A 140722-nucleotide genomic window follows, 5' to 3' on the forward strand; every position below is an offset into this window, starting at 1 on the left:
AAATCTGTCATCACTGATGCAAAAAGTGTATCTGATGTGTAGTAATGAGATAAAACATGCAAAACTACTGGTACGATCTTTTGGTGTAAACTATGAACAGATTATTTCACATAACCTGGTACCGAAAAACATGTATGTAATGATGATGGTGTTATAAATGTGTTCTAACTGCCTCAAAGAGAACTGGTAAAGGAGCACAGTGGTCCAGTAGTTTGAAAACCACTTCTCCATGGTAGATACTCTACCTTTGTTGTCATCAGGGCCCTTGACCACAATGTGTGCGTCAAGCTCCTGCAGCTGAGCATGAAGGGACTCCAGCTTGCGCTTGGAGCTGCGGAGCTGCGAGTCCACCTGCTGGGCATTCCTCTTGTCGGTGGTGGCCCTGCGCAGATTCTCCGCACCCTCCTTGATCTTCAGCTCCTTGCGGATCTCCCTGCGGATCCTCTCACGGTGCTCGTCCAGGCGCTGCTGCACGCTGGAGTCTGAGAAGTCCGAATTTTGGTCCAGACCGAGCTGCTGGAGCACCGATAGCCCGCCTGGGTCACACTGAAAGAGAGGAGGATGAGACAGTTAAGGAGAAGCCACAAAAGGTTGGTGGCAGTATATGACCAAGGGTCAGTGGAGATGTTGTTACATTTGCAGAAAACAGTACAAATATGAAAAAAGAAAGTTAAACTATATTTAGCATGCTGTGTATGAGGGGGATTATTCAATTTGGATTGAAAGTGAAACTGATTCAAAGGGTGTCATCTTGAACTGACAGCTGCTGAGCTGAGGTTACGACAGACAAAGCTGGTAACAGTCACCCTACACAGCTCTGACAAAGTGAAGCATTGTGGGATAAAAGAGGGGGGAAAACAGCAACTCTGTGAGTGAATCAACAACATGTGAAACCTGCTGAGCTGTGAGGCAGCATCAAAGCAGAGGCAGTGCTTAAGTGTGTAAAGAGCTGAGTGCTCACATCAGCTCTCCTACTGATCAACACTAACCAGATTACAGCAGATTAGAACAGCATTAATACAGACTAAAATCAATCAGGGTCTCGTCTGCCTCTGGATGGGTCACAAGGAAACATACACCGTGTATATGTAGAAAAATGCAACACAGATGTGCAAAAATGATCACAAAATATTGTGTATACAGTGTAGTGCAGTAGTAGTGCAGAGACCCAAATTGTATCACCTGCAGTTTAAAGTAAACGACAAATACAGTTCAGAAGCAGTGAAGACAAAGACAGAGCTAATGCTATCAATTGCAATTACAAAAGAGAAGAAATTTGAATTTAATTATTTTTTTTATTGTGGTAGCACCCCCTACATTAGTATTTTCCAAGCTTAGCCTCCAGCTGTGATTTCAGCACTCCCTATCTACACTAGATACATTACTCCATGTTGTGATTCGGATCACAGAGTAACATATATAGTGCTGGGGTCAGAGAATTACTCATTGCTGTGAGTTTTGTCATCATCCCAATTGGACCAATAACACTGACACAGCGTGTGTGGAAGATGCCTATTCCTCAGCAGGTGCTGATATAATATAAATGAAAAGAAAAATCTAGTGGGAATCAGTACTCACTTTAGCAAGTTAGGCTAACTAGATCCCACCTTGTGTAATACAAAGATAACAGCTCAATGGGTCCCCACAAATGCTGAATGTTGTAAAGGGACAGATGTTCTTGAATCAGCGTTCGTAGGCTATAAAGACCTATGGTCCAGTCAGCAGCGCACCATGGAAGTTGACATTTCGTCTCCTGGCAACCCCCACCTCACGACAGTCAACCACTGCCATGGAAAACACCCACCCAGAGGCCCGAGGCTAAACATGATTAAAAAATGTTTTGATTTTAAACTTTGAAAACTGGAAAAAAAATGTCTGTGGTTCAATTCCTGGCCTGGGGACTTTGTTGCATGTTATGTACCATTTGTCTCTCTGCCCTTGTTTCCTGTCTCTCTATACTGTCCACTGTCAAACAGACAAAATGCCAAGAACTGATCTAAAAAATCCAGTTTTCATCCATTAAAAAAAATCTCAATAATTAGATCTAATATTCACAATAAAAATAACTCTCGGCAAAAGTGTGTTTCCTGATGTCCCAGACCTGAGGTCTTCATGCACAGGGGGGTTGAACACACACACAGGGGGATTAATGTGAACACCAACCCCAGCAGCATGCCCATGCTACAGGTCCCTAAACTCAACACCTCTCTGAAACTTTACAAAAGAATAAACTGTATCTTGCACAGTTGTTCATGTTAATACGTCCATGACCTATATATTTTCCATATACAGAGAACCACATATATTCTTTATTAACTTATTAAAAAGTGCTTGAAAGCCTGGAGATGTCATGCATTCATATAATTTAGTGACATTAGATTTCATCAGATCACACTCTTGGTCAGCGAGGACTGCTCCCTCCCCTCTGATAGAGTATAATGACGGGGTGCTCAGGGCCTTTCACTGCACCATGCAGCCAGCCATCCAGCTTAGCAGATCTGATTACAACTTCTTAGGTCTCTGTGTCCATCCAGCTACAAGCAGGCTGGGTCTACAGCTCTGCTCTCATTAAAGTCATAATCCATCTGCAACACAATACAGTACAACAGTCAGGCACGGCCCCAGCAGCCGGCCAATCCACATGGAACAGGCCAAGTGCTTGTAGGATTTTAACTGCTGCTTTAATGCAATGTTATGTCATTGCACAACCCTGAAGCAATGTAATTGAACATGTTTCTCAAACTGGTACTAGAACGAGGTCATATAGAGGAATAACACTGCAGATATGTGTTATTTTGTCAAGGAGTTTGATGTGGAAGAAACTCACCACATCTATCTTTTTTTTAAAGACGTAAACACCACTGACTAGCACAGTGACATGAACACGTATACATGCACACATATATGTGTGTGTACATATATATGTATATATATACATATATATGTATATATACACACACATATCAGCCTTGATGTGGCAGGGTGACACAGTGTGAGCAGCAGTGAGGGCCACAGCCATCCAAGACAGAGGAGAGAGCAGAGGCAATAGCACACCATGAACGACAGGAAGGGAGAGTTTGTACCGTGACGCACTCCTGTTCAACACAATACAATTTAATCCCTGGTGTTTTACAACAAAGAACCTCTGGAGCGAGGTATAAGACAGCTCACACAGCGGGGCAAAATCACAACAGCACAGGAATGAAAACTCACAAGTGATTCGCTGTCAGATAGGAGATGTTTTTACAGGAAGTGAACGAGGAAGCTGACAGAAAAGAGAAGGGCCATAGTAATGGATGGAAAGAAAAAAGGCGGCCATGTTGAGGCCTGCTCTGGCTGCAGTTGCCTACCGAAGACTCTGTGTCATTCTGCTCAGTGGGTACCAGGGAATCAACTGGTTGATCGCCCGGCAGGTCCTCCAGTGTGTCCTCACTGGCCATGTTTGGCCTCTCTCTGGCTTCACTCCCGGGCCCCCTCCCTCCCCTTTGTCCCCCGTCACACACACACACACGCACTATCACACACACACACTCAGCGCTGACAGCAGTGCCAATCAGGCAACACAGAGTGCTATTCCTGCCTCCTCAAAATCCAGGATGTCCTTCCCGCCAGGAATCAAAAGCCAGTCTAAATCCGGAGCGAGTGAACGAGGCGGAGGAGAGGAAGAGAAAACAGCATAGACTGAGCCCCACCTTGCTGCTTCCTGTTCTGCTCTTTGCCAGATAGAGACTGAGGCGTCATGCACTTTGTACAGACACACATGCACACATTCGGGTGGTTTAGTAAGTGAGAGAGCTCACAGCCACTCTGCTTCCTGCTACTGGGTCTCCAATGCTGAGAGACAGGCTGTTGTGATAGTTTGTGGTCATATTAAATGGACACATATACAGACCATGTACTGTATATTGCGTCTGTGTGTGTCTGTGGAAGTACAATTGATCTGCATACATGTGCAGTACTATTTCTATTACTGACCTGCAGGTCTGTGTTTGCATGTACATGAGAAAACACTGAAGAAGAAGTGGTGAATAAAGAAAATTAACCACACTGAGAAGAGAGGTCAAAGGGCAAAACACTCCCACTATGAAGCACTAGATAGATCTTCTACTGTAGGGGACTTGACATCTAAATGAGCTGTAAAAAGGACAGTTTCATAATAACTGAGCTAGAGGATTTTTCCTCACATCAACATAAATTCACAAATAACATACAATTGTATAAATGACAAAGATTATTACATTTTTAAGAGAATGCAAAAGATGCAGCATTCGTGGTTTGAGTTCTGTTACGTCCCCGTGATGTAACACCATGCCATATGGACACGAACCGCACACAGAGAGGAAGAGACGGACGTTAGCCTGCTGTGTGTAACTCAACTGGAGGCTGAACTGAATTTTTACAAGCTGGCATAAAAACCAAATTCACACAAAAAGCAGGACAACAAGCTGAGTCGTCACCTCTGAGACACGAACAAGTGGAGATCACACACAGGCAGCACACTGACTGATCCCCGATTCTCAGCCTTGTTCTGATGGATACAGACAGTCTCATTGCTGTCTGACTTCTGTCCTCTTCCTGTCAGTAAGACCCACATTGGGCCATGGGGTTTATCTGACTCAGACACTCAGCAGTGCGGGGTCACTGACCCTCCGAGCCCTCACTGTGTGGCAGATGGCCCTCTCTGGCTCCCTATCTGTATCTGTTGTACCACACACTTACACAAAAGTATACATGCTCATTGGCAGAGAAGGTGAGGGACAAACGCACACACACACACACACACGGTATGGCATTCAAAAAGGCACCAAAACATACCTAGTTCTTCTTATTTGCTCACATTACTACAGGGGAATAGGAAGTGAAATAACATGAAGTTAGGCCAATATATGCAAAGTTCAGGGAGTTGCTCTTGCTTGACACAGTTTTGATAAAAGACATAAACGCTCTGTGTCCCATATCTATGAGCAGATAGTGAAATATTTCCTTACCGTACAGCTGTGGCTCTCAATGCTTCCTGTGTAATGTGGACCGGCGGCTGCAGAGATAGCAGCCCCCATGCATCCATACTGTCTCTCACCTTCACAAATACAGCTCAGCTCTCATTATTGGCTGAAATCTTAAAGGTTTAAAGCTAAACACGAGCTGTAGTAAGGCCTGTCGTTCCAAACTGACTCGCTCATTGTGTCTGTTAAATAGATGCAGTCACTAAAACTGTGCTGACCACAGTATCAGGAACTAAGATCACACTGGTTTAAAGATACCAGCTCTTAAAGTTACAGTTTCATCCTGTTCAAACGTGTACTGTGTGATTTCACTATTAACACACATTTCCCACCATCTAACAGTATCATTACTATCCTCCATTCATTTGTTCCAACTCTCTATATCATGTTTACACTGAGTGAAATAGCATTGGGCTTTCATTTGGAGTCATGTTTCTGGTCACCTGTATGTCCAGTTGTCCAGAATCTAAGTCCAGTATTCACCCTTTTACACACACAGTTTTTTTTTTCTCCCCACCAATTCCTGAGGGAAACATCTGGCTGTTTAGCTGCTAAATGCTCCACTATGTTTACCAGCTAGTCACTAACTTTGTCTGCTATTTAGCCCTGGGCTGGTTGCTTACAGTGTATTTATTAGAGGTTTATTTTTGCAGAAAACCACTGCCTACAGCAGCTGAAGACAGTGCTAATGATAGCAGTGACAGTAAAGTTGTAGAACGGAAAATCAAACCAATGAACCAAAAGATACTAAAAAAGTAAAAGACATGAGAAGAATTGCAGAGTTGGGTGATAGCTGTATGCTGGTTCACCCCCATGAGTGACTCCTTCCCGTTAGTATTAATGTGACCCATAGTCAATATAAAAATATTGATATTGAATATAAAAATGGAATTAAAAGTAGTATTTGCCTCATTTTGTAATGAGGTGGTAAACCATATTAAAATGCTCAATAACAAAAGGAAATTTTGCAGTGCAGCACCCACTTTGGAAACCAGAGGTTTATACCTCACAAAGATGACAAAAAACAAGTCAACACAAAGTAAATGAGCAGTTACATTCTGTATTGTTCACCTTAGGGTGTCTGTATACTACATCAGGAGTGGCTGTCAGATGATCAGACACCCCCACACCTTTCTGAACTACTTCTGTCAACTTTTGTGACAGTGCAACATGACAAATGCCTTCCGGGAGAGACTGTTTGAATATCCGCGGTGTTATCCCCATATACAAACAATTATTGCTTGTCATCCATGTCTCTGTGACAGTACACTTTTCACTACGCCTATGACTGTGGCTGTGGCTGTGTTTGGAACGGCTATGAACACTATAAACACAGCAGGTCAGAAAAACTTGTTCTTCTCTAGCATAATCCAGCCCTCAGAGGTCATGGCATATTCAGTCATACTGCAAACATGCTGCAGTGTTATGATTTCATGAAACCATACACCCTTAGTGTCTATCACACAGGGTTGTGGTCTGCTGGTTTGCAATCAATTTATTTTCTGTTTTCAGGTGACAAGCTCCTGAGGAGAATGAAAACAAAATGGTTTCTGTCTGTTATGTTATTTGATTGCTATTCTCACATCTCCCTTACACTCTGCAACACCACCCACCTTCCCCTTCTTGTATTTTCCTCTCTTTACACCTTTATCCTTTCTCTCTCGCTCCTGTTTTTCTTCATCTTATTGCCAATCTGTCAAGCACTGTCCTCTGTCACACATTCTGGTTAGCAGACTTCTGCCCAGAGTTGCCGGTGGGTGACAGAAAGCCATCCCTTTGATTAAGTTTTAATGGCCCGTCAGCTCATCTTGCTGTGCCTGTGCCTATAAATAGAGATTAAGTCCATTTTGTTGGGGCAGAGGCAGCGGGGGAATGCTACAGTTGCCGGCCCTAACTCTGTCATTTTGTCATTTGCTTCCTCGCCGACAACTGCAATTCACACGCAGCAATAATAATGATGGGGCTTGGGGGTGGACTTTTAACCTAATTGTTAATATAGTGTTGCCAAAAATAAGCACAATTTAATAGATGTATCCTTAAGCCAGAAATTGCATGGAGGGGTGTTTTTGTAGGGGATTGGGATTTCCAGGAAATTACTGTTGATGAAAATATGTTCATTATGGGGAAAATGTGGATTACACAAGTTCATGGCCTGAGCCTTAGCGTCCGTGGATGTGGCCCTTTTTGCAATGTGTCGACTTAAAGATTCTGCAAGTGTCAGATATTGTTGGAAGCTGCGGGGGCAAATGTGACCTGTGGACTGTAGTTAGTTCAAGGAAGTGACAACCTCAGGAGTGCAGAAATAGACTGCACTTTATTAGGAAAGGCAGAGGAAAGGAAAACATAACTTTAGTGGTCCAAACTGAATGTCTGCTACAGTGTGAAAAGATGAGTAAAGACAGAGGGAGAGAGGAAAAAAAGAGTAACGTTAAGAGGTCAGATTTGTCTTAATAGTGCCATTCATCACTTTAATAGTGTGTGTGCCTGTCTGTATGTGTGCGTGTGTGTGCTACAGACTGAAACACAGCTTGTGAAAAAGAGAGTGAGACAGAATTTGGGAGAAGAAACACAAGTTTAAATTCTCCTCACATCCTGATGTCTGCACACAGTCTTATTCAGCATGGGATGTGGGTTAAGGGGTTGGGGGGAGGTTGTTCCAGTTAATCTCTCTAAACACATGCATGCACACACGCACGCACGCATGCACACGCACACACACACACACACACACACACACACACACACACACACGCTCCTGTCTTCATGCCACTGCACAGTAGATAAAATAAAGTGATGGATGCCAAATGAAAAACATAAATAAAACACTGATGGCTTGAGCATGAAGACACAGTAACACTCATACCACCCACCCACATACACATACACACACACACACACACACACACACGACTAATGTACTGTAACTGGTTGTAATGAATAAAACAGCGTGGTAAGGCAATGTCATCTGGATACTGTGTACTAAAGTACTAAAAGGAGGAAATGTTGCTCCTCATTATGTCAACACAGCAGATCAGAGGGAAGTCTGTGTACAACAGACTGCAGAGTTAACTTCAGGACACTGTTACACTGAGTGAGCAGACTTATGTGGGTAAGTGGGCCATTTTGACTGCAGAGCTGCACAGTTAAATAACATTCCTATGGGTGTTTCATATTTTGTGCTGTTTGACAACAGTAAATATATTTCTGCAGCCAGCTGCCAGTTAGCTTAGCATAAAGCCTGCAAACAGAGGGAAACAGCTTACCTCTGTCTGAAGGTAAAAAATAATCTAAACACCACTACCTCTACAGATCACTAATCCTTACAACAAAGTGTAGAAAGTTGTCAGCAAGCAACAAATATAAAGACAAAATCACTTAAAGTTACCAAATCCAAATCCCTAGCTGATATTACAAATTCAACTGTGGCCCTCTATGAATGAGTTAACAGCTTACGGAATGTACCTTGGACTATGTGTGTTTCCTGTTAATCCCTAAAATCCCTTATATTCCAGGAGAAATTCTGTTGCCAAATCTCCTTTTGCAGTTTTACAGTGCATCATGGCTGTATGTATATCCCCTGTACAAGCTTGATGAAGGTGTCATGTGCAACAGAGTAGACGATTCTTCCAGCCTGGGTAAACAGGAGAAAGACTGAGCTGAGGGTTAGGTGAGAAAGAGTGTTCTGAGTGCGTTTCAGTGCACATCTGTCTGCATGCCTACGTCTGAGGCAGTGCGTGTGTGTAAGTGTTCCAGCAGTGTCCGCTCCACAGCTGGGGAGGAGCAGATCAGCATGAATGGCATCTTTGTGAAAGGGTCGATCTTCTCAAGAGACTTCAGTAAACGCTTATGTGTTTGTGTTCCCAGCTTTGTCCATTGTGAACTCTGCTATAACAAACAGTCGCTGTGTGCAGGCTCGTGAGGAATAAGGCAGCATAAACCCAGTGAGAAAAGCTCTACAGTCCACACACTTAATCTGCTTCTGTCATGCATGTAGTGGAAGCTTGAGACAAATGGGACAGGTGAAGGACACTGAAACAAAATGGGGAAAAAAACAATTTTGCAGCAAAAAAAAATGTTACAACAGTTATCTTCACAAGCAAGCAATGAGGCTGGTATATTCACCTGTGTTAAAAAAAACAGGTCAAAAGGTCTTGAATCCAACAGACATAGCCCACTATACTCTGAATGCTCCAGTGAGCATCACCTGCATATAAAAAAGGCAGCAAACAAAGATGTTGACCTACAACAGTCAAACCTGGATAAGGGTGTTTGAGGAGAGCTAATGAGGCACTTCATGGCTTTACAGCCATGGCTACTTTAACCACTGTCACGCTCTGGGTTTTATGCTTCCAGACTGGGAGGGTAGGCGTTCCCACTTTCCCAATCCATCCATTTTCTCCCGCAGACTTGGGACACAGAGCCAGCAGGCTAAGCAAGGCAGTCCAGACATCCCTTTCCACAGACACAATTTCCACCTCCTCCTGTGGAATCCCGAGGAGTTCCCAGGCCAATGGCCGTCCAATGGAAGGTGTCCTCAACTCCATCCAATCTGAAGGAGCAGTGACTCTACTCAGAGTTAACCTCTGGAAACTCATTTTGGCTGCTTGTATTCTTGATCTCATTCGTTCGGTCACGACACAAAGCTCATGACCATAGGTCAGAGTTGGAACATACTCTGACTAGTAAATGCTTTGCCTTGTGGCTCAGCTCCCTCTTCACCACAACTGGCCCAGTACAATGCCTGCATTACTGCTGACGCTGCACCAATCTGTCTGTACCAGAGCCCCATCCTGGAGCCAGACCTGGGAGGGAGGCTCATTGGTGGGTGTCTGGATGGTGGGGCCTTGACCCATGGCCCAAATAATTCACACCGCATTGCCACCCTGTGAGCCCACCACCTGCGGAGATAGGACATGACAACCCCTGGCATCGTAGACTGCTTCTGAGAATGTGGAATATCACCTCTCTGATGGACGTGAAGATACATACAAAAACAATATATGTGGGAGAAGTGGGGCTTATGTATAGAGAGCAGAGACTAATTCATCACTATCAGACAGTGTAAGGTGAAAGCATGAGATGACAAATAGGGAATGTCATAATAAAGAAAAGGCATCTTATCTTGCAGTATAGTTGGAGGACGTGTGGCTGGAAAATGAAGTAATCAGAATGCAATCCTTGCAGTGTTAGCTGCATACAAACAGAAACCTGAATGGAGAGGACTGTAGTCTGAAAAAGTTGTTAAATGTTTGATGCCCAGTGTTTTCACATTTGGTTGTTACCAGCTTAAGCATGAGGCACAGTGCGCAGTGCTGTGTGACGGGGCCATGATGTCTGCTGAGGGCTGTCTGGACCTGCAGAGACTGACACTTTTCTGCAGTCATCCAGCCACCTAAGGCTCCATATTAACAGAATATCTTATACTCTCTCCAAGTGACACAAGCCCGCAGGGGGTTTAGAGTGTGTGTTAAAGATGGTGTGTGACTGAGAGCCATACTGCTGCTTCACTTTCTTACTTTTCCACTCTAAAGGCAAATAGGTGGTGAAAATTATCTTCCAGCCAAGACAAAAACTGCTGCACCGTGATTCCCTGAACATAGATATTCCAGTGTTGTGTTCCTTCGCTGATGTTCCATAATTCAGCATCTTATAGCCCTGAAATCTCTTAGGAATCTGACAGTCCAAAACATGAATGAGCTACAACTGCGGCAGGATTTGCTCCACTACCATATCCCCCTCTCCCTGGGACAAATCCAAACTCAGATGTTGCATAAATCATGCACTGATGTCCATGAGAGATTTCAAACACATGCGTTTAAATCTGCAGTTATTAAGATTTCCTCCTACTGTCTCTCTTTCTCCTGAATCAGATAACAGACAGCAGGTCAACTAACCTGCTTTATGGCTAGACACTTTATTCTACATGCAATATGCTCCTAAGTTACCTACAGCGGTCAGGAGGGGACAGAAGGAGGGGAGAGAGCCCCGCTATGTAATGGAATGGTTGAGCAGGCATAGTGGTAATGGACATGGAAAGCAGATTAAAAATGATTATGGCAGAAGGGCTGACGGGGATAAGAGGTCCATTCCATAATGCAGATGATTATCCCTCTTTACTGATGCCGTTGATTACGATAGCACAGGCACTCATAAACACAGGAGAAGAGGAGTAAAACACACAGGAGGCATAAATGTTTACAGATTTGTGTTATTTAATTACAGTTTAATGGCTAATGATAACAAGACCCCATTAGTAAAGGCAGTGTGCTTTAAGGTCACAGGAGTCCACAGACAGTGGTGTCTGATCTGCAAATAGCCAGGGGGGGTTTATGCTTTTGATTTGTTAAGCTACTCATTTATGTTTGTGCAACTGTGCCACATTCAGACATTGGTACATTACAGGACTGAGAAGAAAAAAGAACTGGGTTATTTTTATTGTCAACAAAACCCTTGAAAAGACCAAAACCAACAATGCAGTCTGTCAAATAGTTTGTGACTTTCCTGCAGCTGTCTTTGGCTCTGAACCCCAGGCCTATTTGCTTCTACTGAATATATAGATATTCTATTTTTGGAGGGACTATTTTCAGCCACAGAGTAATGTTCATTGCTCAAGTGACTAACAAGGACTAACACTGATGTGTCTTAATAGGTTTTGGATGGAGCAATGAAGCTCTATATCACAGAGGAATAAGATATATCAAGCTTCAGCTGCACAGACAATACATTTACATTTTACTCATCTAGCAGATGTTTTTATCCAAAGCAGCTTACAAGTGACAACACTGAAGCTTCAGTGCAGTAGGAGACCGTGAAGTAAACATGTGCTAAATCTATAAGGCAAAGTGCAAGGAGTTAGATTAAAGAAGTGCACCACAAGTGCATAGTAAGCACTATTTCAGCATGTTAGGGTTTTAGGGGTGTTAGGATAGGAGGTGCTCTCGGAAGTCTTCTGAAGATTCTTGAAGATAGGGAGGGATGCGCCTGCTCTGATATTATTTGGTAGCTCACTCCACTGGCAAGGAACCACAATTTGTTGTCACTAAGAAAAATACAGAAGCCTTCTTCAATAACAAGAAAAGAGTTAATATTTAAGAAACAGATATAACAGGCTACATTTTGTAATGAGCCTAATATTAGATTTGTAGGAAAGAAGAGTATCAAGACAGCATTCATAAAACTACCACACTGCCCACAACTAATCACATGGCAGCAGCTGCAAAGATGACATGTTATGCCAATTGGTCAAGTAGCAAAACCAGCTAATATCTCTGCAGAACTTCCTCTTTTCTGTCTCTTCTCTGGACTTTCCCTCTGTAGACTCTTCATCCTATTCGTTAGACTATTAATACTCCTCCAGTTACAACTCTCATAATCACTCACACATTGTTGACGGTGGGTAAAAAAAAAGTCACAATGGCACCTGGCTGCTATTTGTGTCTCAATATCTCACTGTTCGAGCAGTTCAGCCTCAGAGACTTTAATAAGAACAATGGCTGCAGTTTGGGTTACATTCTGAAGGGCAGGCTTGTTGTTGGGCTACCCCTGCTACTACCTCTGTCTCTCCCTCTCAAGCAGGTAATAATAGCTGTGTTTCTTCCCTGTCTGTCTCACTTTTATGGTCTCTGGGCTGACAGAACAGACAGTCCACTGTTGAGGGCCAAGCGCGCCACTGCTCCCAGAAAGCCTGAGGTCTGTGCTCCCCTTAAACCCAACACCACTCCCACAACACAACACACAGGCTATCACATGACCTCTTTACGGTGGCAGGATAACTCATCTCAAATGCCTCAGGTGTAACCACAATCAGGTCACACAGCCCAGGTTCCTCTGTTTCTCTCTACTTCAGTTTCTATTCACACAGCTTGTGTCAACCTCACCCTTTTTACTTTGCACATTATTTTGCTACACAAGATTAAAACACATGGCAGCCAACTATCAAGTGCTGCCACCTCTCTGTAGCTGCCTCCCCAAGTTAAGGCCTGGTAACACCAGGAAGTGTCAACAGCAAATTTAAAAATGGTGAACTACTGTAGCTGAGGAGCGAACTGCTAACATGCTAACCAGTAACAATAGCTCCCCTAGCTTTAAGTTTTCTCTCTCTTTCACACTAAATATTATAATATTGTTTTAATACTGCAATCCTGTCCATAAGGCTGCATTGCAATAAGCAGATATATCTTCTGTAACTCGTATTTGGCTAACTGAGGCTGATTTGCTAATGCCTCCACCTGTTTGATGATCATTACCACACTACTATTTTTTAATATAAGATTCATTCTTCAGTTTGGAAACAAATGAGAAAATACTCTACTCACAAGTCCTTAAAGTGCTCTCCTTAACACTGTGCCAAATGGTTAAACTCCATCTGCTGATGAAGATCATGTGATATGATGAAAAGCTACTAAATGGACCTCATAGTGAGATTAATTTCTTGTTTTTTTAAATGATGTAATAGTTTATTGCCTCATTTCTAATTCTCAAAAGCATCAATAGCCAACAAAATAATGTCACATTTTCAGTTTAAACTTCTAAATCAAAAATTTGATTTTGTTAGTATTGATCAACTTTACTTCTGTTCTGTTCTGCTGATTCAATATAAAACTTCTTCTTGTTTGTCCCTTTTACCTCAGGGTGCTCTCATAGTGACAAACTGAGGCTAAAAAACACAGCTGAAGCAATTTCACAAGCACCGCTGGGCCTCAGTGCTCACTAGCATTACAAAACTACTTTAGCAACCAATCAATGCTCGCTTCTCAGGCAAACACATGGCTCCTAAATGGCTCCCTTCCTTTGTGACCTTCCTATCCCCCAGTCATTCTGACAGAATTATCATTTCCAGATTGATTTTTCAATATGTTGCTCCCTCAATGTAACACCATTTCTCTAACTTGTCCTTCTTAGCAACACATTCTTCAATCCTGTAATACCAACAATCCCTTAAAGCCCTAAAAAACTCCTACAACCAGCTTAGAAAAAGCCAAAACGTAGCTGGACACAAGTAACCAGCATAACTAGCAGTTAGCCTGGCCTCCACCTCTTTCCCTGTATCTTTATTTTTTTCCTTCTCTGGCTTGGTATCAGTGATAATCCTCTGAAAGCCTAGTGGGTGATGGGCATAAAGCAACAACAGCTGGTGTTCAGACTGGTCAGCTGAATGGAAATGGGCCCTTAGATTGGCACAGAAACACAGGGAGTCACGGATCCTCACTTGAAGGGATACTAGAATTTTTTTTTTTTTTTTTTTTTGTCTGCCTTGGCACTTAGGATACCAGCATATCTCCCTGGCACTGACTGGGATTGCTTGATTACACCCTAATGAGTGAGCTTAGCTTATTGATGGATGCCATTAAGATGTAACATCAATAATGCAGCAGTTACATGTATGTCCATTGGTATCTGGGGAAGAGACAGATTTCTGCAGACACAGTGTAATCCTGGATTCAGGCAGGAGGGACTGGATGTTGGGGTGGTTACATATGTGCGTGTGAGCCTGTGTGGGTGACTGATGGCACTAATGCTACCCTCCAAGGGAGGTCAGAGACACAGTGAAGTCCACCATCTCCTAATCCTATTATCCATAGCAGTGACAGCTGGAGACACACATTATCGTGAACGCGATGCAAGACATCATTGTGTATCATAACACATCAGACCATCAACGGACCTCAGCCAGTAGCGCTCCTATACCAGTGAGCTCAAAAGTATTCAGATGCCATTAAAGAAATGGACCAAGCTGCTTCCACTCTCTTGGATGATCAATAAAAAAAGTAATCTGGAGTTGCCTCTGCTCCTGACCACCGACAGAGGAGGCAGCAGCTCATCTGACTTGCTCAACTCTTACTGATGATAATGACAGGAAACCAACAGACATAAAGAATTCATGAGAAGGCAGCCACACAGTGTATAGATACCTCAAAGTGTAGGTTATGTTATCAGCTCAGCGCAGAGCTCACATCCTCAGCAGGAGGCTTGATTTACATTCTTTAAAACCATCTGAAGGAGAAGGAGGGCCAACAGATAAACAGTCTGCAAATCGATGAATGTGCGTGAGGAACAGGATAGAGAGGACAGAAAAGCACATAATAGTTTTTATGCTGATGGCCTCCTTTCTGTGCATACAGGGCTGGATAATGTGGTTTTTTGAGGGAGGGGGCAAGAGAAAGAAAAGAGGGTCATTTCAGTTGTTTTCCTCAGTGAGTCCAGCTGTCGTGGCCTCCAATAGGATGAGTGTCTGCGACAGTACGGCCTTGATGAGCTACTCAGGAGAAATAAAGGGAAGGGAGTGATGAAGCGGGCTCAATCACCACACCGCCGAGCCTCGCTCCACTCTGACAGGTTCAGCCTATCATCATTAACAACATGGCCCCTTGATCTCAATCAGCCGTCGCTCACTGTACTGTCTGCTGGCCTGCAGTAATGATGACTGAGCCCCTGTCATCGCCACAGAGGGAGGCTGAATTCATCAGGCCAGGCAGAAACTGCTCAAGTGCAGCTCAGGCAATCATCTAGGAGTTATGGACTGAGTTATGACACCATAAACATGTTTAAATGTACCATCAACATGGAAGAGCGAGAGAAAACAATAGTTAATTGTATCGACTCATCATCTATTCTATGTGGTTCAGTGTGCGACTTTGGTAACTGCTCAGTCTGGGAGAACATTTTGTCTTCTGTGATTCTGATGGGAATATTTTGAAGGCTGAGAAAATAACCCTGATGATGCCATCTCTACAAATTTATAACAGAAAGCCTCCATTAAAAGCTGGGGCAAAGTTTTTGAAAGTCTTGAGCATTATGGGAAATGCAGCATACATAATTTTTGAGCTTGACCCAAACTAGAGATTGAAAATCAGGATAACTTCTCCTGTGCTGCTTCTAGTTTGGTTATTCTAGGTCTAAACTGAAGTAATATGTCCTCATGTGACAGGACTTTTGGACACATAAATAAAAACAAAATGTTATTTAATGATACATATTGACAAATTCAGTATCAAATTGCCATGTTACACCAGCAAACATTCCTCATGTTAACACTTGAATCTATCAACGCCAGAAATAATCATTACTGACTACATCAAGCATGTCAAGTTACCTAAAATATTTCCAGTTATTATAAGTTTAATTTGACACTGTTGAGGAGGGGCACTTTTAGAAAATGATTTTCAGGCTGGAACTGTGTTTGTGTAACAAACCCACTGGTGCTGTAGGACTTGATGGTGCACTATGACCCATATTAGCTGTTACTGTTGATCCTCATGCCCACACAACACAATGTAGCTTTCCAAGAAACATTGCAAGCTCCTTCCCTATTCAGGGAAACTGCTAAATGTCAAGGAAGAAGCCAGTTTTCACTCACACCCTGATTCAGCAGAGTCACGGTGTCAAATGGATTGTTTAAAGAACTGAGTGTGAGTGGTCTGATTTCTGGGAAAACATTTGACATTGCCTTGATGCTCACTGGCTGCAGGAATAACTTGTGTGAAACTGAACCCACACAGGTTGTAGATAGACACAGGAAATGTGGGTGGTTTGTGTTTATAATCACATGCTGTCACATGTCAATCACCAATCTTTTTTGTGACTATTTTAGCATCTAAAATTTACTAAATAAACAGCAACATCCAGTGCACACACACTCTGCAGAAGTTTAACCTTCTGACAGGGGGTTACCAACCACAGAGTGATGTGCTGGCTCCTGGCAGCAGCTGAGCACTCTGCCTTTAATTTTTAACATTTTCCTCTGCTGCGTCCTGGGCTGGACTGACACCAGCGTAACTGTAACCCAACCCCCCTAAATTAGACCTGAGGCTCTGACACCACAACACCCTCTGTGACTCACCCCTGACTACCTGAGGGCAACCGCTGTGTCACAAATGGGAAATCATTGAATGTAATTTGGGAAATCTACAGTAATGCCTTCTGTCCTGAAAATACCACCGACTTTGTTTTGTCTGCTGGCTGTTTGTACATGTTGATCACTGACAGGAGGTCACAGTCAGGGCACAAACATTTATAGAGGCAGCAGCAGAGGCAAACACAGTCTAATAGAGTTTTATCCATTGACTTCTGAACACTTTCTGCCTTTAATGTATCATACAGATTCTAATGTACAACTGCCTTTCTATTAGTTCCTAGAGTGGAAGGTCACTCAGGGGGCACTCCACCCATTTACACATGAAGAGCAGGTTACTCAGTCTGGGAGATACAACAGATACAATAAGTTCAATTGACAGCAAATTCATCTGCAAGTATTTTTATAATCTATAACACCGGTCCAGTGTCTCATATATATATATATATACACACACACACACACACACACACACACATACATATTTTAAACTAATAGTAGTTACAGCCCTAATGGGAAGTACTCCCCAGCCTGAGAAAACAATAGTATACTGTCTTCTGTGACTCCTGTGACTCCTGTGACTCTGAGATAACCCTGGCTTGGGCTTGTGCTGCATTCACTGTGTTTGGAAGTTTCAGTAATTACCAGACTCTGACTTGTAAATGCAACGTCATCATCCAAGTTGAAATTAAGACTGAAAAACAGTATTTTTTAAAAGCTCTAATATGTCCAGCTTCACAAGAAATCACACAGAAGTGCTTGGAAAAGCAAACGAATATTTCAGTCATAGTCTGTTCTTAAAAGTAATTAAACTGGCTTCAGTTGTAGAGTGTTGTTAATGCACACAAATTACAGAAGTGGGAATCTTTCCCATTTCTACTGTCTGTTCCATATGAGTGTGGCATTGGAGACTATAAATTTTAACAGATCTGTGTTAAAATCTGGCATGTGGATTGTAAAAAAAACTGGGCATCTACCAGGCATGGACAGCTTAATAAGAATAAATGCTACTTAGATCCATTATGTTGCAGGATCAAAAGTCAGGATATCTTGGCCTGTGCAGCTTCCATTTGGACCCTTCTTATTATTTTAAATCTGTCTTTTGCAAATCCCCCAACTTTAAGGGGAGAGGGAAAGACTAAAATGATAGAATACACGCGTAAGCAACAATATCCTTCATCAGACATCAAAGACAAGGTGGGTCTGTATGAGTATTTCCATCACAGACATCCTCCCATCACTACAGAGATCAACAAGAGTCAGTTTAAACATCTCCAGATGTTTACCCCGCTGCATCTTTACATGCACATGTCGAGCACTAATATGCACATTTTCACAGCAGCTTCAACACAATTATGAAAAAGTTGGGAAACTCACTTGTAGCTCGTTGTTAGCCATCATGTGCCTCGCGGACAGCCAGTTAGATGGCGACTCCGGTGGACTTGTGTAAATGTTTGTCTCACTTTATAGCCGCCGGTATCATTGTGGCTGAAGTCCTCCACTAGTTAAATACAAGCATGCATGTCCTGGAAAATAATTATTTAAAAAAAAAAAAAAAACATTCAACAGTCCCGGTGAAGGCGAAGTTTGATGTACCGAGTTGCGCGAGGAGCAAATGAAAAAGATGTTAACATCGTGGCGTTTGGAGACACGACAGAAGAGCAGGTGAGCGGAGGACAGAGGAGACCATCACCTCCTGGCAGAAGGATGTCAACTCTTGGACTCTGATCTGCATCACGCAGCGCAGTGTGTCCTGTAGTAGTGTGAGAGCGACCGCTGCTGCGGGCTGTTTTCTCATCGTCAGCGAGGAAAACACTGTGAGGAAACCCGAAACCCGCCAGGATTCACCACCAGACTCTGCCCTGTGTGTTAGGGGAAACTGAAGCCATCTTCCCCGTGGCGGTGCACTCCTGCTCGGCTCTGCGGAAGGCTGGGAGCCGGTGAGTGATGCTGCTGGGAGGAGGGAACAAGTGTTAAGTCAGGTTAAGAATAAAAAACGCGACTTCCGGCTCCAACCTTCAAAGTAAAGACTGATGCGTACGTGTGGATAAACCAGTTAGGCACAAAAGAGTCGTTTGTGTTGCTCACACGTTTTGCTCTAGTAGACGTGTAGTCTGTTAACATGAAAGTAACGCTATGAAGCTGAAAAACAAAGTAATTTTAACCCTAACATTTAGCTAATTGCTAGTTAGCATGCTTCGCCACTCAGAGTTAACAAGCTAACGTTAACGTGAGCCATGAAGCTCAAATGAGCAAAATCCTATGATATGCTGGGTGCTCATCAGATTACAACAAATACGGGGGTTCTTACTGAACACCCGAGCAATTTCTGTAGTGCACACACATATAACACACTTTTAACTTCAAAAACAAACATTGACTAGTTATAGTTCAACCTACCAGAGGCACAGGCTAACATCGGAGCAGACTGGTAATACAGGTGGGTCGCACCAGTCAAGTCTGCAGGGGCCCTACATGAGAGCGGACAAACCTCAGTGTAAACATTAATAAATTACATACATTTACATAAGTTGGAATGTTGGGCTGGTTCTGTTACAATCAAACTTAAATCACTCTTATTCACTGGGTTCAATCCCCACCTCCTCCAGTCAGGATCCTTAAACAAGACTTTGATGTGTGTGAATGGTTGAGTTAAGGTGAAACTGTAATTATATTCTGGATAAAAGTACTACGTACATACACTCACAATGCATTTGTTGTGTCTGAAGTATACTCCACGATGCCTCTCTGGTTCTTTTATAGGAAGTTGGCTACTATTCATCTACTGATGATCTTCTATTTGGCTGGTGAGATTAATGCTTTTATTTTGAAACCAATCTTCTTCTTCCTGTGCTGTGTTTGCGGTCTTCTGCAGGCAGCTTGATGCAGCTGTAAATGGGCGCAGATCTCTGCGGCAACCGAGCGCCCTCCTGCTTCAACCTGAGACCTGTTGATCACATTTGAACATGACACTCCAGTACACTGGCCTGTTGAGAAAGCTAACGACCAGAGCTAGCAAATCGGTTAGCTTTACTGCTACTGAAGAGGGGGTCAATTTAAGTAGCCTTTTTCTTACTATTTGTAGGCCGTAGAGACATATACTGTATTATATAGCTTACTCGTGTAGTCATTCTAGGGAACAGTTTCGGTGTTTTTAATGAATATGCAGATAATAGAGGACATGGCCTGTTGAACTCTCACAGGGGCCACGACGACCCCCTTCATGTGTAAAATTGATGAAGTGCCCCTTTAAGTTGTCACAAGGTGTTGCGTTCAAGACCACTTCAGCAGGGTGAACAGTGTCCCCCCGGGAATGGTGTTTCCTAATGTCAGATAAATCTTTCCCGTCTGCTGTTACAACATTTATACATCAGACTCTTGCATTTGTTCTCTTCTGCAGTGTCAGATGGTGCTCATCTGCTCTCAGTAAATCAGCACAGAGAGGCAGAGCCAACCAGCCTCCACTGCACATTACTATGGATGGATGAATGAAAGCCTTATTGCCACAAGAGGAATTTGCCATGCATAAGACGGCTGCAGCAACAATATGACCACTGTATCACCGGATTTTCTCACAGACGTAAGGGAAAACATATGCAGGGAGAGGAAATTTACTAACTCACCCACTAACACCCATTCATTACACTGTCAATGAAATAAACAGCAAAAAAGGCCTTTGCCATGACAGCTGAATTTAGGACAGTATTGGTCATTTAGGAGCAGCTTGATGATGCAGCATCTTTGACCCTTTAACACTATTAACTAAATCAGTTGGATTAAGTCTGATGTGGTTTCCTCTGTTTGCTATCTGCAAACCAAATTTCCCTTATCCAGCAACAAAGTATTCAGCAAACATGGGATCCTGAGTTTTGTTGACCTCTGACCCCATAATGTAGATACAACTAGATGCTGCCAAATTTATCATCTACCATCTTCAGTTTTTGTGTAGTGTGTGTCAGAGGCAGATGGTGTGTCAGAGGGTTAGTGAAACTTTCACCAAATGTCTGAATGTGAGCTAAACCACCTGCAGCTTCAACATCAGCAAATCAAAGGAGCTGGTGGTGGACTGCAGGATCTACTACTCCTCTAGCTACTTCTCTTTCCATTAGGGGGGAGATGGTACAGGAGCTGGGTGTCCACTTAGACAGCAAACTGAACTGGACCAGGGACTCTGCAGCTCTCTAAAGGAGGGGCCAGAGTCACCTCTTTATCCTTCAGAGGCTCTGGTCCTTCAGAGTCTGTGGCACCATGCTACAGATGCTTTATGAATCTGTGGTGGCCAGCTCCTTTTTCTACACTACAATCTGCTGGGGTGGTAGCCTGAGGGTGGCTGACTCCAGCAGACTCGACATACTGATTCAGAAGGCTGGCTCAGTCCTGGGGGTGGAGCTGGACCCTCTGCATGTAGTCACAGAGAGGAGGATGTTGTCTGAACTCCTCTCAGTTATTTAAACATCTCCCACCCTCTGCACAGTTTGCATTTGTATATTTATTGTGCATTTATTATATTACTATTTTATAGTAGTACTTTTTTTTTTTTTTTAACTTATTTACTTCTTGTTTCCCAAGTATGGAGGAATTGTAACAAAGCAGTTTCCATGTAGGGATTCAGAACTTTTTCTTGAAAAAACATATCAATACAACAATCAAAACATAGTCAATTATAAGTAAAAGTCCTGTATTGTGTTTTACATTATTAGATTGTTATCAATGATTCATCAGTGTGCATAATGTTACTGCTCAAGGTGGAGATACTGCTAATTATTTTATAAACAGGTAGCTTTGTTCAGTGGTTCCTAACCTAGAGATTGGGCCCCTCTAATGATCATGCTGTATTTTTTGTAAATAATATTGTCATCTGAAAAGTAAGCTAAACAGTAAGTAGCTTGTAAAGTAGCAGTACCTCAAAACTGTACTTAGTGAATAAGGTAAACAGACAGAGCTCTAATAGTGTAATTTTGGATACTGCTGAGGAAGGGTGTTCAAGGACCTGAAAACTGTAACTGAAGACTGCACTCAGAGGTGTATCAGGAGGACAGGCATGTGTCATTGGAGGAATACATGTACAGGTACTCAGCCACTCAGAAAGCAGAGAGCATCATCTGAGCCGCTCAACATCTGAGACACATCACTGCAGGAGAGCAGTTTCTAATTACCATGTACTTTACATGTCACTCAGAGCTACAGTCCACAATTCACCATCAACTGAGTGTGGATCCAATTTCCCTCCATATATTCAAAGCAAATTTCCATCATTAGTATAATTTTCCAAAGGCAGAGAGAATACACGTGTGCAGTTAGCTGAGGTTGCCATTTGGTGTTCCTCTAATACATGTCATGTCTCTATTACTATCTGTGTATGTAGAAGGACCAGTACTACTGATTACTTTCTGTGAACGCTTCCTATGTGAAGCACTTTATTAACACTTTTTGTCAGTGCTGTATAAGTAACAGTACTCACAATGAAGCAGAGTGGAAAATGCTTCAGGAGTTCTTCCTCTCTTATTTTTCCTGGTCAAGCGTGCAGTAAAAGTCTGACGTACTACAACACAAGCGCTGACAACAGATTTCAAACTGTTTTATTTCATATGCGGTGCAGTGATTTTTCACATTTCATGAAAATGATTTGGCAACTGGCACAACACCACCACACAAGCTGCTGCACTACAAAAGAAAATGATGGCAAACATTTACAAAACAAATATTAAATATTAACAATGTAAACACTTATATTTTATACTAATTGTATTGTATGAAAACTTACACAAAAATTTCAATGTAAAGGAAGTTGAGGCACTGTAAACCATATTAAAACAATACAGGTTAACATATAGGTCCACTCTCATAAATGCATGCATTATTAGTTGTGCTTGTTCACATAGAAGGTAATAGCTCTAATAAACTATTTTAAACTCTTAAAGCAGCATATGGCAATAGTGGCTACATTTACTGTTTTTACACAAACATAATTTGGTAGAGCATGCAGAGTGCAGCTGCAGTATAAATGATCTAGAAAACTATACTCTGTACATGCTGCTTTCAAATATTAATTTGGGATTCATGTAACTTCAGATTTATATAAAAAATGTGCATTTTACTGTTAGTAGCAGTACATTAAAGGGTATTAATTATAGATCAGAATATAAAACACAGATCTAATGATTTATTGTAAATCAACATTGTAGTGATATTGTAGAATGAACATTAGGTATCTCACTCATGCAGCCAACAGGTGGCAGTGTTGTTTTTTTTAATTCATATAATCTCAGACAGACCTCACCTACCTTGTACAGACACAAAGAGAAACACACAGGTGCTTTTTCTCAACGCACAAGACATCACAGTTATTGATATGAGATATCCTGATATGTTCTGATTACCTGATTATTCCTGTTTAGAAGTAGCAGACATTTTTCCGATATATTGCACAAATCACGAAACGCAGCAAAATATATGGACGGTGTGGAGAAACAGTCGTACATATTATAATGAACACATATTAAACATTAAGCATGGGCTGAGTGTTGGTACTTGACTACCCCCCTTCCACCCTCCACCCTCCACCTCCCCATCCCCTCACCCCCCACCAGCTGCCTTTCCAGAGTGGCACATTGTCTCATCTCAGACATCCTCCTTTCTCTCTCCCACCATGACATCATTGGTAACCTCGGAGACTCCCTGAATACTGGCCGACCCAGGAAATGAGGTTACAACTTTGGAATGTGAGAGGGAAGACCACAACTACACCCCCACCCCACACAACCACCCCCTCCTGACCAGCACCCTCTCATGTTCTCACCCCCCACCAGTCCAGCACCCTCCTACAGCCTTCACTCCGTTCTCCCTCTCTTTGCAGCAGAACAAGGAGGGCCTTCTTCTCCCTCATGCCTCCCCCCACTCTTGGTCCATGACTGACGGCTCTATTAAGTCCATCAAAACCTGGTTGTCCAATGAAGTCACAGTTACATTTACTGACCAGAGACTGGGTGATGTGAGGGGGAGATGGGTTATATCACTGCATCATCTTCCCACAGGCTTTATCACACTACACACACAATAGGTCGTTTCAAATAGATTTTTTTCACATACTTCACCATGAGGATTTTGGGTTGATGAGTCCACAAACAATATAAATCTATTAACAGTACTGCCACTTACCTGTATAAACACTTTGGCCCACACAATAAATAGAAGTAAAAACAAGTGCAATTTGTCATAGCTCAGTCCCTCATTTAAGAGGGTGACCAGTATCTGGTCTCAGTATCTGGTTGGGACACATAGAAAAGAGACAAAAAGTGGAGCGCTGCCCCACACAACACATGATAACAGTGTTTCTAAAGCAGTTACAGTGCATCTCAGAGTAAGACAGTCGAGGAGTGCTATTCAGTGCTATTAAGTGCCTCTGGTAAGGAAACATGCTCTAATGTGAGGTTACAGTGTGTGGTATGCATGTCTGGGTAACAGTAATCAGTGACACAGTGTATCTACAGTGCATTTGTTCTGATAATAAGGATGTTGGAGTGAAATCACTTGGAAGTTGAGTTTGTGTGGTCATATGATGATGTGACTCGTGATTGGATTAAAAACTTTATGAAGTGATCACTATTCTTATCTTTGAAATCCCTGTATGGCTTCAGATATGACTGCAATGTGTGATATGTTTTACAACAATGTTTTTTTTCTTTATTTCTTTTTAATTGTCTAAGTATAGATACAAATTTAGGGTGAAGTGCATATCCATGATTTAAGAAATAGTTAATATTTTTGATTTAAAAAAAACAAACAAAAAACTTACTGGCTTTCTGGTGGAGAGCTAGGTAAGAAAATCATATGTGTCTATTAGCTTTGCATAATGACTGGCAATAGAACCTGCACCACTAATCTTCATATATGAACATGTTTTATCTTGTTTCTTAATACATGAATGAATATGAAAACAGAAAGTGTTTTCTGAGGGGGTTATATGCCCAACTATGTCTTAGCCAATAAAACATCACATTGCCCCACAAAATGGGCAATTATATGTGTGTATGTGTTATATGTGTATGTATATGTGTTAATTAGTGAGCTTAAGAGGTGATAGTAGGTGGATTTTTAATTGTTTGAAGAGAACCAGACTAGCTGTCTCTCGGTTTCCAGTATTTATGCTAAGCTAAGCTAACTAGCCACCCCGGTAGCTTCATACTTGGTATCAATCTTCTCATCTAATTCTCCACCAGAAAGCAAAGAAATGTATTTTCCAAAATGTTAAACTTCCTTAGATTGATTTTTTGATTTATTTACTGGTTGATTGACCCATTGGTTGGTTGTCCTCAGTGCTGGGTCTCCACCTCCACCACAGTCCAGTCACCAGGTGGGGAGCTGCCGCGACTGTCGGGGGAGTAGCTGCTGACGGAGGTGACTGTAGCAGCAGGAGGGCTGAATTGTGGCAGCATGTTGGGCCACATGCTGCTCTCCAAGGGGCTTAGAGTGCCTCCAGTCCCAACAGGGAGTAGGAGGAGAGGTGGGCAGCCTCCATCTCCAGACAGCATCAGGGTCTGGTTGATGAGCTGCTGCACCATGTCCACCTTCTTGTTCCATTCCAGTTCCTGTGGCGGCACTGGACGCAGCTGCCTGTGGAAATCAGGTGGGACGGTTTGGGAGGACGGCATCCTCTTCCCTATCACCTGTCTGTTCCTGTTCTGCTCTCCTCTAGCCTCGTCCTCTTCGTCGCTGGTTTCCATGGCTTCATAGATGGTGCAGAGCCCTGAGGATGGGGAGAGCATGACTCCAGTCGGGCTCCTCCTCAGCTGCTGCTGCTGTTGGATCTGTTTCTGCTGCATGCGGTACTGTTGCTCCAGCTCCAGCTGCCACTGCATAACCTGCCTGCGCTGACGGTGCTCCTGCTGCTGCTGCTGAAGCTGCAGCTGGAGGAGCTCCTTACGCTGCTTCTCCAACTGCTTCTGCTGCTCCAGCCTTAACCGCTCCTCCTCCAGCCACTGCCTCTTCTGCTTCTCCTGTTCTTGACGGTGCTGCATCTCTCTCAGCTTCTGTTGGTGCTGCTCCAGCCTCCTCAACTGCTCTCCACCAGCATGACTATCAACACTGGTCTCTATCAAAGGAGGAGGGGGTGCGATCTTGGCAAAATGTGCCGCAAGAGTCGGATCAATGGGCCTCCTGTTGCCTGGAACCAGTGCCAAGTAGTGGCCATTGGCTATAGGAACAGTGGTGGTGTGGTTCTGGTTCTGGTTCTGGTTCCAGTTGTCTTCCTGTGAGTGTGTTTGCAGCTTGCGGCCTCCATCCGCTTCTTGTCTCTTCACGTCTCCTGTGAGACAGTCAAGATCACTTGGTGCATCCATTAGAGATGCATGCATCAAACAGAACGGGTGCAACAACAACAGGGGCCAGGAAGAAGAGGGTTCAGGAGAGATCTGACAAGAGGGTGAAAGGTGTAACGCAAAAAGAAAGGGGTTCTCAAAATAAAGTGACATCCATGACACAGGAACACTACACATAAGGTAGTTACTGCAAGATGTTTTCTCTCTGAAGTTGCATTTCCTTTAATATAACCATACAAAACTCATATTTGCTGCTTTGTCCTCTTAGAATATGTTGGTTACCATGCAAGACAGCAGCCATAAATACACAGTACACTACAGACAACAGGTATTTGAAGAGACAAATGAACACATGGGGAATAAAACTGACAACACATCACACAGAATTGACTGTACTATGTTAATGAAAATATGATAATGTACTTTACATCTGTTTGCATTAACTTGTCTTGTGCCATGCATAATCACCACGCCATAAAAATGATGGAGCTGATTCACCTTGGTTTTGGTACTCCTATGTAACTGTGTTTTCAAAAGGCAAGAAATGCTGTCCCAAAACACAAACCTGAAACAGGGCTTACATGGGCTCAAGAATATATTAACTATTTAGTAGAAAGATGCAGGTTCTGAGAGGTTTTAGACACAGGGGTGTGTGTGGATACAGGGATCTGGAGTGTTTCCATGTCAGGGTTTTGATGGACAGGAGCGGGTAGGTCAGAGGATAAAGGTAAGAAAAGGGAGAAAGGTCTTCTTGAACTTCAACATTCAAAACATTTGTGTGGCTTGTACAGAGAGGAGTTGTTCATGTATGTCTGTGTGCATGTTTGCCTCTGTGCCAAGTGTGTGAGTGGAGCATTCGGGAAGATGCAGACAGAACTGAGTAGGTTTCACCTTGTTTGAGTGTTTGAGGCACTTGTGCATACAGATCTTGATGAGAGAAAGTAAGGTGTATGATGCAATTTCCTGCCTATTTACTGTTAAAGGTACCCTGTGAAGTTTCTGACCACTAGAAGTGCTATGGAGCAATATTTTTACCAGTAGGTCTCTATTGTGTTTGTCCAAGTATGTGGGCTGCTGGTTTTACAGGATTGGAGCTGAAGGAGACACATAATGTGCTGTGCTCCCACTGACTGTAAACAATTGTTTGTTTACAAATAATCTCCACAGGGCACCTTTAAGTGAGCCTCATTACAAAATATGTGTTTCTGATGTGACGTTGTTCAACTAGTGTTTAATCTGAAAATGTCATGAGGGCACAAGCATGCTGGAGAACAGGGCACTGGGACACCATTTGGATTACCCCTTTGATTTCAACCAAAATTCCATTTTAGGTACAACATTGTACAATACTGCATTCACTTCCTGTTTACCAGTTATTCCCATGGTGGAAAAATAGAGGAGACACCATGGGAAATTAATTGTGCAAATATTCAAATACACAGCGATTCAAACACAAGGACAGTAAGTTCAGGCATGCTGGATCTGCAGGGAAAATAAGAAACAGGAACAAAATGCCTTGCAATGATGTTTTAATGGAATTTTGAAAGATAACCTAGTGTGAACCATCCATTTATGAACATGTCTAGTGTAGAATTGTTTCAAATTCAAGGTAGTACAGAGTCTTTCTGTTAGTTAAACATGCAATATACTGTTGAAATAGTAAACCAAACGCCCACTATGAAAATGTTTCAGCGAGTGTAAAGCTGTGATAGCAATGTAGGACAATGCAGGGTCTCATCACAAATAATAGGCTAGTTGTTAGTTTCTTCTGGAACACAAATGATCAGCTACTGTAACTGAGGCTTGAAGCTTAGCCACTTAAAACCAAACGCCTGAAACACATACTGTACGTGACTGCACGTTATACTGTATACCTTAACAACCTATGCAAAGAGCGCGGAACCTCTTGAAGCACACATTAAAAACTTCACCAACTGCAATCTAATACTCCCATACCTACCTCAACAAATCTGTAAGGGCCAAACAGCCATGTTAATATCTAGCCTTTATTTTGATAGCTATAAGTCTTGAAACAAGAACACAACCTTTTAAAAAGGAGCATGTGACTATCGCTATAGTGCTGCTGAACATGAAGCATGTGTACACAGGGTAGGGAGGACCAGGTTTCAACAGAAAAAAAAAACAAACAAAAAAACAACAAATAAGCAAATACAAAACAAAAAAAATCATTGACATTTGTTCGGTAAAAACAGTAGGATAAATACACAATGAGTCCATTTCATTCCATCTGTGTTTTTTTTTTCTTTTTTCTTTTTTCGGTTTAAAAGCTCAGTCACATTGGACCAATCAGTCAATACCCCATCAGGGGCTACAGAATATGCAGTGTTACTTAAAAAGAACATTCTACTAGAAAATGGTAGTAGCTATTGTACATAAAGGAGTTTAAGCCATACACTCATAACCATGACCATAACAGTATGAAAGTGGGAGGCTTCATTTAAAAATTGCTACAGTCATTTTTTTTCCCATCTCCTTTGTTCATTTTTTAAAAATCTTTTCCTACAATCTTGCTCTCCTTTTTTTTCTTCTAAGCCATCTAACCCAACTGGAGAGAAAACGAACAACAGGTAAAGGGGGAGGGTTGCGGGGAAAAGGTGCATTCCAGGGGTAATAGGAGGGACTTATACATTACCTGCCAGAAAACTATCAGTCTTATCACAAACGGTTGAGTAGTACGGTGGCTGGCTGTCGCCGGTGTCTCCAGATTCCTGGGCCCCAAGGTGGTGACTGGGCTCCAACGGGTCAACTTCCCCAAGGTGGTCTGCTGCAGCCTTTCCCCCCAGCATGTAGTGGTGCTCATCCAGACTGGGCTGGATGTCTCCCGGGAGGCCCAAAGGCATCAGGTCCACGGGTCTACCCAGCAGCTCCTCTGCCTGGGCAGCGGCAGCGGCTGATGGCAGGGTCAGCTCCTTGATGAGGGAGGGGTCCTTGGCCTCCTCGGGCAGCTGTTCCTCATTCTCCAGGGAGAAGATCCCTGGGCTCTTTCCACAGCTCTCAGCCATGGAGTGGGCGTTGGAATTGGATGTGGTGCAGTCGAAGCCATAAGATGCCACAGAGTTGGCTGACTGAGGGGTAGCCCCGCCCCCGTCCTCATCACCCTCTCCAGCGCCTGTGTCTGCTGCCTCCTCGTCCTCCTCAAGAGCAGGCAGATTACAGGTGGGGGTAGGGCTTTCAAATCCAGCACTCTCATCCATCATCATTGGTGCATCTGGATCATTTATTTGCATCTCGCCCTCTGTATCACTGGCCTCATCTCCTGAGGTGGAGGGGGAAGATGGGGCAGATGCTGGAGCAGTTGGGGGTCCTGTTCCCAGAACCTCGTCGGCAGGGAGTGTCTCAGCCTCCTCCTCTTCTCCATCACCTTTCTCCAAGTGGATACCCAGGTCCTGCTCCATGTCAGGCTGGACTGAAGCAGGCACTGGGGTCTGCTGCTTGTCCGAACGGGACTCCACCCCAGAGCTACTGTCATAGTCGCGGAGTTCCTCTGGCGTGCTTGTCTCGCTGCTGCTGCGGGCAGCCAGACCTGTGCCACTCAGAGTGCTGGACTGAGACATGCCTACAGCTGGGGCAGCAAGTAAGTTAGCCTCGTCATGGGCTGACTGGTGCTGCAGGGGTTCTTGCTCTGACTGAGGAGCAAAGGAAGGAGCACTGCTGTCTAAACACGCCTGGGCAGGAGACTGAGTTGGTGTTTCAGATTCAGCTGCACCATGGTCAGACACAGGACTGGGGGAGGAGACAGAGAGCAGCGAGGATGGTTGACCCCAGGTATCAGAGAAGGGGTTGGTCTGGCCCCAGGAGGAGGCTGGGGGCATGCAGGGTGGAGGAACAGAGCGATTGAGGTTGTCTAAACGCTCCTCCTCATTGAAGTCATCTTCATCTGCCACCCCACAGCTCTCTGTCACGCCTTCACTGCGCATCTCTACATCCTCATCCTCCTCCTCATCTTGCTCCTGCTGCTGGAACACCTTGTGATGCTCTACTTTCTCTGAACTCAGATCCATATCATCCACTCTCTCATCTTCCTCATCATCATCCTCTTCTTCATTGGCCAGGGTTTCCACGTTGGGAGAGCCCATGAGATTACCATCTCCCTCAGAACCACGGAGGCTTGAGTCAACCAGGGCGTCTGAGCTCTGGGTGCCCTCCAATATTGCAGGTGTGCTGGGTGCTGCTGAGGTCAGAGACTCCCTGCTGCCGACTGCTGGTGCAGCTGCTCAGGTCCTCAGAGTCCATCCCAGACAGCAGGTCATCACCGTGCCAGCCTGCTGAACCACCGAAGCCTGAGGACCGGACTTGGAACTCCTCAGAGGGCTGAGACATGCTCATGTCAGTGATCATAGATGAAGGCCTGATGGCCTAGTCTCCTCTGTTCCTCATCATCATCCTCCTCCTCATCATCATCCTCATTGATCTCTTCATCAGCCTTCTCCACTGCCTCCTCCTTTTCATTAGGGGAGATCAAGTCCCTGGAGGTGAAGTCATCCATGGGCGAGGTGCCCAACAAGTGAGGCTGTGCCATCATATTAAAGGCCTCTGCAGATGGAACTGTGGAGGTGGGCATAAAGAGGTTCTCCTTCTCCTCCTCCCCCTCTTCCTCCTCCTCCCTTGTCTTCTCTGCCTCAAAGTGTTCTTTATACTCCCTTTCCTCTTCTGTCTGGAAGTTCATCATATTGACTGCGCCCTGGGAAGCAAAGTCAGATGAGGTCAGGGACTCGTTCCTGTCCCATGGGTCAGACTGGATATCCATGTCCAGCAGAGAGGAGGCATTCTGTGGCTCTCTGACAGGAGACACTGGGCCTGGTGGAGAACAAGGAGGAGACATGACCGTAGTTCCCAGGGAAGGAACTGAATCATTGGCAGATTCATCGTATTTGAAAAGGTCCAGCTGCGCTGACAGCTGAACACTGGAGGGTGACTCTGCTGACGGCTGAGACAGTGGTTCTACAGGGGGTTCTGGAGATGCTTCTCGTGCTTGGACTGGACTTGGTTCTCGTACAGGCTCTGGTGTTGGTTCCCGTATGGGTTCTGGAGTTGGTTCGCGTACAGGTTCTGGCGTCGGTTCCGGCATGGGTTCTGGAGTTGGTTCGCGTACAGGTTCTGGTGTCGGTTCCCGCATGGGTTCTGGAGTTGGTTCACGGACAGGTTCTGGTGTCGGTTCCCGGCATGGGTTCTGGTGTCGGTTCCCGCATGGGTTCTGGCGTTGGTTCGCGTACAGGTTCTGGTGTCAGTTCCCGCATGGGTTCTGGCGTTGGTTCGCGTACAGGTTCTGGCGTTGGTTCACGCACAGGCTCTGGCGTTGGTTCATGTATGTGTTCTGGTGTAGGTTCTCGTACTGGTTCTGACACTGGTGCAGAGACCAGTTCTGGTGTGGGTTCTGAAAGTTTTTCCTGTACTGATTCAAGAGTTGCGGCAGGTGGTTCCACAGCAACTTCTGCAGGAGGTTCTGGTTCCTGTGGCCCGGCAATGACAGCTGCCGCAGTAGCGATAGCTGCCGCAGCAGCTACGGTGGCAGAAATTTCCTTTTCAGGTTCAGCAACTGTTGCAGCTTTGGGGCCACGTTTCACAGGAGTTGGGGTGCTGCTGCCCACAGTCTTCTTGGGGCTGGAGGTCTTGGCAGCCATTTTGGAGCCAGGTGCCTTGGAAACATCCTTGGAAGGTGTGGGCTTACTCTCTTGTGTTTTGGAGCGGCTGGGTGTCTTGGTGTCTGCAGCCTTAGTAGTGGTAGGCTTTTTGGCAGTGACGTCTGATTTTGAGGCTGATTTGGGGGTATCAGGTTTTGCTGACTTTGTTGTAGATGAAGGGCGTGGAGATTCTGCCGGCTTTTTGGCTGCTGGGGTGGCTGGTTTGGTAACATCTGGGAGACAACAGAACAGAAAGAATGGTAAAACAATGGTATAATTAAACAAAAAGATAGCATATTATGATCCAAACAACAGACCAAACCTTCTGTAGTGATATGTCATTCTTTTCAAGTTAGGGATGCAAAGGTAAAGGTGAAATGTTTTATATCCCGTATTTTTAAAACACCTTTACCTTTTTTCACAGGGGTTGAGTTTCTGGATGTTTGTGATGCTGGAGGTTTGCCACCAGAGGGGGTAGTGGAGGTTGGTTTGGAGGCAGCAGGCTTGGCAGTGGCGGAGGGGGTTTTAGGGGTGGCGGGTTTGGCTGTAGCTGTGGAGCTCTTGGTTGTGCTGGTAGAGGGTGGCCGGGTTGAGCCTGTGGCCGGACGAGATGATGCTGCTGTGCCAGTTGTGGGTCTAAAGAAACAAGACAAAAAAAGGTTAAGAAACGCACAATATCACATAGATCTGGGACAGAGAAACAAAGCTGACTACATGTGCGCATGTTCTCTCTAAATCATGACTTGCTCACTGCTGGTCCACTCTAGGCTTACTTGTACCATCATTAAAAAACCGTGACCCACGCACAAAGTGAGCTCAATAAAATGCTGATTTCCTTATTTACAAAACACAAGGAATGAAGATTCATTGAAGGTGACTCAAGCTTTTGAGTTGTCAAGCCACTCACAGCTAGGGGGAAACATCAGGTTTCACCCCAACCATGTGCTGGTCAGCCCTGTGCTGTAAGTGCACAGTCACTGCCAGAAGATTCCCTAAGAAAACAGCACAAACATTACCAAGGTTGTTTGCAAAGCTTGCAGGACAAGGACATGTAGGCTTACCACCTCAGAGAGAGAGAACAGATCGTTCTTAATGGGTGCATGAGCAGACAAGTCCTAAATAACCTTTCGTAGGTGGCATCGGCCCAAATCCAATGAGTTCTTGATGACTGCCCTCTCAAAGACAGGGCAGCAGATGCACAACCCTCATTATAGCAGACTGTGAACAAATAGGATTTTATGATGTGATGTGTGTTATTGTGTCTTGCTCCTCTCTTGCCTCTCCAGCGTGGCAGTTTGGAGCCGCTATGAACTTCAGACATCGCTGGACAACATGTTGCACAAACTAGTTCTTTTCTAGCTAACTTGGTTCCTTAGCGTATCAGCATCTGAAACACTGGTAACAACAGGCCCGGGCCCAGCTCACTCTTCCACAGCCCCATGACAAACTCCCCTGAGGGCCTATGAAGCGATGCAGTTTGGAAGGTGAGTCACAAAGGACCCCAGAGAGGCATCCCAACCCCAGTCCCTGATCTCCTGCCTATACCCCGTCCCTACAAGGGAATGACACTTGGGGCAGTTTGCATCAGCCTGCCTGCTCTGGCAGCCTGCCTGGCCCAGAAGCTGGCTTCTATGTCACGTCTCAGCGAAGTAACCTACATCTAGTAGTCCTGACAAGGCTGCGGTGTGCAATCTCCTGGGTCCACGCTAAACTAACTGCCTGTTTCTAAATAAAGAATTGAGTTAGTACTGGCAGAAAGAGAACAGGCAACGGGGGGGTGGAGTGGAGGGAGAGTGAAGATGGCTGGGACCATGTTAATCTTTAATACTGAAAGGAGAACAAAAATAACTTATCCAAATCCCCCAGTTGGAACCACGGGCTGTGTTAAAAGCACACTCATTGTGTAAGGGCAGTGAAGTAGTGCGTGCTATCCACAGCCTGGCAAATGTAATGGAATATGGTTCGGTAACATGAAATTAGATTAAAGCCAGGGAGCAACGGGTGGCAACACAATAAGGGTGTGGTCACATCAGAAGTTCAGACCAGCTTTTACAGTTGATCCACATCATTTATAATTGGCTTTGGGGGAGTGAAAGGAGTGTTACTGATATAGAGATTGTTGGATCATGTCTGTGCAGTTTTATTAATACGAAACCCCTCTGGCTATGCAAAACCACAGATAGACTCATCTGTGACACACTGACTTAATGTATTTGGAGGAGATTGTGTTTACTGGAAATTGCTGATGACAAAATTTGGGAATAAATGTCTTTATGTTCAACAACAACGTCCTCTTATAATGGTGTTTTAGACACAATGATTTCTTCTTTCTGCTTCACCAAAGCTCCATCTCCTAAGCCCAAATTGGGAAATGGTGAGGGAGATGTTAAGATTTTAAGCCTAAAATTGTGAACAAAATGTTAAAAGGTGAGATAAGAATAAGTTCTGTGATGCCTGAATTAGACAGTAGAAGATAAGACAAGAATTACAGAGAAAGGAGACTGAGGAGAATTAAAGGATACAGAGACTGGCATTAGAGATGAAGAATGCTGAGATATTCAGAGAGAATATTCACAATAATCTGTCTGATAAAAGGAATATGGATAATCCAAAAAGGCAGGGGCACGTTACAGAGCACTGGAAATTAACCAGGCCACTGAGAAAGAGACAGGAAAGAGGGAGATAGAGACCATGCAAGGGGGAGAGAGATGTGATGGGGGAGTTAGATAATATTCATCCGATTAAACATTATCTCATACCATTGTCTTATCATAGAAGGCAGTCTGCACAGCTGGAAAACTATTGCAGTATTTAAGAGACTAGGTCAAAGTAAAATGAGATCTTGTGTGTTCTGAGATGTTGTTTAACAACACTTGGCCATGGTGACAATGTCTGAATACAGTGATGCAAAGAATTATTTTAAGCTTCTATTCTTTCTGTAATTAATCTCACTGTCAGCTAAATGACAGGGAAGACTGTAGAGGTTATTGCTGTCTTTAAATGAAGCCACTTTGTGCCTACATTTAACTCAGTAGGCAGCTTGTATAGAAAAAGTGGTCATTGTTCCTATTTCACCACAGGCCTTGCTGAAAGAAACAACACTATAAATTGGGGTTAACACAAATGCTGAACAGAAAGCCCAGAAATGCACTGAAGCTGAAAAATCAGATGACTCTGACGTTGGTTGCTACAGGCGCACTGATGCACATGCACGTAGCGAAACACTAAAAGTTCGCCTTCACTTTAATGCAACTACACATTTCCTCAATCACTGCAGTTCAGAAAAGATTGCTGTGTGTAAAGACAGGGTTGCCTGCTGGTGCTGCTTTGTTAAGATACAACATGAGTTAGGCTATGATTTAAATAATAAGATGCACCATGAAAGGGGCAAATGAGTAAGCAGGAGCTAAGCAAGCATGCAGGCAGACATCTTGCCTGCAGCAAAGACGATGAGCTATGGTAGAAGGACCTCCCTCTTCTCAAGGCAAGCAGCAAATTAAAGATGATGCTGTGTTAATTAAGCAGCACAAATGTAGAGGCAGGATCTTTATCCTGGTTAAAGTGGCCTCAACCACCTCAGGAAGGATGCAGTCATGTGACCAGTGGCAGATTGGGAATTTTACTGTAAAATGAACCTGATCAGAAGTCTCTTCCCTAAATGTATTCATGATCGTTCCCAAGGTATGTTAATGGGACACAGGAGCAAAGCAGGAAGTGGGGACCATAAAATTCTAACTGTACAGAGCAGGTACTGAGTGTCAACCATACAATGCAGTGGGTTTTAATTTCACATCTCTCTGTCTATCATTTCAGACACTCCACTATTAAAGGAAAATGTATAAACAAACAATAAAATAAAAAAATACAAACAGGATCCAGTTTTTAGAAATGTTAAAAGCCCAACAATTAACAACAATTATCCCAATTAAAAATCATCATTTACAATGGCAGTGAAGTACATACTATGAACTAAATTAGATAGAGAAGGAGGAGTTGAGACATTTAAAATAGGGATTGTTCAAACGCAGTCACAACTCATATATTATATCATGAGAATTAATATTTTTATGCTTATCATTACATTTGAAAATAGAGCAGTTAATATGTGCCTCTGGTTTCCACAAAGCGTTAGCAACATGTCTGAGTGAACACACCCACGAACACACCCTTACACACTCAAACCTTTGTCTCACACTCAGACTTATACTTAACATCCCCCTCTCCTTCCCTCCCTCTGCCTCATTCCCACTAAATCCATTTGGTAATTGGCTCTGCGGCTTCACCCTTATAAAATCATGGCAACAGAAGACTGCATCACAGAGTCATCGACCACACCCATGGCAGGACAGAAGATTTACAGCCTGCGCAACATGTCGTCTGCTTCATGCTGGACAACTCAACATTATCTGGGACAAGAACCCTGGCTACTGCTTACCACACACACCACTGTTGAACCATTACATCAGCAGTAATTTGTTAGATCATGAAGAGGGTTGCATTCAACTGACTGCAATAAAAATTTATCATCCCTGAGGGACCATCAATGAGGAAAACAGCATGACTAATGTGGGAACATGAGAGGCTGAGTGGATGGCAGGAAAAATAGAAAGCCACCTGATCACCCAACAGTGAGTCTCTGAATTTGTACAAGAAAGGCCGAATACCCTTGCTCTGTCCTCTGATCTACAAAAGGGCAATATTTCGCCCTGTTTCACGCAGAGATACCCTCTGGTCCTCTCTGCCTTCTCTCTACCTCTGCCCCTCTATCTGTCTCACACACACATACACATGCATGCACACATACACACACATACACACACACACACACACACACACACACACACACACACACACACACCCCATGCAAACAACTCACACTCTCTGCAAGCACAGCCCTCACACTCTGTATGTATCTCTGGCAGCAGTGATGGGAGCTCTGCAGGGACACATGACTTATTCAGCCATGTAGCCTCCATACTCCACTGCCACCATTTTTGTTTTACTTCACTCCGCTGCATCCGCAGACAGCAGGGCCAGCAGGAGAAAGCGGCTCAGTGGCACGTGCACATGTACCACGTGTCCAGCAAGCAAGCATGTATGCCTCCCTTCCCCCTTTACCTCCACATCATACTGAGTAATATACCAGCAAATGAACACATGCTCTGCATCCTAATTACATGCTGCTCCTACTATGCAGGCATTCAAGAACAGCACATACACGCTCCAGCACCTATATAGCATGTGCACAGTTTGCTGTACAGTCCTGTTGGGCAGGTTGCATGCTGCATACCAGTCCAGAATTATCAATGCAAAGCTGGACACATCTTCAATCATCTTCATGGCTGCCAAGAGACAAAAACTGGTACATATTCACGCACACAAGCTGACACATTAACTGTTAGCATACACTGCAGCATGCACAGACATGATGTTAAAACAACCCATAATGATTTCTACTTTCTCCATTTGCACTCTAATCAGGCTCAAATGTTTCCTGTCACAGACTGCATGCTGTTGGCTATCACCTTCAAACAGCAGGTGCACAAAAGCACACACACACCTCATAAGAACACAAGAGTGCCAATGCAAGCAAAACAAACACAAAAACACAACACACCCATGAAAAAATATGGGTGAATAAAATGAACATTAAGGGAGGATGCATGTCCATGCATCCATACATCCATCCATTCACTTTAGCTGTGCACACACTTCACTTGCAGAATCTCAACCAACATATCACAATCGACTAAACAAATTAAATAAATTGACTTGACCCAGCTTCTGCACGCTCACTGACCCTTCGCTGCTTTTGTAAACAGGTAAAGTGCAGTGTGCAGGAAGCCTGCTTCTTGGGAAGTGAAATTCTGTGACAATCAGGAAAAGATATCTTTTTTTAACTTAAGAGGGTTTTTTTTATGTACGTGAGCTTTAAGACTTGACAAAAGTCTGTTTTCATAAAAAGGTTGGCTGTGCAGAATGTCATAAAAACAGCCACACAAAGAATGAGCTGTAACACCCACTGGCAACAACAACTAAAAAACCTAATTCAATTTTGCTAAAACCTCTGGCTGAATAAAAGAACACTTGTGAGTGGCCTTAAATTAGATTCATGTCACTTAGTGAACCTGCATTTCCTCTACACTTTTATTTGTCTGATAACTGGAACCTGCCGCAGATGGAATTAAATCAATTGAGCCACAGAGCAACATTGAGTAAACTGATATACCCACTGTGGGTGTGTGTGTGTGTGTGTGCGTGACAGCAACAGGGGAAGTAGGATGGTGTTTGATGTGGCAATGAATGTTTCTGTCGTGCTCTGCACCACTCTGCTGATAGCAGATCTGAATTAAGGATTGAGGTAGGAAAAGGGCAAAATCTAATTAAAGTAGAAATTTATGGCCCTGTCAAAGCAGATCACATATACAAATGCTGACATGCACGCACACACACTTAACAAAGTATGCCTACAAGGGTACATGGTGCTGTCAGATGAGCCTATTGTCAGTAATGGTTATACCTTTCTCATGGGGGTTTTTAAGTAGGTCTACTGCAGCAAAATCCTTCTCTGGGCTACACAGCCACTGCATGTAACACATTTTACTGACTCATACACTCGCAAAGAATACAGCAACTTAGGTGCACTTTGATACACACTAATAATCTGATCTTAACCTGATTACAATAATAGCTTCAGCTAAATTTCAGCTAAGTCTTCTGATAAATTTGACCTTGTTGCCTACATAGCTCAGAGGTGAGCAGGGAGTGGGAAGTGGGGCTTAAAATAAATTAATCAATTAATTAAATTAAAAAATAAAAATAAAAAAGGGAGTATTGTGTTTCTGGTTTTCTCCTCTTTTTCTTGTAAAAGTATATTCTCTACTGTTGGTGCTCAAAAAATTATATATACAGCCATTTAGTAAACACAATGAACAAAACAGCATGTGTAAAGATGTTCAGTGAACACATCATTAATGTTGACATACAGACACTAAGTAAGGTTCAACCCACCTGTTTGTATGCACATTTTTAATTTGTGCTTAAAAAACCTGAGTGGAAATATTTGGAAAAAAGTTGAAATATTGCAAAAGCAAAAAAAAGCAAAGAAATGTTTCATGCTCAGCTATGGTGGAAAAGTTACTATATCAATGAAAACTGGAATGTGGCAAGACTGTAATGTTCCTGAAATTAATACATGACACAAACATAAAGGCCATCCCATTCTTCACATCCATCATTTGAGGTCTTTCAACTACATCACCTCATTGCTCCCTCTTTTGCAGCGTGTTTGGTATCTGAATTAGCTCCACTCAACTCCTTATATTTGTATAGCAGTAATACATGGTATATAAGAGATATTTGTCTATTACCATATTTACACCTAAGAGTGTTACTATGAAGGACAGACTATTGACTATTGTTACTATGTGACAGACTTTACTTCCTACTGCACACTGGTGTAGAAAACAGCTGATACTGGTGAGTGTTGAGGAGTGTTAAATTTAAACTCAGCAGGGTCCATAATCACTCTTTTACAGTGTTACAGTAACAACATTTCAAACAGAGTTAAGAATGTGGACCCATGTAGACACTCTTGTGTGTTGTACTTAACTCTGATACCTTTAACTTGTACTTGACGTTCCACATAAACTGGGTGAACATGAGGGGGGCATAATTATTGTTAGTAATTATAATGAAATCGCAATGACAGTTCATTAAGGTGGCACAATAAGCGTACTGTACTGCAGTGGCGATTAACAGCATGCCCTTGTGTAATACTTTTTAATGAGATGTTTGCACATCAACCATTGTATAAAGCTGTAATCTGAGCGTAATCTCCACAGTCCAACTGCTACTTGTGACACGTGGAGTATAGAGGGGGGGGTGGGATCTAAAACACCTTGCTCTCAGGTGGAAGAAAGCAGCTTGCAACTTATAGTGCTAGTCACACATGCGCAGCAAACCTTATCTAGACATCACCCAGTGGAGCTGCAAATATCTGAACCAGTTGGACCAGACATTAAATGAACTTTTAAATGGACCCGCCAGATCAGTCCAGAGACTTCATAGTGAGCGAGTGGGCATTTTGATGATGTTTCTATCCCGGCTCCTGCACACTCTACCCAGCTGGGATCTGCTCTGATCTGCTCTAACCTATACCTGCTCTGCTCCAATATCAATCTTGATATTTGAGAATCTGGTAATGACATATTGGCATCATTTGGTTCTGGCTGGTCAGAGCTCTCAGATAGAAAAAATACGTAATGGAGGCATGGTTTACAAATTACCTCAAAGATCTTATATGTATATGCTGATACTGATATATCTGCCATATGCTAACAAACATCAGCCTAGCTCTACTGTGGATGGAGTGATGGGTTCTCCCTGCTTGGGTGTTTTCCATGCTCTGAACAGAGTCCTTGACTGAAAGTTCATCACTAAATATGGAAATTTGCAACAGGAAAACTGGGCAGGAACATTATTACATCATTTTTTTGCACTACTATGACCTTTAGATCTGTCTTGAAGAAAAAGTTTGACATTTTGGGAAAAATATTTAGTCGCTTAGAATGTATGATAATATTAATAATATAACAAATTCACCAGCGCATCTGAAGCTCACTAAGCTCATCAAGCACATTGTATCTCCTTTGAATTCTGCTTTTTACACTTTGTTTTTTTGTATGGATTAAGCAAGCAAGATAGAGCAAGTTAATCAATGTGCTTTAGAGGCACTGTTAGGTAGAATTTGTTACCTTTGGACAGAGACAGGCTTTCTGTTTCCCCGTTTACAGTTTTTAAGCTAAGCTAACCTCCCATACATGAGAGTATATCATTTTTCTCATCTTATCCTTTGGCAAGAAAGTGAATAGGCCTATTTCCCAAAATGTCAAACTATCCTTTAAAGAGCATCTTCCTGGGATATCCTGCCGTGTGTGGCTGTTCTCCTGGTTTCTATTTGGTATGACAACTTTGCTACAAATGATCCAAACTGTTTGACACAAGTGTTTCTGACTGAACAGTATGTCTACATTCAAACATGCCAGCATGGTGATGTAACACATCATACCATACACCACTGTAGTAAAACAGTAAAGAAAGAGACTGCTCTAACAAATAAACAAACAAGAGAGGGTGGCAGAATGATAATATTCTGACAATGAACAGTCAGACTCCCAAAGGCTCTATCAGATCATGATCTTCACTATTTTAGACAAAGGCCTCCTTCAGCCTCCTCTTCTGGTCTATTGCCAAGTAACCTCAGGACCCAACACCATGCACCCAGTGTGACTCAGGTGAGGAACACATGTTGTACTGATATCACACAAACAGACACTCCTTTCTGCTGGTGTACAGAAACAAGTACTCACTCTAAAGAAACAAAACATTAAGAGGATACTCTTGTTTCTCAGTTAATTCTTCTAACTGCCCTCTTCCCTTCCTTCCAAAACTTGTTTTATTAATAATGCTGTATAATGCTTGCTCTGGTGAAACCCCGCGAGGCATTCCTCTAAGGCTTGTTCTGACATTGGCTGGTTGTTGGCCTACTTATGCCCAGGCCCTCCAAGCCTCTATGTGGGGGATCATTGTCCCTCATTCCTCCAGGGTGTTTTTTTCTTAAACAGGGTCTTCTTTGAACCTGTAGCCAAGTAAAGCCTTTTGAACCAACTGCTTGTCACTTGGCACTGAGGAACTTTAGAATGCTGAACTCATTCCCCGCAATTCCAATCTATTTGCAATTCCAAGTTATTTGGATTCGCTGCCAATCTGGAGTAAATGTGCTGATTTGCTAGAAAATCACTGAAAAGGTTTTTAATAAAAGGAGCCCACTTAAAACATTTTTGCCTGGAGGTTGTCTAAGAAGAGGACCAGTTACAGACAACTGCCAGTGCTATCTACAGACACACAGAAAATCTCTCTCAGACTCACACCTACCTGGTTGTCTTGGAAACAGGGGGCTTATTGGGCTTAGGTGAGGCAGCAGAGCTAGGCTTGGTGGGAGTTGCAGAGGCAGGTTTTGGAGCTGGAGGAGAGGAGAGTGAGTGATTAAAAAGTTAAGAAATATGTGAGATGATAAGCACAGTATTATATAGTAGAATGTTACATAGTTTATAGTAACATACACTGTATCACAGATTAAGGTCAGGCACATATATACATACACATACAGTGTGCTGGATCTAGGGCAAATACATTTCTGGATCAGAAGCAGTCACTCTAGCATGTGTAATATGTGTGTTAAATCCATCCTATGTGCATTTATCCGCATGTCATCACATTACAATGAATACTCCTCATTAGAGTTAGAGCTGTGAAAATATTTCATGCTAGACTTACTATGGATGTGTCTGACTCAAACAGCCTACATTCTGGATTATACTTTCGCACTGATCTTAGATTTTTGTCTTGTGATGACATTTTCACCAACCTGGGGGCTTTTTAGCAGCAGCTGCAGTGGTGTTGGTTTTGACACCATTAGCAGTTGTGGATGGTGTCTTCTTGGCTGCTGTTGGTCCGGTCGTTGACTTTGCACCATTGGTGGCAGGGGCAGCCCCTGTGGTTTTCTTCTCACCCACTTTGCTCTTGGAGGCTGCAACGCTGGCCGTGCCTGTTGGTTTTTTGGCGGGAGCTGAGGTCGGAATGCTCTTTTTGTCTGGAGTAGGTGTGGATTTCTTAGCCACTCCATTGGTCTGAGGCTTAGACACACCGTTAGAGAGGCGGCTCTGGGATGTGTTGGACCGTGAGCCAGCTGTGGGCTTGGTTGGGCTGGTGGTGGTAGGTTTTGTCTTAGTTGTGGCCTTGTTGGTAGTCTTGGCTTTGGAGTCTCCTGAGGTCTTGTTGCTGGTCTTGGCAGCGGGGGTGTCCTTGGCCTGTTCTGGTTGGGGTTCCACCTGGCTCATCTCCCCTACAGGCTGCTGTGGCATCTCCTCCTCCATTGGACTGGCTGCCTGGTTGGGCTCCTGTCCCACGGCTGGTGCTCCCTCATTTCCTGGATTGGATTCCAGCGCTTCCATTGGCTCCAGTGCTGCCGTGGAAACCCCATCCGGCTTCATCTCCCCTAGAGTGGTAGTGGTCCGTCTCTGCAGGGCAGGGCTGATTGACTTAAATCTCACAGGTTGGCCACAGGTCTACAGGCTCTCTGGAGACAGCAAGGACTGATCTGGAGAGAGACAGAATAATATACAGTACAACACAGTACATCAACAGCAAGACCAGACATGAAAAGCATTTTGCTGTCTCTGCTATCAGTAGACAGAGCCCCAGGAATGTTGTTAGCCTTAGGAATCAGATAAACCAGTGGCTTCTATCTTCTTACAGTTTCAGCATCGCACGCACTTATTTTTATACAAGCACCTAACAATTCACAGACACATTGACTGTATGCAGAAATATAACATGATGTGCCATAATACTGAAGGGGACTGAGGCATATATAGGAAAATTTAACACACAGAGAAAGACATAAGCACGCTCACAAACACAGGTGCTAATAAAAAGGAGAACAGATCACAGCTTCATAAGTCATGCTCAAAGGGAAACCTCAGGATAAACAATTAGATCAACATGTTTTGTGATCAGTTGAAGTGTGTGATGTCTCAGGGGCCACAACAAGAAAAGCCATGGAGGAAAACATGTCTACTGCAAGAGCAACATTTTCTACAAATAGCCTTCATTAATTTCAATGCCAACTGCAGTGCAGTGGCAAATGGTCCCCTCTGTGACACCAAAAAGCTCAGTGACACACTTGGCCACTGTAACTGCTACGGGTTGGCTTCTTTTTTTTTCCTTGGTACAAAATGGCATCAGAGTCACTAGTGTGGAAGACTAGTTTTCTGGGATAGTACACTTAAGGGGGTGCAAAAAACTTTAGCACGCAAACTATACACACACACACACACACACACACACACACACACACATATGAATATGCCACCAGTAATAGTGTTAACACACGCAACTTCCAACCATTAGACTGAATCTAAAAAGAAAAGTGAGTTGAGGTAGGAAACAGGCTTGGATGTATTTTAAGTGGGTCAAGGCAGGAACAATAAACCCAAAGACAGGGAGACAGTTTGACTCATGGGTCATAAACAGAGCAGCCAAACTCAGCAACTGAGGACTAGAAATGGAGACATGAAGCATATGAGGTCTGATAAAGAGCAACCAACTATAAAACATAGTCATACAATCTTTTTTTTTTTTTTGAGAAGTAGGGTGGTGGGGGTGGGGGTGGCGGTGGGGGTAGCAGGAAACTATCCTGTCAAAGTTTACAAACAGAGCAAGGAGCTGGCTGTGCAGGAGGCTAAGTGGTGAGACAAACTCTGAGGCAAAGCAGGGGCCAGCCCAGAGGAAGAGGCTTGGCCTGCAGAGCATGGGAACAGAAAGAGGAGGTGGGAGAGAAGACGGACAGAGGGGGAGAAAAGAGACAGGGAAAAAACAAGACGTAAAATGAGCTCACTACTGGCTGATGGTTGCTGGTCCAACTGTAAAATCCAGACAACACTAGTCATCCTAGTTTCCACTGACCTAAACTTGTATGCACACACTCATTGTCCTATTTCTAGAGGAGGACAGACATCATCTTTATGCCGCTAGCTTCCTGGAAACAATTCCCGCACACTCTTCCTCGTCTTTCTTTCCCTCTTCGGTCATCCTTTACTCATCCTCCAAACTAAGCCTCACATGTCAAAGGGCCTTCTTTCATTTTCCAATGATCCTCCCTTCTCCCAACCATTTCCCCTCCTCGATTTCTTTCTTCCCCCACAGCTCCCGGTCTCCTTCCATCCCTCTGTTCTCTGTTTGCCTTTGCACAGATGGCCGGCGCAGCTGAGCAGAGCCAGAGGGGGAAAGAGAGAGAGTGAGACTGAGAAAAAAACATATCCGTGCATCCCAAACAACACATAAGAACAGATACAAACAGCCAGTGCAACAGGCCACCACCCAAAACAACCGAAGAGGCAGAGAGGGAGGTGGCGGGTAGCTGTGAGAAGCAACTCATGCCGCACCCATCAGTCACAGGAGGTTTTTAAATGCCAGTGAGGCTACAAAATGTGGACAGTTGGTTTAATCATGTTACAACCAGTCACAGCTTTTGGGAGAGGGACAGGATGGGCACTGGTGGGAGTAAGGAGAGAAAGTAAGATGGAAAGTAAAAGATTAGTTGCCACGCAGTTTTCATTTTTGTTTCAGAATAACCTGTGCACTCTTATTTCACTTACTAGAACAGTTCCACATTTTAGGAACTACACGGATTTACTTTTTTGCAGAGTGCTAAATGAGAACATATTTACTATACAGATAAGAGGGTGGTATCAATCTTCTCATCTAACTCTTGGCAAGAGAGCATTAAGCATATTTCCCACAATGTCCAACTATTGCTTTAAAAATTTTGAGTTCCCGAAAGAAAACCCAGAAATTATTCACTCTTTGCCTCCCACACTCCAACAGCCCATACAAGGTCAAACAGCACTTGTTAGTTTGTTTAAAATAACATTCAGCACTTGATGCGTGGAGCAAACTACTACCTAGCACCAGATGCTGTCTTTGTGACGAATGAATAACGGTTTCTAGGTTTTTACACATCAAACCCCACCCACTTGATACTCCAAAATCTCTAATAAAAGCACACCACTCTTTGACTGAGACCCGTTATAGCTATCAACACTGTGACCTAATTCGACCACGCAGTGAACCAGGAAATAAGACTGTGTCCAATCACCATTCCCTCCTCTATCATTCGGTCTCTGGTGTACTGCTCTTCCCACACTAGACTAAAGCATCTGGCTGGGCTGTTCATTTCATTGCTCCTTTCCAAACTACCCTACATTAGTGGTGTGTGTGTGTGTGTGTGTGTGTGTGTGTGTTAGAGGGAGTGATAAATCTTGATTGCACGCCCACTGCCAGAGGAACATTTCTCTCTCTCTCCTGCAAGTCTCCAGACAGCTGTGAGATTGCACTTCTCTCTCTGGTTCTATTGCTCATTCAGCCAGCCCTTACGTCACTGGGACCATCAGTCAGCAGTAAGCATAAACAAGCTGGAAACCAGGGCAGGGACATACTTTTTCATCTGCTCTCCACAGAAACTGAAGGTGAGGGGGATCTAAGCTGCATCAAGACACTTTTCACAGAAACATTTCAGCAGACAGAATGACCCAAACTTTCCATCTTTTCCTTACCAGTATCCTACTTACTAAACTTGGGCTTCGGTGTTTTGATAAAGAAATCTGAAGTCACCTGTGAGCTAAATGTGTATTTTCCCATATAAAAGGCTTTGGACTGACATGTAATTCTTTCTTTATTGCAGAGTAATCTTCAGTGTGTTGCAGCAGCTTTGTATTACCTTGAATTTCATCCGTAATTACTGTGGCACTCCCAACTGAAACATCTTCAACCCACTAGTGCTATTACAGGTTTTCATTAAACCTAATTAAATAAAAGGCAGTTATTTACTTTCAAACTGACTGACTGGGCTGTTGCTACAAGGAGACACCCTTTGTGAGAGTCTTAAGCCTATTTTGAGGCTGTAAAATGATTGCTTCAAGTGGTAAGGCTACTAAGAACTTCTAAGGATAGAAATTAGCTATTTTAATTCCTCAAAAATGGTTTCTTTCTACTTATTTATGGATGATTTAGCTGACAAATCCCCTTTTTTCTTTCCCCTGCTTCACATTCATACAATACACATACACATTTGGACCATAGAACGCACAATTGTGTGGCACAATTTCGCATAGGCAAAGCTCCAGCAAGTTTTCTGAAAATGCTCTGCTGGTTCATTGGCACCTCAAGCTGCAGCAGGTGGTTTTACATTACTCAAAGGGGGTTACAGTGGGATTACCTTACACTGGGGATACCTTTCTCACTCTCTCCAATAATATTTTTTTCAGCCAGACAAGGGGGAGATAATAGTCCATGCATTTCACCTGTAGTCACCAAGCGGAGATGAATAAACCTAAAATGTATAAGGCAGAATGAAGTGGGGCTATAGCATAAAGCTCACAGGTAAAATTCACCCTATATCCAACTGTCTTAACACTTAGGCTTTCCTCCAGGAACAAAGTGAAAACCCTATTTGGCTCCAGGAAATCTTCTCTAACACCATCCTTGGTCCTGCCAAGGCTACAACCCAGGCTGTAATACACAGACAGGCATTTTCAACCCTTAAGGGACAAAATGAATTCAATGACCTGAGACATAATGGTCTGTGTTAGTGCACATTTCCAGCAGCAGATTCCAGGCAGATGGCTATGTCAGCTACATTAGGTTCATTTCAAAACATGTTTAATTTTAGGCGCCCTGCACCATGTGAAATGTTTAAGAGCATAAAAGGGTTTAATCTGAAGAGAATTTCTGGTCAACCTACCTCAGAACAAGCAGCTGGACAGCATCTATCAACTGCCCTGACCTCCTGTGGCCTGAGCGACACACAGACACGCACACAAAGGATCTGTTGCAGAACAACTACTTCAACAGGCTGGGGTTGTTATCCACAGTATTTAGCTACAAACAATAGCTGGAGATACAACAGAGCTGCATGGTAGCGGAGTGGGAGTCTCGCACTGGTATCCTCTAGGTTTGCCAGATTTTTCACTGTAAATGTCTGAATGTAGTTGACTTTGCAAAAATGTGTTTATTGGCCTTCACAGTATGTCCAAGTCATGTGGTTACAGCTTCCAAGCAGCATCCCACTCCAAATTCCCTGCAAGCCTCAATGATGAGTTACACAGTAACTGAGAACAAAGGAAACCCACACGAATACTAAGTCATAGAAGAACCAAAGGCAGTGGTCAGAGCACAGAATCATTCTCACTCTCCACACACCACACACACACACACACACACACACACACACACACACACACCACACACACACACATTGACTGATAATTAACCGGTCAGATGTATCATCTGATTATGTTTAAACCTTAGCTAGATCTGGTCTATTATCTTAAAAGCTCTTTTTTGATTCTTATAGTTACAGTATACAGTTTACATGTTTTATTTTGTTTTATGTTTTTTATTTTATCTCAAATAAAGTAACTATTGTTTCTATATTTTATTGTTACAAGGATTCTGTATGTAGGACATTTTTTTAAGTTAACTTTCAGCAGAATGCTGTGTAGTTTGTTCCTGTTGTTGTCGTTGTCATTATTATTACACTTAATAAGCCTCAAGCCATGAGCTAATGATGGGCAAGCCAGCTCTGCAAGGTGAGATCATCCTCTTCGGCATCATCCCTTTCCTAATACCCACACCGGGACATAAACAAAATGTGTGTGTGCTAAAATGTTCCTGTGTATCCCAGGCACACAACAGTGTTTAAGCCAATACTGTCAATAACTGGAAGGCATCCAGCTCCGCTGAGGGATCTAGGCTTTTCTGACTGTCTAGACACAAACATGCCGTTCTTGAATAATCAGGTCATCAGCATATTTAAACAGAAAACTGTTACTTTGACCCCCTTTGTGCATCAAGTACAATCTGCTACTGTGTGTGTATATGTGTAGGGGGTGTACATGCAATAACCATGCCTGTTTTGAATACAGCAGGTTACTTTAAAGAACTGCTCAAGGGAAAATCTTTTTTTATAAAAAGAAACCATGCAAAGGGTAGCTGTGATTCATTATGCAGGTTAAAATTAAGAAACTGCAGTACTGGTTATTAAACTAAATGTTAATGTCAAATCTGCTCTTGGGCTGTGGTGTGTGTTTACATCTAATCACAACCACTGTCATTTGGACGAAGAAATTCTTTGCCTTCTCTACACAAAGGCCTGAATCAAAGTGCCCCCCGCTCACTCCCTCACATTAGCCAACCAACCGTCTACAAGCATGTATGAATCGCTGTGGTAGAAAGTCTCTGCTTTCACAGTACACAACTGTGCACACACATGCACACACATATGCATTCTGTGAGCCTTCTCCTATCCCCGGGGCCTACTCTAAATAGTAGTCAAAGAGAGAGATTGTGGGGGAAGGAAGCAGCAGTGATGGTGGTGGGGGTGGGGTAGGGGAGACGGCAGAAAAGATGCAAAAAGAAAGTGAGCTTTTGTGGCCGATGTAACCCTCAGCTAATGCTGACATGAACTCTCACAAGCTTGATAGAATTACTCAAGACATAACTAATGCCTCCGTAAGAGGACAGAAGGTTCGAGTAGAGATGCCGGCAGTGAGGGGAGAGGATGTTAGTTTGTCGGGTCTGGTTTTGAAGGCATTTTTAATGAGCATTCAGTGGCCTCTGACCCTGTAATTGACATGCTTTATCTCCACAAGCAGCAAACACAAGCTACTGAGCTGCTGTGTTTGCTCTTTGACACTGCTAATAAACTGTCCTCCTTCCTCTGACACAGCCACAGCTGGATTTCCAAGGTGCATTTCATATTGCATAGTAACAAATGTCAAAGCAGTAATAAACCGAGGCTTTTTTTTTTTTTTTTTTTTTTTTTAGAAACAACATCTTGATTCATATTCTTTTAAAAATGGCACAAACGGCTCCAAACTTGTCTCTCTGAGGAGCACAGCTCTGCGCAGCTGCTTCAATAATTTACTGCACCCTTGCTTACGGCGCCACTGCTCATGGGTAAGTGGGCTGATGCAAGTGGCCTCAGTTTTGACGCAGTTTTGCTTGTGACTGTGACCAAAAATGATCAAATAATTGGAATGTGTGTATGGGAGAGAATGTCATATTCAAGGCGCCACATGCTGGCACGGGGCATTAGATTGTCTATTCAACCTACTCTATATAACAACAGCCGTCTCAGTCCACTCTCTGGCCCATTTAGGGCTCAGTTTTATTAACTGAATCTAGTGCAAACCCAGATAAAAAAAATAAGCAAAAATTATATATTTAAAATATTCAAATATAGAAAAATACCCATCACAAAATCCCTAATCCCAAGGTGATATCATATGTCTTGCTTTGTCCAGCCAAAAGTTAAAACCACTAATATTTCATTTACTATAATGTAAGACCAAGAAAAGCAGCAAATTCTCATTTTGTAAACCCTGAAATATCAATTTTTTGGCATTTTTCATTAAATTTTACTTAAATGATAAGTCGATTATTAAAATATTTGCTCATCAATTTTCTGTTGATCAACTGATTCATTTACTAATCTACAAAACGAAACAACAAAAGTGCAACAAAAATCACTGCAGGTGTTGAGGAAGGTGGCGGGGAGAGGGGAATAAATATAAATACAAGAACAGGAGTGCTGCAGGGACTGGCAGGGAGAGAGATGCATCTTCTTCAAAAGTAAAGATGTACAGCTACCAATCCTCACTGGAGCATGTTTCATTTACCCATAGCCAAATCTTGGCAGGACACCAGCAGCAGACTAACAGCTGCAACAGCTCCCATCAGTCATAGGCACACACTGTTTAAACAGGCAGAGCACAAGAAATAAAAAGTTGCTGAAAGAAGTTGTTCCCACAGTCAATGAAGCCATTTGTAAAAATGTCAAATAAACCCATCCTGTCCATAAAGTAAGCTTTCTCATTAGGACTCTGTCATTATTGTTAAGGAGTTATGTAACAGCAGTTGCAGTATCACACAAACCCTTTCAAAGCTAACGCCAGCTCTGCCCACCATCACTGCAACCACTGACTCTCTCCCCATGACATTTAGTGGGAGGGTTTCACAGCATGTCACCGCCTCTTCCTCAGCCTCAACACACATCACCATGGCTCACTGCTGATCTCCGGAGGAAGCATCTAAGAGCCAACCACGAGACAAGAGATTGATTATTAAACACACCCCTGAAGCAGATGTGCATAGGGATGGAGGAATAGAAATGATGTGTGAATGTGTGGAAGTTGGATGGGGGGTGCTGAAGTTACACGACTCCCAGTTAAATGGAGCTTGGGGGGTAGTTGGGGGTGGGGGGATTACCAGCGCTGCCTCCATCAACTTGATGCTAATCGCAGCTCACACATTCCCCAAACACCCCCGACCCGAGGTCAGGAAACCGCCTCTGTCCTGCACACAAATAAACTCACAACAAAGCCTGTTGCTCTCCATGGCATTCCCTACAGACAGTGGGAGGGCTGAGCGGGCAGGGGAGAGAGAGTGAAGCAGCAACCAAGAGGGAGAGAGAGAGAGACAGAAGGTAGGCTTCCATCAAAATGCTGTGCAATGTTGTGAGCAAATGTCAAAAATCTGGTTAATACTGCAACACAGTGTCCCACAATGAGACTGTTTTAGTTTTAGCAGCTTTTGTTTTGTTGTAACTGTAACTAACTCTGTAATCTCAAGGTACATTATTCCTGCTTTATCTGTTTTCCTCAGCATGTTTTGGGATTATAATATCTATCATATAATCTGTATTTTTTATATCTAGCAAATGAGAAATTATTCCAAAAATTATTTTAATGGTGCTTTTAATGATCTTATTAAAAAATACAAATACTATATAAACCTCTGCTGTAATGTTAATGCACGAACATTATTTAAAATAATGATTAATTTCTTGTCACATTTCTTGTGATTTATGATACACAAAGTGCATTTGCATTTTACTAAAAAGTCTTTTGTTTTTCTGCCTTAGCTTGGATTTATGTTTTATTCTAACATCTTTTTTGAAGAATATTAACCATATCAATCAATCCCCAGTGGTAATTGTTACCAAAACACCAGGTTGTCTTTGTTCATATTAGTTTACACCTTAGCTAAGTGTAAAAATTGACATTTCAAAGCAAGTCTTCTTATGTGCCATTAGTTATCCAGACCTACCTCTTGAAGACACTGGGGTCACAACAAGAACACACCCCAGGCTCCTTCACCCCTGCAGATTGTTAAGTGAACTCCTTTATGCTATGCAGCGCAGTCATTCCTACTCATTGATTTCCAGTGGGTCAGTGGGCTGCTGGGATGCTCAATCAGACAAACTGAAGCAGAACAAAGGCCCCGCTGAGAGGAAGGAACAAGTCTTTTTCTGTCTCTGTCTTGTTTACTTGGCTGCTGGCGTGTGTGAGAGAGCAGCAGACTGTGTGACAGACACCTGGATCAGAGAAACATGTGATCAGAAAGGCTGGCACTAATCCTAAGGACTCTTTGGAGACCTCACACCAAGATTTTACAATGTCCTCAAGTGAAAACTTAACTGAAATTAAGGGATTACTTGACTATATAAAAAACAGTTTCCCATTGTAATGAAACAAACAAACAAACAAACAAACAAAAAAAAGAAATCAGGAGAGTCAGATCACCGCAGATGATGGAGAATTCCAATGCCCATCACAGTTTAGGCTTGTACATTGTGTGCATTTATGCCCCCCCAAAACTAACACCAGACGATCTGATGCAAACAACACACACATACAAACACTCGAACCCTGTCCTTCCCATAGTGCATCCAGGCTCGGAAAAACTCGGCCCCCTGGGGACGGGCAGATTAACACATGACAGAGCTTGTTAACCCTGGACAAAGAGAGATGCTAATCTTGTACAGTCGGCCTCGACTGTCCCCAAACAGTACACAGGACCAGCTACGGGGAGAGAGAGAAAGAGGAACAGAGAGAAGACCAAGAAAGACAAGAAAGAATGAGGCAGGGATATGCAGTAGTAACAGAGGCCTCAGTATGTCCCAGAAACCAGACAATACTGTGGGGAGGCAGGGCTAGAGGGTCCATCAGCCCCAAAACAATAAGAGCAGAGACAGAGCCCGGCTACCAACCAGGCCCCACCAGCGAGGGCCCTACTACTGCCTGGCTGAGCTCCACCGCCTGCAGGGACAACCAGCAGGGCAGCACAGAGCTAAACTGTGTGGATATTGATCGCATAGGAGAAAGTGGGGAGGCGGGCTAGCAGCTCCACAGATGGGCAGGACAGAGACAGAGACAGACAGACAGAGGAAGTGCATTAGTAAGGCTGGTTCCTCTGATGCTGTTAGCCCTGTCCCCTGGGAGATAAGAAAGATGGCAGTGACAAGGTTATAGGAGAGGGAAAAAAAGGGGGGGGGGGTAAAAAGGGACAGAGACAGGGGGAACAAGTAAGAAACAGCAAGAGGCGAGACAGAGGACGCTACAGAGAAACTAAGGCTAATTTGTAACTTGAAGAGCTGCTGGATCATCTCCATAATGGGCCGTCTGCCCACAAACAGGCTCCTCTCTGGGGGTAAATGAGATCAGGCCAGCCCGGGACCAGCTGGTGGCTTGGATCACTGACACCAGATAGAGCAGATACAGAGATGGAGGAAGAGGACAGAACCGAGGCATCTGGACAGGATGGCAGAAACACACCCGAGAGGCTCCGACACTCTCTTGAGATTTCACACGGGGGACAGCGGATGCACGCACACAAAGTACAAGTGGAACGACTGTGTCCATAAGAGGATTATGTCCTCCTGTTTGAAGTAGAACAAGGCACGTTCCAGATGGAATCTGATCCCTTGCAGGACGGCAGATAGGTTGGATGGTTGACCACACCAGCACCTACTAACTACAGCTTTCCAAACCACACAACTGACCTTAAAACACCACTCTTTGACCACATCCACAGCAACCAAAAGACATATATTTTGCACTTCTCAGAGAGTTGATGATGTATCTTTATGGCAAATCCAATGAGACAGGGCATAGCAAGATTTCAATGTCACCATCAGAAATGGATATGACAGAGAAACAAATTGGCCCCTGCATCTGCCTATGGTAAAGACAGTCAATCATTCTGTCAGCACCAGTGTCTGGCACAAATGCCTCTAATTCCACACGGCCATGGTGAGGGCAGGCTGCATAGCTATAAACAAAATCTTGACCACATCAGGCACCAGGGCACCCCAGCAAACAAACAGTGATGCCAATGTAAAGAGGGACCAACTCACATCAATATCTGCGTGCCACAGGTGGCAGAGCAAAGCTAATGACTGACACAGCAAATGTCGTTTTTGGCCCCATTTTTACCATCACCAAGGCTGCATTTCACCAAACAATCAGGCACTGCTAACACAGTGTGCCATGAAAAACTTGGTCTTGAAGCCTAGCAACAGGGCTGTGAACCACGTCCATTATCCATCCTCCCACCAGAGGAATTCAGAGCGTCCAAACACAGCAAATTACTGCAGCTGCTGGCAAATACTGCCTCAAAACCACACCGCCAGTTGCCAACTGCATGCCCTGACAACTGTGACACCACCAACCAAGGCTGCTATCATGACTGGGAGTGCAGACAACAGCAAAGTTTATCTGCTGCTTTATCTTCAATACAGTGCCCCTGGCAGTTTCCTCCAGCCTCAATCACCCAAAAAACAGAGGAGGAAATTCAACCAAACACAGTTTCTGTTGGTGTTTTGATAATCTCAAAACAAGAAACTATTGTGCAGTTGTTGCCATGGCTTAAAACGGGGTGAGGGATGATGGCGGTAATTTTTAATGACGCCAAAAAGTGCAAGGGTCACGGGTTTGGGGCTGAAAAAAGCCTGAGGATGACCAGAGGCACAGGCTTGCCCTTGTCACAGTTGAGAAGTTCAGAGCTGGGAGGGGGTTTTCATTCTGAGTCACACACCCACCCCAACACCAGTCCTTAGGCTAAGGGCAAGCTGACACACAAGTCTATTAATGCAACAATCATCGCCCCTCTCAGGATCGAGGCATGGGTCGAGCGGCCAGCTGGGGGCAAAATAGGTCATTAAAATTTAAATTGCCCTAAAATACAAGCTCATGAAAGACAATGTACATGAAAATATTCAGTGACAATTTTGAAGAATGTTTTGCACAGAGAAATTGAAACAGAAGAGGCAATTTGCTAGAGTGCGTTAAAAGGTACATCTCAAGTATTACAGCAGCTCTCAGTCTTGTGCAGCTGCTAGAACAGCAACTAAGGATTGTCATCATTATGAACATATTAAATCTAGGGCTCATTTTCATTATTCATTGATCTGCCAATCATTTTCTTGATAAATCAATCGTTTTGTCTATGAAATGTCAGAGAAACACACAAAAAATCAGTCTACTATCAAATTTTAGAATTTAGAATTTTTTCTTGAAAATGACTGACACGACTGACTGACAACTACAACAGTCATAGATCCATTCTCTGTTGATTAACCAATTGATTCATAAATCAATGGAAACATAAATGTCAGTGTCATAAATAATAAGTAACCAAAGTCCAAACTAAGGCTTTAACACAAAGTTTCAATCAAAAATTATAGAAATCAAAGAAAATCAAACAACTTTTGCATTTACGAGCCTATAAGCATAATGTATTTATTATTAGATATCATTACTCTGAATATCACCAATCAAAATCTGCTAAACAACAGATTATTAATCATAATCATAATCACAAAAGATTAATACATTGTCAAGCCATCAATTGGATTCATTTCATCACAATTTCAGAATAAGCAGCTTCAGATTTAAATGTATGGCCCCTCTGTGGCTGGACAATTGTTTCAGACACTGGCAGTGCGCTCTCATTCTTATTGCACTGGGCAGCCAACACTGTAGACACTCACACCCTTGGTTCTAGCTCTTCCAACAGAGCGCAAATAACAGAAGACAAAGTGATACATCTTGATAAAAACACACAGAAGCAAAGAAGTAACTCACTGTGGTCCACTCCACAATGGGAAGGAGATCACTGTACTCAATTTTTATATATTTTTCTCAATTACAATAATCAGCTTCTTTTATTCAAGCGTACAGTTTCAGACAAATCCTCTCCACACACACAGTGCCTGTGGCAGTAATCCTCATCCTCCATCTAATAATCTTTTTAAGACCGTCTTAAATAACTTCATAAAAACAGAGTGTGGTTTTTAATGGTGGCTAGATTTAATTTCACATGATTGCATTAGGCTGTTCGTCTGTCCTCCATTTCCCTGCCTCATCCACCAACACTGTGAGTCAGCCATTCTCTCATCCATGCACTAGGGGGGCGGGCTAGCTGATGGCTTAGCCCACCTCTGACTTAAGAGTCCTGGAGTGTCTCCAAGCCCTGCGTGGCAGAGCCTTAAAAGTGCTCATATTAGTCGCCCTGGGATGCCATTTACTCAGGATGACATCAATACCTCATGGCTCGATCACCACACTTTATTGACCGACCCATGCCACTGTGGCCACAAAGCTTGAGACAATTCACGTCGCCGTCTGCACCACCTCAGGGGAGGGGAATAGAGTTGTGGGCTAAGAATAAAGATTTTCAATGCTTGCATGTTTGCTGTTTATTAAATGCTCTTGGCCAGGCTTGGGAACTGGCAGTGTTCTCTCCTCCCCATTGTTCTACAGAGGGGAGCGTAATCTGTCTTGTTGCACTCACTCACCAAAAAGACTCAGTGAAGGAGCAGCTTCGGGCCCCTCCAGCTTTAACTCTCACACCACAATAGCTGATCACTTTTGGGGGTGACATTAATCACCTCTGATTACATGCCAGCTTGAGTCTGTGCACAACCCTCTCAGAGATATTACAGCTTTACACACTCCCTCTGAGCTCTGACTAAATTATTGCTTTAACATGCCACAAATGCCCCTAAGTTATATTCTGTTTAGCTGACAAGAAAACTGAGTGGGCATCTGCAAAATTATAAGGCGACTGAAACATTTCTCAGCACTCACACACACCACTTGGCCCATCGCAGAACAATGGGCATCCGCGATGGAGGATGGAGAGGGAGGGGAGGTAAGAATGAAAAGTTTAGGGAGGGAAAAAGCAGACAATGTGCTCACACAAAGAGAGAAAACGTGCTGAAAACGAAAAGGAGCGTTGATTAAAAACAAATCATCTGTCTTAGGTTGACTCCAACAGATCTGCTGAGCACTTCCAGATACCATGCAGTCTGCCACCGCCCCATCAACCCCTTTCCACAGGAATCAAAGTGAATCTCAAACAGCGTGGCTCACCGACAAAAAGATGAAGTGACACTAAAAGAAAACAGCTTCAGTTGCATATTTAGCAGAAATATTCATTCACACAAAGAGCCACCATAATTCCGATGCACTGTTTGGTACAGAAATTAGGAACTACAAGTAATAACGTGGTAAGCACAAGTGAGACCGTAACGTCTGTAACGGACGCCAGACAAAACGTTAATTTAAAAGACTCGGTTTTAATGAACGTTAATTAGCCAAACAGTACTTACAAACTGACGTTAGCATGCTAGCTACAGCTAAAACAATCTCGCCCTTACCAGTCAGTGCAGCGGCGAGCTAGCAAAATCCTCTCCAGCTACGCCCAGTGTTAGCCTGTACACCCCGACTGATTCCTCGAGTCAGAAGAAAAAAAAACAGAAAGTGAGGATGAGGATAAAAATGAAACCGGGAAGTACGGGAAGGAAATCGCGGGAGAGCGGAGCGAATCTAGCCGATCCGACGGACAAGAAACTTCTGGGTCTCGAGCGCCGTTTTTCACAAGTGATGCGCGTTCACTGAAAGGAAGAAAGGAGGAGAATGACGCTCCAGTCCACACTCTACATACACACACACACGATAGTAGACCGGTGAACGGATGGATGGACAGGCGGAGGAGAGGAGAGGGCTGCCGCTGCCTTCAGGTACTGCTAAAAAATGTCGGAAAAATGAGAGGACTACGCGTGAAAAACGAGCTGTAGCAACCGTACATTAATGAACCATCATAAAACCAGGTCCCTGCAGGAAAAGTGGAGCCCCAAACGCCCCAGTTTTTATTAATTATGTAAAGGAATAGCTCAATAATTTGGGAAATGTTTATTCTCTTTCTTGGGTAGAGAACACACTGTCATGTCTGTAATGTACAGAGACAGCCTGCAGCCAATTAATCTGTGCAAAAACTAAAGAGTCTAAACGGCTCTTATGTGCCAGACTATTTTTTATGGCTGTGAGCAGTTGACACAGGAGGATGAGAGGAGACTGAAGGAAGTTACTGGTTTTCACTATTCTCTAACATTATATTAACCAAAAAGTTAACTGAGAAAACAGTAAGCAACTGATAACACTGATAAAAAGCTGCAGCCCTAGTCAGTTTATGATATTATGATTAAAAGACTTAATACCTGCCATATACTGCTCAACCACAGTATTCAGTGATTGTTATGCCTCCTGGTGTCTGTAGCTTTAGGAAAAGTATAATTAACATGCCATGTACACTACAATAATGCACAGAGTGGAAGGATGAGGCGATAACAAGGGGGTGCCTGTTCATTGAGGATCCATAGCATGCTGATTCCAGCAACACCCACATGTATTGGCATACACACCTAAATAGAATGTAGCTGTTATTAAATAATGTTATTAGTTACACCTGTTTGACAAGTCTAATTCTCCACCATTAGAGATGTCTTTATAGCATCAGGATCCACCCTGCCAAGCTAGTCAGTCATGGGTGTGACAAAATCGAAAAGTAAATCAAGATCAATTTCAACAGAGGCATGACTGAGAACAAAGCAAATTTTGTTAGTTCAGCAAGATGGGCAAACACTGCAATAATTTGCATAATGTTAATTAAGGTTGTGTCCTACTCCCTTTATCCTCCCTACCAGTCTGTTTAAAGTAAATAAAGGGAGGGTGGAGTGGCGGTTTGGCTTATTATACCTGGCACATCCTCACACTACATATTCTGAGTGAAAATTAAGAAAAAATAATTCACTTTTATTTCTTGTTACAAATTCAATTTCAGAAATAGGAGCTTACTATGAGTCCATGAAGGCAGCATTCACTACCACAGCCCGCCACGCTGAAATTGAAAGGGGTGAATAGCGAATAGCAGGGGAACTCTGCTTTCTCTAAGAGCAGCCAATCGCCTCCCAGACTGAGGGATTATTCAAATTAAGGATGATGTCACCTCTTGCAAGTCACCCTACCCTCTTGCCCGAGTTCCTCTTGGTTGTCTGTTGCCCTCCCTCTTAGGCCCCAGCACCCCTTTTTCAATCCTCTTCAAACCCTTTTCTTCTTTTCGCCATGCATGACTGCACACACACACACACACACACACACACACACACACCCATATGCATCAAGTTGCCTGCATTGTCTGCTGTCAGCATGACTGTTGCATCCAGAATTCAAAATCGCTCAACACATTTCAGACCTGTTGATTGCAACTTTGTAATTAAGATCATCTCGATGGGATTTTGGACATCTCCATATTAAGCAGTAATAATGCCACTAATATGAAGATAAGATTGAAGACCTTGTTTCTTAGTCTTAACAGTCAAATTTCCTGCAAGTAAGAAACCTTAAAGGCTGTTTAGAATGGATGCACCTGCCTGTGAGTCCAGTCTGTCACAGACATGGGTAAACAAAACTGAAATTGGAAGAAATTGAAAAGCGTGAGCTCGCCAGCAAGGAGCGGCAGATACAGTATGTGAGCCTTTTCGGTTAAGTTGTGTGTTTTCTCTTCTCTCAGTCACAATTAGACACTGAGGGGCGTTGTTTCATGGCTTAAAAGCTTTTGTTTCTGTGTGCCATGCTCCTCACCAGAACAGGGCTTTTCATCAGAGACAGTCTGGGTGGGCATGCCGCCTGTCTGACTGTCTGTCTGCTGCGCTGCTGCTGCTCAGCTCCCAGCAGCCGCCTGCCCCTGTCTGCATGAGCCAGGCTTTTGTGTACTGGTCTGTTCTGGATGGGCTTCTTTTCATGTCGAGCCCATGGTACGCTCTTCTCTTTCCAAATGCTGGAATAGGAGAGATTTGGCCCTGCATCGCCTGTCTGAGCGCAGGGTGGAAGTGTACGGTACAACACTGAAAACATACACTTGCACCTGACTGGGAAAAAACAAGTTATCTCTTAGTCTCTCTTTATCTCTCTTGGTCAGGTTTCCAGAGGAAGTTTTGTTTGTGCTCTCCTGAAGTGGACTGACCTCAGACTACTCTGCCAGTCAGCTTAGAGGGCTGCACCTCCCATCAGTTAATTCCTCTTATTACTCAGTGTTATCTGCGGTTCAACAATGCCACTTGTCTTGCTGTTGAATCATATTTTAACCATAAGGTTAAGTCATACCCACAGAAATATCTGCAGGGTTAATCAAGTTATTCAAATAGCTGGTCAGATTGTACAGAGTTAAGAATGACACCCATGTACAGCACTGTACTGTTAGTGGATTTCATTGTGTGATTATGTGATCGTGCAGTATGCATGCAGGTGTGTGTGTGCAAGTATATGGAAGACATGGAAGGAGACCAGGAAGAGGGTGGGGACTCCGGGAGGGAGGAGGGGGTTTGATGCCTGCTGGCTTGATGCTGATGGACGTATTGGCATGGTCAACTGGGCGCAACAAAGAGAGGAAGGTGTTTTTTTTCACACAGGCGGTGGTGTGCAGCAGCGGAGACAGGAAGGGGCAGGGCTGTGTACCCCGCCGCACAGTTCCCGTGTTATTTATCTCATTGTTTTTTTCCCCCCGGCCCACAGTCCAGCTGGGGCAGCCACAGCACAAAAGGGCTGGCGCTCAGTCAAGCCCCAAAACCTGGCCTCCAGTCAGGGGTCTTCTACCTTTGACAAAGTTACACAACACATTAATTATTTAAGCAGTAGCAGATACAGGCATGCGTTCGTTATGTTTTGTGTGTATGTGCAGTGAGATTGTACAGAGGCCTGAATCTCCTGCTAGTCAGCCAAGCCGCACAAGAAAGCAGCTGGCACTGAGAGACACACCCATCACATCAGACACAGTCGCCATCTTTCTGTAGAGATACTCACAAATCAAACCCCTCTTAACACAAGTGGCTTCAAAACGCATGAGAGGTATTACCATGCATTACACTTCACATGCTAATAACACAAATATCATTATCTCACAAATTGTGTGTGTGTGTGTGTGTGTGTGTGTGTGTAAATGAATACCAGACGGGTACAGGTTAGCACATGCCAGTGAGACTGCTGCTCCCTTTGCACAGCGTGGACTCCCTGAAGAGTGCAACATGCCAGCACAGCATATCATTAACATGCAGGGTGTTACTGCACTCACTGACAGGCAACATGTGAAGAAGGATGCACAGGCAATGCAGAGGAACCTCATTAATGGACCGTTATCATATATCACACATGCTCCTCTGCAGTGTGTGGGCCACATACAGTCTACATATATCCTCCACATAATATGGTGATGATCTTAATGCACATGCAGATAAATTACTTTGGGATTCAGAGTCCTGATTTTTATTCTAGTCATTTAATGAAGGATTTGTGGTGAGTTGCTGTGTTAACTAGGCAAGTTGACAAGTTGCAAGGCCCTGCCCCACAGTATGAGACTGCTTAATCAGCTTTACCCTGAAACCTGATGATGTCCAGAGCAGGCTGTCCAGTTCCTGTCAGTTTGACTCTAAGTGCTTTGTCTCAGCCCTGGTAGCCACCTTGAGTAAATAATGCATGCAGGTACTAAGGATATTGGACAACCATACCACTCCACCGCACTAAGAGGACTGACTGTGCACATATCTGCCTTGATCTTGTCTGTCCCCTGTGCTCTCTCATTTTCATCCATTTGCGTCTTCAGTAATGTGTATTTTCTTTGGCTGGCACAGCCTTTCTCTGCTTCCACTTACCTTGTGTTGAGAAGAGAGGTAGTCTGCAGTAATGGTAGATTTGAATGTTAGGTACTTATTTAAATTATACTCTCAGCATTATTTATCTTTAATGAAGGCACCAGACCTCTTCCTTTCTTAATGTTTCACCCCTCCTCTGCTCCTCAGTGTGCCTGTGTTTTAGCTTCCTCTCATTTCCTCATTGCTTCTGGATTGTATTGATTTCCTGTGATTGGTTGACTGGTGGCTGCAGACAGAGCCTGCTCTCTCCCTCTAGTGGTGTCAGACTACCACAACATACTAGGCTCTCATTAGCTTCATGAGTTTGCTTTGTATACAGCTATCCATTTTCTTAACTAGGCCTATTAATATATACCCTGGACAGTTAATATGCAGGGTAATTCTCACACCTTATAAGTTTTCTGCCTTTCTGTAATCATGCTGATATAGAGCCATAAAGTATCTAACATTAAATGAATAAGTGATTTAAAAAAAGACATTATGAAGTATTATTTTATTTGTGTTTTTATTAATTTATTATTTAGTGCTTTTATTTTACACTATCGATTTTCATGGCAGTGTCAGTGCCCGCTGCTGCTGCTAAGCAAACGAACTCAGCAACCCCTATCAAATTTAGCCAGTTAGCAGGTTAATTCAGAGTTGCCTTGGCAGCATATTAACTCATGTTGCACATCTCACCCTGAGGTCACTCTAGCCAACAGGAGCTAGCTAACACTGTTCATTCATGTTGAAACTGAGTGCTACACTAAGATAAAATATTTGTTTACACTCTGGTTTAAGATGTGTTCATTGGACTGAACTACTAGTTTTTTCAGGGTATTTTGGTAGCATAAGTTTGACAAATAAACTTATTTCTATAAGAAAAGATCAGTGGATATAGATGGCATTTTTAACTTAATAATATTTAGATACATTGATAATATCAATAATTAAACTTTTCTTTTTACGCATTTGAGCAGCTGTTTATTAAAACTGGACACATTTGTGGAAAAAAACAACAACAACAAACAAAAAACAATCTTGACACAGTTTGAGTGTTTCCAGTTTATTTTGCTGATGTGTACTTTCATTCACAAGGCAGCATCTTCACAGAAAAGGTTCAGTACAAATGAGGGAGTAAAAACCTGTACAACTACATCCTATACATTAACAGATAAACACCCTGCTAGCTGTTACTTGCTTCTTCTTAGAATGAGGTAAAATAATTAAGACAGCATGCCAAATATAAGTAAACAAACCCAATGAGCAATAACACTGTTACCATTAAATCAAAACAGCATTATAGAACCTTCCCAGATGTATCTGGAGAACATTAACAGATGCATTACATACACAGTGCTTTGTTCCATTGTGCTATATGGCTCCCATGTGACACATAAAAAAATCAAATGAAGCTGTACATCTGTCTTCATGAAGTGCAAATAAGTAAGTGTATGTAAACTGTAAATAAACTCACGTTCTACTTGTTGTGATTGTAAACAATATTAATTGAAGTAAACAAAAAATACAAAAGCATCAAATATAAGTGTAACATCTTGAATCACCTTGTTCCCTTTTATCCTGATGCAAATTTTGTGCAGTGAACGTCCCTCTTGCACTGAGGAGTGCCCTTCATTTGACCTTACGCAGCATGCTGGAATGACATTACCACTTCAATAAGTTTCTATAGCAACAGTGATATTTCTTTAAAAAGCATCAATGAAGAACTGCTGGTTTGTAGAGATGCCCTTAGTCATTCATAAATAAAATGAATGAGTAATTAACTTTGTACACGTAATGACAGTGTCCAAGTCTGACACAAGTTTGTTCAAAACTGAGTCTCAGTCAGGAATCTGACTCTCTGACATCGTACCTTTCCATAAAAATTATTATCCCTTAGAAATGTGTGATTTTTCTGGATAAAATCAGCATGAAAAATTCACAAGAATTAGAAAACAGAAGTAAAAACCAAACTGCAAAGGTTAGTTAAGGCTAGCTGGTGAGACAGCCTTAAGTGAAAAATCTACTTTGAAACTCTAACATTAGTAATTGAGCTTGTTTATAAATAAGATGGTAGTTAAATCTTAAATCACAATGGAAAAAAAAGTTAAATTAGTCCTGCTAAATTAAAAAATAAAGCCTAGCTTAGCAGAGCAGCAGATACTGCTGTCTCTGCAGCCTCAGACTATAATGGAAATAACACGAGTCTAGTGAGAATTTTGATTTTAAATGTGTCTTCCCTGCGCCCTTTAGATTAAGTGCAGTATCGAAATGCAAAGTTTTACAACTCAAACTTAAACCTTTTTTTCCCTCAACATCCCTCTCTGCAGCTCTCTGTCTTTGTAAGTGCAAATCCTAAAATTTTCTACTATGACTCACTTTTCTTTAAACATCACTTGACATTGTTTGAATCCAGATTTTCTATAGGAATATTATTTTGGAGCCTAGCATGGGGCACTTTAAACCAAACGGTGAAAATGCCCTATCTTGCAGTGCATTAGCGTGCAGTCACCTGGCTCTTAACAGCAGAAACAGCTCATACATATTGATGACTAACTGGTTGGCTGCAGGGCTTGTCCTTCCTCATGCAGCCATCATCTCCTTCCCGTCACAGAAGGACATGAACAAAGGGAGGCTGACAATGTTGCAGAGGCTAATGCATACAAACAGCAGTTAATGATAGCACTTTTTTCTGCTGTGTCTTGTGTCCATTCTACCTCTTCTGTGAAGATCCAGATGACATAAATATATTTACATAATCAAGAGTACATTAAATAATGTCTCCTGGGCAGCCATGTGGACACTAAAGTAATAAAAACCCTGTACATAGTGGATCATTCAAGTGAACATTTGCATCCATTTTACTTGGTGGACCCTGTGCCCAGTCTACAGCAATGAATGTGTTTACTAGCAATATGCATCTAATAATCAAAGCCCTAACAAAGTGACATTTCAGAAAGAGAAAATAAATTATTCATACAGTACAAAAGCTGAAGCAGGTAATTGGGCCTGTGACTGTGCAGTGAGTTCTACAGTTCCAGCACAAATTTAAATGCAAAACTCAAACACGGGCACAGAGGACAATGTGGTCCAAGGTCAGTCAGTTCACTCTCAAGGCATTTATCGTCCCTGCTGGGTGCCTGGAAAAAGGAGTGAAATTGCAGTCAGCTGTCAGTGGAATGGAAATATGGTGCTTTGAAGAGAAAAAAAAAATCTCTTTCCCATCCACACATACACTGCTTACTCCCTCTGTGCATCCTCCTCCTCCTCCTCCTCCTCCTCCTCCTCACCAGTCACAGCAGCAGAGGAAAGAGCACGTCGGCCCCTCAGGCCCACGGAACTTGCCAGAGCTGGGTGTGTCCGTGCACTCTGCGATGAATGCATGCAGGTCAGTGACGCGCACCTGCTCCTGTGTTTGGGCCTGTGGGACGACAAATATAGAGTGGAACATTTTCAGAATATTAAGTTGTCACTGATTTACAACCAGATTTTTGGTTTGCAGCTCTTAATGGCACTTTGATGCTTTTCAGACTTACTGTCATCATTACAATGCTTTACTCAAATCTGTTTTTCTTCACCTGTTTACTTTTCTTTCTAATATTCAGAACAAAAAATACAAGTTATTTTTCTGTGGCTGGTAGTGGCCCTTAGACACTGCTTTGAGCTAAATGCTAATTTTGGAATGCTAATATGCTGATGCTTAGTAGGTGTCATGTATGACTTTCACCATCTACATTTATTAGTATGCTAACTAAATGAAAAGTCAGGGGATCACAAAAGTCATTATGATTCATGGTCTTGGAACCATGAGTGTCTGTAGAAAATTTCATGACAAACCATTAAATAGTTAAGATATTTGAGTCTGGACCAAATTGGTTGTCCAACTGAGTGACAGGGTGACACTGAAATCCCTAGTGCCATGTTGCTAGCATGTAAAAATGTACACAAACAAACTGTGCTTAACTAAACAAAACCAAACCACAGACTGTACCATTATGGTGTCGTAGGCTCCGGTGATGAGTGCGATGAAGAGGGACAGCACCATGTAGATGAAGAGGGAGATGAAGGTGTAAAGGTAGACCTGGCTGAAGATCCACACCAGTGTGCCGCTTTGCTCCATCTCAGCGAACGTCACAAACATGTCGTCCCCGTTGATCAGAGAGAACAGGCACTCTGACACCATGGACAGGGAGCGAAACTGTACACATAGGGTCAATGGTAGCAAAGTCATTTATATAGGCAGCACTTTAAATTAGTGGTGTGTAGCTGTTTAATTTTTGCATGTTAGGTTTCATTAGCTGCTCTTTGTAAGGTTGTTTCATTTCCCGGTTTCTACAAGGACACATTAAACATACATGATATTGCAGGCAAAAAGCAATATACCAACAGAATGTCGTCATGATTCATATTTAATAACTGTCAATTTTCTTCCCTCATTAATTATACATAGCTACAAAGATGATATGCTAGAGGACATTTTAAGATAATTAGGCTGCTCTGACATGTACTTCTGGCCTGAATGACTCATGCTGGCTCATTTCTGGTTAGAGACATTGCTGAGTGTGTGTTCACTACCTTGGCATGATAGGGCCCCAGCACAATCCATCCACAGAAGCAATATCCCAAATAAATGGCAGCTGCACAGCAGCAGAAGCGGATAACATTGGGAAAAGCAGCTCTTAGAGTCACAATCAAGATCTGTGGGGAAAAAGAGAGAGGGAGGGAGCAACCAAAATATATTTACACTTCAAAGAAAGAGCAGCAAGGCAGACACACAAGATAAAGAGGAAAAAAATGATCTGCAGCTTCTTTATTTGTGTGTGTGTGTGTGTCTTTCACATACATTGTATTTCTGAAAGAAGCTGAGGTAACGGATGACTCCAACCCACACCAGCAGAGTGGAGGTTCCCAGCAGGATACCACATACATCGTATGATGACAAATTCTGCAACAATGACATCATCAGTTACTAGAAACAGTGCTGCTGAAAAAACTGTTTTCAGATCAGCTTGGTAAATGGTAATTTCCCTGTGACAACTTCTTCAAGGCAGAGAGCAGTCTTATTATTAACATGTGACATGTTACCTTGGACTCTATCCCGATTTTGATGAAGCTACCGACGATGGTGAACACGTCACTGACAATGAGCAGAATATACCAGCCATTGATGAACTCCATTCTGTCTCCCCAGCTCACACTGTCGGCCAAGTCTGTGTTTGAAAAACTGCACGTACTCCTGGGAAAGGAGATGACCAATGTAATGAGAAGCAGTCAATAACAAAAATACAGAACACTGTAGTGTTATCCTGTAAGGGTGATACTCCAATCCTGGAATACAGAAAACCATAGAAGGCATTGAACGCGTCCTGTGTGTATGATGCTGCTTTTGTTTAGCATGTGAAATGATCATTATCAATTATATTTTGAAGAGTGTTTCGTAACAGTCTTGTGAGTTTTTGACATATATGTATGAGCAATGTTTTTCTTTCAGGTCTTATTTATTTGCATGCACATGTGCACACAGTGATGCAATACATTTTCTGTCAATGTCAATGCAATCAGTGTCACTATTCTGCTGATTACAGTGTGTAATGCAGACACAGCAGTGTGCAGCAAATGCAGGAAGACTGCAATATCCATGTACCATCTGCAATTCACCATGGCAACAGGTTATAAAGAGCAGAGGCTCCATTTTAATCCGGTTGAGAAGGATTAATGTGTGGCCATGCACATTTATCTTTAAAACAACAGCAGCAGCATAAGAGAGCTGGATAAAGAGCCAGTAAGTTAATACAATTAAACTTCATTCAGCACAGGCCACTAGAACACATTATGCAGCAGACTTTCATTTCCTAAAATGGATGACAGAGGTCAGTGACAAAGTGCTGCTGCGGCACAAGATGAAAATATAGATGAAATAGATAAGACATACATTTACAGCTGAAAAATCATCAAGGTTAAAACTGAGTGTAAATTTTCAGATGTCTATTTCACACTTAAAAAATAGTCATTCAGTGACTATATTCAACATGTAGCAAATTTAAACAAACAAACAAGTTAACACTAAATGCTGCCCATATTCAAAAACTCTTTTATATTCCATTTAGTACGTTTTTTAAAATGTTTTTAAGTCCTTCCAGCTGCACTACAATCATGCTCACTCAGAAATATCACATCATCTTCAATGTGATGTGATAACTATGATAGGAATGTCCTATCGACCACTCACACTGTGAGAAATAACTCTTCATAGATCTTATGTCTCTAAAGCTTCACACACATTTTTTCTTTGATTTACACTGATTCATGTGTTTCAGTGCAGGAGCTGACTGACAACCTGACAGTCACCCCAATGTCCACAGAGTCACAGTGTTATAACACAGACGCTGCTACAGATTTTATTCTGAGCTGCGGATTAATATTTGAACACAAGAGATCACGGTCTCTGTCCTTACACTGAGGAACAATTTTTAATCCTGTAAACTTCTGCTCTGATTTGTGCTTTGACATCTACTGTATGAATGAAGCACCATGAAGCTCCATGTCAGAAACGTGTACAGGAGGAGACAGAGAGAAACTCAGGGTTTGTTGAAGAAAGCCTCATAGAGTCGGTTACTGTGGCAGCTGACTAAGGGTTAGTTTGGTCCTCATTTCTGAAACAGAAAACCAAGAATTTCCCCCATCTTGTGGGTGTTGTGGGTGGGTCAATCACAGGGTTTCCAACTTTAAAAAAAACTGCTTGGCTTTGCAAATGATTTATAAGGAAGAGAACCAATTCAGCACATTTGTTAGACCTTAAGGATATACACAAAAAACTATCTGGTGAGAAACATTAATGTAAACAGACACTATGCATCTTCATCCACATAATATACTATGCAAAGTCTGATTGAGTGTATGTCACCAAGAAAAGCAAATCTGATACTGCATAAATGTTTGGTCTGCTTTCTTACGTGTTGCAGGAGGATGCCTCTGAGGATGGAGCGGCCACACAGGAGCAGGGACAACAGGCAGACAATCGCCACCAACACATCAAAGAACTCTCGTGCGTAGTTCTCCGCTGACAGAAGAGGAAAGAGGCGAGAGGGATCAAAGGCAGTTGAGAAAATGACAGATAATAGATTTGATATCAAGAGACAGATTAATGAATATCTCCATAAATCATGTGTCCATTACGGCTCATCCACCTCCAGTTACTCACCGTGGCCGGACACGTTGGGGTCCTTGCACTCCTTTATGGAGGCCTGGTTCTGCAGAGTGATCTTAACTTTGCCGCTGTGCGCCCTGTTATCCATGACAATCTGATAAGACACACAGAAGAACAAGGGTAAATACACAACCTCTGGGTATGGAAAATGTTTACTATTCTGCATCTGAATTCTTATCACAAAGTTACAGCTTGGAGAAATTGCAAATTTCACAGCTGTGATGAAGTGTGTCCAAATCAGGAGAGATTTCTATCTGTCCTGTGCTGTAATGCAAGTTCACTGGAATAGAAATAACAGAAGAAATAGTTCACCGTGATAGCAAAGGTGTAGCAGTCGGGGATTTCATTGTTTATAATGGTCTGAATGTTGATGGCCTTCAGCTGGAAGTCAATTGTTACATTGATCAGCCTGGAGATACACAGAGAAATCAATGTGCAGAGTTAAAACTGTAGAAGAGATATAACACTTTTGGTCTAATTTTAGAGGGAAAAAAAACAACATAACAGCATCTAACTTGTAAAACTTGAGAGTGAAATTCTTGTAGTCACTGTTTCCTGGAGCAGAACTGTAAGTCAGTGGATTTAGTCCAATGCAATCTAGAGGGAAAAAAAAAACAGAATCACAAAATAGGATTAGAGGAACTAAAAAATATCACATGGGGAAGTAATTTTTTAAAAGCACACAAATCATCTTTTTCCACATCACATGAAGCCTAACCCACACTTCAACACTTCCTCAAAGCATTTAAATGCATGGCCATCTCCTTGGAGCTTAACATTTATTTATCTTGCTTTATTTTTTCCACAAGATTTATCATACATCGCCAACAGCCATCCCTGCCAAATCAGCAGGTGTATGCAAATAACCCATTTCCCAAAGCAGCATGGTGTGCTACTATATATATAGGTATATATATATATATATATATATATATATATATATATATATATATATATATATATATTATAGGTATATGGAAAAAAGCTTTTATGTTGTGTTATTTGTTATAGGATCTTTAAAAGTAGGGCAGAGTTGCAGGGCACTTCTTGACATATGTGGAGCAGCGACACAATGACTCAGAGACACAGTCATTTCCTTAAGGGCCAAGGATATACAGGCAGTGGGTAAAAACAAAGCTGTCACTTTAAATGTTGTATATGAAGGACAGATTACTGAACACCAACTGAGTGTAAGGAGAAAAAATCTGAAGTATAAAGGATAAAGGCCATCCTACCGGTGACGACACAGGGATCGATGTCAAAGGTGTCATTGACGGGGTCTATGGTGCCCCTCCTGTAGTATCTCTGACAGAGGGAGAGCGCGCTTCCGTTCACTCCGACGCCCAACACATAAGCGTACTGTCCAAGTGAGATCTGAGGAAGAGCCATGTACTGGAGGGGAAAAGAAAAGAGGGGAATTAAAACTGTAGTGGAGGCATAATAAAAAGGTCTGTGTCCACCCCAATACAGCAGAGGTGATCTTTTTCTGTGGTGCTGTCTGCAGTGCAAAGTGACATTTAAGAAAAGTAACAGCAATGTCTCAGCTGTGCTCTTTGTTTAATGCTAAAACAGTAAATGTCTGCATGCTAACATGCTAAACTAAGATGGAGAACATGGTAAATACTGCTAAACCGCAATGGTAACACTGTCATTGAGAGCATGTTAACATTTTGCCTGAAGCACCGGAGTGCAGCCTCACAGAGTTGCTAGCATGGGTGTAGACTCTTTTCATACAAGTCTTTGTTTAGGCTTGGTCGCTTTATTTCAGTAGGTCCACTTTGCATTCATATTACTTTGAGTGGTAGAAGCTGACATTTCAATCACTTATGAAGCACTTTAACACAGCAAGTGGTGTTGGATGGTGTGATCTGTGCAGTCTGCTTATCGTAACTTTATTGGAGTTTTGTGGCAATAAATATATTAAAGCTAAACCTTGTAATAATTTGTTATGCTATTTGAAGTGTGGATATATTTTCTTTCACTAAATCTTTTTTCAATATACATATTAGCTGAGCTACTCCACAGTCTTTCCATATATTCCTTGTCGTATGTATGCATCTCTGGAATTCACTGATCTACAGAACTGTCTTAATTAGGACTATAGCTTCAACAGAATAATGTAAACTGCTCTGAGAAGCAGGGAACATTATTTCTGAGTGTTGCTGCTGATTTTTTTTAAATGTCTTTTTGGGCATATAAAGAAACTCCAGTAATGCTTACAAATCTCAGAGACATGATATCTGAGAACCTTAACAAAAACTATTTGCAGAGCTAAATACTGTGAGAGATAAAAGAGGAAATATGACTTGTGGTGTAGAATTGTATTATCGGGTTACCTGCTCTATGGCAAAGTGTATGTGGCTGTACAGCTCCATCTGTGTGTGGACTGCCTGTGGAGCGCTGTCCTGATAACCCTTCAGGAAAAGGTGTTTGAATGCCGCTGTGTTCTCCTCTTTAAATGTCACGACCATCTGGTTGCTGAGTCCAAACAGCACCAGCTAGGAGGCAAAGTTAGGGACAGAACACATGAGCTTCAACAATCAGAAAAATGCAGGATAGAAACTACAACACAGTCAGAATAAAGCACTTAGATGGAATAAAATGAAACAAACAGACAGAACTGTAGCACGAAGCTGTATCCACCTGCACAGTCACAATGATGATTTTGAGCAGCTGCAGGCCCAGTTTGAAAGGCTTGCGCCCTTTGGCATGATACTTGTCACATGGGCTCATGAAGAAGTACTTGAGTTTCCTCCTCAGGGCCTCCTCCTCCTCTTCCTCCTGCTGCCGGTGGAGCTCAGAGCCCACCAGACCAGTGGGACGGGGGCTCCCACCCCCAAGAAGGTCCTGAGACCCATAGCTGGCCATGGAGGAGAGCAGCCTGTCCTTCTCTGGTAATACAAAGAAACATGGTGATTTCAGATAGAGGATGAGTCTTATACATCAGCGTTAGTTAAATGTTAATGGGACAAAATTAAAAACAGAAAGATTAAAACTGAAGCAGCAGAGACAGAGATATCCTGACTTTTATTCCTAGAACAGGCCACACCCATAGACTACTCATCCTACATTTCCCAGATTGCAGTTGGACTAGCATGATTCATTCAGATCTGCAACAATTAGCTGATTAATCAATTTATCCATCAAGTGGAATTTATGCTAAACCATTTTGATAACTGATTCATTGTTTAGGTCATTTTTCAAGCAAAAATGTGCAAAACATTTGCAGGCTCCTCTGTACTTTTCCTTGTCTTACATCATCGTAACCTGAACACCACCTTTGTGGTGAATATTTTCACTGATAAATTATGTTTTATAGACCAAACTATTAATTTGGAAACAATAACCTGCTGTCTACATGCCCTCTTCTTTCAAACTCCACACCTCAGCTTGTAATGAAAACAATTATTATTATTATTTTATTTCAGCTTTTAAATCCAATCTCAATCCAATCAAGGTTATTTTGTCAGACCTTGGAAAGCTCCTGTCATAACCACAGAGGACATCATAGGCTGACGCTGAGCTTCATGTGTAAAATCGGTGGAGTGCACCTTTAAGCACTGATCACCTGTGCATGTAAATTGGTTCTTGTTGAAACGGGTAGAGCTTGAGGATAAGGCCTTAATATGGACTTTGTTTAGTAAATAAAACCGGATGTAGCGGGCGAAGCTCTTTGACGATGACAGTAAACATTTCCTTTGTTGACAGATATAAGTCACATTTAAGCGCAATCCCAGCCCACAGAAAACAACATGTGGATCTGTTCTGATACAAGCACGTGAAAACTATAATAATATACCAACCGTGGAGCAGAGAGAGACACACTCAGACTAACTGTCGCCATGAAGGCAGAAAGAAAAACAGGAATGGTGCACTGACAAACCTGTGGCGCTGTCTTGGATGCAAGTGTAACTTGAAGATGCCATGGTGATGCTCAGACGATCACAGAGGGATGGTGGAGGAGGCCATTATCGACAGAGACGTCGAACAGTGAGTGGATTCATATCATTAAAGCGTCTCCGGGTTTCATCTTAACTAAAGGATGCTCGGTGTCGCAATGTATGGATGGCACCTAGGTAAACAGACCACTGCTTCCTGATAACCACGTGATGCCACCATGTGACTAATGTCTGTGCTGCTGCTGCTGCTGGGTAACCAAACAAGAAGAACAGGTCCTGTACCACGAGGAAGTAGAGCAGGGTTGAGTCTGGCTCTGGCTCTGTTAACTCTGGGTTTACTGTCCGCTTAAGAAGATGAAGTGATTCATGTTATATGAATCATATTAATCACATGAAGTGTGATTGACCCGCGGGTAAATACTGTTATAGCAACAGCAGAAAAATATGTGTAAACAATGTGAACACATTATTAGAATAAAATAATACACTGTCAAATATTAAAATAATGTAAATATGTTCGGGAATTATCAAATATGTCTTCAGACATAAACCCATTGTCCATGTCTGGATCCTGTAGGAATGATGACTAGACGGTTTTCTGTCCAGTCCAGTGGTCTGATTGGTCAGTAGTCTGGATGTGGATCGGTGTTGACCCGATCCTCTGGGTCCAGATCCAGTAGTAATCCGATCTTGATTTCAATGTGGATCATACCCGCAGTTCAAAACTTTTTAGTAGGACTGGGTTACTTTGATCTAAAAAAAATAAATAAACAGGATTTTCCTGGTCCCAGTTGAAGGGTAGGTAAACGGTGGATTTAAGGAACAAAATGTAATAAAACTTTTAAACTGGTCAAATTATACAACATCTGTATCATGTAGTGTATATTTATCTACCTTTTACACTTTTTTACACAAGTAGCCAATAGTAAAAAAAAAAAAAAACATTTTCATGTTCATCTCTAGAGAAATTACAAGCTGGCTACCATACTAAAAGTTTATTATTTGATACGGTAATGACTAAGACTCATGTTTAAAACAGTTTTATTTAAGATTAACAGACACATACAGTGCCATTATTAATAATAAGCACAGGAAACACATTATAAGCAGGACCGTAACCTGATATACTGAAGTCATGAGCCTCCCAGCACACCCTCCATTACCCTCAGAAACCTTTTTTTTAATCAATAGTTTGACATTTTTGGAAATATACCATCAGCAAAAAATTTGAATGAGAAGCCTGATACCACTGTCTGATCTGTATAGTAAATATGAAGCTACAGTCAGCACAAAGACTGGAAACAGAGAAACAGGCAGCCTGGCTCATAACTCCCAGATATAACGTTTTAACTAGTGAGGTTTGCAGGGGCTGTAAAGTGGACCTTAATACTTTCAGGCACAGCCAGGATAGATGTTTCCCCATTTACAGTCTTTGTGCTAAGCTAAGTTAACCGACTGCTGGCTGTAGCTTCATATTTACTATTGTCTCATCTGATGCTAGTCAGTTTTTACAATACAAATAAGCACGTTGTCCAAAATGACAAACTATTTAGAAGTTTTTTCTTTCTTTTTTTCTAAAACAGCATAGAAACAGACAGGAAGTGAGAGAAAGAGATATAAAAATTCCATAGCTGGAGTCAAACTGGACACATGGTAATGCATCTTAACCACTTGGTCACCAGGTACAAACAAAATATTTTACTCTGCTGACTGTTTGATTATATTTTCTGTAAATGTTACTTTCCAACATGATGGTCTACCATGTCCACACTACAAGGAATAAAATGTATGTACAGTATTTATAGTTTTTTGTTTTGTTTTTTTGCCTTCAAAGTAGTAAACAACACGTTTAGTCTAGAAAATATTGGAGTTGGCTTATTAAGTTTCTGTCTGTAGAATGTAAACTCCTCCATGTTATACCCTCAAATTTGCATGCACGCACAGACACAAAACAAATGAAATAAAATAATAATACAGATATGATAAAAAACAATGAGGACATAACATCAGTGTCTTCAAGTAGCTATGGCTCTGACTGTGCATCTATTTTACAGAGATTAAACATGTAGCTGCAGTTGAACTGGGATGAAATAAAAGAAAAAAACAGTCTGAACCTCTATCTGTAAAATAAAGAGGTAAAGAGGTATGACAATAATTTTTAATAACATTATCAACACCAGGGATAATCTGCTCATTTTTTGGATGAACGGATTCATTGTTTAGTCTCTAAAAAGCTGGAAAATAGTGTCAAAGGCCTATCACAATTTTCTAGCCCATGGTCATGTCATTTAATTAAAGTTCATTTAATTAAATGTGTTGATCTTTTGGGCATGAAAAAAAGTCAAAAGTATGAATGATCTGTGATGTAAAAATGTGACATGAAACAACAAATTTAAAACTGATCTACAGCAAACTAATTTGTGTCACTTCATGAGGTATAACAGGAGTGAGATGATCCACAAAAACCCGGAAGATTGAACCAATTAGCTGCATCTTTCCTGGTCTAGACGTGGCTCAGTACGTTGCAGTTATTCATTCATCCGTCCACAAAGTTGTCATCTCATCAGTTACCACAAAGAAATTCAGTCATAATCACGCACACTTCAGGAACAAACACAAGCCTGGACCTGGACAATTTATCCTCATCCTGTATTGATTAACATAACCAGCCACTCTCTGCAGTCTTTTTTTATCTGCCATCCAAAGCCTTGTCCCTGGCTATGACGGACTCGTTAAACTTTATCATGAGCGTGGTGCCTTTGTGCCAGTGGGCCGTGACCTTGGCAGGGAAGCCGCTGTGTGTGAGGATGGCCTCCACGATTCCAGCAGTGAAGGCAGCGCAGTTCAAGCTGCTGTTCTCTTTGGGGACAGAGATGTACGCGTTGATAAGTGGCTCCTTTTCTATGATGTAATAAGTCTTGTCATCATCGTTGGCCTGCTCCAGCTTGTCAGCCTCTTTCCCAAATAAAGACTTCCACACATTAACCTGGGAAAAAAAAAAAAAAAAAGTTAAACATCTGAAGTACAAAGTCACTGTTGACTAAAAATAACATCTGTATTTTACACTTGCCTTGATGAAGAGCAGCATGTTCAGCACTTTGGTCTCTCTCTTCCCGTTCTTCTCTCTCAGCACCAGCACATCCAGCATGCTGGCCCCTACACTCTGGCCCATGTCTGCCAGGCGTGTCTGCAGCTCGGACACAGAGTACACACGGCTCTGACAGTACTGGACCATCTCAGAGAACAGGAGGGCAAAGGCGCTCACGCTGACTTCAGTCTTGGGTCGGGTCAGGGGCCGCTCCAAGATGGTGGATTTCCCTCGAGTGAACCGTGTGTCCATTTTCTGTTGAGGAGTGATAACAGTCACAGGTTAGAAGTTTCTGACACACAGTGCAGGTTTCTGATAACTAGTTAGAGCGATACATATACATGTGTGTGTGTGTGTGTGTGTGTGTGTGTGTGTAGAGTGTATGTCTTTTGCTTGTTTTTTTAATGGGTGATTGAAAATACAAATTATTTTTTATTATTAGTATAATTATTACAACAATATATTGTTTTATGTGGTTATGTCATTTATTTTATGATCAGTTGACAGCGTCATTGTATGAACAGGATGGGGAAAAATTATGACTGACAAACATAATTTCCTGTTATATAATCTCATATCACCCAACCAAAGGTACACTGACTGAAACTCTGTACCTGTTAGAACATGATGCTCTACACTGTGCAATGCTGCACCAACTGGTATATAAATAAAATCCAGTCAGTGGTGACTGAAGTTTCTAACTTCCTGGGGTCACATTTAACTACACATCCACCCTGTTGTTTCATACACAAGTTACACAACCTTTCTGGGTTCATCAGACATCACAGGTTTTTATTTCTGCATAGTTCTAATGTACATTAATAATAACACATTAGAGACACACACACTGGAGCTAATTTACCTCCATTTATTATGCGAGGCATTTACCATTAATGACCTAAAAAGACATTAGGCTGCAATATTCCCTCTTTCACACACCACAGTCTCTATGGTGAAAACTGCTCCATCACAGAATAAGGAAAAAGTTGTGGCCACTTCCTATCATTTAAAGCGTTCTTCCTACAAAACCACGGTGTTTGCACATGTGTTATTTCGCAGTACAAATTAAACATTCGGTAAGCGTCTGTGAACACTCGGGGTTTGCTTATCTAACCCTTGTGCTTACAATTCCGCCCAGTCTGAGCCTTTCAAAGCCAACTAACAGCTGATCACTGGCTGTAAGCTAATTAGCCACAGATGCTAGCTGATACTTCCTGTCAAGACAAATGCATACGAGCCCTTCAAGAAGCGGAAATATACCCGACTTAAAATCACAGATACAGGGTCGATAATATGTGATATCAACTATCCTGATTTCTATCAATGATGTCTTTATAAATTAACGAACCTTGGTTACAAGTAGATCAGCTTCTGTCCAGTTTTCCTTCTTCTACCTCTTCTTCCTCCTCTTAGGTTGGATCACTGGCAACCAGGGTTTAAATTGTATACCGCCACCCACTGTACCGGAGCGGTACCTACAATATATTGAGAATATATACTATATAATATATATATAATAATATACGATGATTCGATTTATGTATGATTTGGCTATTATACTTAATAGGCTTATTTTACTGAAATTATTTGGATTTTTTACACACAAAAGGAACAGGTGTCCCCCATACTCTCACTGCACCTGAAAGCAGCATATACCCAAATTCTGGATTTGACTTGACTTTATTTCTTTTTCTTTCCTGCCTATCTTGTATTTAACTTGCCATTTTTATTTTCAAATAAATTTAGCCGACCTAAAGGAACACTCTCGTGTCTTTGTTGTTTGCAAATGAATCAGATCTATAGACCGATTTCAAAGCAGACACAGTGACTTAACTTGCAAGGAAAAGCAGGAGTGAAACTTGTACCATGATGACTCTGAGGATAATGTTTACACTTGAAAAAAGGTCTTAGGTTTCAGGTTTAGTTTCAATCTATATCTTCCCCTGATCATGTTCAGCGCAGCCTTGAAAACTGTATGTATTTTTAATTTGTATGTTCTTGCTTTAGTCTTGTCAGCATCACTTTATCTTTGTTATTCCTTCCTATAAAGGTCTTTTTTAGTACAGATTACAGTAATAACAGATTTATAACTTCTTTGCATCACAGACCTTCTGCAATGTATTTCCCAGTTTCCTCTTCCTGTCCTCACGTGACTGCTGCAAGCACTGACTTTTGATCTCAACAGTCTGTGGACACTGAGCTGTAATGGATCTTTAAACAACATCTGTGTGCACATGTAAACATAAAATCAGTGATATAATAAATCAGATATGGTTCTGCCACTGTCACACAGCACACACGTGATTCACGGTTTTGGAACTTCCTCAGTTTTGCAGCCTGGCTTAATGTTTTCTGAACATTAATGTGAGCATGCTTATTGCCTCAGAGAGGAGTGCCAAGGATTTGTAAAATACTGCAGAGTCTGCTGCTGACTGCTATTATTCCCAGAAAGTATGTTTCACAAGTAGCAGCCACATTAATGACACATTAATGAGACTGAGATTTACAGAACTTGCAAATTTCTCCAAAATCTCCAGGTTGGTCATATTGACGCTGTGTGTGGAGGAAGACCTTGAGCGGTAAAAGGACGGACGAGTCCACATTACAGGTGCCAGTTTCCCACATTGCTCAGGCGGCCACGCCAACTGATTAAACGCAGGCGTATCTGCAGTATGTGTACAGCTGTTACATAACCACCCACTCACCCTGCACGTGAACCTATATAAATGACAGAGAGAGAATGAGGCGACTGACATTTGAAGCTTGGAGCTTTAGAGGCTCAGGATGGATAAAGGCTACTGGAAACTGACCCTGGCCCTTGTTGTGGATCTTGGCCAGCACCTATACAGAAGGTAAGAACACTTGTTATACTTTCGTCAGTTTTGTGAGATGCATATATGTATTAAGATCAAGATCAAGGTACATTTACATTACCAAGAAACATTTTCAGATGAGATTTGTATTTGTATATATATACTTATACTAATTCTTATTCTTTTCGTATTTTTTATTCTTTTGTCCATGTTTGTCCTCCATGAGTGCATACATCATCTACTGCTGACATGTCAGCTTGTATGAGATAACTCCTCTTATTGCTGTGATTTTTATGCTATTGTGGAGTAGCACAACAATCTGGGGCCTGTACCCTCAGCAGACAACCTCTACCTTTAACCATCGTCACCCCTCAATCAAATATGTGTGGTTATTAATGTGTTTATAAGATTTAAGAAAGTCTGCACAATCTGAAATCTCTGCATACTTCAGCCCTCTGTTCTCAACATACTGTGAGGATTTCAGAGGTTTTAGAACATATTTCGGTCTCAGTTTTTCAGGTCTTCATTAAACCTTGTGCAAGACAAACATGGAACGCCAAACTAACTATTATAATATTATATTATATTATAATATTAGTGATCCAGCCACATTATGTACCTTTATTAAACCATTCTGAAACACTGCTTGTAATTTGTATTAAAATCACGTTTCTAGTAACAGTTTACTTATGAAGGTACTTAAGTAAACTACATACCCCTACATACCCCTCCCCCCGCCACCACCAAGTTGGGGCCCTGGGGACTTAGTTCCTCTGTTCCCCTTACAACTACTCCCTATATGACAGCAGGTGTGTGTTTGAGGATACAAACCAGTTTTGAGTGGCTTAGAGGAGCTAGGTGTTCATATGAATGACAGAGAGATTTATGTGCTTTCTGTCTCCAGCTTCATTTTCCCACCACATGGATGACTTCATCAGGGCGGTGAAGCAGGTGGAAGATGGTGACCCTGAGGCAGAGCCGGTTGTTGTACTGAGGAGGCTGCGTAGGGCAGCTGGTCTAAAGGATGCATTCATTCAGCACTACCTTGGTGATGCTAACTCTGGTGGTCCTGAATTGGAAGCCGGGCTCTCGAATTACATCAGCAAGGCTGTGAAACACAAGGTGACTGCTGACGCCAGAGAGGACGGTGTGGTTCTGACCTCTGATGGCACCACAGTTGCCCTCAGGCCACTCCTCCTGGGCATCGAGACTGGTTTCCTCTCCCAGTCCAGTGGGCGTGTTAGGGGCCTGTACCAGCTCACTCTGGCCAAAGACCTCAGTCTCTCTCTCAGACACGGTTCTCCTCTCCCCCACCGTCTGGGAACTGACGGCTGCTGGGACAGTCTAACCTCTCCTCAAGTCTTCACCCTCTCGGACGTCCCAACGCTTCTCACCCACTCCCAAGTCAACGGAGGCATGGACGGTGTGATCCTAGGAATGGAGGTCGCTGCCAAAACCAGACATCCTCTCAAGCTCAGCAGTCTGCTGACAGAGTACTACTGCCACCAGCTGGGCAACAACGGACTGGACACCGCCCCACGTCTAATCAGTCGACGTCGCAGGGAGAACTTCAGGGGGCTGGTCACCCCTCCAGTGCTGGCCAGGAAGGTGATGAAGTCAGTAGAGCTGGAGCGGAGACTGAAGGGGCGATCAAAGATGGAGGTGAAGGAGAAGAAGCAGCTGATGGCCGTGGTGAGGGAGGGAATGAAAGAGTTTGTCCACATGTACACGGGTGAGCACGAGACCAAACAGAGGAAGTGAAAGAATCCTGAAAAAAGTTATGGTTTTTCAGTCTGAGGACATTTCCCAGAGCAAATCATGATCCCTCAACTTAGTTACAATTACATGTAATCAGCTACTGACCAGCTCTGGTTAAACCTGTGTTTCAGATTGCCCAACCATAATACCTCGGTGTATGTGGGGTGCAGAACCATACAGAGGAACACCCACCAACCTGTCTCTGCCTCTCTCCTTCATGTACATCCACCACACTCACACACCGAGCCAGCCCTGCCTGACCTTCGAGCAGTGCTCTGCAGACATGCGCTCCATGCAGCGCTTCCACCAGGAGGACAGAGGCTGGGATGACATAGGATACAGGTAAAAGCAGTCAGACTTCAGGCCTCTTTTTCAAGACAAATATGCGTATGTGAAATTTGGCATGTAACTTACACTGCCTTAAGATCCTCTGTGCTCCTGAAGCTTTGTCGCAGGTTCTGATGGACACATCTACGAGGGCCGGGGCTGGCACTGGCGAGGAGCACACACCCTCGGACACAATTCCATAGGCTACGGCGTTTCCTTCATCGGAGACTACGCCACCCATCTGCCCTCCCAGCATTCCATGGGGCTGGTGAGAGATCAGCTGGCATCTTGCGCTGTCGGCGGTGGGCGACTGATTGCCAACTTCACCCTGCATGGGCACAGGCAGGTGGTGAACACTTCCTGCCCAGGAGACACTCTCTATAATGAGATCAAAGGCTGGGAACACTTCAGGGTATGTAGCATGAGCACTGACATACATCAACAGGTGTTATACATATATATTATTGTAAAAGAGAAGTTGTGTAGCTGTGTTTTCAACACAGTGCAACATCCCTTGTGTGTGTGTGTGCGTGTTAATCCTCCTTTTTGGACATATCAAGACAGTTTGACAAGAAAGGAGTACGCCAGTTTCAAAAGTTTTACTGAGAAAAATGAAAAATTACAGGTTAATAAGATCCATCTTTTAGACTCAGTGTGGTCAAAAAACTGCTCCCCAGACTAATTAAGTCCATCATTAGCTGTGGAAGCGCTTTGAAGAAAAAACACATTTCAAGTACTATAAGACTGATCTAAGCAATAAATACAACAGTCATCTTGGTTTTTGCAGATATCTGAGTTACCAAATATGGTAACATACTACAATATTTGATAAAAAGCAAAGAACAGAAAAAAAATCCCAAAATGGAAACAGATTTGTTTCTTATATTGTTGTTTTTCTTCTTGAATACCTCATTAACCATGAGATGATCAATGGTGTATTAAAAATTTTCTCTTGTGAACCGTTGGAAGGCTCTGACATCTGGGTTGGAGACCACTGGAGTAAAAATAACAAACTGTAGATGAGGTAGTGAAAACTAGCTCCACCTCAACCAGCTACAACAGTGGAATGTTCCGTACACACTGATAATATCAGACACAGAACAAAACTTTACTTTAGATAAGTAAGTACAATTTGCTGACTGTATGTAGGATTTGAAGCAGAACTTTCACCTATAATAGAGGTTTTTACACTGTGCGCACGGTTCACTTATTTTCCTTCATATTTCATTTCCTTTCTTTTAGGAGGTGAAGAAAAAATCTGCATGATAAGAGGAAGAGCCTTGGATAAACCAAAACTTCACACAATAAAAATTTGTCTTATTCTTATTTTCGGAGTGTTGCCATTTCTTTTCTAACACTATGAACACTGTGTGTTGCATAAATCTTGTGTGAATACAATGAAAAGCAATGGTAGACAGACAAGTGCATGTACTTCAGTACTGCACTTAAAGTGAAAATCTGAGGTATTTGTGCTTTTATTATTTGCATTAATGCTATTTTACATTTCTACTCTACTACAGTTAAGAGGAACATATTGTACTTTTCCCCCCACTATCTTTATTTGACAGCTTTTCTTACTGGTTACATTGCACATTAAGATTTTATATAAAGCTACAGTTAAAAATATTTTTTTAAAAATAGTGTTCCACTTTAGTCAGCTTTACAATGCTGCTTAAACTCTAACTCATCAGTAGAGTAGGACTGTACAATTTAAGCAATTAAAATCCAATGCCATAATATACATGAATTCAGAAAGTATTCAGACCCCTTCACTTTTGTACACTATATTGTGTCTTAATTTTAAATGGATAACTTCATGTTTTATGGATTTTTTTATGTATTTATGGATTTTTGCAGATTTATTACAAATGAAAAATGCAAATCTACAATTCATAAAAGCATTCAGATTGTTTGCTGTGGCACTCCAAAAACTCTCTTTGAGATGTGTCTAGATCTCGACTGGAGTCCACCTGTGGACATAGTTTAGAAAGGCACAGATCTGCGTGTGTAAGGTCCCTCAATTCACACTGCATGACACAACAAAAGCCATGAAGTCAGAGGGACTGTCTGCAGACATCTGTGGTAAAACTGTGGCCACTCATTTCTAAAGCGTTGAGTGTTCCCAGGAGCACAGCAGCCTCAATAATTGTGAAATTGGAGAAGTTTGGAAACACCAGGAGTCTTCTTAGTATGTCTGTTCAAACTGAGAAATTAGGCAAGAGGGGCCTTAGACAGGGAAGTGACCAAGAACCCAATCGCTTATCTAAGTCCTTTGCAGAGATAGGAGAACCTGTCTGAAAGCTGATAATCTCAGCAGCACTCCATCAAGCAGGCCTTTATGGTGGAGTGGACAGACAGAAACCACTTAGAGTAAAAGGCACACAACAGCCTGCTTAAAGATGCTAAATGGCATTTAAATGACTCTGAGAGCAGAGGAAAAGATTCTCTGGTCTGATGAGACAAAAACTGAACTCTTTGGGCAGAACTCAAAGCAGTATGTCTGACAAACACCAAGCACTGCTCATCACCTGGCTAATATCCTTAAAGTGATGTATGGTGGTGGCAGCATCATGTTATGGGGGCTCATCTCAGGGAGACAGGTCAGAACTGAGGGATGGATGAATGCATTGTGCATTGTAAAAAAAAAAAAAAAAAAAAAAACTGCTTCAGAGTGCACATGACCTACAACTGGGGCCACGGTTCATCTTTCAGCATGACAAATTTTCCTGAAGCACACAGCCAAGAAAATGCTGGCGTGGCTTCAGGGACAAGTCTCTGACTGTCCTTGAGCAGCACAGCCAAAAACCCCACAGAACATCTGTGGAGAGACCTAAAGATGGCAGTTCACATGCCTCCCATCAAATCTAACAGAGCTTGAAAGGATCAGCCAAGAAAAAACTGCCCAGGTCCAGGCATGTAAAGCTTATAGATACTTACCAAGACTCTGAGCTGTAATCGCTGCAAAAGGAGCTTCGACAAAGTACTGAATTAAGGGTCTGGATACTCTTGTAAATGAGAGATTTCAGTGATTGATTTTCAATTATTTAATGATTCTAACTTTAAGTTTTACACTGTAAGTCTTCCACTATTTAAAAAGTGGCGCATGGTCCCATCTGTGACCAGTAGAGGGAGCCAGAGCACCGCGTAATAATCATTAGTAAGGCGTTTATTGATTTCCAGTATTTAGGGAATTTTATTAGACAAACTGACAAACTCAATACAACTGTACCTGTCCCATACTGAGAGGTAAATCTGCACTGAGCTTTGTATTCATGTCATTTACTGCTGTGGTTCATATGTAGAACAAACAGATACAAGCAAGTGAATCTAAATAGGCACAAATGACAGTTGATACTGTACCTGTACACATAAAACAATCTCTGATGTGAATAAACGCTATCAGTATGACAGGTGGACGCTGTTCAATCCTGTATTTTTCAGTGTGTCATCTAGATGAGCTTAAGAACAGAAGGATTTCCACAAAAATAAACGTTACGTTATAGAAACGAGGATATAAACAACGCACTCGTAAAAGTTCAACTTAATAAACTTAGCCTCGGTGGGTTACTCGAAACTCTTCTCGTCACCCTCCCCGTCGACGTTACGTACGCAGCCGTGGCGTGCCTGCAAGCCAAATAACATGGAGTCCTCTGTCTGGCATCTCCAAGGGATCCATGCAAAAAACCTGAGCGGCGATTAAAAAGAGCAAGTTTGTCCATGGGAGCAGTCAAAGCCTCTCGCGAGCATCGTCTCGGGGCGTAAAGCGTCAGCTCCGTCTTCAAACTATGACGAACGGTGCTTAAACAGCCCAGCCTTTATCCCTGCGATCCGCAAAACCAGGCCGATTTCAGTGAGTATTTGCTTTTAAAAAAATGCAGTTTATGGGCGTTTTGGGGTTTGAAGGGTTCTGTGCATGGATGCATTGTTGTTCTTGTCACCTGACAACGACAGGATCGATAACAGACACGTCCTCTGGAGCAACAGAAGCCAACCCGTGGGACACCTTGATGTACCCGGACATTTTCCTGCTTTTTTAGAGGGGCAGCAGGAGAGGACATGGGCCTGAATATAAAGGCCACTTATTTATGTAACCATTTGGGCGCCCCATTTCATTCTTTAAGACCAGACATATTGTGAAAATAGGTCAGACAATCCGAAAACTGCAGCTGGCAAAAAATACTGAGGGCAGCCAAAACACGACAGACTGTGCAGATTTGACACTTTAATACTGTCTGGTATGCTTTTTGATTCTTACTTAGAACCAGCTGACTGTATGAAAAATCATCTTTTATGCAAATGACTACAGTAAGTAGTGGCAGTCTGAAACTTTTAAGCCATTACAAACTTTTATTTTTGGTAAGTGTGTGCTCATGTGTGAATGTTTCCAGAGGAAGAGGAGGCTACACAATGTAGGCAGACTGGTCACCAGTGGGACTCCATACTGTTCTCTGGGGTACCATGGAGCCAGAGGGACCGCTGACCCCAGGGACCAGTTATGGGCCCCCACCCTTCAACTCAGCACAAACCTTCCTCAGCTGCACCTTACAGGTAACAGACACCGTCAAAGCATGATCACCTTTGCTCTCATTTCCAGCATCTGACAATAAGATTATAACAGTTTTATTCCCTCCTCTAGTCCTCATGCTCTCCAAATGGGAGAGACAGCCTGATGTCTGCCAAATGCTCGTGGGGCCATGCTGGAGATGAGGACTCCGTGCAGACTGAGGGCACTCAGCCCAGTGCAGACCCGGGGAAGAGCGCACAGAGGAGATTCAGGTCCTCAGCCTTTCCTTCCTCTCTAAGCTGGGACTCTGATTCTGAGAAAGAAACGCTAGATGGTAACACATGGTTTAATATCTATTGGAAACCTGTTGCACACTTCTCAAGAGTAGCGCAGTAGTGTTTACAACCTGCAGCAAAGCTATAAGTAGTATTGAATTTAGCTAATATGATGCCATCAGTGTACCTATCGTTGTTGTCCCCTTATTGTTTTAAATGTGATTCAGTCTGCTTGTAGTCAGAAGTCTCTCTCTCTCTCTCTCTCTCTCTCTCAGTGTAACCTGAGTATGCGCTGTATTTTTGACTGTGGATTTTAACTGTTGAGCTGTGAAGTGATGTTCCTGTGGTTGTGTGTTTTGTGTGCTGTTATGTGTCAGAGGAGGAGCTACAGCACTTTTCTAACCCTCATGGTCTGGCTGCTCACAGCCCAGGATCTCCTTCTGCTGGACTCAGGTGAGGAGGAGGCAATAGCAGGAGGAAAGGCAGCAAGTTGATTAGTGGTGAAACCAGCAAGAGAAAACACACACGAAAGAGACATCACAAAGGCAGATCATATTTTTTTGTAAAACTTTCAAGCAAGGCAGTAGCCAATATTTGAAACAACCTCCGCTGACAACAAAAGGTTTTTCAATTATTTGGGTTTTTTATGTTTTAATTATAGCAGCCCTGATAGGAAGTGCCATTGGAAATCATCTGCATATAAACTGATAGTAATAGTTTGACATTGTGAGAAATATTCCTGTTCACTTCCTGTACAAGAGTTAAATAATAAGACTGATACCACTCTCATACCTGTCCCTGAAGTGACAGACAGTAGTCAGTCTTAGTGCAGCTCTGCACAAAGACTGAAAACAGGGAAGCAGCCAACCTGGCTCTGTCCAAAGAAACAGAATCTGCCAGTACATCTAGCTCCATTATTAACACAAAGTTAAGCTATTTTTTTTTGTGTGTGTGTCATTTGTGTGAATCCCCTAAACACACAATGTAGCAACTGTACTGATGTGTGCCTGTGTGTTTGTGTTGCAGTTGCTGGCCAAGAAAAAGTTCCACAGATAACTATTGTTTTTGTACGATTTAACAAACCAAATTTAATGTGTTAATGTGCTTAATGTGTTAATTAGTTAATTAGGAGCTGTGGGTGACTGTGTTGTTAGCTTTGAACAGAGCCAGGCTAGCTGTTCCCCCCTCTTTCCAGGCTTTATGCTAAGCTAAGCTAACTAGCTGCTGGCTGTGGACTTATTTGATATATCTGACAAACATGAGAGTGCTATCAGTGTTTTCATTTAACTTGTGCATTTTCACATTTTCCAAATTGTAAATTGCTTCAAACAAAATATTCTACAACTGCTACATGATTACATTACAAATTTCTTCTTCTTTATTAGGAAAATTATTAGAAATTATGGGCCTGCTTTATTAATTTTTTATTATGCAATTTATTAATTTTTCTTTATAAGGTCTAGAAAGTATTTCAAAGCTCTCTCCCCACTGCCTATGATAAAATTATGGTGGGAACATACTAAATTCTGTATTTATTCAGTTGGCCTAAAAGTAGTCAACCTTAAATAGAGAGAGAGCAAATTCTGGAATCAAAGTAAAACATTCCCACCATGTGTATGTTTATAATTACACTGCACCCAGTTTGATAAAACCCACAAAGTTCCCAAGGACATGACCTCAGTGTCCTCAATAGTAGTTATGGCACTGAGAAGAAGAAATAAGAGCTCACACATGATCTGTATTGTATGTAATCTAATGAAGTGACTTATTTCAGACAGAGATGCTAACTCTCCACATGTTCAGAATTTCATTTAATGTTTTTTCCTTCCTACGTCGTCCAGACTTGATAGTGAAGATAACCAGGAACGTGAAAAAGTGCAGCACTTGCATAGCAAAACGGATACATCCACCCCTGTGGAGGGGCATGATGACAACAATGAGAGCACAAAGACAGAGGAGCCAAATACATCTAAGCTTGGCCCAGCAGAATGTAAGCATCATGAGGAAGCAACAAAATCTGTCCTGCACACTTGGTATCTTTCCTTTTATCTTTAGGCTCCTTTCATTCATAATTCTCTGTTTTCTCTTCACAGTGGCAGACAGCAAAGTCTGGAATGCATCTGACGGAGATGAGCTGTTTCTGTCCAAAGTAAAACTAAAGGAAGGTTGCCAAATGGAGGAGGAGGCGGACAACAGTGAGGGAGATGAGGAAGAGAAAAAGCCCAAGGGAAAGGAAACCAAGGAAGCTGAGAGAGATGTGTACACCTTCCCTGGAGATTCAGACCCTGAGAGTCCCCCTCCTGCCCCCTGGGCTCATTGCACATTCATTCAGCGGTGCAGAAAGAAGAGGGTGCTGCTCAGGCCTTTTTCTGGACTTGGCTCCTTGAAGCGCACATCACCTGAGACTGGCCAGCAGAGAGTGAGCCTTCAGAAATCAAAAACCTCTGAGATGGCCCAGCTGAATCGAGGCGCAGGGGTGTATGACTTTGAGGAAGTCAGTTTTGGAGAGGGAGCGGTGGAAGAACCGATCAAGTTCAGAGACAGAGGAGGGAAAAGAGACAAAGAAGAAGAAAGTGGGGTAGAGCCAGGTAGAGAAATTTTCACCTGTGTGGAATGTAGCATTTACTTCAAGAAGCAAGTCCACCTGCAGGAGCACATGGTTGAGCACTGTCAGAGTGGTTCAGGCGGTGGCAGGCGTTTAGGAAAGGGCGGTCGTTTTCGGTGTGTTGAGTGTGGATGGAACTTGCCAAATCGGCTTGCACTGGCAGACCACCACAAAAGGCACCAGGAATCTCGTCTAAAGATCCTGGAGGAGATTGAGAAACTGAATGAACATGGGAAGACGAGAGAGAATCAGAAACTGGACAGTAAGGTTGTTATGCAAGATGCAAGTGCAGTCTCAATTGCAGGCAAAGTGTCAGATCCAGAAATAGGCACATCTCCACCTCTATCCCCAGCCCCAGTTTCAACACAAGAGGCAGACCCAGCACTCGTTCACTCAGACGCAACTCCTCCAAATTCAGTTCGATCTACGGCTCAGGCCCGAGCTGTCTCTGCCTACCGCCGTCGCTTCGTCTGCACCAAGTGTAACTTCAGCACAAGAACCTCCCAGGCACTGGCTAATCACTCCAAGACCCACAACAGAAAAAAACCTGCTCTCCAGGCTGACTCTCCAGCTCCTGGTTCGCCGTCGTGTTTAGCATCCACTTCCCTGGCCTGTGGTCATTGTGCCTTCCTGACCTCAAGTCAAACCGTACTGAGGGAACACCAGAAACTTGCTCACCCGGGACAGTTCTCCATCAGCGGGGCGCAGGCAGACGAGCCTGGCCAGCATGCGCAGTCTAATGTGGGCACTCAAATTTCTAAACCCATCCTTGATTCTGACCGCCTCTCTGGATCCAGATCCCCTCCCGATGCAGCTCAAGGCAAAAGCCAGCAAGGAGTCACTGCCTCCGAGGACAGCACAACACCAGACGGCGCTGCAGCTCAGCCCGCAGGCCAGGTGGTCTTCAAGTGTGTTGGGAACAGGAGATTCAGCAGGAGAGGAAAGGCTTGGACTGAGTTGGCCAAGTTTCACCCCAGACTGGATGATGACAAGCTGCCTGAGAGTGAAGAAGAAGCACAGGATGAGTATCAGAGCACAGAGCTTGACAGTGAATTGTCCCAACAAGAAGCCAGCTCACCAGGAGGAGTGAAACGACACAGTAGAGCGAGATCCAGCACAGGTGAGGCTCAGTGTCAAACTAAAGACTCTTTAACGCAAGACCACTCTTGCAACTCTTCACTGAAATGATGCAGTTAGACCAAGTCACCTTTCTTGGATTTCTTTGCAAGTTGATTTGTTGCATCCAAGTAATGCATGCACACAAGTAAGATTATTGTGAGTGCTCAAGTTTTTAGCATGATTTGTCTAAAATCAGTTTAAACAATGCTTACTCAGAGCTTTGTGCATCGTAGAAAACCTGAGAAAGAAAGGATTAAAGCTGCTCTAATTAATATTTTTACACAGCAATGAATCAAATGACTGTTTAATGAGGAAGGGGTCACTTGTAGTGAAGAAACACAGAAAATTATCATCTGCCCTTGCAGTTCCCCTCAGCTCTTTGGAGCATTTTAGCATCTTTAAGCTCGTTGTTTAGTTTTTTTTTTACCTGCAGCTTTAATGTCTTTGTTCACTCACCACTCTCATCAGCACTGACCCAGCAGACAGATGTTTTCAGCAAAAAATCTTTGATAAACCTACTGTTCAGGGCCTGCCTAGCACCAAACAGCAGACAGAAAGGTGGAGTATTTAGCAGCTGAAAGTAGAGTAAATATTGGATATTTGACATTTGTCAGGTGGCCAGCAACACAACTACAAATGAATATTAATGTTGCTCTGTAACTGCTGGATGTGTAATTAGGCATTTGTTTGCACTTTAGTGATTGCATGCCAGTATAATGCTTTCCTCCAGCAATGTCACTGTCCTCTGTGACAAAACTTTCCTCCCCCAGGGTTTTCATGCATACAAACTTTTAGGGTTTAGGGTTTATATAAATTAAGCAACTCTCTTTAGCAGAAATCTACATGAGTTAGCAAACAGCTGCATGCAAAAGTTCTGGCACCCCTGGGCAGATTTCATATTAACTTGATTTTTGAAGTGAAAGCAAAGACAACTCCTGCAGCAAACAGACATTAAAAAAACAAGCCTTTTTTCAAATATTAATGTAAATAATAAAGTTTTTTATGTCAAAAAATGAAATAAACTGTAATTGTGGTGAACGCTTGGACACCGCTTGTAAAGTCTCAGAACTTGATTAACTTGTTAGGACTTGTGAGGCAGGTCAAGCATTGTCAGCAGAAATGATCAGCTGTTGACATCTCCACAGTTTAATAAATTCTGTGACTCTTCAAAACTTGTGGTGACATTCAACAACCATGGGCTCCTCTGAGCAAGTGCCGGAGGATATGAAAATGAAGCTAATTGATTCCCACAAAGCTATAAAAAGAGAGTAAAGTGCTTCCAGCTTGAAATTTCCACTCTCTGAAATATCACTAAGAAATGGCAGTTAGGGGAACTGTGGAAGTCAAAACAAGATTTGGAAGACCGAGAAAAAATGCAGATAAAAACTGCACATCTGCTGGGAAGAAAGGTGAAGTAAAGCTCCCATATGACCGCAGAGGAGGTTTCACTGACAAAGGAGTGGTGGTGCACCGTTCCACTGTGCAGCACTGATGCACAAACAGGGTCTACATGGAAGAGTCATCAGAGGGAAACTTCACCTGCTGCCTCCTCACAAAAGTGAATGTGTGAAATCTCGAGTTGTCATCCTGTTTGTGCATCAGTGCTGCACAGTGGAACGGTGCACCACCACTCCTGTGTCAGTGAAACTTGTCATCAGTTTCTTTGCAGTCATATGAGTTTTCACTCTGCCTTGCTGCCCAGCAAATGTCCAGTTCTGTCTGAAAATTTTCAAAATTTTTCTTCAAAATCTAGTCTTGACTTCCACAGCTTCCCTTAACTGCTATTTCTTAATGACATTTTGGACAGTAGAAATTGCAAGCTTGAAGCGCTTTGAAAGCTTTTTATAGCCTTCCCCTGCTTTGTAGGCACCAATTAGGTTCATTTTAGGTCCTCAGTCAGTTGCTTAGAGGAGCCCATGGTTGCTGAGCGTCACCACAAGGACTTGAGACTCAAGAGAATCTATCATCCCTGAAGTTGTCAAGTGTTTTGTCTCACAAGTCCTAATGAGCTGGAATTGTATTTGCTTCTTTCCACTTAAAAAAAAATCAACAAAACATGCAATGTGCCCAAACTTTTGCATACAACTGTAATACCTTTAACTGAAAGTGTAATCATGTAAATGAGACTCCCACACTGCATTTCTTTGTAGCAATGTTGCAGTGTTCCCATATGCCAGCAATTAACTTGATGAGTATACTGTGATTATTACCAATAGGAATAATGGTCAAAACTAGCAGAAACCCAAGTTGAAATAGATCAGAACTATTCTGTACATTACTATAAGTAATGAGATACATCAGACAGTCTTTAAGTGATTTTCAAAGGAGCTCTACAGGAGCTCTCATCCAAAACCTTACATGCACATACAGTATTTAAGGTGTGGTAGCCTCAGCTGATACCAATTCAATTTGAGTAGGATATATCTGTTTATTCAAGATTGATTTTTGCTTTTTTTATAGATGACTCTTCAGCTCAAAGTGGTACATTATTGCTCCCGCCTAAGAAGAATGTGAAGGACGAAGGCAAGCAGGAAGTGGAGAAAGATGGAAAGGTTTTCTTTTTGAGGAGGAGCACCCGGGTTACTGCTGCTCCTGCAGAAATTGACAGTGATGATGATGATGACGACATTGACGAGGAGCGTGTGCGACGTTTTCTGTCAGAGGGCATCTTGGATGAAGACAAAGACGAGATTGATGAGGACGCAGAGGCGCTGAAGAGTGTGGAGAGGAAGTGCCCCTACTGCCCTGATCGATTTCATAATGGCATTGGGCTTGCCAATCACGTGAGAGGCCACCTGAACCGAGTAGGCGTCAGCTACAATGTGCGTCACTTCATATCCCCCGAGGAAGTCAATGCGATTGAGAAGAAGTTCTCCTATCAGAAGAAGAAAAAAAAAGGTCAGCAGCTTGTTGCATGTTTCTTTAGGCTGTATAGATGTTGTCTGAGCAGAATTTGAAACCCCAGCAAACAAACCTTTTTTCTGTCTTTGCCTTAAAATGTGCTTAGAATAATGATCCTGACAGGGCACGGGAGAGAAGCAGGGGCCAAGCTGAAGACGCAGGCTGTAGTGTACTTTAGCCATACCATAATTTTCATACCATTTTCAGCCCCCTGCATTTTACTAACATTTGAAACACGACACATGTTTTTTAAAGTGGTTGCTATAACATAAATAGTTATGAGATGATTAACAAAATATGAAAGCTGAAGAAAAAAACTGTTTCTTCTACACGAAGTTAAGTCAGCCTTTTCAGACTTTCCTCTAACCTTTGCCCTTTTCTTGTTGATTACTAGATCATTTTACTTCAAAACTCCTGACTGCTTTCAACTAAGTGTTTATGTGAGCAAACTGAAATGACAGTGCTAACGTGGTGATATTTAGCAGGTATGATGACCACAGTCACCATCGTGGTTTAGTGTGTTAGCATGTTAACATTTGTTAATTAGCACCAATTACAATGGGACAACCAATTACATGGGACCACTAAGGTCAGTAGGATTCATCCTCTGGGAACCATGAATGTTCGTACAGAGTTTCAGGGAAGTCCATCCAATAATTTCACTCTGGACCAAAGTGGTGAACCGACTGATTGACTGACAGACCAACATTGCCATTCCTGGAGTGGCTAAAAAATTGCTCTTAAGTTTAACTGGTCACAGTGATCTACAAATCCAGTAATGAAGACAAGTTGTAAGAAGAAATAGCTTTAAGGGGTCACAAGCCAAAAAGGTTTGGGAACCACAGCTGTTTACTATTATACTGTACATTCAGTCACATGTCTAAACTACTTCTTGTATTGCCTGTCCTCTCCATAGTTGCCAACTTTGACCCGGACACATTCAGTGTGATGCATTGTGAGTTCTGCAGCGCTGGCTTCGACACCCGGGCCGGCCTGTCCAGCCACGCCCGGGCTCACCTCCGTGACTTTGGGATCACTAACTGGGATGTTACCATCTCGCCAATCCACATCCTGAGGGAGTTGTTCTCCAGCAGGCCCGACCTCGTAATTCCCACAGCTCCCCCCCGGAGCCTCGCCTCTCCGCAGGAGGAGGGTGATGAGGATGAGGAGGAAGAGGAGGAAGAGGAGGGAATCGCTCAGGTAAAGCTGGAGGGGGAGACAAGTGAAAGGACGCTGAGTGCTGCTGTTTCTGATGCACTGCCTTCATCTCCTCAACACTGGAAGAAGGAGGAGAGTGAAGAGTGTGAGGGTAAGTTGTCTTTATTGATCCATCCTTAGAAGTAGTAGTGTGCACAGACCTGTGGTGGTGGTGTTATTCTGCTGGTTGCTGATGTGTTTGATAGCTATTACCTGATGACCCTGTTGGTGTTAGGAGTCTGAACGTGGCACAGGGGTATAAAGGCCTCTCTAATGATGCAAGTGGGGATGAAAGAGACTTACAGACGCAGTTGGAAATGTGAGTTTAGATGCTGTTGTTTGAAGTGCACCTGTATGTTTGACTCTGAATAAAAACGGGCTGGCCTGGGTGACACCACTGTACACTGTGTGAAGTGTCTGAATCGGGACGATGGCTGTCGAGAAAATCAGCCTTAACAGAGAGAGAAAAGTGTGTGTGTGTGCTGCGCGCGTGCATATATACACGCACGCGCGCGTGTGTTGGAGAGAGTGAGAGAGTCACTGATGCCGGTGGTTGATGTGGCACTCGGTGCATTTATCCCAACCTCCGCCTCCACTCGATTGGTCACGCCTTAGCTTAGCGGTGCATATGGGGGCAAAATGGCTGCTTCCACCTCCCCGCAGACCCAAACAATAGCGGAAAAACTGTCTGGCTTCAGCTGCCGGGAGTCCGATGCACTGCGGTTGCGGACCGGTGAGTACCGCGCGCTGTAATTCCTGTGCACCGCGTGCCCTCGGATCACACGGCGGCGTTACACACAGCGCGTCTCGCGCCGCATCTTCTGTCACATTGTAGCTAGACAACAGCCATTAAAAACTCTTTATCATGTGAGACCATGTAAAGAAAAGCAGTGTCGCGCACAGCCATGCAGGTAGCCCATGACATGCATGTCAAAAGCTCATAAAGCTGGTCATTGTTGTTGTTTCGGCTGCTCCCGTTTTGCACGCGCGGATAATTTGTAATCATTTTTCGCTGTTGTGATACTGTTGTTACAGTTTGTGTTTTCTTAATGTCTGAGAGGTTTTTTATTGTGCACGTCTGGGATGACGTCCAGAATTTTCAATGCTGCAGGATCTCTAAAATTACCTACAGTTGCCCAATCCTCGCCATTTTACTTTGCTTTGATTTTTGATAGAGGACACGCTGTGCTTTCAAGTGCATGCATTTGTGCATGTTTTTTCTTTCTTTCAATAAACTAAGAGAAGGAGAATGCTCAGGAAACATGGGAACTTTGTGGACTGAAAGCGGTCGTAGTCACTAATCTTATTACAACTTATCCGGATCAACGAAGTATAATCGAAGTATCACTTTTACTTGGAAGTATCGGGTTGCTCAGCGTGTCTCTGCCTGAATGGATCCAAAGTCAAGTTAGCGGTTTTCTACTTTGTTCCGTTTTATAAATACTCCACTGATTATTTAGTATTGTCTCCATTATAATAGATGGTGTTATAACGCTGCGCTCCGAGGTGTCACATCGCCGCTCTTTTACAGTCAAGAGATGAACTGACAAGCGCAGAGCCGCCCACCAGACAAAAAGCATTGTCTGTCTCCACGTCTCTTTTGATTTACCGATTTGTCGCAGAAAATGGCACTTTTGTCCCAGGAATGCCTGACTGCGGGGAACCAAGACTGCCATGTTTGTTTCATACAGTAGTGCAATTATGACTTTTGTGACAGGGTTTCATTACTTGAATTGTTTTCATGAACATTTCCTCACAGAAGACGTTATAATGCGCCTGTGAAGAAGGACTGAGAAATTATAGGCAATGAGCTCACAAGACTGAGTTGATTTTTCTGCTCTCAGCCTGCGTCTTTTATTTATTCTCAGGGCACATGAAATTATATTCCTGTGCTTTTAAAGGCTGACTTTTATAGAGGCAGAAATTAAAGAGACACATTGCTCAGACATCATCATTTATTTTTAGGTGATTTATCATCACAGTCACTTAATTGGCCTAATTAACATGCCAGTTCTACACTTAGATGGATATTGAATCTTTGTGTTTTAGGGGATGAGGAGGAAGCAGCTGAGGAAGAGGATGAGGAGGAGTTGCAGCTCCCTGCTCTGGATGGTCTGAGCTCAAGCCCTGGGAAAACAGGGCTGTGCGGCGTGGACGCAGGCAGCCTCTCTCCCGGGGAGGATGCAGACACCAAGGGTGAGGGAGAAAAATGGGCAACGCTGACCCCCACGAGTGTTGACAAGGGATTGGATTTGCTACAGCAGAGCCTTATCATAGCTGTCAGTGGTGGAAATTGTAAAACTGACCTCAGGTCAGCGTTGAGGCGTGGCAAAACTACACCAAAGAGGGCTGTCCCCAGGGAAATCCTGAGAGGTAGACAAATGTATTTAGGAGCTAATAAAGGCACCTGTAACATTGTGCCAGTGTTGCTGCAGGCAGGGTGAAGATACAGACAGGAAGGGTAAGTGAGGTGATGTGTCCTCTGGGATATCTGTGGCCTCTAAAAGAACCTGAGCCACCTGCTGTTGTTTTGCAAACTTTGTGTTACTGCTGCACTCAGTTAAAATAATGAAATAAAACATTAAAATGATGTAGACGGTAAAAGTTATTTTTGAAAGGCTTATTACCGCGCGGTTTTATAAAGTTTCATCAGCTTCTCTTTTCTCTTTTACAGTCCACAACTTGAAGTGTGAGGTGTGTGGAGCTCAGTTTGAGACCAGACGGGGATTGTCCAGCCACGCCCGCTCTCACTTGCGCCAGCTGGGCATCAGCGTCTCAGAGAGCAGCGGGGCACCCATCGACCTCCTCTACCAAATCGCCAAGGAACGCAACGCAGACAGCCAAATAAGCTCATCTCTTCTGGAGCCCCTCTCAGCCAAGAACTCCTCCCCTCCCGTTCCTCAAAAAGATGAGGATTTAGAAGACATGGACTTAGATGAGAAGCCGATCCCCCTCTCCATCCTGGCCAAAGCAGCAAAAGCAGCGCCGCCCTCTTCCTCCTCCACGCCTACACCTTCCCCCGGTGCCTCTCCAGCTCCGCCCCACTCTGGCTCCCCTTCCTCAGTAGTGAGGAAAGCCCCCATTTCCTCTCTGCTGCCGGTGTCTTCCCCCTTGCGCTCCCCGGAGCACAAGGCTGGGGGAATGAAAAGCTTGACCTCTAGCCTCTCTGCCCCGGCCACCATCACTACAACCAAACCCCTCTGGGCTCCACAGGAGAACGATGCTCCTCTCAACCTCAGTAAGTGTCACTGCCCTCACCGAAGTCTGTCTCTGATAACACTGTAAAAAGTGAAAGTGTTTGTTGTTGTCATGAGTCTCAGCATTGTTTTCTCTTCTTCACGTGCAGCACTGGAGGTGGACCCCAACAAGGACATTGTTTGTCAGCTGTGTGGCGCCTGGTTCGAGACACGGAAGGGCTTATCCAGCCACGCCCGAGCCCACCTGCGGCACTTTGGGGTGGAGTACTCCGAATCCAAGGGCTCTCCCATCGATCTCCTGAACCAGCTCATTGATACCGACGACTTCAAGCACAAAGCCAATGCATTGCAGCTTGACAGCCACGCAGAACCCCGGGGCCTCGCCACCGCGCTCTCCTCTCCGAAACAGCCCCTGCTGAGCCTCTCGTCCTCCTCCCCTTCATCCCTCCTCTACAAGGTGACCACAGCTGGAGGCGGGTCGACGTCCAAAGCTACCTCTTCCTCTGCCTCGTCTTTACTTGGCCCGCCCGCCAAGCGTCCCAAGTCCTCTTCCATGCAGGTCTTCCGCCTGAGCAGTGGAGAGCTCATGGCCCTTCCACACAGTAAGTGCTGCCTTTTGTATGAAATGAAAAATCCTTCAGATAAAGTCACTTACGCTGGATGAGGTGTAATGCTTTTTCTGTTTAACACAACATTAAACTCTTAGGTGAACCTCCAAAGGAAATAGGCTGTGAGTTCTGCGGGGAATATTTTGAGAATCGCAAAGGGCTCTCTAGCCACGCCCGCTCACACCTGCGCCAGATGGGCATCACTGAGTGGTCCGTCAACGGCTCCCCAATTGACACCCTGAGGGAGATCATCACGAGGCGGGGCCTGCCCTGTGCCCTTCCTCTGAAACCTCTCAAAACTCCACCTCCGTCCTCTCCGGGACCCCCTCGTTCCCCTCTGTCAACCTCCTCCTCTCCCTCGGCCACACTCCTCAGTCGTCTGCCCTTCGCGTTCGCCCGACCTTCCAGTCCTCCGCAGCCCGCTGTGTCCAAATCGAGCTCTGCTCCACCTACGTCTTCTGGTGGTCTGATCCTCAAGCTGAAGCCTGAGCCGGTGCAGGTGGAGGTCACCACACCTGGAGCTGTAGGGAGATCTGGGGGCCTCGCCACTGAACCTCTCAGCTGTAGCTGGAGCACCTCCGACAATGTGTTCCCCCTCAACTTGGGTAAATTAACTCCTATGTTTTGTCTCCAGGGCTTATCTAGCAATTTACAGGAATAGTTTGACATTTTGGAAAATAAACTTTGACTTTACTATCTTGCAAAGAGTATCATTGTGTCTGTACAGTAAATACATTCTCCCTCTGATCCTTCCCCAGCCATGGCCCATGAAGTGGAACCTACAAGAGATATTCGCTGTGAGTTCTGCGGGGAATATTTCGAGAACCGCAAAGGCCTCTCCAGCCACGCCCGCTCCCACCTGCGCCAGATGGGCATTACAGAATGGTCCGTCAACGGCTCGCCCATCGACACCCTGAGGGAGGTTATGCACAAGAGAGGGGCGGGTGCCTCTTCTCACTCGGACCAGGGAGTGAAGAAGGAGTCAAGCCAGGGAGCCAACAGTCCCCGATGGGAGACCAGCGGGGGCGCCGGCAGTTCAGAGGGTTTGGGTGTCTCAGGCTACCAGTCGTCCAAATATCGTAAATCTCCTCTCAGTTTGCTGCAGTCAGGGTCGAGGCTCCACAAGCAGGCCCTGGGGTCTGTAGGCCCATCTGCCACCCCACCTGCAGGGAAGCTTTTCAGGATGTCCCCGCTGGGGAAAAGACCTCTGTCAGAGGAGGCCCAGTCAGTGGAGACTTCCCACTCACCACCACATCAGCTCAAGACTTTCTCACCTCTGCCACATGATTTCTCCTACAAACGAAAACCCTCCCCAGACAAGCATGGACACCAGGGTGAGTCTTTGATAGGTTTTTATTTTTTCCAATCTTGTACTGATCATTATTCCTTCAGTTCTTCCTTCCCTGTGTTTTCCAGATCCCAGCTGTGAGTTGTGTGGGTTCTACTTTGAGAACCGTAAGGCTCTGGCCAGCCACGCACGAGCCCACCTGCGGCAGTTTGGCGTGACTGAGTGGTGTGTAAATGGATCCCCTATTGAGACGCTTAGCGCTTGGATGCGCAGCAGGCCACAGAAGGTTTTGGAGATGCACCGCAGCTACATGCAGGGGAACCGCTCTGCCCTCAAGAAGGTGAGGAGCGGCAGTCAGCTGGTAATTCTCTTGACTCAGTGTTATTTTAACGTAGTGAGCTCTCAGACTGTACTTGGATTTATCTTTGACCTTTGACATTTCAGAAAAGTCCACTGTTGCGAGTATGAGTGGGTTTTTTCCCCAACAGAAAAAATGTTGAATATCAGTGGAAGAACTTGTGCCTCCCACAAAGCTGAGCAGCTATACAATAACAGCTCATAACCTACTGTGCTACTTTTCTGACACACTCACTTTCCTCACAGTGTCTTTTCAAATAGGCGTCATGCTCAGAGATCTAACATGCCTCAGCTGGTGGCTCGACAGACATTTTGTGTCTTGGAAAGCTTCAGACGTGTTGTCTAACAGCTTTGAGCCTTACTGTAGATCCTGTGTCTTTACACCCAGCAAAAATCACTGTGGGGACAGATGCCAGAACAACTCAGCTATTGACTTGATAGTTGCCATAGTAACCAGGGTGCCTGGCAGCTTATGTTTCATCTTCAGATAAATTATGGCATGCTGTTGATAGAAGAAAATGTACGTTTTTTTTTTCCTCTTTTTCTTTTTTTCCTGTTGAATTAGTTTCTGGTGCATTTGCGTCATTGTCACACCTTTTCCCTGAGCTGTGATGTGACACACATACAGAATGTATGTCCTTGTAATCTTATTGTAAAGGGGTTTTTTTCACATGGGAAAAAGGAACCCAAATACGCTGTATGTGTTGGACCATTGTGCATGCATCTAAGTGAATGCATGCATGTAATGACTGATAACATGATTAGAAACATACTTATTTATTTATAGACCATTTATTGATTTGGCAACTGATTTAATTAATCAATTAATACATTTAAACAGTTCCCAATTAATTAATTAATTAATTAATTAATCATTAAGCCATTTTTTAAATAAACATGCCTAAAGATCTCAGGGTTCAGCTTTTCAGGGAAAAAGCTAAACTCAATACTCTGGAACTAACTTGCATATTTCATTACATTTTCAATAACAATGAATTGAGTGAATAATTGATCAGTTAGACATTATGTTGATCAGTTGATCATGAAAATAATTCTTAGTTGTAGGGCTGCAATAAAATAGCTATTAATTCCCCAGAATCTGTTACTAATGTACTTAAAAGTCTCAGAACTCAGATATTCAGCTTACAATGATACAAAACAGACAAAAGTAGAAAATACTCACAGGTCATATGCTGGAAAAAGAGTGTTCGTTATTTTTGACTGATAAACATCTGAAGAGATTAATCACTTATTTGTCTTACCAATTTTCTTTCAATCAATTTATTAAGTAATTGATTAAAGTGCTTCAGCTGTGGTGAGTTGCAGCTCTAGTAAACTTCCAGTCTGTCTACATCTCAGGCAATGTGCATGTGTATTAATACCCAAAAATTAGATAAGAAACCATAGAAGTTGAGCGGTACATATGTAAACTGAGCATTATTTGAAAAATGTTCATTTCAGATGATTTAGATGCATATTTATTGTTTAAGCCACAGTGGTCAAACATTCCTTACAGCTCTGTGCACACTCACAGATGTTTCCATCCAGGATGGTTAAACCTCTGGGCCAGGGTGAAGTTGAGTGGTGTGACGTCACCAAACTCTATTTACTAATAAGACTGATACAATTAACAGGAGAGAGATGCAAATCAGGCTCAGTCTAATCAGGAAACAGGATTGGAAACACCTGTGAGAGTGGACTGTGAGTGTGAAGGTGCTTGCAGAGATTTCAAAACATTCCTCACTTCATCATCATTATTTTCATTCGTTATCAAAGATTATCACTGGTGAGGACAGTGACATGCGGTTGAAAGCTCCAGAATGAGGTAGTAAGTGGCCTTTAAGCCTTATCCATTAGCCTTCTAAAGCAGCTTGTTGATACTGATGTCTTAAAACATAAATCCAGCACAAATAGTAAGGATCTCTTAATTGGCAAGCTTTCTTAACTGTGCTCTCAGTGCTTTATTTACAACAGTAGCTTAAAAGTCATCGTTATGATGTATAAGGTGTGTTAAAAGACTGATGTGAGAAAATTTTAGATTATTGGAAACGTTAGTCACACATTTCTTAACTGAAATACTTATTTCTACATATATTTTAAAATATTAAGGTGCCTGAATTCCTAACTGCTGAAAGAAACAGTTTGTTTTGTAGAACAGATTTTGCTCTCCATGCTTACCCTGATGTCTCCCACTGTACTCAATCTTGAGTGTTGTCCATCACTTGCAGGTCGCTTTGGATAAAAGCATCTGCCATGAGCAGAATGTAAATGAACAGAATGTAAATGTAAGGTTGAAAGTGGGTAATAAAATATAGCAGCAAAATGTGGACAATAAAAAAAGTTAATTTAAAAGGCCCAATTAAATGAACATACAACACTCACTAAAATATAAAAAGTTCATTTTACAAATTACCTTGATGATATAGGCAGAATCATTCTATAGTAAATTAAAAGAAGATTAAAAGAAATAGCAAGAGAATCACTGAGGCACAGATCCCTTCCTACAACCCCATGTTATTTTTACTGCTCTGTTTTTGTATGAATTGAACAAACCAAATGTAACATGTTAATTAGTTTGCTTCAGAAGAGTGACTTTGTTACCTTTGGACAGAGCAAGGCTAGCTACCCCTGTTTGTACTTTTTGTGCTATGCTAACTGGCTATTGGCTGCAGCTTCATGTTCACTCTACAGACATGCCATTAATGTTATTTGAAGAAATATATTTTGAGAGAGATATTTGCACATTTAGCACCTGGCAGCTCAAGTGTCTGTTGTTAGTTTAAAGCTGATAGGATCACTCATCTTTTCCAATCTTCCAGAAGAGCAGCTCACCTCTGACTGCATCAGTGGATTTTGATCATATCCCCCCCATCTCACCACAGAAGGCCTCTTCCTCCACGTCCTCCTCGTCCTCCTCCCAGTGGTCTTCGTCTTTGGCTGTAAGCCTGGTGCGACCACTGAGCCGTGAGGTCAGCCAGGGCTCTTCCAAGACCACAGAGGGTGATGCCGGTACCAACTTGCAGGCCGCTGCCATCAGGCCCGGCCGCAGCAGTCCCAGTCCCTCGCGGCTCGCCGGCGGCCTCCCACTTCAAGCACAGGTGGCACGTAGTGAGCTGAATGTCCGCCTGCCTAGAGGTACGTGAGGATCCAGCATATGTTTTGGCTCTCATGCACTCCGTCAGGTACACATGCCTGGATGCATCATATACACACTTGTGTATCTCACACATTGTCAACTGATTCAAATTGAAGTCTGAGAACAGCATTGAAACCATTTGACTCCAGAGATTTTAAACTGCTGAAATTTTGTTTTAAGCCACACTTAAGCAGTGCTAATGACGTGGCTCTGGGGATGACAGTGTTGATTGCTTGGTCATTTACTTTGGTCTAGTCTAAAATACCTCTCAGCACCTATTGCATAGATGGCCATGAAATTTAGTTGAGACCTTAATGGTCCCCAGATGATGAATCTCTCTGACTTTGGTGATTCTCTGGCTTTTCCTTTTCGTCCACCCTGAGATTGATGTTTATAGTTTTGAGCTAAATGACAACCATTGGATGCATTAGTTAATTAATTTGGTGCACACACTCAATTTTGGGATCCTTTAACTTTTCAGTTAGCACCATTGCTAATCAGAAATATCCCATTAGCCTGTGCAACTGTACATTTGCTTATTAGCAAATGTTAGCAACGCAGCTAAACTACGATGATCAGCACTGTGAAACAATCAGCACGGTAAACATTATACCTGTTAGCATTCGAACAGTAGCATTTAACTCAAAGCATTTTTGCCAAAATGCAGCCTCACAGAGCTAATAGACAGTGAACTCTTGTTTTAAAAAATTTGACTGACTGCAGCAACACAACAGCACTGTTAACTGTGGGGTACATTAGGTATAAGACAAATAAACAGAGTCTGCAACACTGAAAGTGAGGTGTTTCACCGGGAGAATAAATGAAATGTTTGGAGTAAAGCCACAGCACTGTCCCAGCCTTTGTTCCCAATGACAGTGAGTTTTTTATCCTTATTTTCTGACATTAAATTGGCTTTTGAGATGTTTTTATTTCTTTGAAAAGTAATGAAAGGGCAATATTTTTCATATTTGATTTATGGAAGAATATTTGTGTAAAATGAACCTTGCAAGTACAAAACAAAATGAGAAAATTATTGCAGATTATACATCGATCTGTGTTTAGAGAGAAATCTCTTAATTGGATTTCAATAACTGAATAAACTTTACATCATTTCTAGACTGATACACTCACATACAAGTATTCTGGTGCAGCTCCACTTTGCACCAACTCTGTTTGTCGCCTCCTCCTCTTGCTAAGGTTTTGAGCGTCGGCCCTTGAAGCACCCGTCTTGTCCAGATGGAACGGAAAGAGACAGCGGCCCTCCTAAGCCCCCCCGCACAGGCACCGTACCTGCCCTGGTGCCCAAACCACCCTCCTACCCACTGGTCAAACTGGTGGGCAAGTTCTACACCCTGAAGTGCCGGTGAGTGAGACCTACATGTTAGCGCAGAGCTTCCCAGGGCCCACGAGAAAATGTTCAGGGACTTTAACATTAGAAATTATGAGACAGCAGCATTAATAGAACTGTCTGGCTAAACTTTAAATAGTCCCTTAATCCCCAAGCAGCAATCACCACCTCCACCCCCTGCTGAGCAGTATAGTGCTAATGCACTATATTGAGAATAGTGAACCATTTGGGATTTTCAGTCAACATGAATGAGTGCTTGAGTTCTGATATAACTGCAGTACAAAAGTTTTAACAGAAACAGCTGCTCCCGAGGGAGGCACTGAATTTAACAACATCAGATTACATTTTGTTTCTTTGTGTGAAAACTTTGCTGGAGCCACAATAGCTGCTGCAGTTATTGTTAAGATTAGCAACAGTGTTATTTTGCATAATTTCCTGTTAAAATGTGTTTTTCTGTTTGCGTCAGGTTCTGTGAGGTGGAGTTTCACGGTCCACTGTCAGTGCAGGAGGACTGGATCAGACACCTCCAGCAGCACATCCTCAAGATGAACTACAACAAGCCTGCTGCTCCCAAAGCGGCTTCCACTGAACCCCCTGCCCCGGCCGATGACCCAGTCCCGGTCCAGGCCTCTGCCCTAGCCTCCACCTCTACCTCCAGTACCGCCTCCACCACACCTGCCCTCACCTCCACCCCAACCCGCACCACAGCTCCTAACAGCCGTTGCCCTACACCTCTAGCAGAATGTGCTCCCACCCTCACTGCCACAGAGATAGTAAAGGTCTCAGAGGAGCAGCCCACCTTAACTCCGACTCCTATTCCCCTCCCTACCCAGATGGTGTAAGCTCAAATTCATCGCTCACTGTCATTTTACCCCTTTGTTTTGTCTTGCCTTTTCTTTTCGTCCATCTGTTTCTTTCCTTTGGCCTTCACAAAGTGTTGTTGTGGAGGAGTGTTTCCCCTCCAAAGAGCCCTCTGAGCCCCAAGCACCTTTGAAGCAGCTTTCTAGACTGTTACTAAGTCCTGTTACCATGGGAACGAAGCTCTCCTGGCTTATCTGCGCACCAGGGATTGTGGGAACTCTCAAGGTTATGAGGAGAGATGAACTAATGTGTTCTGTTTGCCTTGTTTATATTGAATGTCCAGGTGTTGATTTGGACCGTTGCTGTACCTCTCCTCCCATTCACTGAGGGGTTAGTGTAGTCCTATATATACCCCCCCCCCCCTTTACAAACCGTGCATTACTAAGACCTGTGACACTTTGGCCATCTCTACCAGCAAGCTGGAAGCTCTGGCCTCAGCCTCTCACAGAGAGGTCTTGACTGAGATTAACTGACATTTATAATCATGCTAGTCTTGTGGTTGAGACGTTAAACATGTGGTAACACTTAGTGTTAAAAAAAAAAGCACTTTTAACGTTGACTTTGTCACTCAGCACTTACTTAAACACCCATTTAAATGGGTGAAATTTGACTAATTCTGATTGGTTAAAGGAGCAAGAAGTGGAAGCACACCTAAAAAGGGAAGCCCCCCCCCCAGTTAACTTTATAATGTAATGTCCCCAAAATATACATTTTGCTTGAATGTAGCTTAAAGCACCTATTAATACCTTAATATGCACACAATCAAACATATGCCCCCATGTTACTGTACCATTGAAGTTTTACTTTGAAGTTGCTATAACCATGGTTGGCTATTTTCAGCACATAGGGCTGCTGTTGTGTTGAAGGCACAGTTGCTTTTTAATCTTTGAGATTTGAAAAATGGGGCCATAGAAAATGTTCAAGGTTATACATTTCAAGTTTTTCCATTCACAGTGTTTCCATTTTCTTCCTGCCTTTTTCAATGTAACCCAAATTATTATTTATTTATTATTATGCATCTGAATGTGGTAAGCTAGGTCATTTTAAAGCTAAAGTAGATCTTTGGAATGTTTGAAAATAGGTCAGCGGTGCACTTTTGCTCAAGTGCACGATGTGAGTGTGTGTCTTAGTTTGTATGTTTGTGTACATACATAGCAAATGTGCATTTGTTTCCCATTTTTAAAGAGAAAGACAGAAGTAAAACTGCTTGATGGGAAGACGCCTCCTTAGCTCAAAGTGAACTAAATTTGGGAGCCTGTCTGTATGTAGTCCAATCAGGACTTATATGCATCCATCACCGTGTTAGGATGTGCCAAAGAGTCTGTTTACTTCCTTGTCTTGCCTCTGTAACAGCTGTTTACATTGGACCTGATGGTGGAGGAAACTCTGCACAGCTATTGAGTTCCCCAAGGCTCCACACTGAACAATGGACTGAACAAGTGGTGGTCTGCATCCACAACACACACACGGCCGAGTTCCCCCAGTTTCAAAGACTCGGGCTACCGGAGCAGGTTCATGGGACTCGCGTTGTTACTGTAGGGGTTAGATTATTCCAATTAAACATGAACACAAACCAAACTTGATTTCATGCAGGGCTCCTAAGAACTGCCAGCCCTCAGTCCAAACACAGAAACGCATCTGACCTCGGGCTCCTGAGGCTGAAGTCTGCGGTCTGTTTCTTTCTACATTGCTTCAGAGTGTGTTCATATCAACCTAGAACTGAAGCAATAACTAAAGGGTCCATGTAGGCTGATGACCTTTTAAAGTTTGTTCCAGTGTTTGAACCATGACTGTTCAATCCAAATGATACCCCAACCCTTTTATGGAGTATAGATACATACTATATAACTACATGTACTTAAGAAACTGTTGATGCTAGTAGAGCTATCAACAGTTCTAATAGCAAGGTAGTTCAAAAAATAATAAGTGATCTTAATTCCTCTAGTGTGATTTGATTTCAACCTTTGATGCTATGTATTTTTTATTGCTCTGTGCATTTCTGTATTTGCAGTCCTGCAAGGTGAATCTTAGAGTATTTTTTATTTTTATCTGTTAGTCTCTCCAAGCTGAAACTTTGGTGCTGGTGAGAATGTTGCAGGTCAGTGAGACGGCGAGCGACTGAACGTGAGGAAAACATTTTAATGTGATTGTCACGTCCTGGTATCAAAGGACTCTAATAAGCAGGCCTTAAAGGGGACCACTTTGCACGGTGAGATATGATCCTGTCTCTGCACTCACAGAGTAATAGACGCCACGGCCTCTTGCAGGTCTGTGGCTACATTTACTGTGTGAGATGTGAATTAAGAGGCTGGTGCATTAGAGCTCCCTTTTAAGATTACCTGAATAAGCCTCAGCTGGTGTAACTGGCTGTTTAGTGTGTATGTGTGTGTGTGCGTGTGTGTGTGTGTGTGAGTGTATGTATGAGTAAAAAATGAGACCGTGAGATGACGATGATAAAGAAGAAAAAGATGCAGTTAAAGAAAGAACTGTACTGTACACAAAGGGTTAAGTTTTAAGTGAATCAACAGAACAAACAATAAATGTGATTTCAATTTCAGACACTGCCTTGTATTCTTTATTGTAACAATCATCTGATCTGAGAGCGAGTGTTGGAGGTAGTGTCCATCTTTGTGTGCAAACTCTTTGGTTGTAATGGTTTTCCACCACTAGGGGGCAGTACAATACAAGCTTCATGTTTCATGGTTAATTTCAAGCAGATTGACATGAATACAACCTAAAAAAGCAGGGAAACATTGAGGTTAATTAGGAACTGAATTGACTGCAATGCAGAAATTGTCTTTGTCTAAACCACACAGTATAAAAAATCTTTGTTCTTTGTGTTTAATATTTCACTTAATGTTGCACCTAAAACTACAGTTTCCATACTATATGACCATGTTAGAAAATTAAAATACCAATTAACAAAAAACCACCAGATGCTTATATACCACTACCAATGTAGGCTTAATAACACCAACATTTTTAAAATCAATAATTTGATATTAACAGTAGATCAGCTGTCTGTATAATGGATCACTCAGCAAATCCACATAGATTCACTCACCTTTGCAGTTCCCTGTGTCCTACATAGCATTTCAACATCTTTTAACTCGTTTTGGTTCTGTGACCTTCAAACGTTTGTGTTTTGACTTTCACTGTTCTCATCACGTTGTTTCCAGCCACAGCAGGCAGCAGTTCTCAGCAAAAAAAACTTTAAAAACCTTGCTCTGCGCCACCCAATCAACATCAAACATCAACTAGCTTGGTGGAGACCAAAAAGAGCTAAAAGGAGAGTTAATATTGAACTTTGATTTGTGAGTCATTTACAGAACACTGAATGAATGTTATGTCATTCTGTGAGGTCTGGATATGTAAATATGCTTCATGTAAAAAATGAATTTACATGCTTACAATCTATATAGTCTTGCAGTGTCCACATCACACACGAAGGCAAACTAGTGCTACATCATTAGCAAAAATAACAAAGATGCTGATATCGTACCTTGTGGTGCACCTGTGTTTAGAGTATCACTCCTGACAGCCTTCACAAGATGAGAGCACCACTATCACACAGTCTAACAACCACTTCATTTGAATTAAAAAACAAAGTCGAGTCACTAAGTGAATTTTTGGCAGTGTGTATGCCATTGAACATGTCTGGCTGTAAATGAAGTATCTCAATTTGGAGTTGAAAAACTGGAGAGAATCAAGATGTGTGGTCTTAACAGCTGACTTGACGGTAACTTTATTCCGCTAATTTTTCAGTATTTTCTCTTCATCTTTTTCTCTTCATCTATACACATCACTATAGTTTCTGTATAGTGTAGGCAGCTTCTTTTCACCACTTCAGATTGGAGAGCTGATGATTCAGGCTCAGGCAGAGCACTAGAACTGCTATACTAGCTTTCCTTTCAAAGACTCACTTTCATCTTACAAAGAGAGAATAATTAGAGCTTTTGAGTTTTTCTTGATTAGCAGTTGTTCATTACATCTGGAATAACAGATTTTCTGGCAACTTAAAGTCAGCATAAATACCTTTTGAGTTTGAGTGAACATGTCAGCAAACAGTTGCTTATTTACACATCCAGCAGTCATGGAGCAACATTATCATTCTTTAGAGTTGTGTGTCTGGTTACCTGATAAATGTAAGCACACCATTCACTCTCTTTTAGCTCTGTTTTTGATCTGACCCGTTAGCTGCTAATTGCCCCACCATGTTCACCAACTAAAAATACTAAATTAATCTGTAGAGTGTTCAGTGTGTAGTGTTTTTCACTGAAAACAGCTGCTTGCTTGAACTAAAACTCATGCTATAAGAGTGAACCACAACATTAAAGTTGTAGGCCAGAAAACCAAAACAATGAGCTGAAAGACACAGAAAAGCTCTGCAGAGCTGAAGGGAACTACAGACTCAGATGGTAATTCAAATTTTTTCACCAAGAGTCACTCCTTTTAAAATACAAATAGTCATGTGATCATTTATTCATATAAAAGTATTAATTTCAGGTTTAATGAGCTGGAACATGAATTCTTAAGCTCAGCTAGAGACAAATGAACCTGCATGAGAGCCTTTAATGATTACCTCATGTTTTATGACTCCAATTCCCTCACCCCAAACCCAGGATGCCACGTCCAAGATCAATTCTTATTTACCCGACTTGTGTCTTCAAATAAAAGCAATAATTCTCATCAATGAAGAGGTGCTGTTTGTTTGAAGACCTCTATATTGGCAGTAGATTCCAAGACCTCAGATCTCTCAGGCGTCACTGATTGATGTCAGTGGACAAACAACAAAGTGCATCCATATAGTGGCTTATATTCTGACAAAATATGTTTGAATCAGATTTAGGTGAGTCCTGTGACTGAAAATATCCAGGGACAAAAAGTGCCTTCTCCAAACTGTTTTACTTGGATATGCAGCTCCTACACACATCCAAGTGAACAATACTGTTCCTGTGTTCCTGAGAACATCTGTGTGGATCATGTTCTTTTTTTTTATTCCCCTCAGTTCATTCAGTGATGGGAAATTCTCTAAGATAACAGCAAGAGGGACAGGAGATGAGATTCTGACTGAGTTCAAGAACTGAACCATAAATACAGTGAGTTCACTGCTGTTACATCCAAGTACAACATACCACTGCTGTGTACCTGAGCAAACACCTTTTTCTTTTTAACTTATTATAGCTGTAGATATTTTCATTGAGAGTCATGTGGAAAATATCTCTGTGGTTTTTAAATTTTAGATTTTTTTTTTCAATCTCTGCTCTGCTTCGACATGGTGGCCCTTGCTTCAACTGTTCCTGCAATTGTCCAGAGCAATTCCCAACAGATGTTGATGATAAATGAAAGTCATTTGGGAAAAAAACATTGGAGATGTTGCATGGTAAAATGAAAAGGGGTCACTCACGCTGTAATTATTTGTTTAGTTTGGATTTAAACAAAAGGAGAAGAACAGCATCACGCTGGGGCAGCTGCGGATGTTACACCCTGACCGCCTGCCAATGCACAAACACCTTGAGCACATAAATATCAATATCCAAACAAAAAACAAGGCTGCCATGCAAGAAAAGTTCAATACCACCAAAATAACTCTCATCTTTAACCAATAAGACACAGATGGCAATGATTAGGCAAGTTATTTATACTATATTTTAATTAACACTTGACTATGAATAAGAGATTCAGATTCCAACAAGATGACACATTATTATGACATTGTAATGTGTCAAAAATGGAATGTGACGACACATTTTAGTGAACCATTTATCTGCTGACATCTGTCACATACTGCAGACATTCAGAAATAACACCAGCACAATGCATAAACAACTAAATTCCTAGGTAGAGCAGCAACACAGGTGGGGAATTTCATCACTGCATTTTAGATTCAGAAGGGTCACCAGTTCAGGGCTGCAGTCACATTTACATTTTGTAATGGACAAAATATAATTGAGGACATGAATTTAGATAAAAGCAGGAATTATATAACCCGAGGAAAAGATGCTTGACGTCTTATCAGAAGATGTTCTGCTGGCAGAACCAAACTGGTGAACTACAGCTTCCTGATAATCACAATGTTAATCAAAGTGTGTCAGAATAAGTTGTTCCAGCTGTTTCCTCAAAATCCTTACTCTCTTATCACATACCCAGCAGGCAGCACAGATTATTGGCACATTTTCTTACTTGGGATATACAACACCAATGTTAGATATCCAGATTTCCATCTTCTTCCTATACTGGAAGAAGATGGAAATATTTTTCCTATACTAGGAAAAATATGATAGATATCTAATACTGGTGTTGTATATCCAAAGTAATACATAGGAATGTTCTGATAATCTCTGCTGCCTGTTGGGTATGTGGTAAGAGAATGAGGATTTTGAGGAAACAGCTGGAATGACTTATTCTGTTTACTGAACATTTATATATACTGTCCACTTGTGGCCTCTGAAACCCCTACTTGTATTGATCACTCAGTATGCTCTCATCTACTGCTTGTTATGATTTTATAGAGTAATAAGATGCAGAGCCCTAATGCAAAAATAAACTGCACTTAACTTTTCATAATATAATAATACAAAATACACTTTGGTACATGGAATTAAATCTTTCTCTTTCTTAAGGTTGTCCTCTTTTCTCTTTTTCCCCAATTGTTCTCAGTCTATTTCCTCCAGTTCAACATCCAGATCTGGAAAATACAGGCTTCTACAAGGACACCAACAATCTCAGTGTACTTTTAGCTGTGGATCAACCTCAGTGTCAAACAACTGAGCAACTGAAAGCTCTCCTAAGTTTACACAAATCATCAAAACACTGTATGTACACACAGCACAACCACTGCATACTACTTAACTACCTTCACAATTAGCATAACATAAGGCTAGCTGGAGACAAGTCCACACATAGAGACAGGTGTTTTAGTGGCTGTCAGTACAGCATAGGTAACATTAATTAATTCATAACATTAATCCACAATCTCACTACACAGGCCATGCTAATAACCTTGTAGCCTGAGATACTTTGGTCATCTCAATAAGTATCACTGTTTGCTAAAAAGGAATTACTGTGTGTCACTGGCTAATCAGAGCAAAAATACCCTACCTAGAGCTATTAACCAAAATTAGCTTACTGGGTAAACAGATCCCAGATAAACCCTCAATAATGTGACAGGAATTACTGGGCATTGGGTCTTTGTTTGTATCTAGGCTACAGTCACTTAACAAACAAAAAATTGTGTGTGTGTTTGTGAGTAGATAAACATGACCACAGGAAAGAAACTGAACACTAGCAGTGGGTTGTTTATTTGTTGCATTGGCATCAGCAGTTAGCGTAAGCACCAGCCCAAAGTTCACTGATGATGTTCTAGCTCTAAGAGTTGCTGGTTGTTGGTCCAAAAAGAAATAAAAGTGAAGATGATCAGTTCTACTCAGCAAAAGATAATTATGTAAACAGGTATGGGCTTTATTTCAGACTAATAATGACTTTTTTCTCAGCAGACATTTTGGCATCATATACAACTGCATTTCACTTAGTAGAGCTAATTCCACAGCCCTGGTGTTGTGCATACTGGTTCACTATCATGGCTTACTGTGACACACACAAGTTATAATGTCTGAGGACTTAATCATGAGGACTTAATGTACCTGGGCCTCTGAGTTAATTGATAAACCTTACATACTGCCAGCTAGCCAAAAAGAAAAAGGAAATTTGTTAACTTGACCCCTAATATTATTAGCCTATTACTTAACCTAACACTGTGTAGAGGAAGTTTTAATTTTCATGAGCTTATGTAATGTGATTTTGTGTGTATTATTCTGAATTAAATGACACATCCAAAAGTCTTTCTTATAACAATAATGATGATGATAATATCAACTATCGACTATAAAGACAAAAAAGTGGGAAGTCTTCCCAGGTCAATCCACCTGTGATTAGCTGAGCTCTCTTTCCATTTCACATCCATTTTTGGTGCGAGAGTGAGTTAATCCCACCTATAAACTGTTTTCTGTTCGCACGCAACCAACGACCCGCATCGAGGGGATTAGTGTCTGGACCAATGGATCTAAATATTTTAATAAGTTAATCTGTACATGGATACACTCTGGCCCTTTTGGGGCTCCTGCATCTTGATACGGCCACATTTTCTCCACGACATTTGTTTTGAATCTAAAGAGAGAAGCTAATTCAGAGGGGAACTAAGAGCAAAAACAGGAAAAGTTCATATCTCTCCATGGAGATTAGATCCTTGGACCCCTGAGGTGCCACATGAATGTCTCAACTGGACCTATTATTAGCCTACAAAGTTACACACAAACATCCCAAGATACCAAGAATGCACAGTTAGGTTAAGAAAAGGACAGGAAACCTCTGTATTTTGGACTGTATGGTAAAGGTTTAAAAGTAAACATACTGATAATAGCAGAACAATACCTTAGTGGTCAGACAAATACAAATACAATTCAGAAAACACCCATAAGCTCCCAGCAGTTTTCTCTGTCTTTGCAAAATACAAAAGACATACGTCTCCACTTGTTTAATAAGATATGTCTCACTTGTTGAAAATCCATCAGTCTGACATGTCAGTTGAAGCCCCATCTGCAGAGCTACGAGGCCTGTGACAGATGAATGTGATGGATGACGGTTGAAAAAAATGGCTGTTTCAGAGCAGTTAAGACCACCCTGAACCTCCACTGTGCTCAGAGAAATGTTAGCACACACACTGGATTCTGACTTGGGATGAGTTTCATCATTCACACTAGAATTTAACTAACACTGGTTTTTAGCCATGCTAGTGTGGTGCCTCTAGGGAAGCTGATGCCATAACCCTTTGATCCAGACTGAAGTATATCTTAAACTGACAATCAAGGTTTTGAGTCAAACGTCTCAACAACCATTAGATGAACTGCCATGATGTTCTCATAACTGCTTTTATATCCACAGTGTTTTCCAAAAAATGGATGGCAAAAGTTTTTTTGAAAATGTTTATATGTGGCCGGGGAAGTTCAGTTTTGCAACTTTTGTCACACTAAATCAGCCTCACACAGCAAATGGATGGAGATCCAAACAAATAAATGTTAGGGTGCATTAACCTTGTCTTTCCACACAGAACATAAACATGTTTGCTCTGAGTTACTTGTGTAGTGTGACTCTGTGCCAGGAAAACTTGCTTTAACTTTTTATTACATTTGCCCACCATATGGATGGTGATTAAGTCTACATGGAAGCTGTGGGTTTGATGGGGGAAAAGAAGAAAACATTTCCAATATTTTCAGTTATTCCGTTTCTGTGTGTGCTGTGCTGTGACTTGATTTAAAAAAAATTCATCCATGTTTAATGTCACTTAGAAAAAAAAAGGCTTTTTCCACAGTGACCCACTGAAAACCTGCTTCATACCAGGCAAAGCATTTCACAGCTTTAGTAGTGTGCATATGTAGAAATGTGGAACATGATGTACAGGGTGAATCCAAGGTTATGTTCAGATTAAAGTGCATATACTATACAAAAGATTTAAATTGTGTAAACCAAATTTATGCCTAAAAATCAATCAGATGAACATGTAAAACTGTAACTCCAATCGCTGTTATTAATAATATATTATTATTATTGATAGCTTACTTAAGCCCTAATCAGCAAATGTTAACATGCTAACACAGTAAACTAAATATGATGATGATGAATATGATACACATTATAGCTGCTTAACATCAGCATGTTAGCATTGTCACATGAGAATGTTAGCATGTTGACATTAGCATTTAGCCCGAAGCACTGCTGTTGGTGCACAGACTCACAGAGCTGCTTGGTCTTATTATTAGTTAATCTCCTCATATAGTTTTACTTTGAAATAAAGGAATACTAAAGGAATAGTTTGACATTTTGGGAAATGTGCTTATTTGTGCTGAGAGTTAAGTGAGAATATTGATGCCATTATCATGTCTGTATAGTTAATATGAATTAAGGTAATGCCACTGGTCAGCTATCTTAGCACAAAGACTGGGAACAGGAGGAAACAGCTAGCCTGCCTCCATCCAAAGGCAACAAAATCAAACTTCCAGCACCTCTAAATCTCACTAATGGGTTATATCTCATTCCTTTAATTCTTACAAGAAGGCAAACATTTCTTGACCAGGATGCGACTGTTCCTGGAGCAAGGAGAAGATGAACTTCCTGCTAGTGAGTCAGGAGGTTTCAAAGAGTTCACCACCAACCTGCCTGACAGTGACTGAGGTTATTCCAGAAAAAAGATAAATTCAGGAAGAAGCACGGTAGCTATTTTTAGTTTTTCCTCCCATGCTATTGCCTGATCTGTCACCTTTTAATTTTACCAACTCAAAGGATAGTGAGACACTGAGCAGAAAGGCTTAATCGCCTGGCACTGATCCTCCTTGTGACGCCTCCAGGGTCTCATTCATCATCAGAGGCTATGTGAGTGGGCTGGCCAGCACGCATCAAGATGTAACCCACAGCTATTTTAGCCGTCTGGACTGAAAGCCTGAAGAGTGATAGCTCCCTGAGGCCAAGAACCTGCTTTCTCTCACTTGAGATCTTCCCACCTTCACAACCCTATTTAGGTCACCCTTCAATATCCACAATAAGAGTAAGTCTTCTACTAAAACCATGAGAGAAAATAAGAAATACCTCTGTCATAACCAGGCTGCAAGCTGTTACTTCTTATCTACAAATATTCAGTATTTCATACACAGTCTCTTCTGTGTCTATCTGTGTTTGGTGTTGGGGGCATTGTTTATTCTGGCTCCATGCTGTGTCTGTGGCTGCTGCTGAAAACACCATTTTGTTCACAGAGAAACACGCTACTGTGAAATGTTTATCTTTTATGTCCCTGAGGAGTAGATATGTTTATAGTGGATATTTTTGAGTCTTAAACAGACTTGAATGAGAAAACACAACCCTAAATTTACATGCACAACTTCCTCACTTTGTCTAGATTGTCATGTAAACAGGGCAGAGATAGAAATCTCCTCTGAGGTCAAAGACAAGTCTCAGGGTGTGGGTGCCTTGGTTTTTTTTTTTTTTTTAAATTTAATTTTTTGGCTCCCAAGAGATGCATGGCGGAAATGAATTTCTTCGGGAAAACATGAGCTGCATTTGAGAGACTGTCAAAACATTTTTTGGTTAATTTCCGATGGGTTTCTGAGGATTAACAGAGTAAACAAATAAATGGCTTTTAGCATCACTTAAGGGGCCATGACATGTAATATGAAAATGATATGAAATAGGTATTCACAAATCTTGGAGAAAAATAGCATGGATTCATTCCTTAGTGCACCTATGACCTGAAGCAGATGAATTCTCCTCACTTTTAGTGGTTGTGCTGAAATCGGAACTGATTTGACTGCAGAGCATCAGCCTCCATCACTACTTTGCAAATTGGCTCAGGCAGTATCGCTGAGTGCAAGGGCCATCAGGGGCATGCATTGGCAAGAAAGAGAAAAGAATGACACAAATTTTAGAGGCACACACACACCATGCACTAGTCTTTCCTTCTGTTCAGATCCCCTCATAGAATGAACAGTAATTTTGCTTAAATTCACTTTCACTTTGATAGGCACATGACAGTCTCCAATTTCTGTTGCACAGTGTGTAATTTCACACACAGCCCAAACAGCATGGGTTGAAAATTATAATGAAAAATGATTTTCATGAAAACCAACTTCATTTATGGTCAGCATTTCTGCAATTACCTCTATATATAGTAGTTGTCATTGTTAGAAGCTGAGTCAATCATTCCTGTGCTGAAATCTAATTTACCTAAGGGATTCACACAAGATGACGCAGCGTGTAAGCCAGCATAACTGTTATTACATTATTATGTAATTTTATCTGATATTAGCCTCACTGTTTACTGTTCACTCTCCTGCAGCCACAATGGGATCAGTTTTAAACATTGTGGGCAGTAATGCAACAAGAGGGAGCTGCCACAGTGAGCTGGTAGATAGACAGCACAAAACCAAAGTAACTAACTTCTTTTACAGCACTGCTGTGTAGAAAATGACTTGTACCATGTGCTGGATGCAATTACCTGTAACTACAACCGACAGTTATGTCATAGTGTACTGACACTGACACACCCTGGAGTGCACTGCTACATCACTGCAGTAAGGTGAAGCAAGGTCAGGAGATGTTATGTCACTGTGCTTTAGCTTGTGTGCTTTTGTGTGAGCTGTTCATGTACATATTGTCAACACATCATAAGTCATTCTGTCTTTGGACCCGGAAGACATTGTGACAGCATTTGCAGTAGCCAAGGTCCACAACAAGCCATTCTGAATTAGTTTTTTTTTTCTTCTGTTATTACGTGCACTTAATGAATAGTTTTGATTTTTCAGTTTGTAGTCAGTGGGCAACTGATTTAAATTAAATCTCCAAATCACATTTCTTCTGGATATTCAAAATACATTTTGTGGTGTCAACAGGTTTATTTCTCCATTGCTTTCCTCTGAGTATCTGCAGTGTCTGCATTATTATGCATGTGAAAATGTACCCTGATATGACTGATAATATAAAATATATCAGTCAGAAAATATATCAGTCATCAGAGAGTAATAATGAAAACATGTTTTTAGAGCTAGCCTTAATTGTCTTTCAAAATCATTTTGTGCTCAATATATTTACTCTGACAGTTTCAATCTCTCCTGGAGTGTAAATTCCATCGCCACACTGTCACACCTTCTTTATGTTGCCACTTAGACTAGAGCCAGCACAGAAAAATTATGTACCCCTTTAGTTAAGTTCAATGGGTCTCCGCCAGTTTGCTGAGGCAATAACCACCATCTGGAGAGGTGAATGCTCATTGACCACAGCCTATAAAGTCTATGATCCCCAGAGCAGCATGACGAAGAAACACATTAGCAACTCATCACCTGCTTTCTAATGGCTCAGTTAATGTCACTTGTTCCACAGAGACCATGATGGGATGCGTGGCTTTCTTGTAAATTTGAGTCACCATGTGGCCCTTGCCCCTATGTAGATGAGGCTGGGACTGTCTGTTTCAAGCACCACACGACTTTCTGGATTCAAGTTTTAATCATGATGTCTTCAGCTGCTTCTTTGCCCAGCTGGGTTTCTCTTATAGTGCTTATGTTGTCGTTGAGTTTTATTGTTTTGTTTGTCACAATCACAATCTAATAAAAGATCTACTAAAACAAAAGGGCAGAATTTTAAACTCAAATCTGATGTTTCATTCAATCCATAGGGACCATGCATTTTGGCACTGTGCTCTGGCATTTAAAAAGGATGGCTTATTGGACTCAAGTGGATGCTGTAATTAAGGGTCAAAATGTCATGTTTTGAAAATCCATTACTGCTGTAGTGCTGGTTCTATAATGATGCGCCCTGGAGAGGTGGTTCACACAAACTGTGTAAATTTCTAAATGTAACAATGTAAAGCTCAGTTAAAGTTTAGTGTTCTTAAAAAGAGGTACTGTGATGGACCACACCAGTGTCAGTGGTCCCTTCCTCATCTCCTAAAAATAGTGAATTTCTCTGGAATGTTCCGAGAAATCTCATCTGTTACTCTTCATACGTCACTGGTAGTCTGTTGGACACAGGCTGTTATTTTCTACAAGACATTCGGTAGAGCAAAATCTTTACAAGACATTATGAGGCCTGAGGCATAGAGCTATTTCACATTGACAAACTGGAGCCCATCTAGTTTCAACAGCGTGGACGAAATGAGTGGGATGAAAGCTATTTCCATGTCATTTACAGACCTGTATCTAACAGCATGCTTTTAGCTGTGCTAGCCAATATTGATCTGTTTAGAAGCTTTCTGAAATCTGGGGATGCATTAAGAAGAGGAGCAATCCCAGAGCCACTCCATGGATGAAAAGCAAATACAGTGAAATGTTAATTAGCCACCACAAGGCTGGAAGGAAGGAGACAGATCATCACTTCATCAATTTCTGATGAATAGAGTGCATAATGAAATAAGTGATACTCTGCTGAAACATGCATTTTGGTTTGATTATGAATTTTGTGATTAGCATTTGAATGTTCATTGCACAGATAACATCCTGGAACAAACATAATGCCAAATGGTTAGAAATTAACTAATAAGCAACTACCTATTTTTTTTTTTTTACAAAAAAAAAAGAAAAAAAGTTTAGTCAAGCCTTTATCAAAAACCTATTCAGGTTTATTTTGGCCATAATTTCTATAGTTAATGGCAAAATCTAGGAACATGACAATAGAGGGCAAAAAAAAAAAACAAAAAAAAAACATAATCTAGTGGTAAAACTGAAGGTAAATAATATTACACCACAGTGCAGAGGAAAACTGTTTTACAACTACTGTCAGTAAATCAAAGTTGGAAGAGGAAATCGGTCTGTAAACTATGATGGATGATTACAACAGACAATTTGGATAACTGAGTGTCCCCATGGTATTTGAATTGAAGATTTGAATTTCTCAGCTTGCTAAAGTGGTGTGTGTGTGTGTGTGTGTGTGTGTGTGTGGGTGGGGTGGGGTGGGTAGTAAGAGCAAGACTTTGTACATTAAAAGTGGTATTTATTTATTTATTTTTTTAGTCCTCTTAAAAAACAAAAATACAACAGCAGTAGTGTAAGGAAGGGATTAGCTGCACATGTTAGCAGTAGTCAACTAGTGTAATACCTACAGTATCAACCAAACAAGGCACTAAATTATTTTGTGGGGTTAAAGTTACCTTAAAAAGCCCTGTTCACTACTAGCACATCCACTCTGTAGAAGTTCCCCATGTGTCATCTGGATGCTAACAGAGTGTGGGCTATGGTTAACATGGTATCATGTTCTGTTGAATTTCTGGGTAAAACTCCAGCAACCCCAGGCAATCTCATTATCTGGGGTAGCATTCGCCAAAACACATTAGTTAGTCCTCCTTTGAAAAAACCCTTTCTCCATAATGTCAAAACTAAAACATACTGATTGAAAATACAAACAAAGTAGCAAGGAATCTATCATCTGTCTTCCTTGTTAAAGTATCTAAACAACAGCTTAACAGAGTAATGTTAGAATGACATAACAGTCTGATCTTACATTTGTGACAATAGAAGAGCATTTTACATTTCTTTATGTCTGCTATTTCTATCATCAGCTGTAGGGATGCAGACATTTTCTTGTCTCAGTGTTTTATCACAATACGTACAGTATATAACAATTACATTTATATTAAAGATTCCTCTATAGAGTTTTCAGTTTAAAACAACACAGCTTAAAAAAAAGCCTGCCACAGAACGGAAGCTAACTTAATTAGCTTGTTAGCTACAGCTGCTAAGAATCTGGTAGGTACAGCTGTCATATCAGACAACAAAGTGATGGCCATCGGCTAGAAGCAAGCAGCCTGCTTTTATCAACCTCTGCTCGATCACTTCTTTAGAAAATTCCTGATAATTTTATGCAGTTAATCTGCCACGGTTATTACTGTATATGTGCTGTGGGAGAATGAGCTTGACAGTATGGTAGTAGCAGACAGTGAAATGATATATCTGGCCCAACATAAGTCTGGGCCCTCAGCCTGCAGCTGACCCATATACTTCAATAACAGGCTTGATTGTGGCTATTACCTTCTGAATGATTTTCTGTGTTTGCACAGTGACTGGTCCTGACCTGGAAGTAGCATCTGACAATCATGCCATATATGGGTCGGACTTGGGCTGTGGAACCAAGCGTATAGTGGGCCAGAAGAAACACAAGCAACAAGTATGGACCAGATTTATTCTGGTGTCTGGGAGACAACAAAAGGGACTCAGGAGGCACTAGGCAAGAAAGTTTAAGGGTGAATATAAGTATGAGATTATGAATTTGTAAGAAAGCTAAATTGCTTATCTTAGTATAGAGCTAGAGAAAGTGGCCTGATTTATTCCTCTGAAAAACTGCAAATAGCCCTATCAGCTTCTAACTGTGGGAATGCCTGGGTCCCACTGAGTTTGATTCTTTGCCCATTTGTGTGTCCTCCTACACTGCTTTCCCGTTTATGCTATTTTCGCTCATGAGAATCCTATTTTTTCTGATCAGTCTGTAGAATTGTCATTCAAATTTAATTGAGGTTTGGTTCAAATATATTATCACTGATTGAGCTGGGTCTTTACCTCTCTCTTGTAGTCTTGATTGTACATTTGTGGAATTCTTTACTTTACTGCCTGTCTTAAAACTGTGTCACATGTGCTTTAACAGCAATAGTGTTGAAGAGTTAATTTCCACACAAATACAAGTATTCATTTCCAAGGGTCATTGTATGTATATTCTTCCTTGAATAGTTATAATGTTACTTTAAAGTGCAGTTCAACACTATTCAATGTAAAGTGAATGTGCTCGCTAAAATGTGTTGGCCCTCCACTGTTTAAAAGAAACGGCGCTCAGTGTATGGACATTGAAGAAATATGATTCTAATAAATTCCCTGTTGCGTGCCTCGCTTCTCACTCACAGGCTCCATTTCTTTTACTGCATATTTGTTTTTACACATAAACCTTTTTACTTGGATCAGTCATTGAGTTGCCAGTTACGGGAATCAGCCTTTGTTTTAAATGGGGCCAAACATGTTCTTCATGGGCACAATTACAGAGATTTGTCTGTGCCAAATGAAACAGTGGGAATAATATGGAGGTTGGTATGCCAGCCAGTTTGATTAAAATTCAAATCACTAGTTAAAAAAAAAAGAAATTATAATAAAAAAAATTACTACATAGTGACAGTAGAGGATGTTTAAATGGACATTACATTATTGTCTGAATTTTCTGGGCCCTGTTGTTTTGTCTAAAGCTGTAAGTTGTGAGGTCCACAGCAGAAAATAAGTAACACAACATGTTTTGCACCCCTGCTAGCTGTAATGGCCTACACATACTTCATCAATAAAAGCGTTGATATGAGTAATTCTTGGAGTTTGCAATTGTGTATGTGATTGTTTTCTTTTAGAGCAAAATTCCACATAATCAAAAATTATGAGTCAACCATCTTTCATCATCATTATCAAGACCTTATCAGGGAGTTGACATAATGTCTGTCTGATTTTGATCTGTTTCATCTAACTTTATTTAGATGTGATTCCAGCTTCCAGATGTTTGTGTTTTGTCAGTGAGAGTAGTGAGTCATGCTCTCTGGGTTTTTTAACTATCCTTCCCGTATTGTGACTCCCTCCACCCCCCCACCCCCCTTCTGACTGATGGGCAGTTAGCCTCTTTAGGAAATAATTTTCAAGCACTGCTAACACCTCCACTAATGTGTAGATAGGAAGAGGAGGAGATAATCCATCTTTCCTTTCACAAATTTTAATCTCAAGGGGAGTTTTGGGCAACTTGGACAGTTAATATTGACATGTCCTGAGATGTGAAGAAAATGTAACATCTTTGAGAGATTTACAAGGTAATATGGTAGACATGAACTTACAATTAGCTTTTTTTCTCTTTTTAAATTAACTATCTGGTTCAGACTTAGTATTTTCAGCACTGCACTACGTTTAGCCTGCCTGCTGTCCTTGCTTGACCTGCCTCTCCTCTAAGAGCGGAAGGGCTGAACAGAGGCAAGATTGTAAGGATTGCTGGGAATAACAAATTACATAAACTAATGGCTCCGTAATGGATCCTTTCTACATTGCAATGAGAGATGCAGCGAATGCCATAGATGTGACTTTGAACAGGACTGTTCAATTTTAACACCTAACAGAAGGAAAGAGTAAAAATAGTAGAGGTGATGATGATGCAAATGTCAGTTTATATTTTGGGATAGTTTATATTTTTAAAGCTGTAAAGTGCTGCATGCATTTATCACACCAATTCTCTGTCCTTACAACTGTTGCTAAACATCACGGGAACGTAAATAAAGCTGCTCATTAAACTTTTATGTTGAACACCATTAAAAGTTTGTATTAAATACTGTAGCTGAAAGACCTTTCAAAAGGAGAGCTACTGTTGTTAGTGACATTAATGTAGACAGAGCTGGAGTTTAGGCTATCACATGTGAGAGGAAGGAAATCAATTATGTAGAAAGAATTTATATGTAATATCAATAATAAAATGATCTGTGACCATTAGTCAACTTTTAAATTTAAAGGTACAGTCAGTAGCATCTATATTTGGTGTTCTGACCCATTGACCCAACACCCAAATGACTAAGGTGATGATGCCAACTGGCAGTAAAAACTAAATTTAGTACAACTCACTCAATTTTTCATTTACTCTCTGTTTGTCCATATCCAGTCAAAAAATCTCAATTATCTAACAGCCAACAGGGGCTGTGAACATACAAGAAGTAATTATTGTTTCGAGGTCCCAAGTGTGACGTAAAAACAGACAAATATACAAAAATACAGGACACAGAGAGAGTACCACTGGAAGTCCACAGCCACGTCGTGTCTCTGAGACTGTACTTAAAGCACAGGAATGCAGTGGGATTCATCCTTCAGAGCTTATTAATATACATACAAAGTGTCATGGCGATCTATCTAGTAGCTGTTGAGATATTTCACTGGATAAGTGATTTCAGTTAAATACATTTTTACCTGCTTGTGGCACCAGATGAGTCAATGGTTCACCAAAGTATGTAGGATTCATCCTGATAGTGAGAGATTTTAGTCTGGGAGTTTTTGTTTTGTTTGTAGTTAGTTTAGTTTGGTGTGTCAGTGTCATCAATGACTGCAGCTACTTTGGTCAATAAAATGTTAGTGAACACAATACTGTTGCAGTGTCTTTTATGTTGCATGAAACTTATGTGGCTATTGTTGACCAACTTTGGTTGCTTATCTGTATACCATCTCCACATTGAGAGGTAATAGTCTTTCTTTAGGCCTTTTTTTTTCATTAAGGCAGTGAATCTACACAGTCTCTGGTAGCAGACACATCCATAGCAAACAGCTAGTGTTTCAGGTGTCTCATGATCAGCTAGTCTCTCTTAGTGGGATAAAAGTATTGAGACATAGAACATGTCAACTCTGGTAAACATGATTTAAAAAAAAAAAAAAAAAAATTAGATGGACAATAGAAACATCACACATGTATGGAAGAGAAGTGGTCCACGAGGAATAACCATATTTGGACATATAGTAAGTAAGTACATAGTTATAAGGTTTAAATGTGCCCTGCCAGGAACGATTCCCTCAGTCCTGGATGGCATTACAGAGTATCAGCATGTAGTGTCAATGTCACTTCTACTTGACTGATCAAGCTTTAATAAATGCCTCTGCTTAAGACACAAGCCTAGTCTCTGAAAACATCTTTCATCATAAGTTAACCAGCTCACAGATTTCCAATACAGACAATCAGTAATGGGAATTTACCAAACTTTCCTCCAAATGTTTCACTCATGGCATTGGTATCTGTTCAGTTTATACACACAAACACATAAATTACGTGGAATGAAACACACATAAGGTACACTAATCCTTTTGACTTCTGTAATCAAACAAAGGAGACTGAAATGCCCAATTTGTAGACCTACAACATATTTGGATGGTTTGGGGGCCCCTTATTACTTGTCATGTCTGTCCTGATCCAGATTTCACCCTTACAATGTAATGACATAAATATGTGAGAGCAGTCTGCTTCCATCCTCATTCCTTCAGACTACAAGAGTCCAGCTCTGAGGGATGCAAAGCCCTTTGTCCTTTACTTCATGACAGTTTTTATGTACTGGAGAGGAAGAGGAGGCAGTTCTTAGTGAGGCTCCACAGCTGTGTGGATTAACAGGGGGGGCTGCAGCCTGACCAGAAAAGGAAAAACGCAGCAGGGACTCAGACGGTCACACAGCAAATACAAGAAAGTGAGAGAGGAGATTATCATTGCAGAGTGAAGTCACGCTTCTGTAATGAAAACTGTAGGTGAATGTGATCTGCATTGCTATGCTTCAGTGATCATATCCTTCACGTGCTCCTCAGCACCTCACACAAGTGAAGTTTCACAAAACTTCATTCTATTTTTATTTATTTAACCTTGCTTTTCCTTGAAATGCTGCCACAGAGTTACTGAGTGTCTTACTTTGAATCTTTACAGAGAAATTAGTAATTAGTGAGTAATATTTAGCCACTGATTACCACCCACAGAGAAGCTTTTGATCTTAGAAGTTCAAACCACAATGATCAACAGGTCATTAAATATCTCTCTCAGAGATGATTTCTTTATTTTTCATGAGTTCAAATCTTAAAACAACATGGCAGTATTAAGATACAGACCATGCATTTCTAAGTTAAAACCCTCAGCAATTATTGCATCTTAAAATGGACAGCTTAAAAACATAGAAATTGATTAGGGTTAGGGTCACATGCATTCTTTTTCTTTGACAGAACCTGGTGACTACAATACCCACAATGTCACACAAATCCAGCTCATTTTAACGTTTTTCAACTCACTGTTTTGGTTTTGTGGCCTGCAACCCTTCACTGTTTTTCAACTTTAAGCTGAACAGCTTGTTGGCTGGTCAAATAGCTGCAGATCTCCACATTTTACTGCCGGTGGATAAGTGTCTGTGTCCTTTGTTGAGACCAGTGATCATTGGCCAACTATGTGTGAGCGAAAAAGGTGAAAGGGTTTGAACTTCTCTCCTTGTTGTCTTTTTTCCACCTTGACACATTCTATCTCCTGTGACAAATGCCTTCAAGGAGAAAATGCATTGCATTTTGCCTTCTCCATGTTTAAACACTATCTCACACTAATATTTAGCCACTGATTACTGTCCACAGAAAAGCTTTTGATCTTAGTAGGAGTTCAAACCATGATGATCAACAGGTCATTAAATATATCTCTGGAAGTACAGCATGGCAGTTTTAAGATACAGACCATGCATTTCTAAGTTAAAAGAGTAGTTCAGTGATTATTGCATGACCTAGCACTCTCATCAATCTTTTTTCAGACTGTTTTCAGTGAAAAAGCTTTGAGGAACCCATTGTATGCCACCCGGCCAGCACCAAACTACAGACAGATAAAAAGTTAGCAAGCGGGTCTACAGTTGTTAAGTGTCCAGAAACATAGCTCCAAATAAAGGCTGATGTGGCTCCATCAAAGATGGAACAGCACTGTAAATAAAGTGTAAAAAGGCAACTTTGTAAAACATTTGTCTTAAGGTGATAAGATTCCACTTAAAAAAAAGAATAAATAAACTGCTACATTTTTTGTCCCCATACTTTAAACTGTCTCCTGACTCCTGTCCAACTTTGCTGTGATCCTTGGCTTGAGGCGTTGGAGAATGTGTCCCTCATCAAGCTCCACAGTGGCCAAAGAAAAGAGGTATTGAGTGACAACTCAGACCCACCCTTGTTTATCTCTGTACATATCTGCGAGCAAGGTTCTCACTAGAAGTCCTGTTATTAACTGTGCTGTATTTTGCTGCACAAAGAACAAGATACCCATGAAGTGAGCTGGCAACACAGGGACAGTACGGACTTCAGTGTGTATCTCAAGTGTTTATTGTCCTCACATAATAACTATTGTTAGTAGCCTGCTGTAGCTTTCTTATCTACTTCCCCTGACTTCATAAAATGAACCTAATGTACCAAATGTTGTATGCTGTTTTATAAAACTGAGGAACATTAGTTTTCCATCTGAAAATCATGAAAAAATGTATAATAAAAAATGTGAACTGACACAAATAGCAGTGTGTTGAAATTAGAATAACTGAGCAACCAGAGCAGTGAGACTCTCCCTCTATTCCCTCTAAAATCACAACAGAACAGCTAAAAAACGGGACTGGTACAATCAAACACCAAACAAATCCATATCTCAGGCATGTGGCTGGGCTTTATCCTGCAGGAAAAAGCTCAGCATTCGACTTTGTTTAGATTCCAATGTGTTAAGACCAAGATGGATGGAAATCTCCCTTCCACAACCCCCGAGTGTGAGGGATTCCTCGAGTGTCTTTGTCAAGTCAAGTCATGTTTATGCGTTCAGTTAGACTGTGATTTAGATGTTTGTTTGGATGTGGTTTTTCTCTTCCAGGTTACAGTCTTTCAGAGTTCTCCCTGTCTGGTTTCTAGACAAGGACCCATGTGTTTTGGAAAACACTCCCACAGTAAAAGACCATTTCCCTAAAAATTGTTTTCTCATATTTGACCGAGGTTTTTCCTCCCATCTTTAAGGTAAAGTTATAGCATTGATGCTTTCTGAAAACCATTTGCTTGATCAATAAATAATCATGATAGTGACTTCCTCTGGTGTGTGATGATGTGGCAAATTGAATCAGTAAGTATTACCTCATCTAAAAGGGACTGGGCAAATGAATTCATTCACACCCTGACAGCCTCTTTGCCAGTTGGTACATGAGTGGATATGCTTATTTGCCACTAAATGACAAAGCATCTAGAGACTACAAGCAATTCCCTATTGGAGCTGGAGAGAGCTAATACCATGGCATGTGTTTCTCAGATTGAGTTTGTCACAGTTCACTGAAAGTCCACATTTTTTGTTGAAAGCAAATCACTTAACATGTTTTTACTGCAGAGCCACTTTCACCAACATCTGGAGGGGAAAATGAAATCTGATTGTTCCAAAAGAGTCACTATTAGATTTACAAATTCAATTTTAAAAGGCATATCATGTTTTTATCCATGTTAGTGGCATGTTGGCTGGATCCACTGTTTTCTGTTTAGACCAAAATATCTCGCACTGGATGCACAATGAAATTCTATACAAACATTTATGCTGTTCAGATGATGTGTCTTAATGGCTTCGGTGATCCCTGGCTACCACCAACATGTTGACAATTTCACTTTTAGTGAAATGTCTCAACTATTACATAGCCTTACACTGAACTTGGTACAAATATTCATGTTCCCCTCAGGATGAATGTGATCCTTTGTTTCTATACTTCTATACAAGCTACTTAACAAAAGTTAGCTTGCTAACATGTTAAATAAAATGGAAGATCATTAACATTATGATGTGAAACAGCCTATTGGCATTGTAACCCTGAACATGAGAGCATGCCAACATTAGCATTCGGACACACCCATACAATGTCAGATTTTAAATGAGGTGCACAGTAAGTGGTGAGTGATTTCAGACTCAGCCTAAATCTTGATAAAAGAGATATTCACCTGTAACAGCACTTTTTAACCTGGTTTTATTGTTTTAACCAATCCAAAAAGACTCATTTATAGGGAATCCAGGTCAAAAGGTGCTGTGAGTCAGACTTCACATTCTGAGACTGTGAACTGTTGAAGCACTGATCAACTGTAGGTCCTGAGTTATAAGGATATCCGTATGAGGTGCAGAGACGATGGAAGCTTTCAGCACCAAAGTGCAAACCTGAAACTGAGCCAAAGGGAAACAAAACAGGGAATTTTATCAGTGGGTGAAGTGCAGCTTTCCTATCTTATGCCATTACACATTATTGTACTGTATTGTCTCTCTGGGAGCTGAGCATTTGTTTTGCCTCACACATACTGTGCTGCTCTGTTTTGTCATGCACATCTGCGCTGTAGGGCTCAAAGACTCAAAACATCATGAGTGACAATTCAAGTCCCTGCAGCTCCTGACAACCTTGTTTGCAGCAGCATCCTAAACTGTGACAACAAACACTATGACAGTGAGGATTTTGAGCTACGGACTCTAGCTGCCATATAGATAGATGCATGCAGCACATGAACAGAGCTGGTCCTTTTGTCCACCACTCTTGTGATTTTATGAAGTGTTTTCTGTTTGAGAATGGGTTTTTTGCTCCTCAATGTTATATTTATCTCTTGGCCTTCTGTAAAGAAAACTATGCAAATAGGACATCCGGGAAGTATCCCAAATTGTGTGTGAACAGAAAAGAGTACTCCCCTGAGGAAGGACCATTATATTTGGAGGTCAAGAGGAAACAGCAGCAGGTGATTGGATGAATGAAACAGAAATGACAATGATTGCAAATCACTTCAAGGAAAGTGGAGAGGGAACAAAGAGAGATAGTATCTTTCAATAGTGTTATTGTTTTAGTTTGTGTCCGCAGAGATTTGGTGCCAGACATGGACAAAGAATGGCCTCGCATCACAGGGGACAGCAGCTATTAGTCATGTGAGTTTCTATAAAAACTGGCCTTCATAATTCACCCAATGTAAATGTGACAAATTACTCCAATAATACTTACATCAGCTGTCATACACAAATATATGCATATTGAAACTTAATGATCTATGACCACAGGTCTCTGTTGGTGTTTTTGCAGGGCAGTGCATTGTTCATTGTGGTTTCACATTTGTAGTCAAGTTATGTTATTGTTATTACTTACTTTGACAAGGTAAAAGTTGCTGATGGGAAATAATCTTTGAAACTGTCAGATCACACCCTGACGTTTTTGGCAAACAAAATTCAGAATACATGGCTTGAATGATTTGAATGATTGTGGACTTTTGGCATTTACCTTTAAGGGAATTGGCAGACTTATTCTCTGTGACCATTACTAAATCTTTGGATTTGTCTGCCATAATAACCTGTCGTTATTTCCAGGGCCAATAAGAATTTCACACTACATTATTAGAAGCTTCAGGTTTTTAAAAAAACAAGGAATCACAAACCACACATTCAATGTGAAGTGTTTCCAACTGTACAGGAGCTGGTCTCTCATGCTACTATATCAGAGTGTAGGCTAATATTAGCAGTTTGGAGTTCACACTCAAATAACCCTGGCCAAACTTGAATTATACTTGTCAAACAGGCTGCTTACTCCTCATCCTTTGTGCTTTTTCTCTTATAACATTGAGGGTGAAACATACTGTTTGAAATGACAAACAATAGAGCACAAATCTAGTGTCTTACTTGTCCAAATATGTCAGCTAAGCAGCCAAATACGGTTATGTTAGAGACACAGAAGTCAGTCAGTCAGTTGGAAACATTAAAACATCAGCTGGAGACAGCACTTTCAGCCAACTCATGGAGCTAATGATAGCTTGATTAGTTAGGTAGCTGCAGCAGAAACAGTTGGCATTTCAACAACAAACAGCAAAATGGATGATCTCCAGCATATAATGATGATGAAGCTACTTTTGTCTGAAATCAATTTGTTTTGAAAGAGTTTTGAAATTTTGAGTGGTAAATTGGCCACCCTTATCACTGTCAGCTGCATATGTGCTATGTAAGAATAGAAAGCTTGATAGTCAAGGCAACAGTAATTAAGTGAATGGTCATTTCCAAAAAGCACAGTCACTAGTTGAACAACACACTGAGGCACCAGTTTTAGCATTATTTGCCATCTATTAGACTTTAAACAGGTTGCTACCACTTCCTCAAGTCTTGTTTTTACTTCAGCTTGCAGTAACAGGAATGGTTTAATCTGATTTCCCAAACAATAATAGAAGGTGATAACAAATGTTCACATATACACTATGAAAACTACAACAGATAGAACAGATAGAGGGCTGTGTTGGGCTGATGTGGCGCAGAGGGAAGAATCTGCAGCATCTGGTCTCAATCGAGGAGGCCGCAGGCAGGAGGGACTATTGCTCTCTGGCTGGCACTTTGTGAATGAGGCCTTTATGAGAGGTTTGGACATGAGTCGGTGAACCAAAAGCAGCCAGTTCAAGCCACACTCTGACATTTAAATTAGTTTTTGGCCATAAACATGTCGTGCTGCCACACATACAAAAACATTTTGGTAGGTGAGTGAGCGTGGCTCACAAAACAACATTCCAGTATATATTTAGTGAAGAACTTGCCATTCCTGCCTCAAAGGCAACGTTCCTATAAAATTAACGTAGTTGCATCTGTAAACATGCAAAATTAGCACAGGATGCTACTGTTCTTTCTTTAAAAGTAGAAAAAATGTGTTTCTTTTGAGCAGACTGGCACTGAAACCTTCCTGAATGATTCAATGATTACATTTAAGTACCAGTTCCTGTTTTTCCACACACCTTGCTGTTTCAGCAAACACTACTCGCTAAATGTTAACTTTTCCTGGAGACCTTGCATTCTGACGTGTTTATTAAAATAGTAGTGTCAAAGAAAATTGGTGAAAAGATTAAAAATACCATCTGAATTAAGACAAAATTCTGCTGTCTTAGTTCATGATTATGAGAAGATAATTCAACATTTTGTCTTTTAAGGCTAAATTACAAAATTGTTAAAATGATTATAGTTGTGAGTCATAATTACAAAATTAAGTCACAATCTTAAGCCAACTAAGCAGAAATTATGTAACAATTCATAATTTCACAATAAATAAATAAATAGATCTATACAAGATAAGAAAGATTATCTCATAATTTCATTAGATGGCCATCAGAGTGAATACTGTAAATGGCTCACAGAGATGTGATTCTGTGAAAACTTATGTAATCATAGATAATTTCAATGAGAACTCACTGCAACAGATTTTTATTATTGACACCAGTTTTGAAGAAAACCTTATGTTAACTAAAAGTTGTTTCTAACAATATATAGCATCAAATTTGTTCTTTTGCCAGCCCAGAATTATTGCTCTTCACTAATACCAACATATTTCACATATCTATCCCTTCCCCACTCATTACACGTTACATTAACATTAAACACACATTTATGCTTTACATTAACGCACATCTTTCCGGACAGTCCACTGCCACCCTCACACATTTGCACTCTACACTTTACATTTAAATTCTAAGTATATTTATGTTGTAAATATAGTATTTGCTTTTTGCTCTTAAATCTTACTTCTACTTTCTATCTGCAACAACTCCTAATTGTTATTTATCTCAAAGAATATAAGATGTAGTTTTTACAGTGTAAAAAGCAATGGTGCTTTGCTGCCTGGGGGTGTTAATGAAGTTCACTCCATATTTCATGTGTAGTGTAGCGACAATAAATACATGAGCTAATAACATGGAATTTATAGACATGCTGTAAACTAGATAATTACACACAGACCTGACTTCATTAGTTTGATTTACGGTGCAGTGTGGACAAAGGGTTTACTTTGGAAAAATTTTCTGTGACTGTTATTTGGACTGCAGTCTATAACGGTCGTACAACAAAAGAGGAGCCTCACCCTGCCTCCAGAGGCTGGTAGTGAACAAGGAACAATGCTGAATGAGCTTTAGCTTAAACTCAAAATCAGCCTCTCTACCACCCTCATTCCTGCAGATCCCCCACTCGCTCCTCTTTACAGCCTTCCTATTCATCCAGATCAAATTATTTGGTTCAGGTGGTGCTGGACATGGAATGGAAATGGAATAAGAGCAGAGAACTTTTTAGGTGGGAACCTGGGTTTAGGTTAAAAATTTGTTTAAAGCTTAAATATAAGTCTGTTTCCTGTAAATCACATACATTATGATATGTCCATCTGTTAGGCTGCACATTTTTGAACTGTGTTCCTCCTGACTTCCAGGCAGCAATTGCGGTATGACAATCAGCTTGGAAATGAACTCCCAAAGTTGGCTTTTATATCCCTCTGAAATGAATAGAAACCAAAGACTACCTAGGAGGTACAGCAGGATAATGCTCAAAAATCCAAAACACTGATGCCAAAATGGCTGGCAGGGCTGTTAAGTATTATGTGATTTGCAGATACTCAGATACTAGCTTATAAATATGCATTGGAAATATTCTTACCCAGGAAGGGTACGGTAACAGGAAGGGTACTGTTTAACAAACTCAGGCACAAAATTTGTTTGTATCCTCTTGTGAATCAGAAGTATAAAGCCAGATGGTTTATAATAAAAAATATGCATGTGTTGTTGTAAAGAACTGTAAAATTTCATAAGTCAGCCCATCAAGTGTAATGATATAGCGCACAGAGGAGGCAGTTCTTAATTTCCCAGCAGTGATGTTTATTCAAAACAAACTGTTTCAGAGTTGATAAGCAAAATAATCTGTGTAAAAGCTCTACCATTTAACAAGCTATGTCTGTGAGCCACAGCATGCCCCCTCGCTAGGTGAGGTTTACTGTACGGGATGAACTAAATGTGTTTCCATCAAACATGAAAGACCAGATTGATCTCAAAGCCAGATTTCAACCAAGTTAGACCTTAAGCTCACTGATTCATGTGGCTGAATTCTGAGAACCCCTTGTGCAGTTCAGTACATATTTTTGAGGAAGTATGTACAGTTTTTGTGCAGCAGTTATGTACAGCCTCATTTAAAAGTAGGCACATGCAGAACTGCATGTTCAATAAAGCCATAGTGAAGATAATCCACATTGTATTGCTGGCACTTTTTTGTGCCATTACTTTCTCAGGCACTGTAGCTTGCCATTCACAGGCATGAAAGTGCTTACACACACCTGCAGCACTAGATGTAAAGACAGGGTATCACCAAAGTCATTAGGATACAGCCTCTGGGAACCATAAATATTGGTACAATTAAACAGCTGTAAACATAGTAATCCATCCAATAATTGGTGAGATATTTCATTCTGAACCTAAGTGGTGGACCAACCAGCCTCATAGAGCCATGCCACTATGGCTAAAAATGTATCACCAAAATACCTCTCTTGAAAAAACAATCAGCTTTTTCTGTAGTGAAGTGATTAGCATTTGTGTTTCATTATTGTTCTGAATGAAACATAACAGGAAACATAATTTTAAATTACTTAATGAGCTGAATATGCACTAAGCACTGGAAGATCTAAGGTTGTTTTCTGACAAACTGGATTCTAAGAAATTGTGATTCATTGTGGAATATCTACTGAAGCACCAATTTCTGTGTTGAAGAAAGAATCTGCCACGTTGGTTTTTGCTTTTACTGAACTTGTGATGATTCGGCCATTACACAATAGGAATGGATACAACCATAACCTGATTGCACTGATCTCTCTAAACACTGTATGAGTATCACAGGAGGATATTTGGGTCTTACATAATGTAACACCTAGTCCAGTGAGACCTGATTACTAAACTTTCCCCTGCCTGTCTTTGGCAGATCTTTGTGGTTGCCAGTTGTAGCTCTGCTAGCATGCCTTTGCTGTTATGTTTGATTGATGCTGGCAGGATTTAAGGCTCTGCACACCAGGAGTCCACCAAGTGACTTGACTACCATGTGGAAAAACTGAGGGCAAAGAGAAAAATATAATTGCACAGAACAGACAATTTGGACTTCACACTTGAGTGAAAGTCTTCCCATGATTTCCTAAAGGTCTCTTTTCAGTGTTTATGGCGAGCCTGATGAAAACTGCCAGCAGAATCAGGGTATGTGAAGTGGAGATGTATAACACTACTAAACTTTACATTACTGGTTGTTTTGTAATTTATTTTTCCCTTTTTATGTATCATGGCACCTTTTTAAAATGTAATACTAAAGCAAGTAAAGTGTCCAAATGGGAAAAATGTGACATTATTTTGGAAGCAGTTCTGTGAAACTTTGTAAACTTTGAAACCTGACGTTGGTCTATTAAAATAAAATTGTTACCTACAGTCAGTTTGACTTGATAACAACATGTCACTTGAAAAACTTGCTCAAGCTGCTCAAATCACTGTTTTCATATTAAAAATGGATCAAATATATGTGGAATAAGAAAGGGTTCACTCACTCTTTCAGCTCACTGTTTTGGTCTCTGAACTAACAACCTTACGGTTTTGGTTCACTCTCACCTGTTACTGGTGCAAAGCTAACCTAGGCTCAATGAAACATACTGACCCCTCCCTCTAAGGCTAATGAAGGCCTGCAAATTCCTACGCCTTGCAGGTAATGTGAACGTGTGGCCTGTTCTTACCTGGGTGAGTGTGTTGCTGGGGTTGTGTGTTTGGGGGGATTCACCAAGTACGTCTGTTATCGTTCCTCGAGGACGGCGGATCCGACCCAACGGTACCTTTCGACGTCCGTCCTGGTTCCGGCGCCCACCCCCGCTCTCCGCTACAGGTTGTTCAGCTTAATTAGGGTGTAGCTAATTGAAAAGTGCTGGTATGTGGTGAATGTCCGTTTTCAGTCTCTCTCTTCTCCGCCTCTTCAGGTGGCGTCTTTCCAACAACCCTTTCTCGCTCCTCTCCCCTCGCACCTGACGCCAATTTGGGTTGATGAGTCCCACCAATCACCAACCAGTCCCATCAATAGGTCCCTACCACTTAACCCAAACCACACCTACAGGTCTCAGAAACGGACTGAGTCCTAACACTGCCCAGCACCACACAGCAGACAGATGCAGTTAGTGACTTGTAAACATTTTGTTGCATTTATCAATTAAAGAGCAGATATTTCTCTCCTTTCTCTGGCGTTCACTGTGGCCAGAGACAAAACTTTAAAACGTTGTTTTAAAGTAATGTTGGTCTCTGTCTGTTGGATGTGTAAACAAGCAACTGTCTGCTAGAGTTAAGTTAGCTAAAAATGCTTATAGACTCTTGCACTGTCTTCAAATTTCTGAAGAAATAAACTAATGCAGGTTTAATGAATTTTAATTTTATAAACTGCATCAACATTTTGGTCCAGCTGTATTATTCAGATGATAAAACAACATCATAAACATAATAAAACATTATAATTGTGCCTTTCAAAAACAGTGTGGTATAGTTATTACCCACCGCATCACAAATAGTTAACCAATCATGTCATGATTTCCTATGACTTGACTGATTAGGAAAAAGCACGGGAATTAGAAGTTGTTTTTCTGCTGTAGTCAGCCCCCATTCATTCCAGAGGAGAAACTGAGCAAAGTGAAAAGCCATCCAGTGCAATGTGAAGACAGTTATGGGCAAGGGCAAGATACGAACAAGATTAATGTCACTGCCCAGAGCAAAGAATGAGGATGCTATACCAGCAGTGGTGTTTAAAATAGCTCAGACTTGCCATATATGTCAGTGTCTTTCAGAATGGGAGAGGAAGAAAACTTGGTTTCCTGTCACAGTTCATTAATTTGTTCATTCATCCATTCATTTTCAGGCTGTCCTTTGCAATACCAATAAGTGTCCTGTCATTTTAGACACTGTCACTCCCTCCTGCTCTGCGGTAACCTTCCCTGGTTTCCCCTTGCACCACCTGACTTTTAACCAGCCACCCACTCACCTGTTTCCAATGCTCTAATCAGTTCTTAGTACATACACCAGTCCATTTCCATTCAGTCCCTGGTAGCTTGTGCCTCTACGCCATAGTTTTTCAGCATTCATACCTGTTTTTACTTTTTTCTATCTGCCTGTTTTTGGATTTGCCTTTTTGCCTGGATTATCTGCCTGCCTCTTAACAACCCCGACCTCACCTTCTGTTTGTTTTTACCTGCTAATGCCTGTTGAGCCCAAATAAAGTTTAACTGTTTTGAACATTTGTCAGTGCCTTGGTTTGTGCTATTGAGTCCTCTTTTATCTGAACTGTGACAGTTTTCCTACTCTGAAGGAAATAGTTCTGTAAAAGAATGAAAATACAGGTGAATACTTTCCATCCGTGAACTTGTATTTTGAAAGCTCAGTATGTAATTTAAGGGGATATTTTTAGGGCATGGCCAGTGCTCAGTTAACTTGAACTCTGTGTGTCATAAACCAGCATTACTTTTCACTGCCATAACTGCCATAAAGGCCAGGCTGAGATCAGACTCAAGCATTAAATGAAGTTATGAATCAAGGTCGCCTGAAATGGTGACTTCTCTCTCTTAGTAGCTGACCTTTTCAAAATAACGCAGTCTCTCTCACACACTGGATAAATCCTCTTTTTTCACATTCATATTCACTAATGGAGTTTTTATTTGATTTATTCAACAACTGAATGATAACTGGCTGCCGCTATTTTACACTCCAGTGAGTCAAGAAAGCAGCCATTCATTACGTGTGCTTGATGAAAGACAGGAATGATAATGTGAGCTGCACCGTGACCCCTGTTCATTCAAGCAGCAGAGGTTATATTGGAGCAACCAGGCATGTACTATGGACAGAATTCATATGACTATGTTTGAATGTGTATGTTGCTTTGACAACAAATCAAATATGCCAATATTTATGTAGTCAGTGAGTCATCATGCAAATAATAATGGTGGTTTTATTCTGCCAATGACTGTGAAAGTGATGATGTGGCACCCCGAGGAACCTAACAGAGAGGTTCTGGTGAGATAAGAAACAAGACAATCTGTGCCAAAGCCTCAATAAGATAATGGCACCACTTTTGACTGATCCATTACTGAACAGAAATAAATGTACTAAATTGGATAATGAGGATGTAGATATGCCTCAAAATTGGCTTTGAAGTAGTACTATGTGATTTTTTCCCCTGATCTGTAGTCACTGTAACAACCTGTAAACACAGCGCTTACATGTTACCACCTCATTAAGCTGATGTGGCCAATGTGTTAACAGGCAGTTAAGAGACAGCATCTTGGAAGAAAAAAAGATTAATTAAAATAAGCAGATAGAACACAATGGTGATCTAGTTTTTAACGTTTTTGGCCACTCAGGGGGAGTGGAACAAGCTTTAAACACAATATTAACATACAGTATCACCTATGTGACAAATGCAATAACAGTTGTTTAACTTTACGTCCAGTAGATATGAAGCAACTTTTACATTCATTTGATATTGGCCACCTGGTGAATATGAGCCCATACACCTTCACTCTCCTTTTAGCTCAGTTTTTTGTCCCTACCAGTTTTTTGTCACCTGGGGGTGAGTATAAACATATATATATACACACACATTAGCTGCACAGTCATGCTGTCAATCTCCCTGTTCACCCACTTCCCAAACATGTCCTATTGGATTCTAACCTGTTGACTTAATTCAATGTCATGTTAATGAAACCAGTTAGAGGCCATTAGGTAAATTATAACTATGAATGGATGCATATAGTCAACAATACTCAAGATGAGAAAAAGATTCACACCATGATTGACTGGTATTAAGGAGCCCAAAGAGAGTCACCAAAACATTTCCCACACCATTACACCACCACCACCACCACCACCACCAGCAGCAGCAGCAGCAGCATCTGCATGTCTCAGCAGGAATCAAGATTCATTTTTCTGCATTTTTCTGGCCTTCATCTGTTCAGTTTTGATGAGCCTGTACCCACTACAGCCTCAGATTTCTGTTCTTGGATGACAGGGATGGAACCTGATGTGGCCCTCTGCTGCTGTAGTTCATCCACCTCAATGTGATTGCGCACTGAGATGCTTTTCTGTTCACCACAGTTGTAAAGAGTGGTTATCTGAGTTACTTTAGCCTTTCTATCAGACCCAACCAGTCTAGCCATTCTCCTCTGACCTCTCTCTTCAGATGACGCATTTCCATCCACAGAGCTGTCACTCACTGATGTTTTTCCACATCATTCTGGGTGAATCCTAGAGACAAGACTGTTGTCCATGAAAATCCTGGGAGATCAGCAGTTTCAGAAATACTTCAGAAATACCAGCCCATCTGGCATCCACAGATCATGCCTCAGTCACTGAGATCACATTTTTCTCTCATTCTGATGTTTGATGTGAACATGAACTGAAGCTCCTGATCTGTATCTTTATGTGATTTTATGTGTTACACTGCTGCCACATGACTGGCTAATAAACAGCTGTACAGGTGTTCATACTAAAGTGCTCTGAGTTTATCTATAATTACCCATAATAGCCATCTATAGTCAGTGTATGCATGTTCACCTAAGCTTGTGTATGGTGTGTGTTTTTGTCAGGGTGATACAAACAGTTCCCCAGGCTGCTGACTGTGCATGTGTGTCTGAGATACATCCACATGTCATGTGGAGGACATGTGTGAGTGTAAGTTGTTCCCATGCTCCTGGGACAAACAGTGGTGAGGAAGCTGCAGCTTCCCGGTCACTTGTTGAGGGCATCTCGAATACCCCACATGTTTAGATCAACTCCCTGGGTGCAGGCAGATTCAGAAGAGATTTCTGAAGCCTGCAGCTCCCCTGAGAAGTGTCTTTCCTACCAGTTTGTTTCCTCACACATTTCAAAGGAACTATCTATGACTGTTTTCTTATCTTGTGGATGTCGTTTTTGTACGTGCAGAATGACACTGTAGACTTCGCTGGAATCGGCGTTATTAGGAACAAGAAAAGCTGGATATTTTATCAACTAACGTTACATGCAATCTGGCAATTTCCAGTTTCTAATGTGTGCATGCAATTATTGTTTTGAATACTGGTATGCACAACTAAAGAAGTTGCACCAGTGTAATACCATTATCAACAATGCTCTACTTCATCATCACTGAATTATTTGTCAGATACAGAAAGCCTCTGTACTACCCTGCACATACTTTATAACAAAGAAATTGAGGGAGTTTGACCTAAAGAACAGACTGACACTGGACAAAAAATATGTGATATGTTTTAGTAGTCTATGTTCGCTGTTAATAAACAAAGCCACATTAAGTCATTCTGCAGACTTAGACCATGTTTTCTGAAGAGAATGTTCCTCAGAAACGTATCACTCTTTAACTTAACTTTTCTCCTCTCCCTTGCCAAGACCCCACAGCCATGCTGACAGGAGGGAGAGATAGACATATTTTCATTGCATGCGGTCAGTCTAGAAGTAGTTAGGGTCAGCTTTAACTGTACTGTGTTGCCGGGATGAGTGGGAGGATTATCTGAGTACATTACTTTATGTATTTTGCCCTGCTTTTACATAAATATCCCCATCCAAATGAAAAAGCAAGAGGACACTCAAGAATTGAAATTGTGATACTATAGTTACAAGTGATCCCTCGGGGCCAAACAGTTCATCTTAGACAAAATAACCTTTATTTATTTAATAACAGTCATCTCAACCCATTTTCAATACGAGCTCCCATGTTATCAAAATTCACTTTCCCTCGGACACAGAACAATTGATTGTATATAAAAACCAATGAGCATGACATGCATAGTTATACAAAAATGTCTGGACTAAAAGCCTGGCAATTATGAGGTTTTCAACAAATAAATCCTGGAATGTTTTGGGGTGTTCTTTACAGAAATGCAGAGAATGGTGTGACAAACAAACTGCAGCCAACCGTGTCTGACCAGGCTGCTGTGTTCCTCTCCTTATTATTTGAGACTGTGACACTGAGGACAGCCAGTATGACATGTAGGTTAGGTGAAAAATGTGAAACTGACTTTTGAATTGACGCAAAATGTGGAAATTTAGCAAACATGATGACCCTGCAGGAACACATTGTTTTCTCTGCAAAGGCCAGTGTTTTTTTTTACAGGGCCCAGGGCAGCACCATTCAGCTAGCAGATTCCTATGTAATGAAGTGAGGCATTTAAGATCCAAAACACAACCCTGTACAAGACAGTACACTTCATGTTTGAGGTGTTGCAGCCAGGTGACTGTGGTTTTCAGAAATAGTGGAGCTTCTGTTGAATTCATGTACTGTATGTTGTTGTCCAGTGACAGCGTACAACACAAAAGCCCTCTCATAAGACTTATTTACAGCTGTTTTGCTGTGTGGTTTCCTGTTTTATGGTGTGTCTCTTTGGTGCAAATAAAAATATGCAATCAACATGGCTACACAAGTAAATAGCATCCATGTGGAGCTTAGAAACAGAGGCAAAGGCTGAAAATCTCAAAAGAACAATTTTTCTTTACCACACAGAGAAGTTAATGAGAGTGAGCCTATGATCGTCTTTCCAGGACTGTGTCTACACAGACAGACAATGGCTCACACACAGACGGAAAAAGTCCTTCAAAGCCAAGTGAATCAGACACTTTGTGGCAGAGGTCATAAAGCGTTTGTTAAACATTTTTTTTCACCTTTTACTTGTTAGTTAGTTAGATTTTTTATAGAAGCTGTCTCTGTCTAAAAATAGTTGAAGACATGACATCTGATCTGAGCTCTATATATAGTGAGTTATTCATAAATCTTAGAGGAATCATAAACATCTTTTAGACATACTGGAGGGCAACCAGGACACATCTGTTGCCACAGACCTTTAACAGCTTTTTGGGTCACAGCCAAAACAAAAAAAAAAAAAAAGAAAAAAAGAAAAGAAACAATATTATGTCTCTTCGTTATGGCTCCTGTTGCTGAGGCCAATATGATAACTACGTTTTATTTTGCTCTTGTGCCGAGCAGATTGAACCTCCTAGACTTTTCTAGTCCTAATTATCTATCCTCTCAACAGATCCCATTTGTGTACCATCTATTATCCCAGATGCTCCTGTCCTTTCATGAGCACTGAGTTTTTCCACTTAGCCAGATCAGGTGTTAATCTTATCCGGGTTTTATAGCACAGCAGACAAGGATGCATTAACCTCAGCCAGTAATGCTGTGGCTCCACCTGTTTCTAATGGCACTCTGGGTGACTCTTTGCAGGCTTTACATAAGTGCATGTACAACCAGATGTGCATAGGCAATGTACAATTGAGACTTGAATATGTGTTTATAAAACACTTCTTTGAGATGACATTTTTTATTAAAATGTTCTGGGACACACACACACACACACACACACAGTGAGTAGACCACACACACACAATCTAGCCCTTGCATCATTGCGCTGCCAGTCAGAGAGGATGTATTTCAACATGCAGGTGCAGTGTGTGCTTGAACAAAGAGCTGCATTGTGTACATCAGCACATCATTTTACAGCAGAGTCCTTACACTGTTTTGACATAAGGTGACAGTGAAATGACAAAAGACCTCTTACTGGAGGAGTAATGTCAGATGAGCGCAAAGATATGCCTGACTGGTAATGATGGGAATCTGAGAGGCTCCAGAGTCTGTCCTCTCATCATTTGACACTGCAGTAATCATTCTTTGTGCTTATCTTGAAATAATCTTGGGAATTTACCAATTTAAAATGAGCAGTTTGCTTTTCCTCCCCAACGGTTCCTCCCTGAGGCGAGACCTCGAGCATTAAACCCTAATGTCCACAGCAGCGGCAGCAGCAGTCAATCTGGCCAGTCTTGTGAAGGACTGGAAAATCATTTGCATTCACAGCTGCAGTTACAGACTGCGAATGAGATGTTTGTAGAGGCAGGAGCACAGCTGGTTCACATTGATGAGAGCTGACCACAGGGCCTTTGAGGTTTTTCAGATGAAGCTCAGTAGAACAGAGGAGTGTTTTAATTTCTGAAGATTTTACAGGCAGCAGCTAAAGTCACTTCTACCTACTTTTATATTAAAGAGTCTAATCTGGCATTAATCAGTATAGACTGCAGCTTATTCCTGTTTAAGATCCTATTATATGAAGTCATACATGTTTTAGTGAAAAACTAC

At 41.9% G+C, this 140722-nt stretch overlaps 7 protein-coding genes across 10 annotated transcripts in view; 2 read left to right on the forward strand and 5 right to left on the reverse strand.

The window, feature by feature from the left end:
• pkn1b (protein kinase N1b) overlaps window positions 1-3732 on the reverse strand; it is a 16773-nt gene extending 13041 nt beyond the window's left edge. The window contains 2 exon segments of the mRNA XM_018698587.2: window positions 246-546; window positions 3351-3732. Of these exon segments, the coding sequence (XP_018554103.1) occupies window positions 246-546; window positions 3351-3440 (391 nt within the window). The 5' untranslated portion in view covers window positions 3441-3732.
• A 26774-nt stretch (window positions 3733-30506) lies between these two features.
• On the reverse strand, window positions 30507-31308 carry LOC127142956 (translation initiation factor IF-2-like). Its single transcript, XM_051073727.1, has one exon. It carries the CDS (start codon window positions 31306-31308, stop codon window positions 30520-30522), a length of 789 nt encoding a protein of 262 aa, XP_050929684.1. The 3' UTR covers window positions 30507-30519.
• A 16-nt stretch (window positions 31309-31324) lies between these two features.
• On the reverse strand, window positions 31325-61412 carry prr36b (proline rich 36b). Of its 3 annotated transcripts, XM_051073725.1 has the most exons (6): window positions 56940-57309; window positions 51545-51812; window positions 42243-42974; window positions 41750-41837; window positions 32226-32449; window positions 31325-32046 (listed from the first exon to the last, which is right to left on the reverse strand). In XM_051073725.1, the coding sequence occupies exons 3-6, from the start codon at window positions 42865-42867 to the stop codon at window positions 31325-31327; spliced, it is 1659 nt and encodes a 552-aa protein (XP_050929682.1). In that variant the 5' UTR covers window positions 42868-42974; window positions 51545-51812; window positions 56940-57309. The 3 variants fall into 3 exon arrangements, with proteins under 3 accessions (XP_050929682.1, XP_050929683.1, XP_018554102.2); XM_051073726.1 differs by lacking the exons at window positions 51545-51812; window positions 56940-57309 and adding an exon at window positions 61266-61412; XM_018698586.2 differs by lacking the exon at window positions 51545-51812 and having other exon boundaries at window positions 56940-57308.
• An 879-nt stretch (window positions 61413-62291) lies between these two features.
• mcoln1b (mucolipin TRP cation channel 1b) lies at window positions 62292-72605 on the reverse strand. The gene is given in 15 exon segments (XM_018698696.2): window positions 62292-64384; window positions 64535-64665; window positions 65236-65442; window positions 65820-65942; window positions 66088-66189; window positions 66330-66458; window positions 66460-66480; window positions 68198-68304; window positions 68446-68545; window positions 68764-68860; window positions 68967-69048; window positions 69687-69843; window positions 70788-70949; window positions 71095-71342; window positions 72335-72605. Coding segments are annotated over 15 exon segments (1749 nt in total). The 5' UTR covers window positions 72378-72605; the 3' UTR covers window positions 62292-64344.
• Window positions 72606-73374: 769 nt separating this feature from the next.
• Window positions 73375-76903, reverse strand: LOC108898686 (trafficking protein particle complex subunit 5). Its single transcript, XM_018698670.2, has 3 exons — window positions 76787-76903; window positions 75421-75693; window positions 73375-75336 (listed from the first exon to the last, which is right to left on the reverse strand). Exons 2-3 carry the CDS (start codon window positions 75688-75690, stop codon window positions 75040-75042), a joined length of 567 nt encoding a protein of 188 aa, XP_018554186.1. The 5' UTR covers window positions 75691-75693; window positions 76787-76903; the 3' UTR covers window positions 73375-75039.
• Window positions 76904-78207: 1304 nt separating this feature from the next.
• On the forward strand, window positions 78208-81662 carry pglyrp6 (peptidoglycan recognition protein 6). The gene is given in 6 exon segments (XM_018698669.1): window positions 78208-78264; window positions 78266-78290; window positions 79156-79983; window positions 80141-80351; window positions 80454-80748; window positions 81579-81662. Coding segments are annotated over 6 exon segments (1425 nt in total). The 5' UTR covers window positions 78208-78222; the 3' UTR covers window positions 81603-81662.
• Window positions 81663-83507: 1845 nt separating this feature from the next.
• wizb (WIZ zinc finger b) lies at window positions 83508-106289 on the forward strand. Of its 2 annotated transcripts, none has more exons than XM_018698652.2 (17): window positions 83508-84186; window positions 84725-84884; window positions 84973-85174; window positions 85493-85568; window positions 86957-87105; window positions 87209-88840; window positions 91300-91737; window positions 92657-93049; window positions 94987-95133; window positions 95612-96175; window positions 96284-96736; window positions 96841-97347; window positions 97501-98076; window positions 98159-98370; window positions 101270-101522; window positions 102721-102886; window positions 103338-106289. In XM_018698652.2, the coding sequence occupies exons 2-17, from the start codon at window positions 84795-84797 to the stop codon at window positions 103711-103713; spliced, it is 6234 nt and encodes a 2077-aa protein (XP_018554168.1). In that variant the 5' UTR covers window positions 83508-84186; window positions 84725-84794; the 3' UTR covers window positions 103714-106289. The 2 variants fall into 2 exon arrangements, with proteins under 2 accessions (XP_018554168.1, XP_050929935.1); XM_051073978.1 differs by having other exon boundaries at window positions 84727-84884; window positions 101207-101522.
• The last annotated feature ends 34433 nt before the right edge of the window (window positions 106290-140722 follow it).

Source organism: Lates calcarifer, linkage group LG11, assembly GCF_001640805.2.
Source record: "Lates calcarifer isolate ASB-BC8 linkage group LG11, TLL_Latcal_v3, whole genome shotgun sequence".
NCBI lineage: Eukaryota > Metazoa > Chordata > Actinopteri > Centropomidae > Lates > Lates calcarifer.

Coding starts and splice junctions, on each gene's coding strand:
- LOC127142956 (XM_051073727.1), bottom strand. CDS start 31,308: ATGCGGGAACCGACACCAGAACCTGTACGCGAACCAACTCCAGAACCC.
- prr36b (XM_051073726.1), bottom strand. CDS start 42,867: ATGAAGCCGGATGGGGTTTCCACGGCAGCACTGGAGCCAATGGAAGCG. Junction 41,838..42,242: donor TGCTGCTAAAAAGCCCCCAG/GTTGGTGAAAAT, acceptor CCTCTCCTCCAG/CTCCAAAACCTGCCTCTGCA. Junction 32,450..41,749: donor CCTGTTTCCAAGACAACCAG/GTAGGTGTGAGT, acceptor TTGTTTCTTTAG/ACCCACAACTGGCACAGCAG.
- LOC108898686 (XM_018698670.2), bottom strand. CDS start 75,690: ATGGACACACGGTTCACTCGAGGGAAATCCACCATCTTGGAGCGGCCC. Junction 75,337..75,420: donor ACATGCTGCTCTTCATCAAG/GCAAGTGTAAAA, acceptor TTTTTTTCCCAG/GTTAATGTGTGGAAGTCTTT.
- wizb (XM_051073978.1), top strand. CDS start 84,795: ATGGAGCCAGAGGGACCGCTGACCCCAGGGACCAGTTATGGGCCCCCA. Junction 87,106..87,208: donor TAAGCTTGGCCCAGCAGAAT/GTAAGCATCATG, acceptor TTCTCTTCACAG/TGGCAGACAGCAAAGTCTGG. Junction 97,348..97,500: donor TGTGTTCCCCCTCAACTTGG/GTAAATTAACTC, acceptor ATCCTTCCCCAG/CCATGGCCCATGAAGTGGAA.